Source organism: Danio aesculapii, chromosome 7 (assembly GCF_903798145.1).
Source record: "Danio aesculapii chromosome 7, fDanAes4.1, whole genome shotgun sequence".
Lineage (NCBI taxonomy): Eukaryota > Metazoa > Chordata > Actinopteri > Cypriniformes > Danionidae > Danio > Danio aesculapii.
The window spans coordinates 70,475,467-70,598,317 of NC_079441.1; the positions used below are offsets into that span (position 1 = coordinate 70,475,467).

At 37.0% G+C, this 122,851-nt stretch overlaps 1 protein-coding gene across 1 annotated transcript; it reads right to left on the reverse strand.

Annotated features, from left to right (window-relative positions):
* Window positions 1-64,601: 64,601 nt before the first annotated feature.
* dhx15 (DEAH (Asp-Glu-Ala-His) box helicase 15) lies at window positions 64,602-117,322 on the reverse strand. Its single transcript, XM_056462432.1, has 14 exons — window positions 117,162-117,322; window positions 114,860-115,220; window positions 112,536-112,729; window positions 110,258-110,417; window positions 103,254-103,472; window positions 91,482-91,649; window positions 79,864-79,950; window positions 79,438-79,587; window positions 78,603-78,711; window positions 73,291-73,482; window positions 70,837-70,959; window positions 68,269-68,459; window positions 66,907-67,076; window positions 64,602-65,119 (listed from the first exon to the last, which is right to left on the reverse strand). The coding sequence occupies exons 1-14, from the start codon at window positions 117,227-117,229 to the stop codon at window positions 65,002-65,004; spliced, it is 2,310 nt and encodes a 769-aa protein (XP_056318407.1). The 5' UTR covers window positions 117,230-117,322; the 3' UTR covers window positions 64,602-65,001.
* Window positions 117,323-122,851: the final 5,529 nt, after the last annotated feature.

A 122,851-nucleotide genomic window follows, 5' to 3' on the forward strand; every position in this document is an offset into this window, starting at 1 on the left:
AAACTACTACAATACATCATCTGGAGGCATTACATTCAGCTGAATAATACCACAAGATCTGATTTTTCTCCTGTAATGAACATGTAGCGCCTAAAACTGTTGCATGATCGAAGCATTTCAATTAAGATCCTCACATAAAAGGACTATTAAAGTGACAGGCACGTGAGTGATTGAATATGGAAGTCCGATCACACTTCTGTGAATGAATGTGGAAGCACACAGATCGGTGCCCGTGAATTGTGGTGGAGAGAAAGAGGAACAAATCACGCACTTCTTCAAAGCATGACAAAAGACAGCTCATTTGAATATTTATGACCAGAGGCGCTGCTCGTAAATGATCATTGGTGATTAGATCACGGGCCATCAGAGCAGCGATGAGCGATGGCGAGGTGTAAATAAGCTCCGGGAGGAGGAAAAAAAAAATGGCCATTTGCTTTCACCTGCACATGATGCTCAGATGGTTATGAACAGGCGGGTGATCGGCTGCTCATCCACAAGAATGACTTAAAGTACACACGAAATCAAAACTAACCCTGTTGATGTGCTAGTTTTGTGGTGAACAATTCATGTCATTAAGAAAAAAACAATCGTTTGCGCTCGTAATCTTTAATTGAAATCTGAAAATGCACTTTCTGTATGTTTTAGGTCTGTCTGAGGGAGTAGGCGGGGCTACTATACTTAACCACGCCTCTCCAGCTGCCAGTTTTGACAACAAACAGAAATGGTGAGGAGGAGGAGGAGTCTGTTAGGATGTGATAACTCTCCCCAAACCCTTTTCCAGATCTTTCTGAATGAAACGTCTACTGCCAGTGTTGGGGAGTAACTAGTTACATGTAATAACGTTACGTAATTTAATTATAAAATAAATGTAACTGTAATTCGTAACAGTTACTGTAAAAAAATGTGTAATTACATTACAGTTACTAATGAAAATGTTAACCCTACTGAAAAAAAAAACAGCTTAAACCAGCCTAGGCTGGTTGGCTGGTTTTAGCTGGTTGACCAGCCTAGTTTTAGAGGGGTTTTGGCCACTTTTAGGCTGGTTTCCAGCCATTTCCAGCCTGGTCTTAGCAGGTCAGGCTGGAAAATGACCAGCTAAAACCAGCTTGACCACCTTGCCAGGCTGGAAGCCCAGCCAAAACCAGCTATGTCCAGCTTAAACCAGGCTGCTCAAGCTGGTTTTAGCTGGATTTAGCTGGTCATTTTCCAGCCTGACCAGCTAAGACCAGGCTGGAAATGGCTGGAAACCAGCCTGGAAATGGCCAAAACCCCTCTAAAACCAGGCTGGTCAACCAGCTAAAACCAGCCAACCAGCCTAGGCTGGTTTAAGCTGGATTTTTCAGCAGGGAAAGTTTACAAATGGGGTTACATCTAAAAATATTCTTTAAAAATCTGAGATATGTTGAATATTATTACAGTTTTTCCCAATTGTTTACACACATTTTCTGAAAGCATGTCTCATATTGTCAGAACTCTACGCACAAATCAAAAAACACACACACACACACACACACATTGAGCAAAACCCTTCAATTCTCCTGCAAAATGAAACTTTACCTTCAAAACAGTGTGATATCTTCTCAAAATGGTGTTTTATTTTTAAATGACACACACAAACCATCGCATGAATACCAAAGTAGGTTAGTACTTTTATTTTTATACTTTTATTTTTATACTTCAATTTGCCAGCCATGCTTGCATAGCTTCCATGTATTTTTTTATCCTTATTTCCCATGACAAAGCCAACCATTTCTATGAAAGTCGACACCTCTGAATAATCTTTAAAACGAGGGCTAGTCAGGCCATTCTGTAAGAGTTCTTACTGTTTTTCGCATGTTGATGAAGCACACATATGTTTTCAAGATTGGTTCGTGCTAGTCTAGGGTGGATGGTATGTTTATAATTTGACCTGTAGCATAGCAAAGTCTTGACTTAGTCATGGCTGTCATCCCCAATTTCATTATGAAGACAACCTCCAGAACGGTTTGCACTCAGAGAGGTTTTATTTTCAGGTGAGGTGGCCTGTTAGTCATGAGAACAGTTTTGCTGTCGCTCCTGTTGAAACTTTAAGGTTAACAACATTTGACACAAAGCCAGAGAGCTTTGCACATGGTGACACTTAAAGAGGTGACACTTAAACAGAAGAAAAAATATTATCAGACATACTGTGAAAATTTCCTTGCTCTGATGAGAGAAAAAAAACAATCAAATGGGGGGCTAATAATGCTGACTTCAACTGCATATATATATATATATATATATATATATATATATATATATATATATATATATATATATATATATATATATATATATATATATATATATATATATATATATATATATATATATATATATTACCACTACATTGATTACCAGTTCAGCATAGCAGTATACTATATCAGGGCCTTAACTGATATCTGTCCTTCTAGGCACTAAAAACACTCACAAGCTGAACCTCAAATGTGTTTGTACTTAGGAGGGTAAGTATGTGGAAAAGGATATACTTCTGGACCCCAGACAGGATTCATCAGTTCCCATGATGCAACAGGCCCACCAGGGAATCCTGCTTTGCTTTCCAGAGAGAAAAAAAAGGTGTAAGCAGCAGCCCAGAAAAAGAAAGCCAGTGTCACTTTTTCTCTGAGGAGACGAGACGCTCTCCTGCTCCCTCAAGAGTTCATCTGAATTTAAATATCTCTATGCTTGCAGACAAATAACATATGCTGGGAGCTATTGGGATGTGAAATCATCATCTTATAAGGCTTTAATAAATGCACAATTATTTTAGCGTATTACTTCAGTTATTTTCATCTATATAGTTTGCTGTAAACATATAAACACAAAGCTTTAAAGGGCCCATAGTTGACCTCTTTTTCATGATTTAATATTAATATTATGGTTGTTCTGAGTGTGCCAGTTTAGGTTCAGTTTAAAACACAATTCAGAGTTTTTTTATTATAATGTGTTAAAAAGTGTCATGTTGGGGGCGTGTCCACAGCTCGCTGATTTATGGGTGTGTTGCTTCACATGTAAATTAGTTTCGGCTTCCCGCCAACGTAACAAGGGGGCGGGGCCATGAGCTCACCCGCTCTGCGTTTGCAACAGACAGAGAAGGAGAGAAAGAGAATCACCATTCAGTCGTACATGTACGACGCGGACACAGACCAAGCAGAGAGTACAAAATCATTTGTGTCTTTGTACAGTTTTACAGCCAACTGTGTGCAAGTTTCAAGTGCCGAGCTTGTACACAGAAACTAATAACCACGCACACTGAATTTACTTTGACTGAGGCACCGGATGCACCGCTCGAAGCCGCGACACGGCACACCAGACCCTCTCTGTGGCGCGGCAGAAACATGAAGTGTCTCGAATCGTCGCGCCACGCATTTTTGAATTATAAACATAGGTTTCTGCAGCGGTCCGCGGCGCCCAGCCATCAACTTGAGTGTACCCTGATAGAAACCTATGTTTAGATTTCTAAAACGCATGCTAGTTAAGATCACAAGGAGCTTCTGGGATCACGAGAAATGCAAACGGCTGAAGTATAAGGTAGACTCAATGAGAAGTACACATGTTTGCGAACCTACCTAAAGATACAACCAATAATTCTGATTAGAGCGATAATGTGGAGAATATTGATCTTGTGTTGAGCCCAATGAGCCTTGCATCTAAAAATAGAGCTAGCGTGTTCCTTTAGTGATATCGCTTCGACTCACGCTGAAAATGGCGGACGTGAATCAACAAACTGAGGATATGATGACGCGCCTGTCAATCAATATTGGTGGGCGGGGGGACCGCTCTCCATCGTAAAGTTGCGGTCGATTTGAAAACAGCTCCAATTTGTCCACCGTTTTTTATGTTGTTAAATTGAAAAAAAAGCACTGGGTGTGCTTATATCACCCCAATATGAAGCTCTATACACCATACATGCACATATGTCTGTCCAAACAGCATGAAAAGTAGATTTTTTACCATAGGTGCCCTTTAATATTCCTGGCTTATTGCATTAGGTGTTTTCTGTGCACAATATATCACTTCACCACTGATGTTTAAATCCGCAATGGTCACGCTGCAGGATCTGCAATGTCAGTGCAGTTTAAGTTTGGTTTTAGTTTATTCATCTCTTAAGAAATCTGATTGGGATTATAGTTGACCAATCATCAGGTTTAACCTTAATCGAGTGAGGTTTTTCCGCTTGCTTGTTTGCTTTTGTTTTTAAGGCCTGTGACTGCAACATTTCAAGTGCCTTTGAACCAACATAGGCTCATTCTGAAAATGTAGCCCTTCCCAAAAAGACAGTCAGACAGTTGCAGCTCATCCAGAACGCTGCGGCCAGAATTCTGACCAGAACCAGGAAATCAGAGCACATCACGCCTGTCCTCAGGTCTTTACACTGGCTTCCAGTTACATTCAGAATAGATTTTAAAGTATTATTACTGCTCTATAAATCACTAAATGGCCTAGGAGCTCAATACATTACAGATATCCTCACTGAATACAAACCTAACAGATCACTCAGATCTTTAGGATCAAATAAACTAGAAATTCCAAGAGTTCAGTTAAAGCAGGGTGAATCGGCTTTCAGCAACTAACAGCGCCCCCTGCTGCTGGAATCAGCTTCCAGAAATGATCAGATGTGCTCCAACATTAGGCACATTCATATCAAGACTGAAAACACATCTGTTTAGCTGTGCCTTTACTGAATGAGCACTGCGCTACGTCCGACAGATCGCTCTATATTATGTCTTTCTTTTCTTTTTTTATTATTTTATAACCTGCTTTAACACATTTTAATCTGTTTTTAATCATTTTATTGCTTGTTTATTTTCTTATACTTGTCTTTTTATTCCTGTTTATGTAAAGCACTTTGAATTGCCACTGTGTATGAAATGTGCTATATAAATAAACTTGCCTTGCCTTGCCTATATACATTTCTGGGGATTGCTAATTATGTAGTCAGAGGTGTGAATGGCTGCATTTCGTCTTTAAAACGAATGCTACGGGTGCTTACCTCCATATGGATGGCTTTTCTTCTGTTGACAGTTTGTCCAGTGGCTGCCGCATTCGTTGGTGGACTTGAGATGCAAATAGGAGTCGACCACAGTGAGGGGGTTCAAGTCCGGTGAAGAATGGTTCTGAAATCGGGTAAGACTAAAACAAAAGGCTAAAAATAGAATAAACAAGTAAACAACAGGGTGAGAATGTGGTAAAATCTGAAAATGTGGTGAAAAACAGGCTTTTCCTTTTCTGGATTGCTTTTCAAAACTGGCGGTTGGGTTTAGGGAAGGGGGTGATCGCTGGTCAATCAGTGCTTTTGAAAACACTATTGATTGGGTTTAGGGAAGGAGGAGGGTGGGTCAGTCAGTCAGTCAGTCAGTCGACAGCGGCCTCTAGTGGATTTACATGAGAACAGCAGGTATGAATGGCACTTGGGGTACAGAGACACACACACAGACTTGCAAACACAACACCCCCACTGATAAAAGTCTATTTGTATAGCGCTTTTACAATGTAGATTGTGTCAAAGCAGCTTCACATAGAAGATCATAGTAAATAGGAACAGAGTAGTTCAGTTTTCAGTGTTTAAGTTCAGTTCAGTTTAGCTCAGTTCAGTGTGGTTATCACTACTGAGAGTCCAAACACTGAAGAGCAAATCCAACGATGTGCAGCTCTACAGATCCCAAACCATGCAAGCCAGTGGCGACAGCGGAGAGGGAAAAAAACTTGACTAATTAGTGAAAGTGAAGAAAAAACCTTGAGAGAAACCAGACTCCATTTTAATTTCTCCGCTGGCCAAACGTCTTGTGTTTAGCAACAGTATCAAGCTCTAGAAAGAGTATCAGCAATTATATTTTCTGTACCCTTCTTGTGGCGTATTTCAAGGTTAAATCCCTGTACTATTAGCTTTTCCTTTATGCAGCTCTAATTCTGTTTAACGTAGGGAAGATTTTTTCAACACATTTCTAAACATAATAGTTTTAATAACTCATTTCTAATAGCTGATTTATTTTATCTTTGCCATGATGACAGTGAATAATAATTGACTAGATATATTCAAGATACTAGAATTCAGCTTAAAGTGACATTTAAAGGCTTAACTAGGTTAATTAGGCAAGTTAGGGTGATTAGGAAAGTGATTGTATAACAGCGGTTTGTTCTGTAGACAATCGTACGCAAAAATTACATACAGACGTTAAAGTGAACACGGACCGAGCGAGCGTGTGCAGCGTCAGCAGGAAGTCGCTCTCTGGTTTCTGTGTAATGCCCATATCAGTTCATAAAGCCACTTAATAACTGATCTGCTGTTCGCTATATGTAATGTGATAGAGATCATACAGTGACTGTAAAATACTATTGGATTAGTCAACTTAAAAAACTTTTTTTTTAATGTTTTGTTGTCTGTAAATATCTGCACACCATCCACACCATAATAAATGGTTTATCTAAAGCACGGGTGCCCAAACTCTGTCCTGGAGGGCCGGCGTCCTGCAAAGTTTAGTTAAAACCCCAAATAGAGACACCTTAAGCACTATTTAATCTCTTTCTACACTGTAAAAAATGATTTGTTGTTTTGACTTAAGTCAGTTACCCGCTTGCCTTACAATTTTGAGTTTGAGCTGCTCGATTCTGGCTAAAATTAGATTTTTTTGCTTAAAATAAAGATCAGGAAATTATCATGATTCTGTAGATGTATAATAAAGCTTAATATGAGTCAGCAATTATTATTGTTTTTTCTCAAACTTATGGTAAAACAACAATAATAATATGTGTAGGTCTACTGGTTTCTATAAATAATTCTATTCTACTTATAATAATTCTGATGTTGAATTATGTTTGAGATTATATTGGGTGCTAATAATATTGACCTTAAATGTTTTTTTTTATTATTAAGAACTACTTTTATTCTAGCTGAAATAAAACAACTAAGACTTTCTCCAGAAGAAAAAATACTATCAGAATTACTGTGGAAAATTCCTTGCTCTGTTAAACATAATTTGGGAAATATTTGAAGTAGATAGGAAAAAAACACAGGAGGGTGAATAATGGAGGTAATAAGGGACATTTTAATCTGTCCCCACTGTAAATGATGTCAGTATGTAAATGTTACAGAAATGAACTAAGTAAAAGGTTAACGAAGTCCAACACAAATATCAAAATGAGCAAATATGATCTAGATTCAATTCTGATGACTATGGATATCAAACAGCAGCTCTAAAAACCTCAAATCCACACAGAGAGTCATTGCATTGCTTTCCACGTCCCCATTTACGCTCATATGTGTCAGTGAAATAAGACTAAACGCTCCCCGGGCTTCGATTCTCCCCCCTGGAGATGAAGTGATAATGTTAATTTAAAGTTTTAAGACCCACTCTAAAACGAGGCATTAAGAAGTAAGCGAGATTGATTGAAGGAATAATTGGCAGCTTATTTCGTTTAGCGGCAAAGGAAATTCTTTTCTGATGATTCCATCTCTGCAGGAAAAAAAAAACATCCCAATTTGGCGAGCTGGAATTAGCACAACACCCGAACGTATATAGGATAACGGAAGGAAGCTTTCAGTTCTTGGCAGAGCTATTGAGGGTTGGTAAATCATCGGCATCAATTATTCACAAGTACAGCCTGTTTCTTTGATTCTGGAGGTCTATTGTCCTCGTCTCAAATCACGCTGAAGTGAACACGGACCGAGCGAGCGTGTGCAGCGTCAGCAGGAAGTCGCTCTCTGGTTTCTGTGTAATGCCTATATCAGTTCATAAAAGCCACTTAATAACTGATCTGCTGTTCACTATATGTAATGTGATAGAGATCATACAGTGACTGTAAAATACTATTTGATGAGTCAACTTAAAAAACTTTGTTAACGTTTTGTTGTCTGTAAATATCTGTACACCTTACACACCATAACAAATGGTTTATCTAAAGCAGGGGTGCCCAAACTCTGTCCTGGAGGGCCGGCGTCCTGCAAAGTTTAGTTAAAACCCCAAATAGAGACACCTCAAGTGCTATTTAATCGCTTTCTACACTGTAAAAAATGATTTGTTGTTTTGACTTAAGTCAGTTACCCGGTTACCTTAAAATTTTGAGTTGATTGTAATTATAAATGTGAGTTAGAGCTGCGCGATTCTGGCTAAAATTTGATTTTTTTGCTTAAAATAAAGATCAGGATATTATCACGCTTCTGTAGATGTATAATAAAGCTTAATATGAGTCGGCAATTATAGTTTTTTCCTAAACATATGGTAAAACAACAATAATAATATTATGTGTAGGTCTACTGGTTTCTATAAATAATTCTATTCTACTTATAATAATTCTGATGTTGAATTATGTTTGAGATATATGCTAGCAATCTGTCATTGACAACATTATTAGACCATTTTATTCACTGGTAAAATCAACATTATATAGGCTAGAGTAGTTATACTGACACTCACGGGCGCCGCTGACCGCCATGGGCCCTCTGACAAGTTATCGCAGATGAAAGTGAAGAGCATGGTCGGGGGTGGGGGAGTGAGATCGTGTTTGAAATTGATGACCGTGTTGGGGGGGGGGGGGGGGGGGGGGGTAATCGCGTCTGAAAGTGAAGACCGGGTGGCGGAGGGTTGGGGGGTGATCGCGTTTGAAAGTGTAGAGGGAAGAGGAGGGGAATTGGTTGAGAACGCAGATGCAAGTGAAAAGCGGGGGCGTGGGGGTTTGGGGGGGATTGAGGATGGGATTGTTGGTTTTGGCGTTGAAGGAGCAGGCCCTTGACAATGTCTCTGGGGGCCCCCTAAATGTATGGGCTCTTATAATCGTCCTAACTCCTAACCCACCCCACCCCCTCTAGCAGCGCCCCTGCTGACACTGTAAACATTTATTTTCATGCACAACTGTGTGTTCGCTATGAAAGTAAAAACAGATCAAATGCTAGTCGCAATCATAACTCTAAAATGCGATATGATCATTTAAATGATGTGCACGCTTTCGGTTTCATTTTCACTGCTAAGTGCTGTTCATACTTCGCGCGCCGCTCTCAAACGATCACTCTGTGCAACAAACTGAAGATTATTTACACCTTTATTACCTGTTACTCACAGCCTATGCAGGTTCTGTTCACTAAAGTAGATGTGTACGCATCTATCATTAAGTAGGGCTGTGATAACAGGTCACGGTCAGCAGCTCACGGTATGTGTGATTTCCCGGCCACGAATACAGCATTATATGAAGAAAAAAATGACATTTTTAGGTGAATTATACCTTTTAAATACAGTATGTGACTCTTTCAACATCATTTGGAGGTGTCCATGTCGCTGAGCAACGTTTGTGAAACAATGAAAAGACTCGTGCAGCCGCCTTTGCTTCTCTACTGAACTTGAAAATATGATTGGCAGAATAGTAGAAACGCTGGATTAAGATCGTCTAGGGCAGGGGTCACCAAACCTATTTCTGGAGGGCCGGTGTCCTGCAGATTTTAGCTCCAACTCTAATCAAACACACCTGAACAAGCTAATCAAGGTCTTACTAGGTATACTTGAAACATCCAGGCAGGTGTGTTGATGCAAGCTGGAGCTAAACCCTGCAGGGACATCGGCCCTCCAGGACCGAGATTGGTGACCCCTGGTCTAGGGGTCGAATCGAGATCGAGATCTTTTTTCGATTAATTGTGCAGCTCCAATATGAGTTATAATAACTTGAGTGATTTTGTTGCTTCAACTAATTTTTCGAATATTTTGTGTTGTATCAACTTCTTCAAGCAGTTTAAGTTGACTTGCAAATGTAAGTACACTCAACTTAATAGTCAACTATTAGTCCATTTGATTGCTTGAAGAAGTCGATACAATATAATTCGAAGTTATATGAACAAAAGATTTGTCAACTCAACTAAAAATTGTTTGTTGTAACAAAAACCTGAAAAAGTTACCTGGTTGCCTTAAAATTGTGAGTTAAATCAACTAAATATAGTTTGTTGTAACAAATAACTAAGAAGTTTACACAGGTGACCTAAAATTATGAGTTAAATGAACTTAATAAAGTTTGTTGTATTAATTAACAAAGTTTACACAGTTGACTTACAATTAAGAGGTACATGAATTCAACACGTTAACATGACAAATGCATTTAAAAAGAAACCTAGAACGTCAGCACAAATAATCTGTAATGACATTTATTATAATTTCATTCAGAAGTAAAGTTATCAATTCAATAAATTCATATTAAAACTCCTCGAAGCAACAGGATACAATCTGTAAGTTCAAACACCTCTGAAAAAATCATGCCAAAAGTAAGAAATCAATCGTTATAAATAATTTCTCAAACAGCATTAAAATGAACCCTTTGAAATGTTTCTTCATCTATTCAACATTTAAAGGCTTACACCAATTCATAACATTTCATATTGAAGACTGTTTACAACTGATTTTGTTCTTGTATACTAGAAACTTCCAGGCAGGTGTGTTGAAGGAAGTTGGAGCTAAACTATGCAGGACACCCCTGATCTAAAGCAGTGGACTCAAAGTGCTGGTCAGGAGCCCCTTTCACACATACAGACCTTTCCGGAAAATTACCGGCAATTTTCCGGAAAGATCTGTATGTGTGAACAGGCCCTTTTTGAAAATACCGGTAAATTCGTTCTGTCTCTTTTCCAGAAAGAGAAGTTGTAACATTACCGGTAATTTGCCAGAATGCTGCGCTGTGTGTACGCAGACAGAAGATTGCCGGAAAGAGCGCGTTCACGATTAGAACGTGCTGACGTAAGACGTCTACTTTAGCCAATCAGAACACTCAAGTTCGCGCGGTTTGTGAGAATAAAAGCCTGTGAATGTTTTCCCAGACACATTTAGCTGCTAGATGTTAGTCAGATAACATTTCTACGTTCCTTCTTAATGCCAACCGTGTAAATAATTATTGATAAAATGCTTATGATAAGCCGTTGTTTGTTTAGCTTCAAGCTCCGACGCATTCGTACGTAAAGCAGCTGGTGAGCGCCAGCACACACACGTATTATAAACGTCTCGACATGCGAAAGTTTTTCTTCATGCTTTCATCAAAGTTGTTCACAGCACTGATCCATCCACAAAGGTAATGTAGTCAAATGTTTACAAATACAAGCGCAGCCGTTTAGAGGTCATTTCTGTTTAATGATGTCGGAATTTACTGGTATTTTGGAATGGATGTGAGAATGGTCTTTTCCGGAAAAATTCCGTAAGTCCTCACCTGTGTGAACAGCCAGCCTGATCTCACGAGAAAACGTAAGTATTTTACGTTTTGTCAGTTTAGTGGCTAATTCGTACGAATTCGTATGAAATTGTACGATTTTAAAAAGGAGGCGTGGCACCTAACCCCACCCCTAAACCCAATCGTCATGAGCGCCACCCCCCCTTCCAGAGACACACCGCATCTCTATAGGAAACCCGCTGCTTAAGTGACGTATAGACGAATGAACCACCAACTATTCCGGCATTTGTTTTACACAGCGGATGTCCTTGTATCCCAGAACTGGGAAGCACCCATACACTCTCGCATTTATACACACACTCATACATTATGGCCAATTTTGTTTACCAATTCACATGTTTTTGGCAGCCTGATCTCACGAGAAAACATAAGTATTTTACGTTTTGTCAGTTTAGTGGCTTGTACGAATTCGTACGATTTCAGTCGTAGGAAATTCTACGATTTTAAAAAGGAGGCGTGGCACCTAACCCCACCCCTAAACCCAACCGTCATTGGGGGATGAGCAAATCGTACTAAATCGTACGAATTATATCATGCGAATTCATACGAATTAGCCACTAAATCAAAAAGTTACGAATTGCCATGAGATTGTGTTGAAACAGCGCTTTTTTGAATTTACCGGTAAAGTCGTTCCGGATATTTTCTGAATATTTACCTGTATCACTGTGTGAAAGGGGCTACTGGGGTGCATGTCGCTTGGTGATTACCAAAAATCTCATATATGTTATAAAACTATTAAAATTACCAGATTTTATCCTTAACCTATAAGATAAAAATAGTTTTTAATAGTACATAAAAAACAAAATGCAAAAAAAAAAAATCATCAGCCTTTTAATTATCTTTTTTTTTTAACCCCTTTGGGTTATTATTAACAACACAGCAATGGGATTAGTTGCAGCAGATTGATTTTACAGCCCAATGTTCAACCTTTGCGGCACTCATATATTAAAAATAAAGGCCGTGAAAACACATAAACCACATAACTATAAATCATAAAACCAAACAATGATTTTTTTCCATAGCTGTATTTTGTTAGGGGAAACAAAGGGAAATTTCCATCATCAAAGTAACCTGATCTTTTTTCCCCATGCAGATCTTTTTTTTTCCAGTCTCCCCAGTGTATTTACTTTTAAAAACTACTATAGTAGGAAGATTTCTAGTGAGGCGCAGAGAATGTTGACAAGGCTAAATTAAATATGCTTTCCATAGGCAGATTCAATACAGCTGCTGAACGCGGCAGCAGATTTGTGTACGGTTGAAGACAAAATTATTAACCCAAAATAATTATTACCATCTTGTTTTGAGTTTAACAGAAGAAAGACATTCATAACGTTTACAACCACTGGAGTCTGGGTAAATATCTGAGTAAATTTCCCTTCAACTCCTGAAAACGTGCACATGTACGGTACAGAAAAACAACTCAACTATGAAAAACAAACATGTGTTTACTTTTTATAAATGAAAGCCGCTCTCAAAAAAACAGCAAAAACAATCATAGCTGGTTAACATCAGAGGACTGTCGCTGGTTTGGGGTTTTTGCTGGAAGCGACCGTTTGCAGAAGTGTCATCTTTAATTTCCCCTCAACATTAGTGTAAACAAGCCGAGCGCTCATGGATGTGTTAAAAGGCAAGCATTGCTTTAGGAAAGGAGGAGAGGCGTCTTGTTAAGGATCAATTTGTGTGGACAGCCTTACAAATGGCAGCGAGACGCAGAGTTGTCTTTGGCATACGCTGGCGTGATTGATGGATACACACCTGCGCCGTAAATCCTCCTGACAATGCAGAGACGGATCTGCCGGCCCAATCCCTAGAGCTCGTAGATGCCTTTTCTTTCCCTTTTTTTATAGATATCCAAAACACAATGCCCCCCTATGGAGCCAATTCAGTCTCAAAAATAATACATTTACAAAATAAAATACATACACAATTCACATTTCAAAATTCATAAATACACAAAACAGAACTCGTTAAATTAAAAACACAATTCATAAATACAAAAAATCCAATATGTTAATTTAAAAATCAATTCATAAATACAAAAAACACAATTCGTATTTTCAAATCGCAATTCATAAATATGCTAATCTAATTCGTTAATTTAAAACACAATTCCTAAATTCGAAACAGTTCATAAATACATAAAACACAATTAGTTTTTTTTTCAAATCGCAATTCGTAAATTCACAACTCCAATTCATAAACTCAAAACACAATTCGTAAATATGCTAATCTAATTCATTAATTTAAAACACAATTCCTAAATTCGAAACAGTTCATAAATACACAAAACACAATTCGTAATTTTAAATCGCAATTCGTAAATTCACAAAACACAATTTGGAAAATCAAAACACAAAATACAATTCGTGATTTCAAAACACAATTCATAAATACACAAAACCCAATTTGTTAAATTCAAAAGACAATTCGTAAATATGAAATTGCAATTCGTAATTTAAAACAATTCGAAAATTCAAAACACAATTCGTAAGTGCACAAATCCAATTTGTTTAATTCAAAACACAATTCGTAAATTCGCAAATCCAGTTCGTAAATTCAAAACACAATTCATAAATACATAAAATCCAATTAGTTGAATTCAAAACACAATTCGAAACTGCTCAAATACAATTCGTAAATTCAAAACACTATTTGTAAATGCACAAATCCAATTTGTTAATTTTAAAACACAGTTCATAAATACACAAAACACAATTCGTAACTGGTAAAATACAATTCGTAAATTCAAAACAAAATTTGTAAATGCACAAATCCAATTTATAAAATCAAACCACAATTCATAAATACAAAACACAATTCGTAAATGCACAAAATCCAATTAGTTGAATTCAAAACAATTCGAAACTGCTCAAATGCAATTCGTATGAATTCAAAACACAATTTGTAAATGCACAAATCCAATTCTTAAATTCAAACCACAATTCATAAATACAAAACACAATTCGTAAATTCAAAACAATTCGTAAATACGCAAATACAATTTGGAAATTCAAAACACAGTTCGTAAACACTCAAATCCTTGTCGTAGATTCAAAACACAATTCATAAATACACAAAACGCAATTCGTAAACTCAAAACACAATTCACAAAGACACAAATCAAATTCGTAAAATCAAAACACAATTCGTAAACACATAAATCCAATTTTTTAATTCAAAACACAATTCCTAAATACAAATAACACATTTTGTAAATTTAAAACGCAATTCATAATTAGGCACAAATCTAATTCGTAAATTCAAAACACAATTTGTAAATTTACAAATACAATTCATAAATTCAAGACAATTCATAAATACATAAAATCCAATTAGTTGAATTCAAAACACAATTCGAAACTGCTAAAATACAATTCGTAAATTCAAAACACAATTTGTAAATGCACAAATCCAATTTGTTAATTTTAAAACACAGTTCATAAATGCACAAAACAATTCGTAACTGGTAAAATACAATTCGTAAGTTCAATACACAATTTGTAAATGCACAAATCCAATTCGTAAATTCAAAACACAATTCGTAAATACACAAAATCCAATTAGTTGAATTCAAACCACAATTCATAAATACAAAACACAATTCGTAAATTCAAAACAATTCGTAAATACGCAAATACAATTTGGAAATTCAAAACACTATTGGTAAATACGCAAATACAACTCGTTAATTCAAAACACAGTTCGTAAACACGCAAATTCTTGTCGTAGATTCAAAACAATTCATAAATACACAAAGCGCAATTCGTAAACTCAAAAACACAATTCACAAAGACACAAATCTAATTCGTAAAATCAAAACACAATTCGTAAACACAAAACACAATTCAAAGACACAAATCAAATTCGTAAAATCAAAACACAATTCACAAAGACACAAATCAAATTCGTAAAATCAAAACACAATTCACAAAGACACAAATCTAATTCGTAAAATCAAAACACAATTCGTAAACACAAAACACAATTCAAAGACACAAATCAAATTCGTAAAATCAAAACACAATTCACAAAAGACACAAATCAAATTCGTAAAATCAAAACACAATTCGTAAACACAAAAAACAATTCACAAAGACACAAATCAAATTCGTAAAATCAAAACACAATTCACAAAGACACAAATCAAATTCGTAAAATCAAAACACAATTCGTAAACACACAAATCCAATTTTTTAATTCAAAACACAATTCCTAAATACGAAAAACACATTTCGTAAAATTCAAAACGCAATTCATAAACAGACACAAATCCAATTAGTAAATTCAAAACAATTCATAAATACACAAATGCATTTTGCAAATTACACTATTGGTAAATTTACACTATTGGTAAATATGCAAATACAATTCGTTAATTCAAAAAACAGGTCATAAACACGCAAATCCAATTCGAAACACAATTCGTAAATACACATCTAATTCATTTTGAGGCTGATCTGGCTTCATATGACCCCCATCTCTTATATTTAGCATTGTAATGTGCAAACACACAATTACACACACACACACACACACACACACACACAAATATGCTTATCAGACACTTTATATGTAAATTCCCGGAGAGCAATGAGTGGCAGGGAGTTTATATTGTGTCATAAAAATTAAAAAGTGCTCCTTGGTGAATACCAAATGTCAGAAAATGTTGCGTTGTTTTTTTGATTGATCAAATTTTAACGGCGAACACAAAAAGAGTGTTTGTTTTTTAAGTTTGCTGATGAAATCACGCTGTTTTGTGGCTGTAGCTTTAATCAAGGCTGATTTGTTCGCATGTGGCATTTTTTATATTTAATATAAGGAGGAACTCGCTCTCCTTTCACAGCGAGGGGGACATTTACGCAGCAGAAGTTGGATTTAAGAGAATCAAGAAAAGCAGGAATGAAATAAGGAATTAAAGTTAGCATATCTTTCCTGAAGAATGAGAAACAGTGAATCTGTATCATGCTGATATGAGTGCAAGTATTTTTATTTATAATTATATATTAAGTTAGCATGACAGTAATCAAACACCTGACAAATTCTGACCTAAAGTTACTTTTATTTAAGCAGCAAGTTGTTTTGGGACTGGAAAATGACACATTCTTGCCCCAAAAGAAAATAAGATACAAGAAAAATATTTCTCAGCTTTGAATTGAAAGTGGCATGTCCACAATTATTAATACCATTCTCAATAATCAATAGAAAAGCTTTTATTGACTAATACAGATGTGAATTTTTGGATTAAACTTGTTTTTATGGATGTGACATTTACAGTAAAAACTATATGTTAACGTTATATTGAATCATCTGCTTATATTTTCCACAGAGTTAAGGGATCAGAAAAATATCAATCTGTAAATATGTTTTGTATTTTAAATGAGGAAAATAAATGTGCGTTATGGACGTGACCAAAAAAGTCTGAGTTTACAGTTTCTGTTTATTAAACTGCACAACCCCCCAAAAAATAATGCTAATCAAAAGGAGAAGAGTTGGCTGACTACAGAACAAACATGGTTGATTTGATTTGATTTAATACTTTTGCATTTATGAGGGAAAAGCTTTGTTATGGATGTGACATCTCTACGTTATGATTGTGACCGATGTAAAATTGCCACAAAATTGCCACAGAGACATTTTAGAGTATTTCCAGCCTGATCTCACGAGAAAACGTAAGTATTTTACGTTTTGACAGTTTAGTGGCTAATTTGTACGAATTCGTACGAGTTCAGTCGTACGAAATTGTACGATTTTAAAAAGGAGGCGTGGCACCTAACCCCACCCCTAAACCCAACCGTCATTGGCGGATGAGCAAATCGTACTAAATTGTACGAATTAGATCGTACGAATTCGTACGAATTAGCCACTAAATCAAAAAGTTACGAATTGCCGTGAGATTGTGTTGGTATTTCTAAAGTACTGTAATATACACTGAAAAAAATTATTCAAAGATGATTTCTTGGATTTACTCAATTTTTGTACGTTAAGTGGTTGTAAACAATTTATTTGGGCTGACTTTAAACAAACAAATTAAGTTGAACATTATTAAATTTTATTTGTTTGTTTAAATTTAACGCATAAATTGTTTGCAACAGTTTTGCATGCAACACTTTTTTCAGTGTACTTGCTTACACTAAAAACGGTTTCAATATTTTGGTGAAAACTTTTTTTTTTCTATAGCAAGGTTGACATTTGCATGAAATTGCTCATATATATATAAATAAATATATATATATAAATAAATAAATAAATATAAATAAATATAAATAAATAAATAAATATAAATAAATATATATAAAAAAATAAATATAAATATATATATATATATATATATATATATATATATATATATATATATATATATATATATATATATATATACAGTTGAAGTCAGAATTATTAGCCCCCTTTTGAATTTTTTTCTCTTTCAAATATTTCCTAAATGATGTTTAACAGAGCAAGGAAATTTTCACAGTATGTCTGATAATATTTTTTCTTCTAGAGAAAGTCTTATTTGTTTTATTTCGGCTAGAATAAAAGCAGTTTTCAATAAAAAAAAAATTAAGGTCAAAATTATTAGCCCCTTATTATTAGCCTCTATATTTTTCGACTCTCTACAGAACAAACCATCATTATACAATAACTTACCCTAACCTGCCTAGTTAACCTAATTAACCTAGTTAAGCCTTTAAATGTCACTTTAAGCTGTATAGAAGTGTCTTGAAAAATATCTAGTCATGACAAAGATAAAATAATTCAGTTATTAGAAATGAGTTATTAAAACTATTATGTTTAGAAATGTGTTGAAAAAAAGTCTTCTCTCCGTTAAACAGAAATTGATGAAAAAATTAAACAGGCAAGCTAATAAATCAGACTTCAACTGTATATAATCAATCATCTATCAAAAATCAATCAATAATTCAGTAAATTCCTCTTTAAATTCCAGTATAAATCAACTGGTAAAATGAAAAAGATGTTGATCCCCGACTTTTTGTTCAGTGAAGCTTTCAAGTGTGTGTGTGTGTGTGTGTGTGTGTAAACGAGAGAGAGAGAGAGACATAAAGAAAGCAGCAACAGAAGAGTCAGTGACAGAAATATTGAGACAGAAAGGCTGAGAGAGAAACTAAAGATGATCCGTTCAGCATTCAGCTCAGCCGTGCGCACGCGTCCCCAGACTATAACACCAGCTGACAGAGGAGGAATTTCCACAAGAATAACATCCAAACTTGACACACGACGGGGTGAATATTAGATTTAGGCTGTTGTCGGATGTGAGTGTCCTTATGATTTTCCTGCTGAAACAGATAGGTATAAATAATTAAGCACCTTTTTCGCTCAAATCGACTCGGTGGGAAAAAGACAGACAGAAAGAGAAAACAATGAGAGGAAGTCCTTGAAGCTCCCAGGGTCCATCAATAACGTGCAGCACACCTGAAATTAGCATCACTTTGTGAGGATTTCAATGATTTGTTTTGAATAAGAAATAATAATACAAAATAATAATATAAAGCAATATAATAATAATAATAAGAAGAAGAAGAAGAATAAAGAATAAAGAAAGAATAATAAATAATAAATAAATAAATAAATAATAACAAAACAATATAATAATACTAATGATAATAATAATATCAAATAACAATAATAATAATAAATAATGATAATAATAATAATAATAATAATAATATAGAATAATAATTATGAATAATAATAATAAATAAATAAACAATATAACAATATTATAAAAATAATTGAAATAATAAAGAATAATATTAAATAATAAATAAAAATAAATAACATAACAAAATAATAATAACTATAATAATAAATAATATATTAACAACAACAACAATAATAATAATAATACTAAATAAACAAAAATAATGATGATGATAATAATAATATTAATATAAATAATAATATTAATAATAAAGAATAATAATTATGAAAAATAATAATAGTAAATAAATAATATAACAATATTATAATAGTAATTAAAATAATAAACAATGATAATAAAAAATTATAATAAATAAATAATAAATAACAAAACAATATAATAATACATAATAAATAAATAACAATAATGATAATAATAATAATAATAATAATAATAATAATAATAACTAAATAAATAAATATTATAACAATATTATGATAATAATTATTATAATAAAAGAAAATAATAAATAATAATAAATAAGATAAATAACATAATATAACATAATAATAATAATATATTAACAACAGCAACAACAATAATAATAACAAAGAATAATAAGGAATAATAATAAATAAATAACAATAATGATAATAATAATAAAGAATAATAATTATTATTATGAATAATAAATAAAAATAAATAAATAAATAATATAACATTATTATAATAATAATTAAAATAATAAATAATAATACAAAATAATAATAAATAGATTATAAATAACATAATAATAATAATAATAATAATAAATAAAAATAATAAGTAAATAATTAATAATATAACGATTTAATAATAATAATTATTATTATTATAAAGAAAATAATAATAATACATAATAATAATAACAAAAATGATACAAATAATAAAGACTTATAATAAATAAATAAATAAATAAATAAATAAATAGCAATAAGAAGAAGAAGAATGTTAGCAACTTTTATTTGTTTGTCCGAGTTAGTAACTAAGTTATTAAGGGGGGGGGTAGGCATACCTATAGGTAAATTGAAAAGCAAACGCATTATTCTGATGTCCATTTGTTTTATGGAGGAAACATCTGATGCTTCACATTTCTAAACTATAAAACATGTAATTAACGATGTGCTTGCTGGAGCCATTGCATTATTTTACAGCGTACATTTGCAGCGTAAACAGGCAGAAATCACCCTGATGACAAATTAAATTTCTTTTGATTACACATGAATGTATATAATTTTAGATTTTGTGCGTAGGTTGATTAGTAAAGCACTTTGCTCCACATTTGTTGTTTTTTACATGTCCTACCTAAATAAAACAAACAATGAAGGGCAGCTGTGGTGGCGGCCGACGTCACTTTGTTCTAATGATGTAAATGACCATGCTCTTGATGAGGCTCCAGGGACCCAATCAGCACTCTGGATCTCAACGGCTCCCTTGGTGATTGGCTAATAAGAAATGCATGAAAAGGTACAGACGCAGCATGTGGTGAGAGAGAGAGAGAGAGAGAGAGAGAGAGAGAGAGGGAGGTTGCACATTCAGGACGGTGACACCTGGAGACTGCTGATGAAGGTAACAAACGCACGGAAAAACAGCACGAGCAAACAAAACATTCACTTTCATATTCCTGAGTTGCATGCTATAGCCTTTTGCATAGGAGAAACAGCAGCAGGGCGTGAACGAGAATATAAGACACATTCAGATCAATTCGATTTTGAAGATCTATACTGCTATTGATTCATTCATTCATTTTCTTTTCGGCTTAGTGCCTTTATTCATCAGGGGTCACCATATCGGAATGAACCGCCAACTTATCTGCATATGTTTTACAAAGCGGATGCTCTTCCAGCTGCAACCCAATACTGGGAAGCATCCATACACACTCATTCACACACATACACCAAAGCCAATTTAGTTTATTCAATTCACCTACAGCGCATGTGTTTAGACTGTTAGGGAAACCGGAGCACTCGGAAGAAACCCACGCCAACATGGGGAGAACATGCAAACTCCACACAGAAATGCCAACTGACCCAGCCAGTACTCAAACCAGCAACCTTGCTGTGAGGCGACCTCAAATCAAATTAAATGTCAGAATTAATTATCTTTAACACTTTAATTTAAGTAATAATTCTCATTATTTACTACTGGCTGATTAGATGCTTATTATAAAGATATTATCTGTTTATTAGTACTTACATTGTGCATGATCTTTTTCTACATCCCTAATCCAACACAATACCTATATTGAACTATTTGATAAATGTTAATACTAATAATATTCACTCATTCATTCATTTTCTTTTCAGCTTAGTCCCTTTATTAATCCAGGGTCGCCACAGCGGAATGAACCGCCAACTTATCCAGCACATGTTTTACGCAGCGGATGCCCTTTCACCCACAACCCATCTCTGGGAAACATCCAAACGCACTCACTCACACTCATACACTATGGGCAATTTAGCCAACCCAATTCACCTGTACCACATGTGTTTGGACTGTGGGGGAAACCGAAGCACCTGGAGGAAACCAACGCGAACACAGGGAGAACATGCAAACTCCACACAGAAACTGACCAAGCCAAGGCTCAAACCAGCGACCTTCTTTACTATATAAAACATCTTAATAATTACATGTGACCATCCCACATATAATTTAGGTCACAAAGTAAATTATTTGAATGTTTCACTTTAGTTTATTTATTTCTACGTGTATATACACTGTATTTGCATTACTCAAATACAATTATAGTGAGTTTGCACTGTACAGATTAGCTGCATCTTCTGAATTCTGAGTGGCAGTTGAGAGAGTCGAGTTACCATGACGACTGCAGCGCATCCTCAGACAACAACGAGGACCTTGAAGCAGCAACTAACTCTTGTTAAATATTTAAATTAATCACGTGCGTTAACGCGCTAATTTTGACAGCCCTAATATATATATATATATTTATATATAAATAAATAAGTCTGAGATTTTTATTTATTTGATAGTTTATTTTACATTTCTTGTTTGTAAAGGCTAAACACAAATAAAAAGTGAACTTTTTTTTAAAGTAAAAACAGTACCAAAAATAGAGCCTGGAGGTATTGTCGTGTGTTCTCTCTTTTTTTGTTTGTTTGTTTTGCTTTGGCTTATGTGGATGCGTGGGAGGAATGAGCCACGACAAGAATATCGTCTTTTCCGAGTAATATTTACTGAACGTCTCGAACACGTAGATAACCAGTCTACTCACACAGTACAGGTGACAAGTGACAAACACAGCATCCACGTGACGGTTCCCTGCTGTTTGGTGCTCTTGCTCCGGCACAGAACGGCAGCCTTTCCGACCGTGTGACCTCTCTAATAATTCAACTTCCTCTACACACGTAACTCAGCGCATACTCTATGATTGACATGACTAACAGCCAATGGAAACAGAATAAACACGTGAATAGGCTTAAAGGGACCATGCTCTCTTTATTACACTATTATAGACTCTAAACACAAATTCAGTTTGCAGACATTTGTGGGTCCAGACATCCACCCTGCTGAAAAATCCAGCTTAAACCAGCCTAGACTGGTTGGCTGGTTTTAGCTGCTTGACCAGCCTGGTTTTAAAGGGGTTTTGGCCATTTCCAGGCTGGTTTTCAGCCATTTCCAGCCTGGTCTTAGCTGGTCAGGCTGGAAAATGACCAGCTAAATCCAGCTAAAACCAGCATGACCAGTCTGGTTTAAGCTGGACATAGCTGGTTTTGGCTGGATTTAGCTGGCTTGGTTGGTCAAGCTGGTTTTAGCTGACCAGGCTGGAAATGGCTGGAAACCAGCCTGGATATAGCCAAAACCCCTCTAAAACCAGGCTGGTCGACCAGCTAAAACCAGCCAACCAGCCTAGGCTGGTTTAAGCTGGATTTTTCAGCAGGGCATTGTGTGCGTTCTTGTTTTTTTGCGGCTTTTTAATATTGTCCATATCGATATCGGAATTATAACGTATCGACCGAAATTAGGAAATATATCGTGATATAGATTTTCGCCATTTCGTCCAGCCCTAACTTATTATGAATGTTTCTGGCAACTGCACTACAACTGCGCATTCAGAACAATAAAGCACACTTAATTTTCACAAGCGTACCAACTTCAGTAATAGTGAAGCCTGCCCTATCAAACCGAACTAATAAAAGCACCTAACCCCAACCCTAACCTTAACCTTAATAAGCTGTAAACGCCATTGTCACTTTACTCTTATCCAAACACCTACAATGACCCACTGCGCCTCTATGCATTTTAAATAAAGTCTGAAAATACCGACGGAAAGCTTCGTTTTCATAATCTGTCCAATGATCAGCAATCAGGAGTGGTGGAACCAAAGTCAGGTTGTTCTAGCAGATGATGCGCTGCCGTAAACAGTGAATGGCTTCTCTTACACAATTAAAGAGTGCGTTTATTGATTTCCGATGGGCCGCTCGGGTGACTCTGCCAGCCATCACATTGAGCCCAGGGAAAGGTGAGCAGATCCTGTCTCTTTCCCTTTGTCTGTTACGCTTTACAGAGCGCCGGTGTCCTCGGGCAGGTACGTACAGGACGTTCCCTTTAAAAAGTGCCAGTGCAGCGTTTTAACAGCAGCTCTTCTTCATTAGCTAATGTGGCGCTACGGGATCAGCGTTTGAGATTGAGATTATACCCGTTTCCATCTTATCAGTATATGCACACAAACACACACACACACACATGAAGGTGACTTTTTTGATCATGATGTACAGAAGACGTGCACTAAAATTTCATTTTTACACTCTGTAAAAAACATTGGTAACAGTTCAACATTAAAGGGCACATAGGTTACCCCTTTTTTCATATTTAATATAAGTCTTTTGTGTCCCCAGAATGTGTCTGTAAAGTTTCAGCTCAAAACACCCATCAGATTATTTATTAGAGCTGTTTGAAGTGTCTATATTATAGCTGGAAAAAAGCTGTTGCTGTTTTTTTTGTACTGGCCCTTTAAGGCTAGTCCTCCCCGCCCACCGTTCCCACGTGCCTGTCAGCAATCGCCGCCCTCGGCTGCCTCAGGAAGCAGATCTCACGTAACGTGTGTGAGAAACACTACAGTAAGAACTTTACAATCAGTATTTGATGCATTTTTTTGTGGATTTGCAACGAGTCACACACAATGTCATTACGAAGTTCACGCACACACACAGCGAGGACACAAACACATAGCGCACACACATACATACACACACACAAACGTAGCGCAGACATACGCACACATACATAGCTCAGGCACGCAGACACACACACACACACACACTTAGCGCAGACACATACACACACACACACACAAATGTAGCGCAGACATACGCACACACACATAGCTCAGCATCTCTTATACTAATGTACAAAATAAACCTGATTTAACGTCCACAAACCGGGATTGAAGCGTCTTCTTTTCTAATTGTTCTGACACGCGGCTGTGCTGATGAAGTAAAGCTAAAGTAAATCGCTGTAATTCATTACACACATGCTTCGTTTTAAAACATGTTAAACTTGTAAAACTCCCTCTTGATCACATTTGATGATGATTGATGATCCTAGCGAACTGAACAGATCTTTTATTCCCGGTTGCTTTGCGCTCGTCCTCTCTTGCTGATATGATTATACACATGACTACCGGACATGTTAATGCGCGCAGCTGTCAATCAATATTGGTGGGCGGGGGGACCGCTCTCCTACGTAAAGTTGCGGTCGATCTGAAAACCGCTCCAATTGGTCCACCGTTTTTTATGTTGCTAAATTTGAAAAAAAAGGACTGAGTGTGTTTATATTACACCAATATGACAGTTTATACACCATACTTACACACATTTCTGTCCAAACAGCTTGAAAAGTAGGTTTTTCACCATAGGTGCCCTTTAACTAATGCATTATTAAAATCCAAAGTTGTGGCTGTTAATGAACTGTGAGTTAACATGAACTAACGTTATTTAAGTTAAATAACTTTAATTAACTTTGATGAAGATGAATAAATACCATAATTAATGTACAACCCTAAATCAGGAAATATTAGGACAGTATGGAAAATGTAAATAAAAGAAGAAAGTAGTGATTTCTGATTGATTTCTGAAATTACTTTGACTTGTAATTCACTGCAGACAATATAATAAACATTATTTAATGTGTTCCTCGTTATTTTTATTGTTTTTCAAGATAAACACGTATTCCAACACATTTAAAAAGTTTTTTTCATGCTTTATATTCATATTTAACATATTTTATTTCACAATAAATGCTGTTTCTGCCTACAATAGGTGCAATCCAAATGGATGCTCATTATATATCCAGCTCAAATGTGTAAATCGTACACTTAAGCCTAAATATTCATTGATATTGTTCTGACGGACTCGTGAGGAAAATTGTTCCGCCACAGCAAAGCAATAAAGAGTCAGGAAATAAACACAGGGATGTCAGGACTCACAGAGTATTCCCGGAGAAATAAAACACCGGAGACAGACACGCCATAAATAAACGTGCCGGATTTGGGGATATTATTCATACCCATATGTGCGAAATAGCAGCGCGCCACCCATTTCAATAACAAATGCCCTCGCTAGCAAATACGATTCCTGCAAGGCGAAGCATTTGTTCAGGCTTCGCGGCATTAACGGCTTCCATAAAGACAGAATGGCAGCAACATTCGGGAGATTTTCACTTAAAACTGCCTCTCTGAATGTGCTGCTGTTCAGAGTAATTCGCAATTTACATACTCGTGATGAGCTTCGGTTAGAGGATGGGAAACACCATGGCGAAAACACGCAGATGTTTCAATATTAAACAAAACACCACTTAAAGAGCGACTCTTTCATTACTGTGTTTCTAAGCACACCTCGAAAAGTGTGCACTTTATAATAATGTTACGATAATAGTTTTACTCTATGGTACACTTTTAATCATGTGTGTGTGTGTGTGTACGTGTATTTGTGACATATCAGGACACAAATCTGTAGAATGACAAGGAGGTAAAATATGAGGACGTCCTCATTTCTCAAAAAGCTTATAAATCCCACAAGATGAGTTTAAAGAGAGAGTAAAGCTGCACACAGTCTCCTGTGATGGTTGGGTTTAGGGGTAGGGTGGGGTGAGGGCAATACAATATACGGTTTGGACCGTATAAAATGAATGGAAACCTATGTAATGTACTAACTTTTCACAAAAACAAACTTGTGTGTGTGTGTGTGTGTGTGTGTGTGTGTGTGTGTGTGTGTGTGTGTGTGTGTGTGTTTAGAATAAATCCACTTATTTTTGATAGATGCATTTTGATGGATCAGTCAGGCTTTATTCCCTGCTGAAAAAAAAACAGCTTAAACCAGCCTAGGCTGGTTGGCTGGTTTTAGCTGGTTGACCAGCCTGGTTTTAGAGGGGTTTTGGCCATTTCCAGGCTGGTTTCAGACATTTCCAGCCTGGTTTCAGCTGGTCAGGCTGGAAAATGACCAGCTAAAACCATCTAAAACCAGCTTGACCAGCCTGGTTTTAGATGGACATAGTTGGTTTTGGCTGGTCATCTCTCAGCATGGAAATGGCCAAAGTCCCTCTAAAGCAGTCAAAAACCAGAAATGTGCGCACATCTGAGATTCTCAAAGGCAGGTGCTCGCTCAAAACAAACACAAGAAAAAGACAATCGCCACACTGCCAGTTTAGCTTTCAAAAAAATATAACAACGTTTTGACCTACATGGTCTTCATCAGGTTGAAAAAACCCTTTAAAACCAGGCTGGTCGACCAGCTAAAACCAGATTAGGTTGGTTGGTTCTTACTATTTTATCAAGAGTTTTTGTTTTGTTTTGTTTAAAAACTGCAATTTGTGCAAGAAACATCTCATGGATGCATTTGGAACACATCATCAGTGATGTATCCTGGGATCATTGGGTGTTTCGGGTCTCTCAACATCATACACTCTCACCCAGGTGACCCAGCCGGGGTTGATCATGTCCCAGTAGCAGTCCACGGATCTGCCCTCTTAATCTACACCTTGTGGCCTTCTCTGCGGCTTCACTTGCAGATCGAATGACCCTTTTCTTTTCCACCCCTGTAATGCCCAATTGACTGAGGACTTTGCAAAGTGAACGCCCTGCAAAGCCTCTACATCCTATTTGTATGGGCTCATAGAAAGTTCTCCAGCCTCTCTCCCTGCACTCCTCCACTAATTCCTGGTACTTAGCACGCTTCCTCTCATTTGCTTCTTCAATGCGCTCTATTTGTAATAATGTTACAATAAAAATTTTACTCTACGGTACACTTTTAAATCACATGTGTGTGTGTGGGGGGGGGGGGGGGGATGCGTTATTTTGATGGATGCCTTATTTTGATGGATGCGTTAACTATATCACTCAGGTTTCCTTTTGAGGAATTTTATAATATGGATTTGAAATTTCCTTTGGTTTCTGTGTTTCTTGGCTCTATTTACTTCCTGTTTGCTTAGTTTCCAAATGGTTTCCATAACTAGCTAACTTGTTGCCATGGCGATTCTTTGTTTGATCACCTGTTCCATGTTTAGACTTAATAGTTTCCCTGTGATGTCCACAGTGTATTGGTTCTTGTTATTTCAACAGGGTTAAGTTGTATTGTCTTGTCTTGTCTTGTGTTGTGTTGTGTTGTGTTGAATGGTGTTGTATGGTGTTGTATTGTTTTGTGTTGTATTGTTTGTGTTGTGTTGTGTTGTATGGTGTTTTATGGTGTTGTATTGTTTTGTGTTGTGTTGTGTTGTGTTGTGTTGTATTGTGTTGTGTTGTGTTGTGTTGTGTGGTGTTGTATTGTTTTGTGTTGTATTGTTTGTGTTGTGTTGTGTTGTGTTGTGTTGTTTTGAATGGTGTTGTATTGTCTTGTCTTGTCTTGTGTTGTGTTGTGTTGTGTTGAATGGTGTTGTATGGTGTTGTATTGTTTTGTGTTGTGTTGTGTTGTGTTGTGTTGTATTGTGTTGTGTTGTGTTGTGTTGTGTTGTATTGTGTTGTGTTGTGTTGTGTTGTTTTGAATGGTGTTGTATGGTGTTGTATTGTTTTGTGTTGTGTTGTGTTGTATTGTGTTGTGTTGTGTTGTTTTGAATGGTGTTGTATGGTGTTGTATTGTTTTGTGTTGTGTTGTGTTGTGTTGTATTGTATTGTGTTGTGTTGTGTTGTGTGGTGTTGTATTGTTTTGTGTTGTGTTGTATTGTTTGTGTTGTGTTGTTTTGAATGGTGTTGTATTGTTTTGTGTTGTATTGTTTGTGTTGTGTTGTGTTGTGTTGTATGGTGTTGTATGGTGTTGTATTGTTTTGTGTTGTGTTGTGTTGTGTTGTATTGTTTTGTATTGTGTTGTGTTGTGTTGTATGGTGTTGTATTGTTTTGTGTTGTGTTGTATTGTTTTGTGTTGTGTTGTTTTGTGTTGTGTTGTATTGTTGTGTGTTGTGTTGTGTTGTGTTGTATTGTTTTATGTTGTTTTGTGTTGTGTTGTATTGTTGTGTGTTGTGTTGTGTTGTGTTGTATTGTATTGTTTTGTGTTGTGTTGTGTTGTATTGTTTTGTGTTGTTTTGTGTTGTGTTGTATTGTATTGTTGTGTGTTGTGTTGTGTTGTGTTGTGTTGTTTTGTGTTGTGTTGTTTTGTGTTGTGTTGTGTTGTATTGTTGTGTGTTGTGTTGTGTTGTATTGTTTTGTGTTGTGTTGTATTGTTTTGTGTTGTGTTGTATTGTTGTGTGTTGTATTGTTTTATGTTGTTTTGTGTTGTGTTGTATTGTTGTGTGTTGTGTTGTGTTGTGTTTTCCACACCAGTCCAACTGCTCGATGATGCAAATTTTAAATTTAGCCAATCACACGGCAGCAACTCAATGCATTTAGTCACGTAGACATGGTCAAGACGATCTGCTGCCGATCAACCGAGCATCAGAATGAGGAAGAAATGTGATTTAAGTGACTTTGAACGTGGCATGGTTGTTGGTGCCAGACGGGCTGGTCTGAGTATTTCAGAAACTGCTGATCTACTGGGATTTTCACGCACAACCATCTCTAGGGGTTACAGAGAATGGTCTGACAAAGAGAAAATATCCAGTGAGCGGCAGTTCTGTGGGCTCAAATGCCTTGTTGATATCAGAGGTCAATACAATACGCTTGTCACAAATGCATTCAGCAGTACACATTAACTTTCAAAGACAATAAGATCATGAAACTACAACTAAGTCATACTTAAGGCGAATATGAGATTCAATTTCAACTACATTACCATTTTAATTAATTGTAGATAACATGCAATTAAGTATGCTATTATTTAATCAAAATGGAATATTTTTAAATATATATTCTTGAGTAGATCCTTTATTTCCATATATTTTTAAATAGGCTACAGTGCATTTCTTTTTCACAATTTATTTATAACTAATGTATGATAAAACAGCAATAAAAGACATCACTGTATCAATGTGATACAGAAATAAGTAGATCTGAATGTCTGTGTTTTAAATCTAAACGCATTGAACATTGAGCTGGTTCATCTACTGTATCTGGGTCAGTGGTGAAAAATAACCACTGTTCAGACCTCGATTGCCTCTAAATATACTGGAAATCAACATAGTGATGTAATAGTGCCTTATAATCCCGTCTGCAATCGGCCTGATGTGAAGAATCCAGCAGAAGTGTCTGATCTGCCTGACTGCTCATCTGAAATCAGTCACATTCAAGCTCACTCTGTTAAACAGGCCTCTAGTCTTGCCTTCGACAGCTTGCCATGACTTTTACTATTGGCCTCTAGGGCTGCTGAGTGCCATAAACCGTCTTATTACACTCAGATCATATTAATCTGCCTTTTCCACTGCGTTTAATTGCAATATAACAACATGCAAAGCACCGGCTGCCTTGTCTGAAGGACTCGCTCCATTCGACATTATTTTCAGTGCTGGGTGGTAACTGGTGATGTGTAATCTGGATTGGGGAATAGTAAGCTTTGTAAAATATTGTCTTTTATTTAAAGAGTAATATAGTTGTTTGAGAATGTAAAGATTAAAATATATAGTAGACAACAAAGAAAGAACTGCATATATCTGACCAATCAGAGAAGAGTATAGACATCTGACCAATCAAAGCAGAGTCTTACCAACTGACTAATCAGAGCAGTGTAGAGACATCTGACTAATCGGAGAAGAGCAGAGACATCTGACCAATCAGAGAAGAGTAGCGACATCTGAGAAATCAGGGTCAAGTAGAGACATCTAACCGATCAGAATAGCTATATCTGACAAATCAAAGCAGAGTCTAGCCAACTGACCAATCAGAGCAGTGTAGAGACATCTGACTAATCAGAGAAGACTAGAGACATCTGACCAATCAAAGTAGATATATCCGACCAATCAGAGCAGAGTCGAGCCACTTGACCAATCAGACCAGAGTAGAGACATCTAACCAATCAGAGTAGAGCAGATATATCTACATACAAAGATAAAAATGTATAGCAGAAAACAAAGAAAGAACTGCGTGTAACTGACCAATCAGAACAAAGTAGAGACATGTAACCAATCTAAGTTGATATATCTGACCAATAAGAGAGGAAAAGCGACATATGATAAATCAGAGCAAAGTAGAGACATCTAACCAATCAGAGCAGAGTAGATATATCTGACCAATCAGAGCAGAGACATCTGACTAATCAAAGCAGTCTAGCCAACTGACCAATCAAAGCAGAATCTAGCCAACTGACCAATCAGAGCAGTGTAGAGACATCTGACCAATCAAAGAAGAGTAACATCAACTGAGAAATCAGAGCAAAGTAGAGACATCTAACCAATCAGAGCAGAGTAGATATATCTGACCAATCAGAGTAGAGTAGATTTGACTAATCAGAGCAAAGTAAAGACATCTAACCAATCAGAGCAAAGTAGATATATCTGACCAATCGAGTAGAGTAGATATGACCAATCAGAGCAAAGTAGAGACATCTGACCAATCCGAGCAGAGTTGAGCCACTTAATCAATCAGAGCAGAGTAGATACATCTGACCAATCAGAGAGGAGTAGCGACATATGAGAAATCAGAGCAAAACAGAGATATCTAACCAATCAGAATAGAGTGGACATATCTGACTAATCAGAGCAGAGTAACGACATCTGACCAATCAGAGTAGATATATCTGACCAATCAGAGTAGTGTAGATATGACCAATCAGAGCAGAGTCGATGCATCTGACCAATCAGAGAAGAGTAGCGACATCTGAGAAATCAGAGCAAAGTAGAGACATCTAACCAACCAGAGTAGGGTAGATATATCTGACCAATCAGAGTAGAGTATATATATCTGACTAATCAGAGCAGAGACGTCTAACCAATCAGAGAAGAGTGAATATTTAAAAAAAATAAAAATAAACGGAGTAGATATATCTGACCAATTAGAGCAGTGTAGAGACATCTGACCAATCAGAGCAGAGACCTCTGGCCAATCAGAGCAGAGACCTCTGGCCAATCAGAGAAGAGTAGTGACATCAGAGAAATCAGAGCAAAGTAGAGACATGTAATCAAACAGAGTAGAGTGGATATATCTGACCAATAAAAGTAGCAACATCTGAGTGAGAGAAAAGTAGAGACAAGTAACCAATCAGACTATATATATATAAAAAAAGAGTAGATATATCTGACCAATCACATCAGAGCAGAGACATCTGACCAATAAGAGAAGAGTGGTGACATCAGAGAAATTAGAGCAAAATAGAGACATCTGATATATATCCACTTGACCAATCAGACCAGTGTAGAGACATCTGACTAATCAGAGAAGACTAGAGACATCTGACCAATCAGAGCAGATATATCCCACAAATCAGAGCAGAGTCAAGCCACTTGACCAATCAGAGCAGTGTAGAGATATGTAACCAATCAGAGTAGAGTTGATATAAAAAAAGCAGAAAGTAGATATATCTGACCAATCAGAGCAGAGACATCTAAGAAATCAGAGCAGAGCAGAGACATTCGACCAATCAGAGTAGAGCAGATATAAAAAAAAGCAGAAAGTAGATATATCTGACCAATCAGAGAAGAGACATCTGAGAAATCAGAGCAGAGCAGAGACATTCGACCAATCAGAGTAGAGCAGATATAAAAAAAGCAGAAAGTAGATATATCTGACCAATCAGAGCAGAGACATCTGAGAAATCAGAGCAGAGCAGAGACATCTGACCAATCAGAGTTGAGTAGATATAAAAAAAAAGCAGAAAGTAGATATATCTGACCAATCAGAGCAGAGACATCTGACCAATCAGAGTTGAGCAGATATAAAAAAGCAGAAAGTAGATATATCTGACCAATCAGAGCAGAGACATCTGACCAATCAGAGTTGAGCAGATATAAAAAAGCAGAAAGTAGATATATCTGACCAATCAGAGCAGAGACATCTGACCAATCAGAGTTGAGCAGATATAAAAAAAGCAGAAAGTAGATAAATCTGACCAATCAGAGCAGAGACATCTGAGAAATCAGAGCAGAGCAGAGACATCTGACCAATCAGAGTAGAGTAGATATAAAAAAAGCAGAAAGTAGATATATCTGACCAATCAGAGCAGAGACATCTAAGAAATCAGAGCAGAGCAGAGACATTCGACCAATCAGAGTAGAGCAGATATAAAAAAAGCAGAAAGTAGATATATCTGACCAATCAGAGCAGAGACATCTGACCAATCAAGAGTTGAGTAGATATAAAAAACATCTGACTTGATGAAGTAAGAGTTGTCTCTCTATAGATGTGAAATTGGCACTAGTGTGACTTTGAGAAATCAAATATAACAGTTTGAAAACACTGACAGAGACATTTCTGAGTATTTTATAGTAGAAACACCTAGAAAGGCTTTCGCTAATTTGGTGAACACTTGACTTCTTCATGGTGAGCTTGACGTGCGCGTGGACTTGCTCACTATCACTAATGGCAGAACCAAGATGAAGTGACGTGGAATAACAGCAGAGGAGCGTTTCCCCCCGCAGCTTCTCCCAGCTCAATTAACAAACTCCGGTTTCTGCTGAAGGGGGGATTCAGCATGTGACAGAAGAGGAGGAGGACAGAAAGAGGAGCATCCTGTATGTGTGTGTGTGTGTCCTGATGGCTCGCAGCATTTCCCAAGTCTTATGGATCGGTTCCCCACTGAGTCGGACTTAACAAGCCTGGACTGCAGCGATACTTGCTGATCCGCTGAATTCCTCTGATGTTAATTGATGGGCTGAGTTAGGGAGAGAATAAATAAAGGCGGCCGGACAGTAGCTGCAGGTCTGTTTGTACTGTCGTGCTGCTCGTGAGCTGCGTGTGTCCAGTAGTGAATGAGTAAATGAGCTCCAGTATGAAAAACAAGGAGCTCTGGATGTTCAGTAAAGATGGTGTGATATACGGTGAGGAGGGAAAACTTCTGAACACACTGTCATCTTTTTCCCTGAGATTAATATTTTTTAAGAAGCTGTTGAGATGGAAATGAACCAGATTTTGGTAAAAACCCAAACAAAACAAACAAACAAATAAAACAAGGCAAAAAAAATAATCTGAAGAATGATTTCTGTGTAATAACATAGGAATTACAGAAGGAGAAAGTACTGAACTACTCAAATGTGTTTAATACTTTATATAAAAGGCTTTTTTAAATGATGGCAGCTTAAAGACGCCTCTCATATGGAGAATAAAGTCACATGCATTGCTCAGGTGTGAGTTTCTAACAGACTTCAAGAGAGTCTCAAAATCTTGATGGTTCTGTGGGTCTCGTCTATCAAATCTGATCTATAATTTGCTTTTTCCTTTGGATTCGGATCAGGTGATTGGCTGGGCCATTCTACAGCTTGATTTTCTTTCTCTGAAAGCATTTGAGAGAATTCTTGGCTGTGTTTCGGATCATTGAGCCCAATCATACACCTGACGCAATAAGGCGCAAGACATGTTTGCTGCGACGTGTTGCTATTATCAGACCAGCACAACCCTAATTTTCCCCTTTTGCAGCACATTGTTGTAATAGCAAATCCATTTGCGCCACTTTGTGGACTCATGGGTGTTCCGGTCTAGAAAAGAAGTGTGTTAAGGTGCATTGTTGGCGTGTTGCTGCTTTGAGGAACTGCAATAGACTGCGCAATAGACCAGCTGAAAGCAGGTCTAAAGCCCAGAGCAAAGTGCGCTAGTTGTGCACCTAGCGTACACATTGCTTAAAATATGCAGAATGTACAGAAATACAATTAGAAATTACAAATTACAAATGAAGAGAATTAAAGGATTAAAATATTACAAAAATTATTATTTTCTACATAAATATAAAAACCACTGCCTTCATGCCTTCTTCATCTCGGGGGGGGGGGGGCTTTTTCAGTTTATTCATGACAACTTGCTTTTGTATAATGTTATTATTATTAGCAGTATTATTTATTTTCTGCATATTTATATTTGTTTTATTAAAAACAAGCTTAGATTTGTCCATCTGTCGGGTTTTGGATCATATGGGGCATAAGAACAGGACGTGTGTTTGGATATAACTCTATAATAACGAAGTTGTTTGACCACACTTCGTTATTGTTCATTTATTAATTTGCTGGAAATTAGAACTGAATTTAGAAATAGTTTTGAAACAAATCTTTGCGCTTAACAAACTAAATTAATTATGTAGGCTAATGGATGTCTTCAGTCGAGTGTACAACACCGTTTCTTTACTCCACAACACAGAGAAAGTGAAAGTAAAGAGGCTGAATGGAGGAGGGTCATTCTTTATCCTCGAGCTGCAGATGCTCTGTTTAACTGTTTTTAGCAAGTGAAGTGTTCAGTTTTTCCACTAACAAAGTCCACCATGTGAATAGCAAATGCAAAATGGCGCAACTGACTCTTAAAAGGAATAGGAGATTGAGGTTTATTCTCAAAACACACCCATAACTTATTAAGAGAATAAGCTCAACCCTGTTAGACCATGCGCCCTGGCACAGAGCATATTTTTCCGTCCTTTAAAATAGCGAAAGTGTATTCGGACACACCCTTAATGCCATGTGCTTTAGACTTTATGCCTAGATTGTATTGCTGAAATGTCCAACCTGGTGTTATCTTCATCATCCTGATAATGTAGATGTTGGACTGAAGCAGCTAGTATTAATTTACACTGAGGAAGGGCAGAGGGTTGCTGAAGAACTACTGAGAGATTTCAGCTGCTGTCTGGGCTTTCACTGCCTTTCTACATCTCCCTTTCTTCATGTGTTCAATAGTTTTTTAACTAATTAATATTGTTTCGTTAGCATATATGGATTTCTTTGGTTGTTACCAACATCTGGTGAAAATTTGAAGTTAACGGCTCCTTTAGAAATTAGTTTTCTGGGAAAAATGGTGGCGTGTTATTTTTTTATTCAGTGGCGGTACAAGGCTTCACTGCACAGGTCAACTACAGGTTATTATCATTATTACATGTAGTTTGCTTATTTAGTTTTTGGAATTATATATTATTATTTTGGGCAGCAAAGTGGCTCAGTGGTTAACACTGTCGCCTCACAGCAAGAAGGTCCCTGATTCGAGTCCTGGCTGAACCAGTTGGCATTTATGTGGTTTGCATGCTCTCTCTGTGTTGGCGTGGGTTTCCTCCGGGTGCTCCCGCTTCCACCACAGACTAAAATTGGCCGTTGTGTATGAGAGTGTATGTGAATGAGTATGTATGGGTGTTTCCTAGTACTGGGTTGCAGCTGGAAGGGCATCAGCTGTGTAAAACATATGCTGGAATAGTTAGTGGTTCATTCTGCTGTGGCGACCCCTGATGAATAAGGGACTAAGCTGAAGGAAAATGAATGAATGAATAATAATGAACAATAATAACAATAACTACTCCTACAACAACTACAGTGAATGTGTTTTTGTTCACTGAAGCATTAAAGAGTGTGTTGGTGTGTGTCTGTCTGTGTGTGTGATGATGAGCATCTCAAATGCAACAGGAAGTGAATTCTTATAAGTGTAAAGAAGCGAGGAATAAAAGGCAAGCGGCTGTGAGTGCTGTAGCAGCACAACTCCAGGCCTAAATCTGTTTAATCAGGGCATAAGGGCGGCTGAAGCAGTGGCAGTGTAATATTCCCTGCAGAAAAACATCCAGCAAACCTCCAGCAACGACCTGCAGCCGGCCGCTTCATAACCCGATGTGTTTATGTGGTGAAGAAGCTTGAAAGCGGCAGAGTCATTTCATCTCTCGGCTGCAAATTGGCCTTGGAAATGAATCCGGGCCTGAGCTGAGCAGGCCTGCCGCTGAAACAAGAGCCGGCCGAGTCATTACAGCTGATACACAAATACATGCAAATCAGAGCAGGACGGCCGCAACTGCAGAGGGAGATGGAGATAGGAGTGTGTAAGCAATTTACTCGCAGGTGTGTGTGTGCCTTATTTGTGAAAGTGAAGAGGGTTGGGGGGCAAAAGTGAATGAGGGGAGGTCGCGGACTTAAGTTAGCAGCAGGTGGGGGGTGTTGCAGACGAAAGTGAATAGCAGAGGGTGGGTGAAAGTGAAGAGCGGGGGGAGCGGATGTCACGCAAGTGAAGAGGGTTTGGGATAATATTCTGGTTGTTCTGAGTGTGCCAGTTTAGGTTCAGTTCAAAACACAATTCAGATGTTTATTATAATGGGTTAAAAAGTGTCATGTTGGGGGCGTGTCCACAGCTCGCTGATTTATGGGTGTGTTGCTTCACATGTAAATTAGTTTCAGCTTCCCGCCACCGTAACAAGGGGGCGGGGCCATGAGCTCACCCGCTCTGCGTTTGCAACAGAGTCTGACAGGAAGAGCTGGAGTGAGAGGTACAGCATTTAGTCGTACATGTACGACTCGGACACAGACCAAGCAGAGAGAACAAAATCATTTGTGTCTTTGTACAGTTTTACAGCCAACTGTGTGCTAGTTTCAAGTGCCGAGCTTGTACACAGAAACTAATAACCACACACACTGAATTAACTTTGACTGAGGCACCGGATGCGCCGCTCGAAGCCGCGACACGGCACACCAGACACTCTATGTGGCGCGGCAGAGACATGACGTGTCCCGAATCGTCGCGCCACGCATTTTTGAATTCTAAACATAGGTTTCTGCAGCGGTCCGCGGCGCCCAGCCGTCGACTTGAGTGTACCCTGATAGAAACCGATGTTTAGAATTCTAAAACACATGCTAGTTAAGATCACAGGGAGCTTCTGGGATCGCGAGAAATGCAAACGGCTGAAGTATAAGGTAGACTCAATGAGAAGTACACGTTTGCAAACCTACCTAAAGATACAACCAATAATTCCGATTAGAGCGATTCTGTGGAGAATATTGATCTTGTGTTGAGCCCAATGAGCCTTGCATCTAAAAATAGAGCTAGCGTGTTCCTTTAGTGATATCGCTTCGACTCACGCTGAAAATGGCGGACGTGAATCAACAAACTGAGGATATGATGACGCGCCTGTCAATCAATATTGGTGGGCGGGGGGACCGCTCTCCTACGTAAAGTTGCGGTCGGTTTGAAAACCGCTCCAATTGGTCCACCGTTTTTTATGTTGTTAAATTGAAAAAAAGCACTGGGTGTGTTTATATCACCCCAATATGACGGTCTATACACCATACTTGCACATATGTCTGTCCAAACAGCTTGAAAAGTAGATTTTTTACCATAGGTGCCCTTTAAAGGCTTAACTAGGGTAATTAAGCAAGTCATAGCATATTAGTGGTTTATTCTGTAGACAATCGGAAATGAATATTGCTTAAAGGGGGCTAATAATATTGACCTTAAAATGGTCAAAAGACTGCTTTTTTTCTAACCGAAATTAAACAAATAAGACTTTCACCAGAAGAAAAAATAAAATAGGAAATACTGTGAAAAAAATCTTTGCTCTTTTAAACATTATTTGGGATTTTTTTGTGAATCAACTGTATTTTACATGATCAGACCAATATGATCAGATCAATAATTGTACATTTCTGAATTTAATTGTAAATCCAGATTTAATCTTCCAATTATTCCTACAATGTCTAACTTTGTACATGCAAGCCACTATTTAGCATCATTTCTCCATGCGCTTGCTGTTAGTGTGAAAGAGAATAATTCATCAGTCTGCTGTTGTTCTGCAGATGATTTGCAGTGTGTTGTTCACATTGTCATGCAGCACACAGCAAACAAACAAACAGACAGACAGAGAGAGAGAAAGAGAGATGTTTAACAGGTCAGCAGTGAACATGCAGCCGCTCTGATTAGATGAGCTTTCATGCATGACACGACGCAACATGGCACAAAGAAAAGAGACACAGACACCTGCGGACCCCTTATTCAACATCAGCGAAGGCCTGATGATGAACAACACAATACAGCAAATACTGGAGTACTAAAGGGGACCTATTATGCAACTATTATACACCTATTATAACTTTCATTACAGCTGTGTGGCAGCAGTGTGTGGATATAACCAGCTCTAATGGTAAAAATGAATTAATTCTACTGTTTATAATCAGACTTGATGAAAACAGTCTGCAGAAACACTTTGATTGACATTCTCCCTTTGTACGTGTCATCAGAGGGGGAAAGCCCCGCCCACTAGTGACCATCTCTCTGGCATTACCATAGGACGGTAGTCTTGTTTTTGAGTTTTCCACTATGCTGACACACAGGCATTTGTAGCTCCACCCTCTTTTGAAAAAGAGCACAATCTCATTTGAATTTAAAGCGACAGTCACCAAAACGCCACAATTAGGATCAAAGCCTGAAAGGGGTGAGTTTCAGACAGGGGCGCATTGGCCATCTGGGAAATCTGGCAGAAGGGCCGGACCATTTTTAAAATGTGGGCCGGTCATTTTTTTATTATTATTGTTTTTATATGTATTGTTTTTACATGCAGGCAGCTTTTATCTCTTTCAATATATGAATGTTATGATGATGATGATGATGATGATGATGATGATGATAATAGTAATAAAAATAATAAATGTTAAGCATTTGGCCCAATCGGCAACAGACGGCTGGTTTGGAGATGGGCCGATCCAATCCGACTTAATCAGAGGTTATGCGGACGTAATCAAAATCTGACAAGAATGTCAAACAAGCAGTAAGTGCAACATAAGCTAATTATCAGAGATGGACCGCTAAAAAAGGAAAGGCGGTCCGAAAAGCTCAGAGAAAGCAAAAAGAAATAGCTCTAAAATCAGATGCTGCCAAATGCATAAAATGTACCGCATGTCTTTGGACTGTGAGGGAAACCGGAACACCCGGAGGAAACCCACGCGAATGCAGGGAAAACATGCAAACTCCACATAGAAACGCCAACTGACCCAGCCGAGGCTCGAACCAGAGATCTTCTTGCTTTGAGGCGACAGCACTACCTACTGCGCCACTGTGTCGCCTGGTCATTTTTCAAAGTAAAATAATTTTCACAATAAAAGAGCGTTCAGACTCAGATAATAAATAAAACGGAAATAATTAATGACTTCTAGTGCGGACTGGTACCAATTGATCTGCGGACCGGTACCACAGCTTGGTGGTTGAGAAGCACCGTTTAACTATATTTTCAAGATATTAGTATTCAGCTTAAATTGACATTTAAAGGCTTAACTAGGTTAATTAGGGTAAAGTTAGGGTAAATAGGCAAGTCATTGTATAACAGTAGTTTGTTCTGTAGACAATCAAAAGCAAATATTGCTTAAGAGGGCTAATAATATTGACCTTTAAAAAAAAAAATCTACACCTGCTTTTATTGTAGCTGAAATACAACAAATAAGACTTTCTCTAGAAGAAAAAATATTATAGGAAATACTGTGAAAAAATCCTGAATCTGTTAAACATCATTTGGGAAATATTAAAAAATTAATAATAATAATAGCATAGGCTCGAATCATAGGGCGAATAATTTTGACTGCACTTGTACGACAGAGGAGCTGTTCAGTTCAACTACAACTGTTGAAAATTTCAGCACCCTGGACAGCGGCCTGGAAAAACACTGCACAACTTTACTCTCTAACAACACCCGAGCTTCTCCACAAAAAGCAGCACTTCAGAAACGAATCCATCTCCTGCACAACTATAAAAGAAGAAAACTGTCTGAGGAAATGCACATCAGAGCACAATGTTTCCCGCTGCTGTACCGTGGGACCCGACCAGATTTCTAGTTCCTTTGAACAGGAGAGGGCGGTCCAACAATATCGCTCGAGCGAGCGAGCATGCGTGCATCCATGTGGATGCTGTTTATGTGTGTGTGTATGTGTGAGAATGAGAGAGAGAGAGTGATGCTGTGTGTCGCTGGCTTGGTGCTGTCTATGTTTGTGTGTGTGTGTGTGTGAATGAGAGAGAGCATCCCGTGCAGATCTCTAATACGAACTAGACAAACAGGTGACCGCGAACCTAAGGTCGCATATATGGTATTCAGTTTCTGAATGGTTTAGGCACAAGCCAAGAGTCTGATGACCCTACCTGAGCCTTACATCATATTTTTTTTATTATGCACGGTAATACCGGATACCGAGGTAAAATAGGGAGGAGGTTTGACGCTATCAAAATGTGAATACCGCCCAAGCCTACAGGTTAAATAATTAAAATAAATACTTCACTTCTGCTGTCTTCATTAGTTTCAAAAACACCGATTTCTTTACCTCCTGAAAAGGTCTCCTTCTATATCTTTCTTTTATTTGAATATAAAGTAAGCCACTGCCCTGTTCATCTATACAGGGTTCATACACATACTTACTACTAAAATTCCATGATTTTTCCATGACTTTTCCAGGACATTGAAGTAAATTTTCATTAATGTTTAATGTAATGTCTATGTATACATGGTAAATAATAATATAAAACAATGCATGTTTAAACGTATTATAGCATATCATAAAACACACCACAATCTATTTAGTTTGAATTTAATTTTCATATCAATTATATGTAAGATTTATTTAGATAATGCTTACAAATGGCGGTTCTTTCCCGCTGTGCCACCTCTGAAACTAAAACTAAGCTGAAGGAAAATGAATGAACGAATGAATGAATGAACGAAGGAACGAATGAATGAATGAATGAATGAATGAATGAATGAATGAACGAACGAACGAACGAACGAACAAACGAACGAACAAACGAACGAACAAACGAATGAACAAATGAATGAATGAATGAACAAAGGAACGAATGAATGAATGAACAAACGAACAAACGAATGAATGAACAAATGAATGAATGAATGAACGAAGGAACGAATGAATGAATGAATGAATGAATGAATGAATGAATGAATGAACAATGAACAAACGAACGAATGAACGAACTAACAAATGAATGAATGAATGAATGAATGAATGAACGAACGAACGAATGAATGCTTACACAGCATTCATGAAGTGAGACCATGTTTTTGGCCAAAAACAGAAAAGAGGTAAAGACAACTAATCTATATTCAAGTTTACAGATATTTGTTATACTAATTTCCATGGCTTATTCAAAACTTTGTGGGTTTTTCTGTTTTTCCAAAACTTTTTCAGACCTGGAAAATGCCATGTCAAAATTCCATGACTTTTCCAGGTTTTCCATGACCGTATGAACCCTGTCTATAGCATGATGGGATGCGTGTGTATAAGAGATTTGTTTTTCAGGTGCAACCCAGGCTCATTCTGATTATGTACCCCTATACACATTTCTGAACAGCACCAAATAGCTCCCAGGAGGTACGTTTTTTTGCAGTTTTTGTTTTCACGAATCCTCCGGAGGCCGCTGTGTATACATTTTCATATCTCAAATTTCTCTCTGGAGTGCCATTCGCACCTGCTCTTCTGGCGTAAATCCACCAGAGGTCGCTGTCGACTGACTGAATCTGCACGCGCAGAATTCCGCAGATTTTTAGCCCATCATTAATTCAGTTTATTTACTTGAATAAATGTGTGTACGTTTATATTTATTCTGTTTTTAAATTAATTTCATTTTATATATTGACTAACATGAAAATGATCATATAATTCATTCACAATACAGTTTGTACAGTCATATTTTCTGTCTTTTAGTAGATATATTATTAGAGACTTGCTTTGTTTAACAAATAAAGTGGATCTAATTGGATTTGCATTGTTAACATTAAATTAAAGGTTAAAATGGTATTATTTTTACTTTATATATAATTTTTTTGTTATGATATTCCCAAAGTCATTCCTGATAAATCTGTAGATTTTTAACAAAATTCTCAGCAGAAATAGCTAAAAATTTTCGCCGATTCTGTTTGGCCCTACCGATCGCCTGACCCACCCACCACTTCCCTAAACCCAACCGACAGTTTTCAAACGCAATCCAGAAAAAGAAAAGCCCTTGCCTGATTTTTACCACGTTTTCAGATTTTACCACATTCTCACCCTGTTATTTACTTGTTTATTTAACTTTTTGGCTTCCATTTTTGTCTTTCTGGAACCGATATTTGCCAGACTCGAACCCTATTGTTGTGGTCAACTCTACTCTGCGTCTCAAGTCCTCCAACGTACACGGCAAGCCACTGGACAAACTGGTAACAGTAAGAAAGCCGTCCACATGGAGGTAAACAGTCAGCTGGTAGCGCGAAAAGGAATGGCGTCATACCGCCCCATAGTGTTCGCTTTAAAGATGAAATGCAGGCATACGTAATTCTGGCTACATAATTTGCGATCTTCAGAAATGTATACAGGGCTACGTTTTCAGAATGAGCCTTTGCTGGTTTTCTGAATCGTGGGCTGACCAGTAGCTCTTGATATGGATGCTTCTTTACTGTTGCCCTATAAAATAGTCGCCTTACATCTACCATAGGAACAGTATAACAGAACATTTTAGCGGTTTTAAAACCTTGACTTTTCCAAACCGCGGTAAACCTCGAACCTGGTTATCATCTCATGCCTAACTGACACAAAGTTTAGCTAGAAGTCTTGGAGCGGCCTTTCTCCCAGTGACTGAATAATGTAGAGGCTTCAGCCGGCGCTCAGGCATGAGTGGATAATCTGGCCACAAGGACACAGTGTGTCAACATTGCACTTATTTTTATTTATTTATTTCTCCAGGCCATCCGAGACAAGCCAGAAGTACACTCTCGCACACTCTCCCCTTCTTTAGCTTGTCCACTTCTTTTCAGGACAAAAAAAGCCTTTTTTGGGGAGGGCTTTCAGTGAACATGAGGACTGGAGGAGCTCAGTGCATTAGCGGAGTAATCGGCTCGGGAAGTTCGGGAAATGAGGAGCATCTCTGGCTTTTAATTACCTTGCTAAATTTAGGGCTGAACACCAATTAAACGATGAATCCTTTGGGGGTTATTGATGGCGCAATCATACGACATGATTATTTTTTTGCACATTAGCAGTTTGATTCAAAGCACTGCCTATTAGTGCTTCCAGATTCATTTGCATAAATACAATCACTAGAAAGCTGTTGAGAGCAAACTACGCAGTTATTACCCATGTTTTTACTTGTTTTTCACAATTTAGCGACAGTCATTTTTGCAGAGAAGACTTTTGACAATGTTCAATAATAAAATATATCGGCATGTATGATATCATTATCATAAGCACTTCAAAAAAAACTATAATTATTGATTATATGAAGTTTTAGTGTGACTTTCAAAAACGTTCAGATTGTCGTATTGGCAGTGGTTGTTTATCACAGCCCTACTGTATATGCATGAAGTAGTGCTGCTTAACGAAGTATAGTGTATCTCAGTTACCTGCAGGACCAAATTTATGTCACTGTATCGATGAAATATGATGAATATTCGATAATTCGGGGCCTGTTGGATTATGAATTGTGTTTTAAATTTACAAATTGGGTTTTGTGTATTTCCGAATTGTGTTTTGAATTTTAGAATTGTATTTGTGTATTTTTGAACTGTGTTTTAAATTTACGAATTGTATTTGTGTATTTTTGAACTGTGTTTTAAATTTCCGAATTGTATTTGTGTATTTCGAACTGTGTTTTGAATTTACGAATTGTATTTGTGTATTTACGAACTGTGTTTTAAATTTACAAACTGTATTTGTGTATTTCGAACTGTGTTTTGAATTTACGAATTGTATTTGTGTATTTACGAAATGTTTTAAATTTCCGAATTATATTCGTGTACTTTCGAACTGTTTTGAATTTACAAATTGTATTTTTGTTAGTGGTGATCCGTTATCGACGTTAACACGAGACTCTTTCTGGCAAAAAAAAATATCACTGTTAATCTATTCTCAAAGTTGTGTTGGGAGCTGGGTCTATTCTACGCAAGCTATGATGACTTTCACATTTTAGCGCAGATGTATACCTGGCCAAATTGCACTTTAGGGGGGCGAGTATGATTCGAACCTGTGTGTATCCCGACAGTGAAATTACCACATCAAACGTGACGTTCTGACATGGATGCAGTTCACTAGAGTGAATCTGATTAATGTTAGCTCCACATCTAACAATCAGGCACCTGTAGAGTTTATGCGTTCCAGTAAAACATATACAAATAAAATGGACCGGGTGCTTTTTAAAATGAATGACAGTGAATGAAATTCAAACCGGTGAGCCGTCTGACAAAAAAGTGCCCTTCTGAATCAAATAAGCAGGACGCCCTTCTGGATCTTTCACTTATTTCGAAGACACTACTGACTACGCTTACATGGACATCTGTAATCTAGTTATTTGCCTTAACAGACAATAATATAATTAAAGTGTTTACGTGAAGTGCTTTCATGTACAAGTTTCTTGTTGTTTTAAGTGACTTTAACTGCAGCTCGGCAGTTTCACTTTAACTCATGAACTTTTCATTCGTGCCCCCATAACAAACTGGGGTATTAGACACAAATAAGGAGTAAGGACTGGTGAGAGTGTTATGGAATTTAATAACGCACGCCGAATAGAAAGAAAAAACTTACGCATTTCGCGATGTGTGTGTGATCCTTTACTGAGAGCGACCTTGTGTGTATCTTGTCGGAAAATATGGCGAAAAGTCCGTCATGATGGTAATAGTTTGATTGCAGTGTTTACTTCAATTATGCCACTAATATCTGCAAACTTCACATGTCTTAACTCCATTTCTTGACTTTCTATGACTTTAGTTGGATTAAGGTAATCAAAAATCACTGTTTGGAGCTGATGTAGGCCTACAGTTCACAATTCATGTTTAACTGAATAAACAGTAAACACAAGTACATCTTACTCAACATCATTTTTTTTTCATCACCAATTATAGGGGTAGAACAGTTTCTCAGGGAGTTTGTGATGCATTTTAGAAACAGGAGATGAGCCCCTTATCTAATGCGCCACCTGGCTAGAGAAACCCGTTCTGACTTACTTTTAGGCATTATTTGGGCAGCACACATATTCTGAATGCCTTCGGCAGAATTCAAATGAGCCATTTTAATCTAGATTAATTCCAAGATTACAGTGAGATTAATCTAGATTAAAAAATTTATCTTTGGCCACCTATAATTTATGTATTTACGAACGGTGTTTTAAATTTACAAATTGTATTTGTGTATTTACAATATTTGACTAGAATAAAAAAAACACAAGGTGTTGAATGTGAACAAATAGTGAATAGTGAGTAAACTAACCCCTTTGGGTGAACTAACCCCTTCACAGCATTCAGCCGAGTATCTTATTTCCCTGAGTGCATAAAATGCACAAACACCAGATGAATGCCTTCACACGTCGTCTGCTACACTCCAGGATAAGTTATCTTAAGTAAGACGCGTGCACTATAAAAATTGCACAATCCAATACTCCTGTATGTCAGGTGCCTTTTCCAGCCAACACACTCATACATCATTTAAACATGTCTCAACTGAGATGTGTCAAAGGCAATTTCATTTCAAATATCTCCAGAGCAGCGATGTCAAAGCGAGTCTGACACGCGGATCCATACCTTACATCTCTGTAGATCTGCAGTGAAATCACATTTTGCCTTGAATGGCTTCAAAAACGGGACGGTGAAGCTCTACGCTTTTATTTTTTTGTATGTGAATGCTGCTGTTGTGGATTTTCCTATTCTGTCAATTGTGTTCATTATTGATATCAAGGATATGGGGTTTGATCTGCAGGTAACCTCATCTGAGGCGTCAGTGTTGTGAATTGACGTGAGACTAAAAGTGAACTGGATCAGTCAGAATGATAAAAGCAGGTCCAACACACACACACACACACACACGCACACGCACACACACACACACTGTGGTCACCCTGGGATCATTTCTGCTGCTTCTGATGATGGGAGATATATTATCCCTCAGGATGTATTCAATAGCTGTATACAGATTTCACATTCTGGGTCAAATAGGATGTGAAGAATCCAACCCAGGCTCATTCTGAAAACGTAGTCCCGAGGACGTTTCTGGAGACCGAGAAATACGTCCCGGGAGGTACGTATTTTTGCAGTTTTTGGTTTTCGCGAATCCGCGAGAGGCCACTGTGTGCGCCTTTTTAGCTTCTTGGACGTCTCCCGCGAGTGCCGTTCGTGCCCGCGCTGTTCTCCCACGAACCCACCAGAGGCCGCTGTCCGACTGACTGAATGATTGACTGGGCGACTGGGCGACCGGCCAATCGGTCGGCCGACCCACCCTCCTCCTTCCCCGAACCCAACCAATTTTACCGATTGACCGGCCCGCCCTAAACCCAACCAACGATTTACAAAAGCCGTCCGGAAAAAGAAAAGCCCACGTCCGATTTTATTCAGACTTTTTTTTTTCGGATTTTACCACATTCTCACCCTGTTATGAACCTCTTCGCTTTATTTCTTGGATTCTATTTTAGTCTTACCTGATTTCTGAAACCGCTCTTCCCTGGACTCGAACCCGCTCGTCGTCGTCGTGGTCAGCTCCTCTCTGCGTCTCGAGTCCGCCGACGTACAGGACAAGCTAACCGGACAAACTGGTTGCGGCGGGAAAGCCCTCCAGGTAAGCGGTCAGCCAGCGAGCGCTAAAAGGAACGGCATCATACCGCCCCGCAGCGTTCGCTTAAAAAATGAAATGCAGCCATACGTACCTCCGGCTACATATTTCGCGGTCTCCAGAAACGTCCTCGGGACTACGTTTTCGGAATGAGCCTGGGTTGGAAGAATCTTAATTTTATTTGAAAAAGTCATGTTTTTGTAACTAAAGCAGTATTGTATCTGATCAACCCCTTCATGTAAATGGCTGCATATTGTTAAATGTTAACATTTTATTACAGAACTTATTGTTTTAAAATATATATTCATATTTGTGATCTTAAATTTTCAAGTCGAGTGAAAATAACTTAAATTTATCCTATTCCGTCAAGTCGAATCTTGTGTAACTTAAATTGAAGTTCAACAGAATCATATGTTGGCCATAATGACTTATTGGTTGACTGTTTGTTTCGTTAATCTTTAACCAAAATCTGACCATTTGCTTCTGCTCTAAAATGTCAAGTCTTTCTCTGATGATGTCATTTTGACGGCTTGGCCGAAATTTGCTCAGCCACGCCCCTACAACCGTTAGTTTGCTGCAAGTGAAAGATAAAAAGAGGAGTGCAAAAAAATCAAGCCCCGCCCCCAACTCAATATCCAGCTACAGTTGAAAATACTTCAATATACCGCAAATGAAAGTCTGCAGCAACTTCCGGTTCAGCCTCTTAACAACTTCATAACATTTAATTACTGATCTTAATTTATAAGTACTTAGCATAACTACTGAAGTAAACAAAGTAAAGCTGAAAGTGCTGTTATTATTTTCAACTCGACAGGACAAAAAGTATTAGCAACTTTATAAAGACATGGGTACCCAAAACACACCGTGGATAGAATATCCTCAGCAAACACACAATGTCATAAGACGTTAATATTGGGTTATATTTAGGTCATGACGTCAGGTGACCAAAATACGATGTCTAGTCAGTCTAAGGACATTGTTATTGTGATGTCTAAAAGCAACATAAATGACGTTGATATTTGGTTGATTTTAGGTTGTGTTGGAAAGTGACCAAAATCCAACGTTGAGCAAACATCTTAAAACCACGTCGTATTGACGTCAAATACTGACATTTATTCGTCAGGTATGGCAACCAAAATTCTACACAACCTCAAGCTGTAACATCGTTAGACGTTGATATTATGATGTTTTAGGTTGCATTGGAAAGTAACCAAAATGCAACGTATTTCCGACATTGGACATTGACGTCAACTTGATTTTCATTTTCGTACAAAGCACAACGTCCCACGATGTTGGGGTACAACGTCCTAAAATCATACTTAAAAATAATACTTTAGCATACTTAAACATACTTGAAAATCTGCAGCAACTTCCGGTTCACACAGACTTTAACAGAAACAGCTACTTGACAACTTCGTAACATTTAAAGCCACAGATCTCAACTGAAGTGCCAAGCATCACTACTACACAACGATAAAATAAAAAGTGCTGCCATCATTTTCGACTTCATTATAAATTCAGATGACTGGACAAAAACTTTTAGAAAGTACTGAAAGATAGACAGGGGCGCCAAACACACACCGTGGACCACACAAGAACATCCCAACAGACAACAAGACACCCCAAAACTACCCTAAGAAACATAGAGAGAGGCTAAATCGCGCTGATAAACACAGTATTTACAATTTACAGCGACAAAAGCCTTATAAAAAGCGGAAATAAAGAGGACTCGAAAAATCATACTACAAATAAGTCTGCAGCAACTTCCGGTTCAACAGCAACAGCTGTTCACAACATTTAAGGTTAATTAAGACATCTAATTATGAGTGCCAAGCACCACTACTTTACAACGAGAAATTAAAAGTGCTGTCGTTATTTTCGGCTTCATTATATAGATTCAGATGACTGGACAAAAACTTTTAGCAGACAGGGGCGCCAAAACACACTCGAGAACATCCCTAAAGACAAGAAGAGATCCAAAAACTACCTTAAGAAACATACAGAGATGCTAAATCCCGCTGGCAGACACAATTCTCGCATTTCAGAGCATCAAAAGACATATAAAAGCAATCGCAGAGCAGAGATGAAGAGAAACCTCCAGCTTTACCTGCTCAGATGAATCCCAGGTGAAGTTGAGGAGACGTGAGAAGAACAGCTCGTCATCCGAAAGCCCATAACCGTTCATCGTCCTCGCGTAAATATTTCTTAGGCTAAAACGCCTATTTCTTCCCCACGACAAGTCTTTCAGTCGGTCCGGTTCACCGTCGTCGGGCTAAACGGACGGTAACTGTGATCCGTAGCAGCTTCAGCTCCGTCACGCGCGCCCCCGCAACGTCCCAAAAAAATATCAGGATCCCTTTCTCCACTGATAATCATTAATGTTCGCATCTGTTTGCTTATTGTGGCTTTTAATGTCCAACATATGACTATATATGAGTCAAATCAGGTTGTATACCATGAAATAGGTCAAACTGCAAGGAGTAATGAGTCTCATGTTTATAGTCAATTAACCTCAATCATATGAGGCCTGAGCTGTTGCCATACTCATTTTGGTCAATATATATATATATATTTACAGACCACTACGGAAATAAATATAATGTTTTTTAAAAAACTTAAAACTGCTTTTATTCTAGCTGAAATAAAACAATCAAGACTTTCTCCAGAAGAAAAAATATTATCAGACGTACTGTGAAAATTTCCTTGCTCTGTTAAACATCATTTGGGAAATATTTAAAAACGAAAAAAACAATCAAAGGGGGGCTAATAATTAGGTCTTCAACTATATATATATATATATATATATATATATATATATATATATATATATATATATATATATATATATAATTTTTTTGTAGTATGTTGTAATATAATTTTCACAACAGTAACCTGGTTTATTGCAGTTGTTGAAAACTTAAAAGTACAACATTTGATAATTTGTTTATATTAGGCTACTATTACAACTGATTAATTCACAAACCTTTTATAATATGGTTGAAAATTAATTGTATAATATAATTGTATGGCACTATTCACTATGAATAAATTTATTTATTTTTTAGGAATGCATAGTCAATTTTCTTGAATATGTTTGTGGATTTCACTACATAAATAATGAATGAATTAGCCTAATTTGATCCCTAACCATGCTGGGGAAAAAATAGAAACCATCACATGGTTTATTATTCAAAAATTTGATTGAACATGAAAAAGACACAATTTATCGCATCAGGAATAGTTAGGACACGGTGTAAGAAATATAAAAACCTTAAAATTAAACCTTTCATTGGTTTAGTTCATAGGTAAAATTTTCAAATTACTTATTCACCTTCATTCTTGTTGATGTTTTAAGAACTGTACTCTTATAACATTTTCATTTTATTTATTTATTTATTTATAATTTAGAAAAAGATGTCATATACCTTTAATAAGTAAAGAAACAAGAAATTATTTGTTCTCGTAACAAGACAACAGGCACTCCGATTTATTTAACACGCTTTACATTCAACTGCCTAAACTATGATGAAAACTGTTGTTTCTCTCCTCAAATCCTCCCTCACATCACTTTCCTGGTCTGTTTTATTACAAGCAATTTAAAACTTTATTTCCCCCTCTTATCTTCTAATCCCTAATAGCATCCTTTACTCTGAGAATGTTTTCAGGTAGGGAAAGGCAATAGACTGGATAGCCTAGTTTTTATCTGTCAAAAGGGATGTAAAGCATGGTGGATTATCTGCAAATGTTTTTTTAAAAGTTGGTTAACACAAGAAACGTTCCGTCAACACAACCTTGGAGGTAAGAAGTGTAAGAAAGTGCGGTTTCCATTGAAATCAAGGCTTAAACAGAATCCAGCTAAAGAATATCCCGTTATTAATGCATGCTAACAGCAGGTAACCATCCTGCTTTGTGTCAACGGTTCAGGCTGGTGGTGGTGGTGTAATGGTGTGGGGAATATTTTCTTGGTCACACTTTGGGCCCATTAGTACCCATTGAGCATCGTTCCAACACCACAGCCTACCTGAGTATTGTTGCTGACCATGTCCATCCCTTTATGACCACAGTGTACCCATCTTCTGATGGCTTTTGACGCCATGTCAAAGCGCGAATCATCTCATACTGGTTTCTTAAACATGACAATGAGCTCACTGTACTGAAATGGCCTACACAGTCACCAGATCTCAATCCTATAGAGCACCTTTGGGATGTGGTGGAACGGGAGATTGGCATCATGGATGTGCAGCAACTGCGTGATGCTATCATGTCAATATGGAGCAAAATCTCTGAGGAATATTTCCAGTACCTTGTTGAGTCTATGCCACGAAGGATTAAGGTAGTTCTAGAGGCAAAAGGGGCTCCTTTTAGGTACTAGTAAGGTGTACCTAATAAAGTGGCCGGTCAGTGTAAGTCAATAATAATTCGTTTTTATTGGGCAGTCTAAATAAAGTGTTACCAAAGTGCTTATTGTATGATCAATGCAGATGAATTGTTAATTGATTTGTTGAGTTAACAGGATAATAAGTTTAAGTTATTTACTGAATTCTTCACAGGCGTGTTTTTAAGTCCTCTGTGCTGACGTTTCTTTCTGAATCGCCTGATAACAGCTCTACATAGCCTGCTCTACATATCAAACAGAATAGATACATTGATCCGGTGTTTTAACAGATGTATTTTTTTATCTTACAGGCGCAGCGTTTGGGGAAGTGCTTCTGAATTTGTTCCAGATGGTTATCGGCTGACTTTGATTTGAGGGATTCTTAGGGAGCCCTTTCATGCAATATTTTATTTCACTTTGTGAATGAATGTAGATACACAGAGACTGAGTAAATCTGCAGCCGATAAAACAATTCATAATTATCGCAAAGGCCTTGCTGGTCCTGAAATGGTGGGGCATAATTGATCATAAATATTTGTTTGTTGATCATATGTGATCGTGAAACGCTGAACCAGTTATTAAAGGGCACCTATTAGTTATTTTTAAAAGCTGCAAAATAAATTCCAAGAGTGTGTATGTGAGTGTACAGCTCAAAACACCACACAGATAATGTTGTATAACTCTCTGAAACTGACCCTTTCAGGCTTTGATCCTAATTGTGGTGTTTTGGTGACTGTCGCTTTAAATTTAAATGAGATTGTGCTCTTTTTGAAAGAGGGCGGAGCTACATATGCCCTTGTGTCAGCATAGTGGCAGATTAAAAAACAAAAAAAATTAACGTCCTATGCTAATGAGGGAGAGATGGTCACTAGTGGGCGGGGCTTTCCGCCTCTGATGACACGTACAAAGGGAGAATGTCAATCAAAGTGTTTCTGCAGACTGTTTTTATCAAGTGTGGTTATAAAAATAAAATGAATAAATGTTAATCATCAGCAGCTGGTTATATTCAAACACAGCTGCCACACAATTGTGTTTAAACACCTTAAAAAAGTGATTTTGCATAATAGGTCCACTTTAAACAAATTTTTATTACGTGTGTATCAGGGGCGTAGCTAGACATAAAGCTCTACTGGAGGCATGCTTAGTAAGATCACCATCATATTGTTTAAACTTTAGTTTTGTCGAGTAGCTAAACAAAAAAAGGCTGTTACGCTGGTTACACAATATACACAATATAGAAGACTGCTCTTACGATCCACATATCGCATTATAGGCTGTGTTCTGATACAAATATCATAGGTCCAACACACCTTTTTTGGTGAATCGAAATCTGACATTAAAGGGGTAGTTCACCAAAAAAACTAATTTTACTCATTATTTACTCACCCTCAAGTGGTTCCAAACCTGTTTGAGTTTCTTTATTCTGTTGAACACAAAAAAAGATACTTTGAAAAATGTCAGAAACCTGTAACCACTGACTTCCATAGCAGGAAAAGCAAATACTATGAACTCAATGGTTACAGGTTTCTAACATTTTTAAAATATCTTCTTTTGTGTTAAACGGAAGAAACTCAAACAGGTTTGAAACAAGTGGAGGAATAAATGACCACAGAATATTCAGTTTTGGGTGAACTATCCAAAAAGAAAGCCCCGCCCCCTGCTCAATATTCAGTTTCAGTTCAGAAGAGCATCAACATACAGAGATAAAAGTCTCGGCAACTTTAACATTATAATGATTTATGGCATAAAGAAAAAACTAAATTGTCCAAGCAACAAAATACACAATATACTCAAAAATACACAATATAGAAGACTGCTCTTACGATCCACATATCGCATTATAGGCTGTGTTCTGATACAAATATCATAGGTCCAACACACCTTTTTTGGTGAATCAGATCTTACATCAAAGGGGTAGTTCACCAAAAAGAAGCTAATTTTACTTATTATTTACTCACCCTCAAGCAGTTCAAAACCTGTTTGAGTTTCTTCTGTTGAACACAAAAGAAGATACTTTGAAAAATGTTAGAAACCTGTAACCATTGACTTCCATAGCAGGAAAAGCAAATACTATGGAAGTCAATGGTAACATTTTTCAAAATAACTTGCATTGTGTTCAACAGAAGAAAGAGAGGTGTAAATGATGACAGAATATTCCTTTTTGGGCTTTCAACCTTTCATTTCTCACATATTCAGCAATGCATACGGCAGCAAATCTCCCAGAACGGTCTTTTAACTGAGGCGAGATTAATTCCTCAACCATTCACCATTTGCAGTTGATTTCCAGCACGCAGGAAACCTCCTCTGCTCCCCGTAGGACTAATATATCAGCGGCAACTTTGCAGGAACCCATCACAGGTATAGTCTAGCTGAGCTCCTGTCAGAGATGGCATGATTGAATTGTTCCATCGCTCCGTCACCAGAGGGGCCATTACTTCAAATTAGCATACAAATTCAAACCAGGACAGATGGATTTGTCACATTCCAGTCGACATCTTCCTCCGAGATTGGCTTCGCTAACACTGCGCGATGAAGATAAGACACCTGTCTCTGCTCCGTTCAGGACAACAGGTGGAGGACAACATGGAAAGGGAGGCCGGGGAATGCGGAGGTATCCACAAACAAGCAATTGCAACTTGAGGAAACATCTGCAGGTGGTCCTGTGCGTCAGCCTTTCTTAATATTTGGCCACTGTAACCAAATACCTCGTTTTAACCTGGTATTAAGGGGTTTGTTCACCCAAAAATTAAACATGTATTAAATACCCTTATTTCAATTCAATCCCAAGACCTTCGTTCATCTTCCTAATGCTGCGGGTGGTCGGGTGCATCAATGTTTCGTAACATTTGGCCATTGTAACCAAATAGCCTCGTTTTGCCTGGTATTAAAGGGTTAGTTCACACAAAAATGAAAAAAGTGTAATTAATTACTCATCCCTACGTCAATCCAACACAATCTCACGGCAATTCGTAACTTTTTGATTTAGTGGCTAATTCGTATGAATTCGTACGATCTAATTCGTACAATTTAGTATGATTCGCTCATCCCCCAATGACGGTTGGGTTTAGGGGTGGGGTTAGATGCCACGCCTCCTTTTTAAAAGCGTACAATTTCGTACGACTGAACTCGTAGAAATTTGTACGAATTAGCCGTTAAACTGACAAAACGTAAAATACGTTTTCTCGTGAGATCAGGCTGCCATGACCTTCATTCATCTTCCTAATGCTGTGGGTGGTCCTGTTCATCAACGTTTCGTAATATTTGGCCATTGTAACCAAATAGCCTCTTTTTGCCTGGTATTAAAGGGTTAGTTCACACAAAAATGAAAAAAAGTGTAATTAATTACTCATCCTTACGTCAATCCAACACATACTCACAGCAATTCGTGAATTTTTGATTTAGTGGCTAATTCGTATGAATTCGTACGATCTAATTCGTACAATTTAGTATGATTTATTCACCCCCCAATGACGGTTGGGTTTAGGGGTGGGGTTAGATGCCACGCCTCCTTTTTAAAAGTGTACAATTTCGTACGACTGAACTCGTACGAATTCGTACCAATTAGCCGCTAAACTGACAAAACGTAAAATACTTACGTTTTCTCGTGAGATCAGGCTGCCATGACCTTCGTTCATCTTCCTAATGCTGTGGGTGGTCCTGTTCATCAACTGTTACATTCCTGGGGGTGTTGCTCTGTTGTTCTCTCCTCCCCTTTCTGTTTTTATTTGCTGCCTGCTGTTCTTCTGAAATCTCGGTGTTTCGATTGGTTGGCTGAGTTCTCCCGAGTGGACCAATCAGAAGAGGATGGGGGTTATTTAAGCACTCCAGTGATGACTCAAGCCAGATTAGAGGGGGATGCTTGTTGCTGCTGTGCTTGTTTGTGTGACATTTTGTGCTTATCTTGTTCTCTGGTTCGTTTTACAGTTTTGTTGTGAGTTGTACATCTGTTCAGAACGTCTCATCCTAAACTTGCTTAAAATGTACTAAAAGGGAAGTGAAAGTGAAGTATGTCACGTGACTTACATTTTTACACACACGTAGTTGATTCTCTGTTAATCCACTAGGTTAGAAGCGGGTGCTATTCTGTGTATGTTTGTTCCAGTGAGTGCAGTTGAGTAAGGGCAGTGAGACGCCGAAGATGTTTTTTTTTTCCTATTTGCATATTTCTCTTTAGTTATTCAGAGGTGGGGGGGGGGGGGGGGGTTAGTTAGGGGGTGTTTATATTGTTATTTTCTTTGATTTGGCACCGCTTATTATTCTTCCCTCTATCAGGTTTGTTTGTTTGTTTACTTTATTTTGCATTTATACACATTTGTAAATACATTTTGGGTGATTTAAATATTTTCCTTTATCTTTATTGTAATAAAACGAACCACTTTTTTTTCCACACTGTTGTCTGTGTCGATTCATAGCAGCTAACGTCTCGGGAATTCTTAAAAGATTGGGTTGTGATAATTATGTTAAGCCCTTTTTATCCTCCGAGCCACACGGGGCGTAACATCAACGTTTCGTAATATATGTCCAATGTAACCAAATAGCCTTTGTTTTCACCTGGTATTGAAGGGTTCACACAAAAATTAAAAATCTGTTAATTACTCAAGCCTTATGTCAATCCAATCCCATGACCTTTGTTCATCTTCAGGGTCTCATTTATAAAACTGTCCCATTTAAAAACTTTTTCTATTACTGAAAGTGCACCAGAACACATTTTATTTATTGTATGATGATTTAAAGAGGTTGATTTAAGTCAATATTTAACTATTTTAAGTTATTAAATAATTAAAGTCTGACATTAAATATGTTTGCTTTGAGTTTACTTATACAGGGTTTCTGCAGATATCATAATGTCATATTTAAGACCTTTTTAAGACCTTTAAGTATTAAATTTAAGACCTATACCACAATATCAAAAACACGCATACACACGAAGGAAAAACGCTAAATCACAACATTAGTGGTAAAATAAATGTATTCAAATTAAACCGTACTGAAGACAGGTTAGAGCAGGGGTGGGCAAACTCGGTCCTGGAGGGCCGGTGTCCTGCACAGTTTTGCTCCAACACCAATCAAACACACCTGAACATACTAATCAGTGTCTTCAGATCACTAGAAATCTATAAGCAGGTGTGTTTGATTAGAGTTAGAGCTAAACTGTGCAGGACACCGGCCCTCCAGGACTGAGTTTGCCCAGCCCTGGGTTAGAGGCATCATTGAACAACAGAAAAAACAAACAAACAAACATCTTAAGGCTGATTTATATTTTCGCCTGGCGCCACATCACGCACCTCACGAAACGGACAAGTTGGCGCACTCGCTATTGAGATCTTCTTTTAAATGACAGGGGGCGGTCAAAAGACACAGACAGTAAAATCAGACGGATAAACAGAGAAGTAGAAAGTTTCCGGAACTTGATCATATCATTAATATCATTGAAGATTTTAAAACTAATTGTTTTTTATTATTTTTATAAATTACTATAAAGATTTTTATAACCATTAGAGATTTTTTTAAAAATCAAACTTTGATGCATCACTTGCTTTTGTTCATATCTCAGACAGTTCTATCTATTGAATTAAAATATTAATGGGAACAGAACATGGGTTGCTCAACAATTCTAATTTTTATCATGGCAAGAATAAAAGCAAAAATAAATACACTTACTAAAAACACGGACGCTTTTTTTTAGCCCACTCCACAATTCACACATTGCTGTCTGGTTAGTTTCTGTCCTTATAAGCTAAAAAGGCAATAATGATCCAACATTCCTGACCATTATCACCAATACAGCCTAGAAATTGGGCATCAGTATATTGTAAACTGACGGGTTCAAATTTTCCTTTCCAGTTATCAAAGTAATCATTTGTTCCTTCATTTTAGTTTGTAACAAACTTACAGTTCAAAATTGTAATATATACATCAGTGTAAAACCTATGAATGGGGGAAAAAGATATTCTGTAATATTAAAACCACCTGAGTCTCCACTTTTACTTGGCCTCTCTTTTTGGTTTACTTATCCCTCAGTTTTTCAAAACTTTTACAAAAACTTTCCTCCTTTCCCACTGCTGTTTCAATTTCTAGCCAAGAATTATTGGTCATGTGGTTCTCCATATCATCATGGATCATAAAGATGTGTGCAGTCATACCTGTTTCAGACAAAATCTCTTCTGTGTTTCCAACTCAAATCAAACGCGACAACGCACGAACTGTTCGCTCAAATCTCAAAAAAAAAATCATGCGAGCGCCGAAATCATGTCACATTCGCCGCGCGCATGTAGTTCAATAACAGAAAGTTGATCGGCTATTGTATGTTGGCTATTGGCTATTGTTTTGCCTCTGTGAAAATCAGCGCACGCCCAAACAGAAACTCCTATTATTATGCAAAACCTTCCCTCTTTCCCTCCCCCGACACTCCCACCTAAACAGAGCTGGACACACCCCCTTTAATGACTTTTTCTAAACTAGAAATGTGAAAACATCCTGTTATGACAGGGGGTTTCGTGGCCCTTGAAGAAGATTTTTATTTACTAAACCTATATGAAGACACATTTAATTGGGTGAGTGGAGGGCCCTACGAATCTGCCATTATATATCTTTGAAAACAGGTGATAAGTTAAGGCAAAGGGGTCATAAAAGAGCATGAGAGAGGACTTGGGGATGCATTGAGAACCATCTGTGTCAGAAAGGCATGAAATGTATACAACACATGCTGAAACGGTCATGTATATTTGAAAAGACACACTGTATGGGAGAGAAGAGTCCAGTTTAGATGTTTGAAACATGGATACTAGCCATGATTACCAAATGTGAACTGTATGTGGAAAAACGGTGATGATTATATTAGATCTGTACATTATAAGGGCCAACAAGAAGAGGGGTCTTTAAATAGTGGTCAGAAAGGAGTAGGAGCTAGGCCTGTTGAACAAGTAAACAGCTGTGAAAACAAACACAAAGGTAGGAGGAAGCAAGAATAAAGGCGATAGCAATTTTGAGGGACACTGGATTGTCCTGGAGTGAGACTAGAGATGGGTCTGCTTATGGACGTCTCTGCTTTTTGGGGATATATTCCAATGAAGTATATTCTTCTGATATTCATAACCCCAGTCTGAGCTTGATTCATTAAGAGAAAAGCCAGAAACCACAACAGCCTTTAAATGATTTAAGCAAATGGCTGCAATATAATAAAGAGTGGAAATTTAAAGGGGGTCCGAATACTTTCCATATCCACTGTATTATTCAATTCCACTGTATCACAATACGTTCAACGCAATCTTTTACAACAAATACAAGACAAAGAGTTTCATCATAATAAGATGAGACAGCCAAAAATTTCAGGTTTTGCTTCCAGTGTCCAGTCCAGTAAGAGACCGAGGAGGGGGGAAAAAAAAGTAATGATTTTTTCTAGGGTAATTATGCTGGGAAGGATCAATTGGAAACACTCAGTATGACAAAAACCCCTTCCCCTCTAGATCAATTGCACATAATTTCTAGATCAGCTCAAACTAATGTGTTTTCTATTGGCTTCAGCGAACCACGCTAATCTCTGGCACAATTTCACGGTTACATGTGCGCTCGCGAGTAGAAAGCCGTCTATTTAAAAACTTGGGGCTGAACCATTTTTTTCCCCCTCAGTTGGAAAAGATCAAAATAAACATGCTAATCTCCGCCATTTGCATATTTTTGCGCACGTGGTAGCCTTGATGTGAAACTCTCATCTTACCCCTCCTCTCCGCCCATGTTCTTTTGAAAAACTTCAATTGAGGGCAAATGCTAACTTAAGGTCGCTTTTGAAGTTTTTTCGCATCTCCCCTCACGTGTCACCTTCAGAAATGGCTCATCCCCTCCGTCTCCTCCGCAGAACCGTGCTATATAATGCCATAGGTGGAAAAAAAAAAATGGATTTGGTCTTCATCTACGACTAATGGATTAATATGGAAATAGAACAAAAAGACCCCCTGGGTGCCGTGTTCGCTCTTATCGAAAGTGCAGCAAAACACAACAATGAAACTTTCAAGTCTCAGGGCCAAGGGGAAAGGCATTGCCGTGGATTAATAAGACATTGCCTTGTGTACGAAGAAAAAAAGTGAAACAAACGCCCGTGCTCTTTCAGAAGACACTTGAAATGAGAATTTGCCCATTATTGAGATCATTCTTTCATCTGTCAGGAGTGTTTAAGCTGGTGGTGATGGTTTGGGTTAATGAAATCTCTACTAGAATGCAATGATAAACAGATGACAGGGAAAGTTTGACCACCGGCGAGTACTTTAGCTGACCTCCGCCTACAGAAAGAGGTTTTTTAAGGCTAAAATGCAAAGCTCAGCTCTACACAGCTGTTATTTTCACGCTTCAGCAAGCCAACAGTTGGGGAACCACTAGACTAGCGAACGAAAGCTGGAAAAGTTGCTCACAATGCCTATATAAAATTGAGCATTGCATAACTAGCGACAAAACATTGAGGTATTTGAGAAATAAAGCATCTATCGTGATGTGCATCCACTTGAAATGGTCCTGAAATGAGGGGGAAAAAAGTAGGACTGCATGATTTTGCTCTTTGGGAACTGATTGGATAGTTGAAAGATGGCCTTTGCTAATAAACTGAAGGAAGACTGACGAATGGACGAATTCGGAGCAAAAAAATGAGACACTCACTGATAGCATCGCCGCTAAAATAGTGTTAGTCCTGCCCTAAAGAACTGATTGCTCTGCCCTAAAAAACTGATAGCCTGACCCTAAATGATAGCCCAACCCTAACAAACTATTAGCCCCGCCCTAAAGGACTAATAGCTCCGGCTTAAATAATGATAGTCCTGCCCTAAAGATTGATAGCTCTGCCCTAAAGGAATGATAGCTCTTCCCTTAAAGCTGCGGTCACACTTGGCTTTTCCTCCCATAGACTTCCATTCATACGCAAACGAATACGTCAGACCGGAAACGCGGGGTCATGCGTCGAGTTTCGCATGTTGCTGCGGTGCAAAGTTCAAGCTTGGTGAACTCTGACCTGCGAAATCGCATCACTTGGCTGCATGAGACCAATCAAGGATCAAAACAGGACCTCTCTGGGCAGAAAAATAAAACATGAAGCAATCACTCGCTTTTTTAAATGTCTAATAAGCCTGTTTAACCCCGCCCCTTTTCGCAGCGCCGCACGACAGAATTTCGCACACACTAAGCCCAGTGTGACCGCAGCTTAATGGAACGATAGCCCAACCCTAATGGACTGATAGTTCCACCCTAAATGAATGATAGCTCCTGCCCTAAAGGACTGACAGCCCCACCCTAAAGGACTGATAGCTCCGCCCTAAATGAATGATAGCTCCGCCCTAAATGATAGTCCTGCCCTAAAGGTTGATAGCTCCGCCCTAAAGGACTTCTAGAAACGCCCTAAATTAATGATAGCCCCGCCCTAACTAATGATAGTTCTGCCCTAAAGACTGATAGCTCCGCCCTAAAGGAATGATAGCCCACCCCTAAAGGACTGCTAGCACCGCCCTAAATGACTGACAGTTCTTCCCTAAAAGATGATTGACCCGTCCTAAAGCACTGATAACTCTGCCATAAATGACTGATAGCCCTGGCCTAAAGGACTGATAGTTCTTCCCCAAAAAAATGATAACCCCACCCTAAAGGAATTGCATGTGACTATAAGTGAAGAGAAGTTATTTCGAGGGGGGTGGAAGGTTATAGTATTCGATTGAAGTTTATGAGGGCAAATTAATTTTTACAAAACTATGAATTAAACAGATACACTGAAAAAAAGTGCTGCATGCAAAACTGTTGCAAACAAATTAAATTTAACAATGTTCAACCTAATTTGTTTGTTTAAATTCAGCCCAAATTGTTTACAACCTCTTAACGTACAAAAATTGAGTAAATCCAAGGAATCATCTTTAAATAATTTTTTTTCAGTATACATCATTAATTATAATAATAATAATAATAACTACTAGTTTTAATAACTCATTTCTAATAACTGATTTATTTTATCTTTGTCATGATGATCAAGACACTTCTATACAGCTTAAAGTGACATTTAAAGGGTTAACTAGGGTAATTAGGTTAACTAGGCAGGTTAGGGTAATTAGGCAAGTTATTGTATAACGATGGTTTGTTCTGTAGACTATCGAAAACAAATATTGCTTAAAGGGGCTAATAATATTGAGCCTAAAATGGTTCCTAAAAAAATTAAAACTGCTTTTATTCTAGCTGAAATAAAACAAATAAAACTTTCTCCAGAAGAAAAAATATTATCGGACATACTGTTTAAAATTCCTTGCTCTGTTAAACATCATTTATGAAATAATTGAAAGAGAAAGAAATAATAATAATTCACAGGGGGGTGAATAAATTTGACTTCAACTGTATATCAAGTAATTCTTTAAACTGGCTGCATGGAGATTGGAAGTTGAATTTTTTTTTCCACCCTTAAATTCTCAATTGGATTGAGATCTCTTGGACCTCAACATCGTGCAGCTTCATCTCCACACTTGGGTCACTGTCCTGGAAAATAAATCATCTCCTGAGTCGCAGGTGTCACAAAGCGCACTGGATTTTCCTCCAGGATTCACCAATGTTTTGCTGCATTGACTTCGCCACACTTCACGCTCGAGATGGTGCGTTTCTGATGATGCACATCGACTGGCGAACACCGTTTATTTTGATGGCCCAAAGCTCAATTTTGGAGACTCCTCTTCTTCCATCTGGCTTCAGACTCTTCCTCTTGCCTTCTGGCAAACAGTAGCGAAATGTCACATGACATTTTCAGCAGTGCTTTCTGTCACTCTTCCATAAAGCTGTGACTGGTGAAGCTCCCAGACGCCAGTTGTTGTTGTTTCTACACTTTCTTCAATTGTAACCACTCGAGCTTAAGCATCCTTCATCGGTCTTCGGTGTACTTCTTGCATGGCCAAATCCATCTCCAGGTACATTGGCAGCCATGTTTTTCCATTCCCTAATGATTGATTGATCTGTATTCCAAATGCAAGAGAAAAGCCCTTCGATGTAGTCCTCTTCGATTTCATTTCAGATTCTGACTGAAGAGATGGAGCCTTCCATACACTAAAAAAAGTGTTCCATACTCCAAAAAAAATGATGGGTTCCACACAATTCCTTCATGTTGCCCAAAAACAAATCGATTAAGTTAACTTAATTGTTTTATGCCCACTTAATTTGTAAAAATGATCAAGTTTTTCCAAAAAAAGTGGTTTAGAATGGTGTTATTTTAACTCATTCAATTAGTAAAGTAGTAAAAGTCATTTTTAAATGTATTTAGAGGCTTTATTTAGTTAATTTTTATATTAGAAAACATGATCGAAAAGCATTTACTTTATCATAATTGATCATTTAGATCAGGGGTCACCAATCTGGGTCCTGGAGGGCCGGTGTCCCTGCTCCAACTTGCCTCAAGACACCTGCCTGGGTGTTTCAAGTATACTTAGTAAGACCTTGATTAGCTTGTTCAGGTGTGTTTGATTAGGGTCGGAGCTAAAATCTGCAGGACACCGGACCTCCAGGAACAAGTTTGGTGACCTCTGATTTAGATACTGATATCAACCATTGCAACTTTAATAGTAAATATTCTGAATGTTTACTTTCAGTTCCATTTTAATTTACATGTTTAAGCATTTATTTTATACTTCATTAAATGTAGTTTGATGACAGAAACGGTTAATTTTGGCCTTTTTATATTTCAGATTCTGTCTAAAAGAGAAGGAGCTTTCTATATTAAGATAATAGGGACAGTATAATAATCAAGGACTTTTGCTGTCATAGCATGGCTGCAGGAGGGGCAAAGCAGCAAAGTTCCTTAATTAATACACCAGAATGAGAGAATAGTTCCTAGCCATATCAACCTAGAATATAGCAACTTTTCATTATTTTTGGTCAGTCTAAGTGCACAATGTGACTACAGAACTGTCAAGCGTTAAATAGGAGAATTATCAAAACTCTTTGGTCATTTTTGATGCTAATGGTCTAATCCAGGGATCACCAAACTTGTTCCTGGAGGGCCGGTGTCCGGCAGATTTTAGCTCCAACCCTAATCAAACACACCTGAACAAGTTAATCAAGGTCTTACTAGGTATACTTGAAACATCCAAGCAGGTGTCTTGAGCCAAGTTGGAGCTAAATCCTGCAGGGACACCGGCTCTCCTGGACCGAGATTGGTGACCCCTGGTCTAATCTGATTCAATGATCCATGCTAAGCTAAGCTAAAAGGGCTCCCGCCAGACCCGGAGATCATCTGAATGGATAAAAACTGGTCAAGTCCAGTTATTATAACCCTAGAGAAGCATATTTTGCAAAAAAAAATAAATAAATAAAAAATGGGAGTGTATAGCTTTAACTGCATAGGCATGAGTAGACTTGCGCAGTTTACGTCCTAATGTATGTAATCTGAAGGAATGCATGTTTATACAGCACATTTACCACCGCATACCCAAATCACTTTACAATCACACTGCAAAAAATGTTTTCTGTATGAGTTTCTAGTCCAAATATCTAAAAATTCTTAAATCAAGAAGCATTTAAGGCCAGTTAAACTAATGTCTTATATGAAGAGATAATATGCCAAAATTGATAGCGTTTTCCCTTAAAACAAGCTAAATAACCTGCCAATGAGGGAAGCAAGATAATCTTAAATCAAAAGGAAAAACATGATTATTTTGCTTACCCCTTTGGGCATCGCTTTAGGGGAAAACTCACTTAATTCTGGCATATTAGTCCTTAATACAACACAATATGTATTGCTGATCTAGAACAGTGTTTACCAACCCTGTTCCTGGAGGCACACCCACAGTACATATTTTGGATGTCTCCCTTTTCTGACCCATTAACTTCAGGTGTTGGAGTCTCTTCTGATGTTATGATAAGTTGATTCAGGTGTGTTTGATTAGGGAGAGGTTGAAAATGTGTACTGTTGGTGTGCCTTCAGGAACAGGGTTGGGAAACATGGATCTAGAAAATGCTCCTTGATTTAAGAATCGACACATCTGGACTACAAATCTAGGTAAGATCTTTTGCACCATGTAAGACTGTCTTTAGGCATGGCCCGGTATAAGATTCTGACGGTATGATATAAATATCACGGTTTCACGGTATTGTGATTATTGCTCTAAAATATATTCTTTTTAAACGTCTGGGTAAAAAACAAATCCTTCTCCCCCTTTGTTTGGGGGAACATTGAAAACATTTTGGAGCAGTAAACATGTCAGGCTAAATAATTCTAATGAATCTCTGACTTCTGCTGTCTGCATTTGTCTCAAAAACACTGATTTTTTTACCAGTTAAAACAGCATCATTGGATATCTTTTCTGGAGTTACTGCTGTCCTAAAAAACAACAACAAAAAAAAATGTAAATACAAAGTCTTACACATACCTTAGGAACGGTATAGCTGAAAATTGATGGTTTTAAAACCTTGATTTTTCCAAACCGCGGTATACCTTGAACACTGTTATCGCCCCATGCCCAGTCTTCTCACCAGAACAAAACAGAACAGCACGCATGAACATAACTTAAGCTCAACTGATATCAAGGTTTGTTTTTATTATTGAAGTAAAAGCTCCGTTACAGAATAAACAGGGACTTTTCTACTCAATAACATAGCAGGAAGTTCTCAATGTCAATAAGGAATGTCAACATCCACATGAATGCTCATGCAAAAAAACAGTTGATGGTGGTATCCCTGTTAAGCATTTGCTCCCAAATGATTACTCTGTGCCTGTAGTGACCAATTCACAAATATGCCTTCATCATCAGGTGCCTGAAACGCACGGCGGAGCTCGAGAGCGAAGAGTTATAAAAAAATAATTATATCTTGACGACAAATCAAAAGAAAACGAAACAGACCTAATGACGATGTGTGACGACTTCAGAAGCATTGCACAGCGCATACTGAATTCAAAACATACAGTCCGTACACCGCTTCAATATTGAGAGTACTCCTTGGTTTGAAGTTTAGCCACGATACGCTCCAGTTGCCTCTTAGCCTCGCATTGAGGGAAGTTGCTCATCTCGTAGTATTGTGGAGCAATTTTCACCAGCCTGCAGGATGAGAAGACATGCAAAATGTTTACTCTACTATCTTCATTTGTGGGGCTGTTTACACCTGGTCAACTTCATGCATTTTCTGTGATATCTGATTTGTGAAAACGTTTGTTTTTACATTTAGCCACTTACATTTGTCTGTCAAATTATTAGCCTTATGGCTTGTTTCAACTGACTGGTATGGTACAGTTCGGTTTGGTACGGGTCACCTTTATCAGGCTTGCGTTTCCACTAACAAGGGTACCCTTTAGATGGGCGTGGTGTATGACAGAAAGTTTCAGTCGACGTCATTCTCACTCGAGGAAATGTCTACAATAAAGCTGTACGGGTCACTTACATATCATATGAGAAGCACTTCTCACACAACAGATGCTTCATACACATAAATACTTGTGTAGAAATGATTATTACTAACTTTACCATGAACATGAGTTGATTATAACTGCAGATCAATGACAGTGCGAAACAGACTACTGTAACGTCTGTAATTATATTAAATAACTAAATAAATGAACATATATAAACACATTCAGCCCCTTACAGTCTCTGATATGTTACCAACTACAGAAGAACTACACACAGCAGACATTTAGTCAGTATTTAGGTTCAAAAACAACACAAAATATAGCCTACAGTCAGTGCAAACCTCTCATCTGTGTCTGTAATCTTCAGCAGCACATGTAGCCTCTGTTAGAGAGTAATTCCCTCATTCCCGGTTCATATTAGTCCAAAATGTGGAGATAATAAGTTAGTTAAACATGGCATTTTGTTCATGTTTGCTGAAAAATAATGTGCTCTTTTTTCCGGCTTCTCCTTTGTTTTTTCGCGCTTCTCTCGCGTTTGTCAGTGTCTGACAGGATCGGGTTTCAAAAGCACGTCAATAATCAAGTGCAGGTTATTATCATCAGCTCAAGAAGTTTGTTATTTCAGATATAATGTTAGACGCGCGCGAGCGCTAGCAAGAAAGCGAAACCGCTCGCGCCTCAGACTGGCTCGTAAAAAACTACGGGGCACAGGGTAAATCTGCTCTTCTTCTTGGATTTGTGGCTGTTCATCAAGACGACGACAAGGTTTGTTTGAGCCCAGATCGACCATGGCTCGTTATTATATGTATTTATAATTCTGCTAAAATCTCACGCTGTGTAATTCAAACATGGCGGGTTTTTTGTTTTCATTCTGGCTTGTTGCGTAAGCGAATGACGTATCTCTGTAAACCAGCGTTCAGCTGCGCGTGTGGCTCCGCCTTTTGGTACCCTTTCTCGTGTTTGGTACCCTTTCGAAAGGGTGCCGAAAAAGTGGTACGGTACGGTTCGCCTTTTTGACAGTGGAAACGGCCATAAAAGCGTACCGAACAGTACCGTACCACTCAGTGGAAACAGGCCATTACTATGATTTTTTTTTTCTGAAAAAAAGTGCTGAAGAAAGTCCCATTCAAAAAAATACTCAACATGGGATCAAATTTTCACCTTTACCAACACCACCCCGCCCGCCCTCCATTGGCTCTTCACCTAATCCAACATCAAAGTGTCAACGAACTTTAGCTTCTAGGTAAAACATATTTAGCAATGTGTTGAAAATCTTTCTGTTAAACAAAAATTGGGGGAAAAAATATAAAGGAGGGTTAATAATTCAGACTTTTACTGTATATCTCAAATGCATTTCAGACGGCATTTATCCTTTTTTTTTTTTTTTAATTTTTTCAAAACACATGAAGCGACCAGGTGTAAACATCCCTGTGCAAAAACAATGCATAAATCAACGCATTTGCATGTGTTCGAGCTTACCATTCGGGCTTTATATCAGTGCAGGTGCGGATGTAGTTCTTGGTGGTCAGCACAAACTCGTTGTAAAGCACCCACTCGGGCTTGTGGTCCAGTACGGTGGACGGGTGCAACTGGACCACCTGGTTGTCCTTCACTGTAAGATAGTGGCCGGTGCGCTCCAGGTGAGCAACCTGATAACACCAGACACGCAAATGAACAAATAAATCAACCAAACTCGGGTGTTGCTTCAGGCGGCGTGAGGATGTCGAGATTAACCCATGCAATCAGTCTCAATAAACGGCCCACTCAAACAGAGACGTCGGCAACAGAACGCTGGGTAATTCCTACAAGCAAGGTGCAGATTTGTCTTAGCAGCAAAGGTTAATGTTGACAAATATTTCAAAATTAAAGGAGTAACTCAACTAGTCAGGTCGCTTGTTTCAGGCCTTTGATAAAACTCTAGTTTATTTTTCGACAGGCGTGGGACCAAAATTGCCTTGATTTCTTGTATGCGATTAAATGGTCACACTTTGACAGAAAGCAGTGCATTACATTATCAAGCTTGAGTGATTCTGGATTGCCAACAGACATGGTTTCCAGAAATCAAGTTTAAAACTAAATGTGCTGTAGGTTGGAATTAAACACTACACTGAATTTAAAGCTTTTAAGTAATTGGATCACTCAATGCATGACTATAAAGACATTTATTCTATTATCTTTTCTTTAGTTCAGTACAACACCTAACTGCAAGATTTGATTACACTGTTACTAGGGTTGCACAATGTAATGCATTGTTATCGCAGTAATAGTATATGCAATATGCATAATCGCAGACGTGTGAGAAATGACATTTATTTTATGCATTGGTTGTTTAATTCAGACAGAAGGCAGATGTATTGTAGGTTAGACTTAAACTAGACTGACTTTTAAGCTTTTAAGCAATAGGATCAACTCATTGCATGACTATAATGGCATTTATTCGATTATCTTTTCCTCCGTTCAGTACAATACCCAACTGTAGATTTGATTACATTGTTTCTAGGACTGGGCATAACATATTATTGTGATAATTGTTGTTTTAGCAATAGCATACGCAATATATGCATCACAGACATGTGATAAATTACAATTACTTTATGCATTGGTTGTTTAATTCAGACAGAAATCAAGAAACTAGATGTACTGTAGGTTGGAATTAAAAAGTAGACTGATTTAAAAAATATAAAAAATAAAACCAAATAAATCTCTTACGGGAGACTTTAACCTTGGTATCTGTGCTGATCTATATCCACAAACTGATGCATTACACCCTGAAGTAAAGCGAAAACAATACAAAGCAACCTGCAACTAAATATATTATAAATTTCTGGCATATTTACAGACCTGCATGAAGAAGCCGGTGACCAGAGCGCGGCGGATGTTGATGTAATAGTCTCGGCTGGTGAACTCTGTGCTGCGTCGGGGTAAGTTGAACCGGTCCATGATCCGAGAAAGCTGCTGCCGCACATTATCAGCCGACATCAGCGAGCGGTAGTTGATGAAGTTATCGTAGCACCACTGCACCGACTCGTGGTCTTAAAACAGAATGGTTTACACATTAAAAACAGGTTAGGAGAGCATCATTCAATGCAGATCAGCAATGCAAAATCATCTTCAAAGTGTGCAGCTTAACTAAATGACAGACTGGGAAATTTTCAAGCTGCTGCCTTCTAAGGTGAACTCTGTCATTTCTGCTGCACTCGAGTCAAATGGTTGAGTAAATGTTGTCAGGACGTTCAAACAAAGAGAAGTGTGACTCAGAAACACAACGTTTATGCTTTGTTTAGGGTATCAGATTACAAATGGCTTGTTGCTGTCCATTATGGAGCCAGATCGGTCTCAAAAATAACACATTGGTAAACTCATCCATGCACAACACGATTCACATTTACAAAATTCAATTCGTAAATTAAAAACTATTCATAAATACGGGAATTCAATTAAGGCTGATTTATACTTCTGCATCAAGCGCACGCTTATGCTCCGGTGCAGCCTTTGAGCAGCCACATAGCCCTCGCCGTGGCTGATGTCGACGTGCACCTCTCAAAAACTGTACCTACACATCGCAACGACGCGTAGCGCAAGCTCTGTGATTGGTCTGCATGGTAGCGCTGACAAGCCTGGGCGGTGCTGAGAGCCGCGAGCCCAACAGAGTGAGTGTTTACAAGTGATTTTTTCCCATGAAGGAGCTCTAGATGTATTGTGTTTACCTTATGATTAAAGTTGTTGCACATACGCCAGTTTCCGCCTCTGAATAAGCGAGTTTTAACTACTTTTAGCGTTCAGAAAAAAACGCCCACGAAGAAACTCGACACAGAGGAACATAAAAACCTACTGCCAGCTAGTGTTTCAGAAGTGTTATTGTAGAGCAACACAAACAGCACGCAGAAGTATATATGCACAACTATGCATATAGGGAGGCACCATGGGTCACGCCGATCGCTCAATGCAGAAGTATAAATGAGCCTTTAGTAAATTAAAAAGACTATTTGTGAATTTAAATAAAAAGCATAAACATTTCCCCAAATCATTTGGATGAGAGCATTTATGTGTTTTTTAATTTACGAATTGGATTTGCAAATTTTTGAACTGCGCTTTAAATTTACAAACTCAATTTTGTAAATAAGAATTGTACATGAATTTTATTTTGTAAATGGACTATTTTTTAAGATCCATGAGGCTCCATTATCAATCTACAGTAGTCAACATTTGAAGTGGACCAAAAAAAACAAGTCAAAATTGTCCCAAGACAAGTATGGATGTTGTTCAATAGTTTTAGGACAAGTTTGATAAAAGGTTATGATCCACTTCAAATCTACTTGACTACTGTATATTAAGCCGTGTCAACATCTAAAAAACCCCATCATGCATAAAGCAAAATAAAATGTCAGTACAATACATACATGTAAAGTGTTACCAAAAATGAGAGAAAAATATTGAGAGGAAACTGGCCACTGAATTATTTATTCACAAAATTAAATATGCAATTAAATATTTACTATATATTCACTTAATACGGGTTCAAAAAAACAACAATAGTAGAAAAATGTACTGAAAAAATATATGAATGTAGAGAGCATCTATTTCCTTATATTATCTACAGAGACAGAGATAGAGACAGAGAGAGAGATAGATCATATGTATTTAAAGATCACAAAAACATAAAAATACATTAAAATAATAAAAATAAATAATAAAATAAAATTTATAATAAAATAATAAATAAAAAACAAAATAATAATAAATAAAATAAATAATAAAAATAAAATATAAAAATAATAAAAGTAAAGATGGATGGATTAATGGATAAACTCTTTGTTCTACTGCATCATTCAAAGACTAAATATCTGTAACATTGCTAATTAAAATTGCTCTGATGCTTAAATGTATTTGGCTTTCTGTACGGACATATTAAAACAAAATTTGGAGCTTCACATCAACATTAAGAAACTTCCCATGCCTGTTATCTTGCTTCGCCTAAGCAAAGGCTACTGTAAAAGAGTGAGTGAAGTGAAAGAAACCTCATGGGATTTTGTAAGAAAATATGGATGCTGAAGTGAAGGATGAACCGCACTCCAGTCTGTGTCTTTCTGAACAGTTTTAATAGCGCACTGCCTCGCAGGCACTGAATTTGATGAAACAAATTATGGTTTTGGCCACCTACAAAAACAACCTGAAATTAGCTGTAATATATGTAGGCAATTAGGCTAATTAAAATTAGGGGAAGGAATCATGTCACATGGGCTCAAGCTGCAAGTGTGTGTGCGCATGTTTTTGTGACATATCAGGACACAAATGTGTATAATGACATCGGTATTACAATTAGATGGTGAATTATGAGGACATTGACTGTCCCCATAATTCACAAAAAACAAACGTGTGTGTGTGTGTGTGTGCATCATTTATACGTACTCTGTTTGAAGGCGTGGTAGACGTTGAGCAAGGTCAGGTGGTCCCCGTCGATGTGGGCGAACCTCATTTTGGACTCATCAGCAGCCTTCTTAGCTTCGGTGGGACGCACAAAGCACTGTGGGACTAAACAAGGTTGGTATGGGCCCCAACATAGCCGCCCATAGGGATGAGTCAAGCGTTCACCCAGACAGGACACAAGGCCTAGTTCTGAGGCTAGAGCACGGCACAGGGTACGGTACGCTACACCAAACGCACGGGGCGGGGGGGAGAGATGCTGCTCTGCCTTTCATTTGCCTTTCTGCAAGAAAGAGATTGCGGCTGTGGAAATGATGCTAAATCTGCGCTTTGGTAAGCCTCCAGTGGGGGTCGAGGTCACTCTCGCTTTAATGATGTTATTTGTGTCTGTTTAAAATACACGCAGGATAACTTTTACAATTAATTATTGCAAATGTACATAATCCCATTTAGTTGTATTACACATTTGTAGCCAAACAAATTAAAAGGTAACCAATATAATTAACTCAACATTGAACAACTAATGAATTAATTAGAATAACCATAGGGGTAATTTTGACTGTTCTCATACAGGACGTCATATTTATACTCAAAGCTTCTACTGAGACATTAAAATTGAGATTTGCATGTCTGTCGTCGTATTAAATGAAGTCATTACCCTAATAATACAATCTTTTTGGTGATACAGCTTACATATGTGTGGTTTGGTAACTAGACCATGCGTGAAGGTCCATGCCTCACTTTCATTTTCACTTTCTCAAGCAGAGGACAAGGTTTTTTTAAGCCACTGAATACTGATTTGAAAGATACGTCTGAAGTAAAGTTAGGTTTTGCTATCGGAACGTTTGTGTTTATTTTTACAGTAAGGCACTGAAATACATGCTCATTTTAATTATGGATATGTGGGTTTGTTTTTGACAAAGTTATTAAAATACAAAAATGTCAAAATGACCACCTCGGTAGTTCTAGTGTTAAAAATAAACACTATTTTATGACGAGCTGTTAAATTACTAGAAAATAATGTACACCTCAGGCCATAGTTTACACCTCAGGTGTACATTATTTTTAAATAATTCAATGGACTGAAGTAGATTACTCTGCTTATACTACAGCTAAAGACACTGTTCAGATGTCGTATTTCAAGACATTATCTTTCCCCAAACAACAGAGTAGGATTACTTCCTCACGCATCTCATCTAAAAGCTTTTATTTTGGTTTAAATATCGACAGCCATCGCTGTATAACATTTTAAATGCAAACATATTAGATATTTTATATTATATTTAGACATTCTTTCTTGAAGCTGTAACAGAAATGCCTCCATTGTAGGATGAATAAAAGTATTGAATTAAATGGCTGACACTATTCACACATTTCAAATAAAATTCAAATACATAAAAGTTAAGCTTTTCTGGGGCTTAAAGTTGATTTTTTCAATTGATTTTTAAATATGAAGAACTTTAAATGTTAAGTTTTAGGTTTTACTGAAATTGACTTTCAGGTTTAGTCAGGTCAGTTCTTATCTATAGCTGACACGACAATCCAACAACAATTTAAAGTGATGGATATTTTTCATGCAATTCAAATACATAAACCTAAACTTTAGGCTTTTTTGAGGGACTTATTGTTTATTTTATTTTGAAATAAAATGTTTAAATATGAAGAACTCGAGGTTTAAATGTTCAGGTTTTACTGGAATTGACTTTAGTCAGGTCAGTTCTGAAAGACAATGCCTGAATGTCTAAGTGCTAGTAAGCTAGCTTTTAAGCAACCATAACCTATATATATCTGCTCTCCCCCACCCCTCTGCATCACAGACATTAAACGGCTCAAGCACCATCCTGACCAGGCAGACTTACACTGTGACATTACGAGACATGGCTATTTGAAAGCACTTCCTCTGTGAATCGTTCTACATAATGGCTTCATCAAAGCAGATAAATATATAAGCAATCACTATAATTAACCTAAAAGTGTATATGCAGACACTTAAAGAGATAGTTCACCTAAAAATTAACATTAACTCATTATTTACTCACCCTTAAGTAGTTCCAAACCTTTATGAGTTTCTTTCTTCTGTCGAACACAAAAGAAGATATTTCAAAGAATGCTGGAAACCTGTAACCATTGACCTCCATAGTAAAAACTAAATAATTAAATAAATAAATACTATGGAAGTCAATGGTTACAGGTTTCCAGCTTTATTCAAAATATCTTCTTTAGTGTTTGAAACAAGTGGGTAAAGGAGAATATAATTACATTTTTGGGTGAACTGTCCCTTTAAACAGAAGACTAACACGTTTGGCCTGAGCATACGGAGCAAACTATTAACTGAAAACGAGTGAACTACAAATAATTAATGCATTATAAGATTAAATGAGGCTCTAATAATTCTTAGATGGTATGCAGGGTTCACGTGTGCACATGAGCATGTACTACCTGATAGCATAGCGGTGATGGAGAGGACTTCATTGGAGCAGTTGAAATCGCAGCTGGCGATGACCATCTTGGCCAGTTGGGGGTCGAGAGGGAATTCGGCCATCATGGAGCCCAGCTCTGTCAGGTCACCGTCGTCATTCAGCGCCGCAAGATAATTCAACAGCTCCAGGGCTCGCATCAGGGTCTCAGGAGCTAGATGAAGAGAGAGAAATATATATGTATAGAAATTTAAATTAAGTGATGAAGGCTTAAAGGGGACCTACTATTAAGCCCCTTTTCACAAGATGTAAACTAAGTCTCTGATGTCTCTAGAGCAGGGGTCACCAGTCTAAGTCCTGGAGGGCCGGTGTCCCTGCAGAGTTTAGCTCCAACTTGCCTTAACACACCTGCCTGGGTGTTTCAAGTATACCTAGTAAGACTTTGATTAGCTTGTTCAGGTGTGTTTGATTAGAGTTGGAGCTAAAATCTGTAGGTAAGCGGCCCTCCAGGAACAAGTTTGGTGACCCCTGCTCTAGAGTGTGTGTGGAGTTTCAGCTCAAAATACCACACATTTAATGTTTTATAACTCTTTGAAACTGACCCTTTTAGGCATTGATCCAAATTGTGCCATTTTGGAGCCTGTCGCTTTAAATTCAGATAAGATTGTGCTTTTTTCAGCATAAGGCAGAGCTAAAATGCCTGTGTGTCAGCACAGAGGCATATTCAAAATATAACTAACGTAATTATAAATAAATTGAATAAATTAATTTTTACTATTAGAGACCGGCTATATTCACACATTGTTGCCACACAACTGGGTTTAAACCCCTTATAAAAGTAAATTTTGCACAATAGGTCCTACATAAAGGTTAAATACATAAAGCAAAAACAATAAAAGCCTTTTTTGCTTGGATAGCTTCAATGATATGGCCTTTAAATTTTTTATTTTATATATATATATATATATTTTTTTTTTATTATATTATAATATTTTTTTATTGTAATATTATGCCAAAGGTACAAAAACTGGGATTGCATACAAATGGAAGAAAAAATAAATAAATAAATAAAATAAAAAGAGGAAAAAAAAAAACAAAAAAAAAACAAAGAACGGATGAAATACAGCGCGTGCGTGCGTGCGTGCGTGCGTGCGTGCATGTAAAAGTAACAGGGTGGACAGGTCAGAGTACATAAGAGAACAAATATATAAATATAAAATGCATCACAGTAGAAAATTATTAAAGGTCACACACATCAATAAATGAAGCAAATAACATAGTTAGATAAATAAAACAGATAGAAACCCGTCAGTGGTAAGGAATGACAAAGATAGCAATGTATTGAAACATAAAATTAGAGTAAAAAAGGCAACAGTTATAATAACGACAACAACAATTACAAGTACTACATCAACTACAGCAATTACTAATGCTACTACTACAGCAACTACTGCTGCTGCTACTACTACCACCACCACAACTACTGCTGCAACAACAACTACTGCTGCTGCTGCTACTACTACAACAACCACTACTGCTTCAACTACTACTACTACTGCTGCTACAACATCAACAACAACCACTACTTCTGCTGTTGCTTCTACTACAACTACTACTGCTACTACTACTACTACTACTACTACTACAACAACAACCACTACTGCTGCTGCTGCTACTACGACAACAACAACCACTACTGCTTCAACTACTACTACAACTGCTGCTTCAACAACTACCACTGCTGCTGCTTCAACTACTACTATTACTACTACTACTACTACTAAAACAACCACTATTACTAATGACTTGGTCATTCTAACTCCAGTCTTATAGGCTAATCACCCAGTGAATACTTCAGACTATCTTTGTTTGACATTCAATAATGTCAGCTCGCACACTAATAAAAATGATTATATATTATCAGATATAATAACACACAGGTTATAACTTGGTAATAGTTTGTTTTGTTTTTTACAAATCCCTATCCTAACCATGTGCATTTCGCTTTAGTTATCATGGTATAAAAAACACGCACAAAAGCAGCAAATGAAAGGCGTTTGCTCACAGAGAACTGAGAGTCCTTTGGACAACAAACTTTTAATTCAAGACAAAGGTGGCTAATTTTTCATCTGACATGCAAGCAGTTCCAAACAACAGCGCCACTAATTCAATTACAGGGAGGAACCTCTACTTAATGCATCAACACTGGTCACACACCAACAAATTCAATTACTGACCTTTGGCTCTAGAGAGTTTGGCTCTAATGACCAGTTGCATGTTAACTGAAAATTAGCATTGCCTAAGGTTTGGAGGAGTTTGCTGAATAAGATGAAAGACTGCGGCCGTCTTCATCAATGAGTCAGGAAAACTTGAAAAAAAAGTGCAGCGGTCAGTTTCTTATTATGAACGAGTATTGATCTCGTATATCAGACATACTTTTTCCATTTGTTTTGAAAGGACCCAGCATTACTCGTGCTCAAGCAAGTTAAAATTAAGCACCGCGGTGAACCGGTCTGGAAAAAAGTAATTTACACACAACGGACACCACATCAGGAATAAAGCACAGAAGAGAACGTGTTGATGTGTTAACTGAAGGCAAAATCAATGAGGGCAAAAGCTAAAGGTACATTAAAGCGAGGAAAGTAGAAGTGAGCATTTGGCAAATGTCAACAGGCAAATCGTTTCCATCGGCTTACAGATCCCTGCTGTTTTTCCATTTGGCTTCTAGTGTTTCTGGCTGAACGCATGCTTACTAAACACAGGTCAACACATGGACAGGCCATAAGCTAAGCTTCTCTGGCAATGGAAAACTAGATTTGTCAAACATTAATGGTAGCATGTTCATTTGCATCATCAAAATGTCTGCAATTCCCACAGGGCTAAAAATTAACCTGTTTTCTTTGTAGCACCGGTGCTCCTAACTTCAAAAATTTAGTCGCACCCACCAAAAATTGAGCACAGTTACTACACATTTTATATTAACAGATTTATTGCATTTGAAAGAAACACTAATCTAAACTAACAAACAAACAAATATCTGCATGGGCTCACCGGCCCTGCATGCATTGCTTGACATGAATAAGATGAACTAAGTTAACGATAATAACTGCGCTGTTCTCAAGGATATAACGTATTATTTGCATACGTCATCTTAATAGCATTGATGGTCTTTTCATGAGCTGCAATATTAGTTTCATCTCAGTGAACGCATGCTCTTTAGTGATGAACGCTGTGTTGGTCGCACGACTGACAGCATCATGACGATTAAATGAAGGAATAAGTAGAACATCTCGTGCTTAAAATGTGTAACTATACATAACTATAAATAAAACTTCCACCGGCTTTACGGTGAATGCTTCAGTTATTTTCATGGTGCACTTTAACCACTGGAAGTCTTTTATCCACTCTTCGAAACGTGTAAATGCTGGATTGACATTCATTACATGATCACTAATCAGATGTGCCATTATTTGTAACTTTAGGTGGTTTCTACAACTAAATCTGTCAGTGTTGCTTTCATTCTCTCGTATCCAGAGCTTTACATTTTCACAGCTGAAGCTCCCTGTCATCGGAACTGAGTGATTGACAGCTGTTATTCACCAATACTTTTGCATTCTTCAGGCACAAAGCAGACCAAAGCAACCAAGTCCTGCCCCATGTAGCAATTTCACTTTAAAATACTTTTACAAATGTACATTTCTCAAACAAATCTCATCCAAAATGCAATAATAACAATTGTGAAAAGTTGCACTTTACAGCAAGGTTTCATTAGTTAATGCTAATGTATTTACTAACATGAAATAAGAGTAAACTATCCTTACAGGATTTATGAATGACAGAATCTCCAGACATTTTTTGCTATTTCCTGCAGTAAGCAGATCTAATTTCTAATTTAAATATGCAATTCCAAATCGTATATTTCAAAATTGATCAAAAAAGGTTTATTTATGAATATGATGACATATAGCCTATATTCATGAGGTGCAAGCAACATTTCCAAGTTAATGGATAGGCTACTTTATGATAATACTTTACATTTAAGTACAGCAGTTTTCTCTTCACTTTAACATAAACCTACCATTTCCTTTTAAATGCACATTTTAATTTAAACGTTGATGTTTTATTTTGTTTGGGTTTTTATATATAAGCACATTACTGTGTTAATGTTCAAACTATTTATAATGTTTAAAGTGGCTGACAATAATAAATACTCTTAATAATAGGAATTAATCTGCCTCGTTTTTTTTTAATAATAATTTTTTTCGAGGTTTTCACCTTTAATATACAGGACAGTAGAGATTATTGACAGGAAAGCATGGGGAGCAGATAGAGAGGGAAGGGTCAGCATAGGACCGCGAGGTGGGAATCGAACTCGGGTCGCCGTGAGCACCAGAGTGCATGTGTCGACGCACTAACCACTACACCGCTGGCGCAGACAATCTGCCTCGTTTTTGAACTGTGCAGAGCTGTAGCTGCTTTATTGTGCCTACTACACCACTGTATTTCAATACTAGTCATTATGGTGGTACTTGGAGAGACTATTTTTTTTTCTCTGAGCTGGTAACGTAATGACAAGTTTGAGAACCACTGATTTAACGTTTACAATACAAAACAATTAGATCCACAAAGCAAGTCTCTCATATATCTACTAAAAGATAGAAAATATTATAAACTGTATTGTAAATAAATCACATGAACATTTACTGAAATTAACATAAAAACTGAATAAATATTTACACGAGTAAATAATCAAATTCAATGATGGATAAAAATCTGTGGGTTTCTACGCACACAGATTCCGTTTGGACTCAATCATAGTTCAATATTTACTAAATGCATTATAAAAATACAAAATTGTACTTGTTAGGATTAATGCACAGTGAGTTAAGAAATAATAGTGAACTATATTCATTAACTAACATTAACAGACAAATAAACAATGTAATAAATGCATTGTTCATGTTAGTACACACATTAACATTAACAGATCCTTATAGTAAAGTGTTACTGCATCTAGTTTGGCAGTCAAATGTTTCAGCATGTCAAAAAAAAAAAACAAGATTTAACAAGAGAGAGAATATTTAGGGCGAATTTTGTGATCTTTAAGGTTGCAAACCTTTCGGAAGGGCCGATGAGCCAATCACATGGAAACGTTCCAGTCGTTAACGCTTACAAGTATGGCCATCATGAAGTTTTAATGAACGTCCGCGTCAGACTTCATATCGCATTAAAGCAATTACACGATCAAAGAAAGTCTACTTGTCTGCTAAGGAGAGACGTTTGCCGCCTTAACACTGAACACAACTCTGAGGAATGATCCAGAAAATTCCATACCTGGTGGATCCATGAAGTCAAAGTGCACAAGGTCATCGATACCAAGCTTCTTGAGCTGTAGCACCACGGAGCCCAGATTCGACCGGAGAATCTCAGGGTAGGTGTTATCCTGACAGGAGAAAGGAAAAGGAATTAGCTGATGTTCTCTGGTAATACCTTTAAGCTGCGAATATTCAAACTTGAGTTGACAAAAGCACTTGCGATGTTGTCTACAAATGCAGTCTCCTTGTAACAGAACTACCAAAGACTTTACGTTCATCTGTGGATTGACTAATAAGTGTTCAACCAATTTGACCGGTGTCAAAAGGACAATTGAGTCCACAATAGATCCAAACAGCTTGCATTTTGTCAGATCAGTGTGTTAGCCCAATATCTGTGCCTGCTGACATATATTAAGGTCGGGGCACTAATTGGACTACAAGGGATAGTTCGAAAGAAATTCATAACTTTAAGAGTTTGAACAAATGGTGAGGAAATGTTTATTTTTGGGTGATGTACTCCTTTAATACAGGACACATTATATATATATATATATATATATATATATATATATATATATATATATATATATATATATATATATATATATATATATATATATATAAACACATACATGCATACACACACACACACGTATAGATGTGTGGACTATAGTGTGGCACCATATCAAACTAGCAGACATCTGTGACTGCATTGATGTTATGTTGCCTTTCTATTGATTTAAAGTAAAAAGTGTTTGCTAAATGAATAAATGTAACTCATAATGAACATCTATCTAATGACTTTCTGCTTTATACTTATGCACTACAGATTAGTTATGAAGTCTTTCACAAACCTGCATCTCAGTCTTGTAGGCCTTCTCAGTGTAGAGCCGGAAGCACTTTCCCGGGCGCGTACGTCCGGCACGACCTGCTCTCTGCTGGGCCGAAGCCTTGCTAATAGCAGTCACAAGCAGAGACTCGACTCGAATGCGAGGGTTATACACCTGCGCGACAAAAAGGAAAGAGCTGTGTGAATAATAAATGCACACCATTGCACCACAGCAATATGCCAAAGCGAAGCCATCCTTCATCTCTGACTGGACTACATGTATGACAGCAGCAGCTGGGCTAGGGAAATGTCAGCAGAATAAATAACTAGCTTTTCCATCTCGAGTCGCTGTCAGAGCCCCGCCACTGGGTTTATCTGGGGATTTCAGAGGCAAGAGAAACAGATGATGGGGCGAGATTAGACAAGTGAGCCAGAGAAAGGGAAGACTAACCTTTTGCTTGGCAAAGCCAGGATCAATTACAAACACCACGCCATCGATGGTCAGGGACGTTTCAGCGATGTTTGTTGAAACCACGACCTGTAAGAGCAAAAAACAATACGATCAAGATTGAAATCAAAGAGGCCAAACAGATCTTATGGCCAAAACAAAAAGTGAAAAATCGACACACACTATTGTCGTCATTTTAAGACTATTTTATGCCACTGAATACATATTTATTTTAATATTAGGTTTAATAATGCACGTATAACTTAAGTTATTAATCTTATATTAAGAAATTCTGTCTGTTATAATAATGAAATATTTTTTCTTTAAAATAAATTATCTGACCTTCCAGCATTGAAATCAAATGGACCAAACAGATCTTAAGAAACCAAGAAAAGTGAAAAATTAATAAGCAGCTGCTTTTTGAGCAAGCTGGACCATTCGGTGCAAAACAATTGAAGAGTCAAGCAGATTTTGAGTTGAGGAAATATGAATGTGTTCATCTGTGCTAAACTCAAGCAAACTTAAGTGGTTGCCATAGTGTAAGCACATTTTTGGGTGAACTAACCCTTTAATACATAACATTTATTAAATGAACAACATAATAATAAATACAGTTTGCTTCCCAGATGCCCACACATGCCCGTCAAGATAACTGTATATCTGCATGCATGTTATTGCACCTGAAATATTTGGGATATACATTATTGTCGTCATTTTAAGACAATTTTATGCCACTGAATGCATATTAATTTTAATATTAGGTTTATTATTGCAGATATAATGTTTCAAAGTTATATTAAGAAATGTGAAAAATGTATACGCAGCTGCTTTTTGAACAAGCTGGACCAAGAGTCAAGCAGCTTGAGTATTTTTGAAGGAAATATGAATGTGTTCATCTGTGCTAAACTCAAGCAAACTTAAGTGGTTGCCATGGTGTTGCTACAGATGTTCAAAGTGGTTTAAGCACATTTTTGGGGTAACTATCTATTTAATACAGAACAATTATTAAACGGACAACAACATAAAAATAATAATAAATACAGTTTGCTTCCCAGATGCCCACACAGGCCTGTCAAGATAACTGTATATCTGCATGCATGTTATTGCACTTGAAATATTTTGTGATATACAATATTGTTGTCATTTTAAGACCATTTTAAGATTTTATTAATTTTAATATTAAGTTTAATTTTGCAGGTATAACTTTTTAAAAGCAATATTAAGAAAATTTGTCCGTTATAATAATTAAATAAGTTTTTACAATAAATTATCAGACCTTACAACACTGAAATCAAATGGACCGAACAGATCTTGACCAAAATAACTGAAAAATCAATGAGCAAGCTGCACCAGTCGATGCAAAACAAGTGAAGAGAGTCAAGCAGCTTTTGAGTTTTCTGAAGGAGAGGAAAGGAACAGTGTTGACAATGCTCAGAAATGCAAAGCAATTGTAAAGAAATGTACTTAAATTGTTTTAACAGCACTGCTATTGAAAAACAAAGACTTTGTAAATGATTTTAGACTGTTGGTGTGCAATTGCTATCCTTTTATGTTGGCTATTGTTTACAGAGAAGTTTAAGCTACTACACTGCTATAAAAATGAAAAATATATTCATTTTATATATGTTAACTGCTTTAAGCATTGCTATGATTTCTGGATGTTTCTAGCATTTTGCTATGCTACTGTTGAAACCTGCGTTGTTGTTTTACATACACTGCTATAGATAACATACATTGCTATAAAAAAGTGAAGATGATCCAAGTGCTTTTTGAAAAGGCTTTCCAGTCTGAATGCTTTGCAGGTTCTGAGAGATTGAAGATGTTCCAAGTGGTTTTTAAAACGTTGCCAAAGCGTTCTAAGTGGTACGTGAAAGTTTCTAGCATAAAATGCTGCAATTTGCTAAATCTTTATGCTATTTCTGCTGTCTAGATATGGCTCAGCTCTTCTTTCAACATCCCATCCACACTCCAAAATGACTTAAAGAAATATTACCTTATTAAGGCTGCACAATTTGAGGAATCATCCATGTCGGTTGCACAAGCAGTACAGGATTGAGTTGAATACTTAGCATATCAGGCTTTTTAAATCCTTAACTCTCCACACCAGCACGGTGGCTTTTTTTTTGGTATATTTCATTGGTGATTTGACAGTTCTGGGCAAACCAAAAATCGAATTATAAGGAAAAAGTTCTGGAGAGGAAGTGGGTGAGAAAAAAAAAATCTGTGGGAATTAAATCCTTAAAGACACTTCAGTGAGCTGTCGCAAGCTGGAAGACTAATACAACCCAACAGGGGAGTAAGGCAACAGTTGCTGCAATCAAGTCAAATCGGCAGTCTGCTGGCTGAGCTGGACTGCTTTCCACCGAGCGGCCCGTCCAGACACATTACTACTGCTCTTTTTGGCGGCGAGATACATGTCTGCGCACAGCATGCAGCCATCTTCCCCTCCCTGGAGAAGCAAATCTCCAAGAAACTCTATTATTCATGCCACGTCTCGCTCCTTCGCTCTCTCTGTCCCTTTACAGTACAGGTGGCCTTCATCATGTGTGGTGTAGTGACATATTGAATCATCCTTGAGCTAGAGACGGTAGACCGGCTTTGATATGGTGAGATGACAGCGGATGAGAACATAGGTAATGCTTTGGGAAGCGCTTTAGGACTTTGTGAAAGAAAGAGCTGCTTGTTGGCCCAAATTAAAGGAATGGTTTACCCAAAAATGAAAATTACCCCCATAATTTATCCACCCCCTCAAGCCATCCTTGGTGTTTATGACTATGTCAGACGAACACAGTATAGTTGGAAATTCTATGCTGTATTGTGGTGTTGGATAGTGACTTTTATTTTGAAGCTTCTAAAAGTGAATAAATCTGTCTGTAAACTAACCCATAAGCAAACCAGGATGTTAATGTATATCTGTATGTGATTTTAAAACAAATACTTCTAGTGTTTAAATGATAAACTTTAATAATTCGCTTCCGGCGACGGCCGAATGAGTGAATGACGCATACGACATATAATGCAAGACGCAATCACAGTAGAATCTCCAGGAAAAGATGCATTTTGTTTTTGTTTTTTACCACAGAAGAAAACAATGAACAAGAAAACTAGTTGGTTTGGCATTAGGGTTGTCAAAACTTTTGAGTTCGGTACCAAGTGGTACTGAAAAAAAAAAAAAAAAATGCAGATTTCCTGTCAACATCTGAGCGCAGTTCTTAAACTCTGCTGATTGGTCAACAGCAGTGAAGAGAGTTGAATTGATGACCTTCAAACCAGGATGTTGATGCATATCTTCTGAAGAGGACTGATGTGATTTTAAAAAACAAACCTTCGAGTGTTTAAATGATAAACAATTCGCTTCCTGTGGTGACCGAATGCACGTTATGAGTGAATGACGCATACGACATATAATGCAAGACGCATTCGCAGCAGAATCTCCAGGAAAAGATGCATTTTGTTTTTATTTACCACAGAAGAAAACAACAAACAAGAAAACTAGTTGGTTTGGCTTTAGGGTTGTCAAAACTTTTTGAGTTTGGTACCAATTGTTACTGAAATTTTAAAAATGCAGATTTCCCGTTAACATTTGAACGCTGTTGAGCATGTTCTTAAACGCTGCTGATTGGTCAACAGCAGTGAAGTGTTGAACTGATGACCTTCATGACAAATCACAGTCATTTCTGTAGAGCATGTAAACAAAATTAATCAGCGACGTTTGAGAACGTGATCAACAGAGCTTAAACGTTAGCGATGTTGCTGATTTTCAAAATATCAGAACCAATTCACACCAAAGTCGATGCTTTGGACAACACTAATTGGCATTACTGTATGCAGTATATTACCCTTACAATGCTGCCTATAATGTGCATTTGCTCAACAACAGTAGTCAGTGTTTTGAGTTTACAAAAACACATCGATCAACTTTAAAAGGCAGGTGTTAACCCCCAGCGTTAGCTTGAGCTTTTGTGATGGATTTATGCGCTTTTGGAAGCTTCAAAATAAGCCACTATACAACACTATAATACAGAATGGAAGAGCTAGGATAAAATTTTAAACTTTGTGTTCGTCTGACAGGAAAAAAGAAGAAGAAAAAAACAGAAAAGTGGAAGTGCGCTCGTTTATGCAACCATTTTAGATACATTTCAGTTGCCTATAGGAGAAAAGACCAGGAATAACAGCAGAAAACTAAAAATACATACTCTACAAATTAATGCGTTTATGACTGTACATAAAATTAATAAGAAAATATCAGTTTGCAACATCAAGCAGCATAACGAGCGGTTTTTAACATCTAAAAATCAAATGGAAGTAAATGAGATCAGGAGTCTCGAGCCAATAAGGTTCCAAAAGCATCACCGCTTCATACATGAGGAATAAGGTCGATACAACAAGAATGACTTGAGGGAGAGTTAACTGTTTCTTTAAAAGTTTGGAATAACTTTTTTTGGAGTCAAATTTAACCCACAGGACCCGTTTCCACTTGAAATTAACATGCAATCAAATAAGCTTCCATCTGACTGCGTACAGATTGTATAGATACCCTTTCCAATTCTTTTATTACTCTATGGAACACTTCCACAGGAGCTCTCAGGGTGACGCATGAGTACTATTGAATGGACAAACCCATGTTACACATATTTGTACAAAGCAAGCCAGTTCACAGAATGTGAATGGCAAGTACACTTTTGATGAAATGCTTGTGTTTTGGTACAACACAGTTAAGAATGAATATCTTGTATTGGTGCGTTTCTTACAACACGTCCCATAACGATGATGTGATAGGTCAGTAGGATGAAAAACCTTTTTGTGGCTGTTCAAACGCATCTGGCAACATGAGGACTGTACACTATGAAAGCAATCCAATCGAATTGACCACTTCTGGAAATGGTAGAGAGTGGAAATCTTTAGCTTTTCCCACTTGTGATCAGACTTGTTTAAAAAGTGTAAATGGGACCAAAATAACCGTCTCATCTCACAGATGACAAATGGTGAAAGAGAAGAGTTAAATAAAAAAGTAATGTTTTTTTTTTGTTACACACTCTCCATCTACAAGAAAAGTTTGGAGAAGGCATACACTATCAGAAAGAAGTCTGTCGTTTCACCAAAAGATGCATTAATAATTTAAACAGATTAATCACTCAAAATCAAAACGCATTGTGTGAATTTCCATTTCATGCCAGCTTCAGCTCTCTATGGACATGTTCACACTGCAAGTCTTAATGCATTCCCAGAATGCATGTAAATATATTCTAATCTGTGTCAGATGTGAGTGAACAAAATAAATAAATAAATAAAAATGTGCCTGTGTGTTAAAGCAGCCTTTGATATTCCGGTCCCAAAACGCAGCTCAGGTCCCACCTTCAACATATTTAGGGTATTTTTTTTTTCTATTTGACTGAAAAATTATCTTCCAGTAATACAGGATATGAGGTATAACTCATGCCTACAGCTTCAAGCTTCATTCATTAGGTTAGGGGTTTGTTTAAATTCCTAACGCTAAGTGGGAGCAATATTATTAGGAATGTTTGCTTTGGCGTGCTCCGCTAAAAAGTTTTTGCAATTTAAATTTGCTCAAATGTAAATTCAGACTTGCATAAAACTTTCTGGCCTTTATTACTGGCGGAAAAACAAATAATGGAGACAAACCTCATATTTCATGTAATTCAGCCTCCTCAAATGCCTCCGAGGCACTTAAATCTTACTTTTATAAGTGGATTTTCTCAAGCCACAAAATGCTCGGCTTGGCAATGCAGCGGAGGGGTTTTTAACTCTATTCATGGAGCCTTTGACCTGATGTAATTCAGCTTCTGAAAAGAATCATCTGCCTATATATTCATGGAAAGGCTGAGAGAATTGACTGAAAAAAGGCCATCTGGAGCCTGGAGACTGAGGGCCACGACCCAATGCCCACAGAGCGTGATCCTGACAGACCACTGAATGACAGCGGGGTCTGGAGCGTTGCAGACACACGATAAAAAGAAATGAGGGTTCCTAACCAGTCGGCATCCTTTTCAGAAAACAGGACCACCTGGGAAAGACCTTTGAGATGAAATACATTCCAGAGTGGTAGCCATGGAAATTATCGAAAGGTGAGGGCCGTTAGAATGAATAGCACGGCAAAAACACTAAATGCATTACAAGTACTTAGTCATACTCATTGAACCATGAGCTGTTGAGAAATTGCATCTTTTAGGAGGCAATGATCCATGCGCAAGTGTTCTGGAAATAAAAAAATAAAAAAAAGTTGGCGGGGTGATCGAACAAGGCTAATGCCAGCAACATTTCACTTGAATAAGAGCAATTTCAATTCTCTCAAATAAAACCTGCAATGTTCCCCTTTTGAAGTAAAATACTGCAAGACACAGGAGCTACCAGCGTTGGGGAAAGTTACTTTTGAAAGGAATGCATTACAATATTGAGTTACTCCCCCAAAAGAGTAACTAGTTGCATTACTTTGTTACTTTTTATGGAAAGTAATGCATTCTGTTACTTTTGAGTTATTGGCTTTACTTTTTCCTACCTGCCTGAGGCTTGATCTCTTTCAGAGCTTGCTGGGTATTTTTCTTTTTTTAACAGAGGAGCTCTGCATTTAACGACCCACTGTATAACCTACACCTTCATTTACCTTTAAAAAAAAAATTACTAATAAAAATTGGAATAATGTTACCTTCTGAGAACTTCCTGACGCTATACATGCCGTATAAACAGATTAATGAAAGTTGAAAGCAATGTGTTCGCAACGTTTGTATATACATCTTATTAGTTCAGTAAAATCACTGTCCATTGAGACTATAATCCCCTTTTCTTCCATGTGTTCAAAATAACGAGAATACTTCCATCACAGAAATGAAAGACTCTGCCATCTTGGTTTGTCTGTTCCTGTGGGGAGCTCATTCTCTCGTTGAGTGTGTGATTTAACGTGAATACACTGTAATTTTAATCCAGAAAATTATTATTCTAATTTTTTTCTAATTATTTTTATGGGTTTTAACCTTTATTGCATAGGACAGTATAGAGTATTGACAGAAAAACAGGAAGCAGAGAGAGGGGAAGGATCAGCATAGGACCGCGAGGCCGGAATCGAACTCGGGTCGCTGTGATCACCGGAGTGCATGTGTCGACGCACTAACCACTACACCACTGGCGCCGACAGAAAATTATTTTTACAAGTTTCTCAACGACCACTTGATCACAAAATCCTGGAGGGACTGATTAATTCCATTGAACATCACCATTGAGACTGGGGCTGCGCAATATTGGAAAAATCTGATATCACGATGTGTTTTTTCCAACTAAAATTTTGTAGTATGAATACAGTTTCACAAGTCTGAATAGCTCTATTTGACAGTTTTCTGAGGAATTTTTCCTTAAAACAAGCTAAATTATCTTCCAGTGGATTAAATAAAAAAATAAATAAATAAAAATCTTGTTTTCGCTTTAAAATTTAGGCATTCGGCCCAAAAACAACACAAAAATTCTAAGTAAGAATTTTTTTTTTGCATAAACCCACAAAATTCCATTTAAATACAGTGATTAAACACAATTCTGCAGCTCCCGGTCAAATATAATTCAGACTTAACATTGCATATCTTTGCGATGTGACTATTGCGGATGCGCACATTGCAATATCAATACTGAAACGATATATTGTGCAGCACTAATTGAGACAAATGCAATGAAATTAGGGCTGCTTGATTCTGGGAAAAATCATAATCGTGATTATTTTGGTCATAATTGTAATCACGATCATTTAAAACGATTATCAGCGGGCCATATGTCCAAAAAGCTTTGGAGATATACATTTATCATTAATTAGAAATGTATTAAAAACATGAATGAATCGAATACACATCAATAAATGAAGCCCTTCCCATGCTGCAAAATTCACCTTACAGTACACGAAACGCAATAATCGTTTTATCCTGATTCATGTTTTTTCATAATTGTTGGAAGCCAAAATCAAAATCTGAATTAATGAATTTGCACAGCTCTACATGAAATGCCATGCCACTTTTTTTTTAACACCACTGCCTCTCAACAAGCAGCTCTGAGTTCCCATCATCACAGGGGTTGCAGCATATTCACGTCAGCCCCCGTGAATCCAGGCCCACTTTCATTTTCTTCAGAACAGCGCAGGCAAACAGCGGCAGATGTTTGAACTTCTGAAGCAGCTTATGGCCTGGCTTAAGAGTAATCAAACCTCAGAGAACCCCGAGCCTCTTTAAACATGGAAGTGGTCAGGGGAGAGATGAAATGACACAATGCCCTGGTGGAGGGGAATGGAGGAGGCAGATACTTGACATCTGAAGCAGTGGATACAGATGCAGTTCGCTACATCAAAACACAACGCAGGCACGCAGCCAAGACTTCCTTAAGACTGTAAATACAGCCATCAAGTTAAAGAAAGAAGAATGCAGAAATCTGCGGATGGGTAAATGTTTGCGTTCGTTTATTAGGACATTAGTGAATGTCCTCGGCAATAATGAAAGTGGAGCAGTTTGTCAGATGACTCAACTCCTCATCAGATGTTCGGCTAAATGTTTGCAAACTCCTAGCCGATGATCAGATGTGATATTCTGTCAGACTTTTAAACAGTCACACAGACAGCAATGCATGTATGAACTGCACATGCTCACCAGAAAAGCAAAGTTCGTGCAAATAACATGACTACTACGGCTAATGTTCTGTAATGACATTTATTTAAACTGAACCAGTTATATTGTAACTATAGTAGTCAACAAATGTTTGCAAACCCATAGTCGATGATCAGATGTGTCGATGATCAGATATTCTGTCAAATCTTTAAACATTCACACAGACAGCAGGTGTTTTGTTTACTGTAGTCATCATTATATTAGGAAAGTAGACAAAATAGCTAAATATTCCAGTCTTGTACATAGGGATGGGTATTGTTAAGGTTTTAACGGTATTACTACTTTTATCGATACCACTTATTGGTTCGGTAACGATTCTCTTATCAGTACTTTTTGCAGTGTTTTTTTATGAAGAAAAAAACTAATTGAACAGAATTAAAAACACTATTTATTACATTTTAATATAAAATAAAACAAAACCAATAATTGTAAAACAAATAAGTAAAATTTTCCCCTGTAAGAAATGCACAATGGTTTGAAGGAAAATGACTCCGTTTTTAACCGTTCTTCTGGACAAAAATCAACATGTGTGACTTTTCTGGCAGAAGTCAGGATCTTTCTTGGTTTACTGTGCTCCCTGCAGATGAAAACAGCCTTACAAAATGCTGTTAAAGGAGATAATGGTTATAATTTTTCATTAACGCATTCACATAAATGAGTTAACTGTGTTTAGGGAGTTAACTGTGTTTTGAATACAGTTTTGGAGCATCTTGCAATGTAAAAATAAGCAGTTTTTTATCATTTCTTAAAAAGCATAGTTTATTATTAGGCTATTCATAGGTTATATTTGTAAAAACAGCTGACGTAAAAGCATTTTTAATGTTTAAGATTTATTTAGACTACTGCAGAAAAAAAATACAGTTTTCATTGTAAGCAAATGAGTGTATATTTAAACTATAAATACTAATATTAATACTACACTAATTTAGGTGACTGACTGCTGACATAATGTGGATGATGTAAAGTTACCGTTAGTAGCTAGTCAGTCAGTTAATGCACTTTTTAAAGATGCTTTCACTTAGCCAGATTGCTTGCGTTTCCATTTATACAAAAAAACAACTAGTTGAGTTTGTTGTAACAGGCATTGTCGCTGTCCACTCGGGAAATACAACCCGTTTGGTTCTCTCGGCCACTCCGCAAGCTTCTGAGCTGTGTGAGTGTGAGTCTGCGTCACGAGCTATGTGTGTGCGCTTAGTGCGAGCCTCAGCTGTGTGCACGTGAACAGCCGAGAACTTTGTGAAGTTATTTATACTTAACGTGCTCGCCGGAAACGCAAGCATTTCGTGTCTCAAAAAAGTGTGTGCTCCGCCAGCCGAAATCATGTCGCGCGCACACAAAGTGAACCCCCGCAAACATAGTGATGACGTCACATTCGTCGCGTGCACTCAAGCGAACTCGTCGAGTATAAACCAGGCTTTATTCTACAACACAGAAGTGTGCTCATTTTTGCGATTGATTTAGAGCTTCCGATTTAGTCGCCCATGAGAAAAAAATATTAGGAATAATAAACACAAAACAGTCAAACTGCTTGCTCTACAAACAAGTGTTTTTACGAATATAGATAAAATTAAATAAAAAATATCAGTTTGCGACATCAAATGGCATAACATGACTAACTAAAACCAATGGAAGTCAATGAGAGTGGAAGTGTCGAGCCTAAAAGATTGTTATGGCTGTGCATGCTCATACATGAAGTATAAGGTCAACAAACCAGGAATAGAGAAACCAAAAGGACGACTGCATCTGCACAACCTTGTGCTAAGAATAAAGAATGACAGAGGGGGGAAAGACGCTTCACAGTGGATGAGCTCTTACAAAAACCAACACGACTCAAAATGCCAAATGACCATATTCATGTCAAGAAGCAGAACAGGAGGGAGTGAAAGCAAGCAGTCTAAAACAGACTCCAGAATAAAAGAAATAAACATTACAGCTCCAAGACTTTTCAATTGATAGAAGGATGTGAGTAATTTTTCTCCTTCAAGAATTAGAGAAAAGAATCATATGCTGACAAAAGCAGCATATGCTATGAGTCACTGCTATACCAAAGCTAAAGATGGAAGAGAAGAAAAAAGTAAAGCTAATTTCCATGATTTCTTACGCCTCATTTTCCCCCCACTACAGACAGATCTGAGTCATTCTCTCCTCCTCTTCTTTCATTAAATGGATTGAAGAAGCCTATACAATCATGTATAGTTATCTTGATTGTTTGACAATCTCCCGCTGACAAACGTGAAAGAACAGTTCGTCCAAGAAAGGAAAATCTGCCATCATTCAGCCTCATGTCGCTTTAACCTTTTCATTTTTAAAATAAGAGTCTTTGTATACTTTGCTTGGAAATTTTGATTGAGTAAACTTGTCATGCAATAATAATAAAGTACATACAGAGAGTAGTCCACACTTGAAACGGATCAAAAAGGTTATAAGACAATAATGGGTGCTGTTCAATAGTTTTAGGTTAGTTTTGATCCACTACAAATGTTGGCTGCTGTATATGCGAGTGTGTGTTGTGCGTGTTCATCATTTTTTCAATGTACTTAAAGGGACAGTTCACTCAAAACTGAAAATTCGGTCATTAATTAGACACGCTTTACTTGTTGCAAACCTGTTTGAGTTTCTTTCTTCTCTTGAACACAAAAGAAGATACTTTGAAGAACGCTGGCAACCAAAGACCACCATAAACTACAGAAATGCTTGTGTTTAACATTGCGGGTGAGTAAATAGTGTGCAAATTCTTATTTCACTGGTGAACTATTCCTTTAACCAAAGAAAAAACAAACATGCATGAGGATGAAAGAAATGAAGTGTAGTTCGTTTCTTCAATACTGTATCAGACACTTAAAATAAACAGTCCCGAGGGACTAAAAGTGATACCCTTTACAAATATGTTGGGTTCGCCACAGATCAGTTGACTATCTATATCTATTTTTGATCTTGTGATGATCACATTGTTCGGAGTCACATGCTTACCTTCCTGCCGATGGCTCCGTTGGGTTTGCGGGGTGGAGGAGGCTCAAAGATCCTCTGCTGCTGCTGTGGTGGCAGCGTGGAGTACAGCGGGATGATTTTAATGTCTCCAACATCAGGACCAAGATCGTCAATCTCCCGTTTGATCCTTTTGCAGGCTTCGTCGATTTCCTAAAATGCAAACAAACCAATGTTAGGAGGCCACAGACCGAAATGAAGCGTAAAATTTACCTATAACATTTGGCAAAAGGCCTTTTTGAAATGTAAATGCAACATATAATAATAATTTATAAATATATATAATAAGAGGAACTCGGATAAACCATATGTTGTCGTGGTCATGTGTTTATTAATCCAATTGAAAGAGTTTATATCTTATCCTTACCCTACACTATAAAGAATGGCTGCGTCCGAAATCGCCTACTATCCAGTAGGTACTGGATTTGAATTCAAATGTACAACTCAACCGTTAGCAAAGCATGTCTATACAGTTTATATGCGAGTAGTACGAATGAACTCGGATGTACTACATCCACCATTTTGTCATCATCACATGACCTACACACATCAGTGTTGCTTTACACCCATTTGTAAATTGTCTCTTGCATCATGGGATATCATAGCACCAATCGGATGTGTACTTCAAAATCTCGCCGGAAGTAGCAGGTCATCCAGGTACTTCTCGCATACTGTTTTTTGAATTCTATGGATTCAGACATACTACTCCGCTTGCATACTTTTTTAAGCGTACTATCTAGTATAAAAGTATGCGATTTCGGACACAGCCATAGACTGGTATTTCCTGGGTTTCAACGGGGCATATTTGGTTGTTCTGTGCTACTCAAAAGCTCCCTCTGGCCTTCTGGAGGAGATTTACTGCTGATCACATCATCATACTCCTCTCACATGATGTGCAAGACAAGCGCAGCTTTTGCTGAATCGTAAATGCGATTTTATGTCAATATATCGTTCAGCCTTAGCAACAACTACTCAATAAGAAAAAGATTGGAAAATGCTCCTTTACATAAAATTGACAACAGATTGCAGCTGAAATGAACAATACTGGAAACTAGTAATAAAGTAATACCTACTTATATTCAATATTAAATAGCAAGTTCACATCAAACACGAGGAGAACATGTGTATTGCTTCACGATTACTGACAGGATGTTTTTCGACTATTGCGAATTTTGTGCTCAAATTTTTTTTTAATTTGCGCAGAAAATGCAACTATGGCAAAAATCGCAGCACATGAATGACATATTTAGCATCATTTATGCTGCCCAGCAGAAATGTTACTCTATTTGCAGATTTGCATTGAATTTGTATGCAATTTAATTGGTAAATACCTAAATTCACATTTAGTGTAAAACCAGCTTTTTTTAGCATGGTTCCAGGTCCAATCCTATGTTACGACTTCATACCATTTACAATAGTAATCACTTTACTAAACCAGTCTAATTTGACTTACTAAAACTAGACATGGGTTTATTTGTGTACGTCTACCTAGAAGTCTCCTGAAATGTTGCCACAAGCATGCTCTTCCAAAAGCCTAGGTTGTATAATATGAGAGATTTGTATATGATGGCTATTTTCTTCTTCCAAATCTCCAACTGGATCCAAAAACCACCAACTAGAAACAAATCTCCTAGTCTCCTGGAGGTTTTTCCAACTCCAATGCAACTTATGCCCAGCGTTGCTTTTTAATGTAACTGAACAACAATGCTTACAATTCATAAGCTTTTACAACATGACACATCAGCGAGTTGTGACAATCTGCCCTCTGTTGGTCCAACGTCATCTCATATCAACTGGTTTTGGATGAGCAACCCATTAATCTCCAACCTTTTACAAACATCATTAACTGCTGGATCAATTCCCCAATGCTGGAAACTCACCAGCACCACTGAGGCTTGGGTGGTTTAGTTGCGATACACTTGACGAGCCAGTTATGTCAACCAAGTGAGAAAACGAGAACTGGAGTGCAAGGCGTGCATGGTGCTTGGGTAAGATCCCTATGGCTGTGCTATCAACAGCGGCAGTCACAAGGGCACGTGTACACTCACACACATGCTTTATTATTCCAGATGGCAATGTAGTAGAGCTAATGTGAGATGAGAAATCTGCAGCGATGCAGAACCAGGAGCAGATCTGTAAAGTGATGCTGAACGTACACAAACATAGTGGCTTGAAATCTAGAAATACATGACAGCCGTCACAGATAATTAGAGACGATACTAGCTTGATATTTAAAAAGCACTTACTGAACTATTAACTACACATTAAAAAGGACCGTCAAAATAAAGCCCAAATCTAGACCACAATTACTAAATTCCTTCCCTCATTCGTCAGGCAATTCATTCACTTTGACAAATGCCTGGTATTAACTGCGAGGCTTTGTCTTTTTTCATACACAAGCACATTTTGCTCATCAAAACTAGCACTCATCTGGAGTTTATAGCTTATCCAGTAGCGCCATCCTCAGGTCAATGTGGGTAGTGCGACTTGAGCTGGAAAGAGAGATGATAAAACACCCCAGCTATGATCTCTACAAAAACTTTTAATAAAGCCGTTATCGATATGAAGACATGCACTGCGACACTGAAAGGCCCTGAATATCTCATAGACATTTTACTTGGGACTCTTTCATTGCGTATTTAAGAAGGCATAGCCGATCATTTATCCATAAAAGCATTAAAGCTCGTAAGCATGCTGCTGATATCCCAGGAATGGTAGTCTGTGCACGCGTCGGAAAAGCTCCCTGGGGTACAATATGCGCAGAAAATGGCGCCGGTGGCCATGTGCATCTTAATCAAAGCTCTGCCACAACGGAGCAGGACAAGGCAAATCTGAATGGATTGATCAAATTAGCCAAAGTATTAATAGTCCATCAGCCCTTGGGAAGCGGCAGCTGTCAGGAGGACTGCTATCCGTGCTGCCAAGGCACTGGGGAGAGCGGGACACGCGGCTGTGCCAATGCAGAAGAGCCTGCACCTGGAGCAGGACGCCAAATCCAGATCCCACGCTTCTCACAGCGGGCACGGTACAATAGTGGAGGAAAATATTTTAAATGGCCCCTTTAATCTACATGCTGCAGATGCAAATTTGCTGGCACCGATGTAAAGGAGCAAACTAATCTTAATCAGTGGTAATTTAGGCCTGATTTGAACGAGCAAAGTTGAACAAATAACACCCCCCACCCCATCATTGAGGCTTTTTTTTCTTTCTTTCAGGCAGATCGTGGGGTTTAAAACTAATTGCTGTTTGAAAGTTTGCGAAAAGCCAACAGAGTTAAGTCATTCTGTAGAGTTCGGTTAAATTAGCAGGACACAAGAGAAGATAAAGAAGCTTCTTATCCTCTAAAACGGAGTGGACAAACCGCGTAAATTGCTCGACTAAAATGAGGTGACCTAAAGCAGCAAACCGAGCTGTTATGTGACCAGCCTAAGAACCATGTTCTTGGCCTACATTTTAACATGTTCAATCATACTTTAAATGGGTGAAATATAATGGCCAACTCCGCTGTGATCATTAGTCTCATCGCTTGCTTAAGATGGGAAATGCTTAAGCACAGCAGCCTTTGAACTGCCTAAGTCCATACGAACTCCATTAACCCAATTAAAAGCACATTAACAAGCCAACAAAGCGAATACCTGCAACACTAGCACTGCTACAAGCCTGTCAAAGCAATGGACAAATAGCCAAATGCTAGTGGGAATTCAAGAATAAAAGATGTAAAAGATGAATATTCTGGCATCATATCTTTGCCACTATTTATGTCTTTATCCATCAGATAGAAGAATGATGGCAATCATTTTATGTAGAAAAAAAGACACTGCAAAAATTTAGACAACCAAATAGTGTTCACAATGACTTCTGTTGTTTTTGACCACTTAATAGACATCAAGTTAAACCAAAAGTAAGATTATTTAGAATAAATATGATTATTTAGAGTAAATTATGTACTACATACAAGTATTCAATATCACGAGAATATTTGGCTGTACTTGCATTGCTTTAAATCCATTCACAAATCCTAATTAAATCGTATAATGTCTATCATGGTATTTTATGAATAACATGAATTCGACATACTACTCTGCCCACTAGAGCTGCATAATTTATCTTTTCAGCATTGATATCACAATGCGTTCATACGCAATAGTCACACTGAAGGATCTGCGATGTGGATTTGGGATTATATTTGACCAGGAGCCAAAGTCTTGGAGTAATTGCAGAGTTAACCATAAAGTTACCAAACATTTAATGGCAAGGCATGTAACCATATGAGCAAAGCATTACAAGTCAATTTAAAGCATTCAGACACAATTATCATGTAACTTTAAGAATGATTAACTGCATTTATGTATATATACACACACGGTGAAAACTACATGGTGTTATTTTACATCAGATTATTACAGTTTTACTTTTTACTTGTAATTGGTTTATTTTAATGTAGATGCACTCCAAATACAAAAACATGCCAATCAATTTAAAAGTAGAAATTCTTTTCAAATAGAGATGTTAATTTCCTCGGGTGAGTGAGTGAGTTTTCATTTTATTGCCATTTCAGCTTCTATGGCTATGTCATGGCAAAAATTAAATAGATCAAATTTACCACGTTTATAAATACCAATTTTCTATAATTATAAAAAATATTCTAACAATTAAAAGTAATCAGCAATAAATAATATACAAGGTAAAATACATTATTAATAATAATAATAATAATAATAATAATAATAATAATAATAATATACAACATAAAATCTAAAACAGTTTAAGGTTTCCTTTTGATAAAAACTGTACAATTTTAGATGGATTTACATTTAAAAATATTTCATTTAAAGTCTGTCCAGATAAAAATTGTTGTCTGATAACATTATAAATAGGGCACTCCACAAGACTATGTTTAACAGTTTGGTTTCTGTTGCAATATACATTTTGGGGGTTCTTCTCCTTTGAGTAAATGTTCATGTGTGAGTCTCGTGTGTCCAATGCGGCACCTTGTATAAACAATCTCATCATGTCTTGACTTAAAAAAATAAATTAGATTTCCTTCCTATTTCTGGCTAAATAATTTCCTCGGGTAAAATTACACTCATTATTACAATATGGAAGAAAAATCAATCCTTCAATGCCACAGCCATATCACCCTGCAACCCAAGGTTACTCACTGAAGGCAAGCAGGGCTGAGCCTGGTCAGTACCTGGATGGGAGACCACATGGGTAAACTAGGTTGCTGTTGGAAGTGGTGTTAGTGAAGCCAGCAGGGGGCGCTCAACCTGTGGTCTGTGAGAGTCCTTATGCCCCAGTATAGTGCTATATAAACACAATACATTACAATGTATTTTTTTACCTACTTTATATAATGGAAGTACACTTAAAAAATATGTTTTGCTGTTTGTTCAAACTTTTGTATTTACTATGTGCTGAAATAATTCTTGAGGGATAACTTAAACGTTTTATGCTCAATCAAAAACTAATAAGTTAACTTAATTCCTTCATGTTACCCCAACACAAATCCCAGCATTTTTTTACAGTGTTAGGCACATTAGAAAGCAGGGTTATTGTTAGCCAAAAAAACAGTAGATGGTTAATATTAACATAAAAATCCACTAGTAGTGCAGAAGACACACTTAAAAACAAAGTGCAAACATAAAATCGGTCTGTACAGGACGAGGATGAACTGGCTTGTATCCGCTGACATTATGGACTTGATAATGATTAGTTCACAGCAAAGAGAACAATCCTGCGCATCAATAAACCTCCACTCAATTATCATCCGATGGCGGTGGAGACACTCCAACTGCAACTTACTTGACTTCATTTCGCAATGAGCCGGCGATCAATCTCACACCTGCAAATGAAAACGGATGTACACCGCCAGACCCACTGCTGAAACTAATGACGGGAGTCTGCCGCTAATAAATAGGGTGTCAAATTAGCTGATTAGGTGGATGGTGTGAAGATATGACTTCTCTTTGAGAATGGAAGTGAGAGACATTAATGGAGGAAGTACTGTTTTAAATAGACTCGTACAGTCTGCCATGTAGTGAATTGTTGGATTGCTACAGGAACTCTTTGGGTGCGACTCAATCAGCACCCTTGTTTAGTATTCAGTGCACCGATTAGGGTGTCAGCCATTTTAAGAGCTGTCTCAAATTGCAAAATTCTTCCAGTGCACTGAAATGTTCGCGCCCTACAAAAAAAAGTCCCACAATGTACCGTGAAAACTCAGGGCGCATTGATACGCAATATGTGCCCCTAACGAAAGTTCGGAAGTGTAAAATATGAATCACGTGACCAAACACACCAAATATAATTACAACCGAGAGTTATTTGGAGTTATTTTATGAACGAACATAGCTCGACAGGTACCTAGCAAACATTTATAATTATTTAAATGGTTGAAATGTTGCTGGTATACGAAACAATCCTATTAATTTGCTAGTGTACTTTTTACTTTAGTGTACTTTTTAGTGTAAATTTACTAATATAATTACATTTGAACTCTGTGATTGCTTTAATTGGCAAATATACTTCATTTGCCATTTATTCACTTTCATTTTTTAATCGTTTTCTGATTAATTGTTAGGGCGGTTGTGTTTATACCAGTTGATTTCCTTTGAACAATTTAAGTATTAAAATAAAAAAAAAAGAATAAAACACCTTTAAATATTTTTAAAACGATTATATATTATAATATAAACGTGTGCAATTTTATATACAATAATATTATATCAATGATATGAAAATGATTATTTCTGCTGTTGTTTAAAAACTCCAGTTTTTATAATGTACAATGAAGACGTTATTATGTCAGTGTGTCCCAATGTGCAGTGAACCAAGCTCATCAGTGCCCTTACTAGTGGCCGAATTTGTGCACACGACCTGCTGATGAATAACCTCGGGAGCTAGGGTGCTGATTGAGACACAGTATTTGTCTTCACATTGTAATTAATTGTATTACGGTGACTCTGATTGGCTGATGAACATTTGAAGGTGTGCATTTATGTTCAGGAAACTGCACAGTAGGGGTGTGCCATATCATACTGCTCACGATAATACCGGTTTTCATTTTCACAACAAAAATAAGCTATATTACGATATCAATAACATAGCAATGTGATTCTCTATAGTGCACTAACAATCTCCAGCATGCACAACAATACATGTCACATCCAATGACGATTTAGTAACTAAAATGTGAGCTACTTTAATAGTATGGAAGCAGCTGGGTTACAGAAAAACAGAAATGTAATGCAAGACATCAGATCTGCAGTCCAGATTCATATGTGAGAGGAGATACAGGTGTGATGTAAACAAATTGAAACCAAAATAAAACCACATTTAGCTCACAAATTATCTAAAAATCTGGCCCGTCCACAGATATACGTGCATTGTTCTGAGGTATTCCTAAACAACACTAACTTTTTTAATGTTACACCACATAGTGGCACACACAATAATGCTCTTATATCATTGTTACACCTTTTTTTCCCCCATTTCATCATAAATATTGTTAATGTACATTGCACTAGGCCTACTATTTTGCATGTAGGAGTACAACATACAATGTAGTATGTTGGTGAAAACTGAACTGAAGCGGTTTTGATTTACAAAACTTCATCTACGTTATGCTGCTTTGGCACAATCTACATTGTAAAAAGCTCTATAGAAAAATAAAGATCAATTATATTGCGTTTGTGATATAATTTTAAGGCTATATCACACGCGACTACTGGACAGTAAAGTAGTTCCAGACAGATTTACAGCTCCATATCACTACGCTGAATAACTCAAGTTATTTCACCGCTACAAACAATCAAAAATCTGCTCAACACACAACAGAATGCTGCGATGAGATGTGTGAGAAATTAGTGGTACACACAGGCGCAGTTTGAGGACGAAAACCTGACAAACAACATCTGAACACTGGCTTTAGGTGTGAAAACTGTAGTAGAAAACACTCCTGCATGTTGAATGATTAGAAAATAAAGGAGACCCATGCTGTATTAATTTTCTAATAATTCAACAGCCCACTGTCAATTATTCCTTTCATAAAGTATACAAAGAAATTAAGCTGAATTACAATTAGAGGGATACAATTAGAGGGATACAAAGTTAGTGTTAGCTCTACTGCAAAAGATCTGGGTGTCATATTAGACAGCAATTTAACTTTTAAAAATCATATATCCCATGTCACAAAAACAGCTTTCTTTCAGCTGAGAAATATTGCTAAGTTACGAAGTATGCTATCCATCTCAGATGCAGAAAAGCTAGTCCATGCTTTTATGACTTCTAGGCTGGACTACTGTAATGCTCTGTTTGCTGGCTGCCCAGCATCCTCTATTAACAAACTTCAATTAGTACAAAATGCAGCTGCCAGAGTTCTTACCAGGTCTAGAAAATTTGATCACATCACCCCAATTTTATCCTCCTTACACTGGCTGCCTGTTAAGTTTCGTATTGAATTTAAAATATTGCTTCTTACATATAAAGCTTTAAATAATCTAGCTCCTGTTTATCTAACCAATCTTCTGTCTCGCTACAATCCAACTCGCTCTTTAAGATCTCAAAACTCAGGACTTCTGGTAGTACCTAGAATAGCAAAGTCGAGTAAAGGACGTCGAGCCTTCTCATTTATAGCTCCTAAACTCTGGAATAGCCTTCCTGATAACGTCCGAGGCTCAGACACACTCTCCCAATTCAAAACTAGATTAAAGACTTATCTGTTCAGTAAAGCATACACTCAGTGCACCACTTAGGGGGCTTCCACACAGGATCTGCATCTAGTTTATATACACTATGAACAGCAGCTACGCTAATTATTTTTCTTTATTCTCCATTTCCACCTGGGGATACTCTTCCTGAGGCCCTCAGACTATGCAGAGTCACTGATTCGATCCAAGACCAACGACGAGATGATCCCAAGGTTTCCATATCCTGGACCAGGCCGTATCCTGAGCAGCTACTGTGATGGTCATGGAAGAGTGGAGAACATGAGACTGATTCCTGTGACGCTCCAGAGACAGACGAGTCTTCGCTGAGGCCAGCTTCCAGCCTCCGCCACTGAGACTGCAGCTCTGCACAAGACGTTTGGCCAGCGGAGAAATTAAAATGGTCATGCCCAACTGAGCCTGGTTTCTATCAAGGTTTTTTTTCTTCACTTCCGCCATTAGTGAAGTTTTTTTCCCCTCTCCGCTGTCGCCACTGGCTTGCATGGTTCAGGATCTGTAGAGCTGCGCATCGTTGGATTTGCTCTTCAGTGTTTGGACTCTCAGTAGTGATTATTAAACCACACTGAACTGAGCTTAACTGAACTGAACTTAAACACTACAAACTGAACTACACTGTTCCTATTTACTATGACCTTTTATGTGAAGCTGCTTTGACACAATCTACATTGTAAAAGCGCTATACAAATAAAGGGGAATTGAAGTTGTTCAATCTTTGCAAAAGGCGAAACAGCACAGAAGCGACATACTGGGGGAGCGCTGGTGTTTCTCCGTGTGTGACCGTATTTATCATTTGGGTGGGTCCCTGACCCTCCACTGCGCTCAGGTGAGCACTGGTTGCAGGAGACGTAAAATAATAAATGGCTTAATTTCAGGGCTGAATCTGGGTCATTCTCTGCCATCTCTCTCAGGCTTCCGCCGTTGCGCCAAGGCCAGCTGTGTTCATGGCCATTATCAATCTAAGCATTGATCTCTTCTGCACTATTTAACTGTTGTGTGCGAGGCGGCTTGAAAAATGTCACAAATGACAAATGTGCCTCATAATGAGCATCTCAAACGTGAAGTCAAAGCGCCCCACACACACTCACGCAAAACAAAGTAATGCACCCACAGTTGGGGTTTATTATTGCTTTCTTATATAAAATGTGGATTTTATTTGAATGCTTGATAAATGGCATGTGACTGATCACTCTGGAGATGCAGATAGAGGTACTGTGGAAATGCCAAATATCACTGTACAAACACTGCACTAGTGACTGTCCTAAACAGTGTTGTCAGAAAAAGGGAAATACACATGCAATGCTTTAAGACAAATATATATATTTTCTCTAATACAAGTATTGTCAAGAATACTGACAGGCACAATACAGAATAACAATAATAAAAATAAATAAATAAATAAATAAATAAAAACGTGTGTGCGCGCGTGTGCATGTTTTTACCCTCCTAGAATCAAAGTATTGTCAAGGAACATATATATAGAGATTCTGGCATACTAGGTAGGTAGAAAGGTGCTGTTCCTTTATTTTAAAGTGGTTACAGAAACCAGCGAAATATGGCCACACATTAGGACTGGTGCCAGATGAGAGGAACAGAAGAATTATTTATAATGTTTAATAACGTTGATTTTTAGGACTAAGTGTAGCCCATTTTACATTATTTCTGACTGAAATTATAAAAAGTTACTAAAATGCCAATACAACTTAAGTAATTTATGCAATTTTAAGCTTGTGCATTTTTTTTTTTTCATGAAATATTTTTTTTGTTCCTCTCATCTGACACCAGTCCAAATGTGTGGCCATATTTTGCTGGTTTGTGTAATCACTTTAAAATTAAGTCACAGAACCTTTCTACCTACCTAGTATGCCAGATTATCTATCTATCTATCTATCTATCTATCTATCTATCTATCTATCTATCTATCTATCTATCTATCTATCTTCCTTGACAATACTTTGATTCTAGGAGGGTAAAAACATGCTCGCGCGTGCGCACACACGTTTTTATTTATTTATTTGTTTGTTTTTATTGTTGTCATTCTGTATTGTGCCTGTCAGTATTCTTGACAATACTTGTATTCCAGAAAATATATAGATTTGTCTTAAAGCATTGCATGCGTATTAAAATGAAAAAAAAAATGTATACAGGACTAGAAATTTCAACTTTTAAAATTTAGGAGCACCAGAAAAAAAAAAAAAAAAAAAAACTGTAGGAACACCCACCAAAAATTTATGAGCACCACTGCAAATTTTATATTAACGGATTTAATGTATTTGAAAACAGCATCAGGACTAACCAAACCGAAAAACTACTAACTAATCTGTAACCACTTCTTGATATTTGCGCAATAATTCCAAAATGAATGTCTAATAATTATAAAATATTAATGATGACGATAATACTAACAATGAATTCCATTTCTTATTATCATGCTGCCCTAAATGTGCTTGAAGGGGAGTTATCTGCTAAAAATAATGGAAGAATGGACAAAATAAAGGAGCAAAAGCCTCACTTCAATCACTCTTTAGAAGTTTTGGTTTGTGTCATTTTAAATGCTCAGTCTTAATTAAGGTGTAAATAACTTTGTAGCACGCAGTTTCTCATATGGCATTATTGATACAGACAGATCTCTAAAAACTTCAGTTATTTCCTGATGATGAAATTTTTGATGCAGAGTTGAACGACTCTTGTCAGGATGCTTAAACAAGCATGTTTTAATAGTGTTCTGGCATTTTTATTCTAACAAGCCTCAACTTGCTTGCCACTATACATAATGCTGGAATAAAAGTAAAACACTTGCATCTTTCACAGGGTTGAAAAGTGAAATTCAAGCACTTTTCCAGCACTTTCAATTACACCCTATGCTTTTCAAGGATAAGCAAAGCGTTTATATTAAACTAAGCAAAACGTTTCAAGGACACTACTTAAAAATCAAGTACATTTCAAACCTCGAGGAAAAAAAAAATAATAGTTAAGTATTTTTCAAATGAACCCCATTTAATCAAATCCTCTAGGAAATCAGTGACATTACCTCCTGTCCGGTGAGGAAGAGTAGCACGTCTCCCTCATCTTCCTCGCACATGTGGATCTGGATGACCGTGCGAATGGCCGCTTCCAGGTAGTCCCGCTCAGGCTCGGGTGTGTAGAAGATCTCCACTGGATGCGTCCGGCCAGGAATGGTGAGCAAGGGGCAGTTATCAAAATAAACCTGGAACTTTCCGGCATCCAGAGTGGCGCTCATAACGATGACCTGAGGAGAAACAAATAGACCCTTTTCACATTTCTGGCTTTCTCAGCAGCGGAAGACGTCATAGTTGGGCAAATATATGGAGCAGTGAATGGAAAAGCATTACAAAACATTTATTACAATACAAATGGTCCAAACAAAAACAGAAAAACTCAATGTTTTCATGACTTTCAAATAATTGGGGAACAAATTATGGCAGCCAGAAGAGAGAACGCCATATTTACAGTCCTGTTCATAGTCAATGCATTACAAACACTCCACATAAGCATCATCTATTTCATGCAATGATAATTAAGTTTGATGTAATTTGATGCACAGTGAATCAAGTTTGCACCCGTGTAATTACTTTCTATTTTTCCCCATTTTTTATGATAGTGACATTATCTTTAATACTTTAACTGTTTGCAACTGATGTCTCTGTAAGTCAATGTGTGATAAATGATAATTTGCTGTATTTTAGATTTAGATAACTCTGGCTACGATGACCTGTGGAGAAACAAATTAACTTTTTGCATTTCTGAGTCGCTCAGCAGTGGAAGTCGTCATAGTTGGGCAAATGAATGGGAGAGTACAACAAATACATTTTTTGCAAAACAACTTGCTTGAACAAAAAGAGAAAAACTTCATGATAATGTTTTCACAACTTTTTAATAAAAAGGAAAAAATAAAAGTGTGAGGCTAATAATGGCCGCCAGAAGAAAGAACAACTTCAAATTCACTGTCCCCGTCCATACACCTCACTTCACTTAAGAGTTAACTAGTGTTTTTGTAATTTGATGCAAAGATATCAAGATGGATGTAAAGTCAATCAAGTTTGTACTCGTGTAATTTTATGATACTGGTATTATCTTTATCAGTTTAACTGTTTACAAGTACTTACTGCCATTATAAGTGTATGTGTGATCATTTAGAATTTCCTGTACTTTATATTTAGATAACTCTGTCTTATTTACAGTTTTCACTGTAGATTGATAGGGCTGGGTATCATTCAAAACATTTCAATACTGATACACTGAATTTGATACCATTTAATGATCGATACTTTTTCCAATACAAATTTTATCAAATTTATTTTGACAAGATTACATCTTTTTTCAAATGGTTGCTTTTTTTTCTTTAACAGTCAAACTCTTAGAAGCACAATGAAACTAAATGTAATCAAAAAATAAATCAGTCCAAATTAGTTTAAATCTTGTTTAAACACGAACAATTGTTAGTGTCATGTCAGTATATGAAGTTCACTGCTGCATTCTTAAAGCTGGTTTATACTGGCTATTCTGCATCGAGTGATCAGCGTGACCCACGGCACCTGCCTTGCGCGTAGTCGTGCATTTATTCTTCTGCATGCTGCTTGTGCTTCTCTGCAATAACACTTCTGAAACGGTAGCTGGCAGCATGTTTTTATGTTCCTCTGTGTCGAGTTTCTTGTCGGGGTGTTTTGTTTTTTCTGAACGCTACCTTAAATGTACAAGTAGCTCAAACTCACTCATTCAGACGTGGGAACAGGCGGACGTATGATTAATTAGTTTAATCATAAGGTACATAAACAAAAAGTTTCCATCTCAAGCTCCTTTATGGGACTCCACATTTGCAAACAGTTGCTCCATCGAGCTCGCAGCCCTCAGCACCACCTACGCTTGTCAACGCTACCAAACCAACCAATGAAGCTTGTGCTACAATCGTTGCGACGTGTAGTTACATTTTTTGAGAAGTGCCTGTCAGCGTTGGCCCCGGCGAGGGCTATGCGACCGTGCAAAGGCTTCACCGGATCATACATATGTGCTTGATGCAGAAGTATAAATCCGCCTTTAACCATATCTGGTTGTGGGTTTAACTCATACGGACTCTTGTTTCTATGAAGACATCATATCCTCACACAGAAGTAATTCACAGTGTGCCAACATCAGTTTATTTACTTCAGTTCAGTAATTTTTGGGAAAGATTTGCTGTCATACTACCGTGGTTCACCAACACTGAACAAAATATGATTTAACCATAGGTATCGAAACTTGGTACCGAATGAGAGATATTTTTCGATACTCGATAGTATCAAGACAATTCAGTCAGTGCCTAAAAAGTAGCGAACTTGATACCCAGCCAAATTGATTAATGACCACTGTCTACGTTTAACTAATTGTTTAGTAAATAAATAAATATATAAATGAATAAAGTACAAGAATAGCTTTATAAACGTACACTTAAAATATAAATATAAAAAACAACATTAATAAATTGTAAAAAATAAATAAATAAAAATATATATATATATATATGGTGTTAAAATTGTTAAATTATTGTTAAGTGTTAAAATATGGGTAAAAATAATCCAATCCATCAACGTACAAATTTAGGATAAAAAAATGAAACAACATAACTATCAATACTAAGTAATATACCAAAGAATAAGTGGCCGTGCAATAGTGTTGTCACGATACCAAAATTTTGACTTTGATATGATACCTAAATCAAATATCACGATATGATACTAAATCGTTACTAAACCTTTTTTTTAATAATAAATAAAAAATACAAAGAGCAGCTTTATAAATGTATACTTAAAAAAATAAATAAATAAATAAATCGAAATATTGAAAACCTTTTAACGGATTTAAAAAGCTGATGACCGATACTTAAATCGATAAAACAGCTTTTTAAAATTAATAAACAAAATACAAAGAATAGCTTTGTGTAAACATTTGTGAATTTAAAAAGCTGATGACTATTAAATGCATCAAAGTCTGATGTAAAGGGTCTATAGAGGGAATTGGCTTTTGAAAGGACACCAATTTACACGACTCTGGGTAAAAGCTGCTAGGTCTTACTCTCTCTGAGGACATAATGTTTCTAACAGAGAGAAAAAAAAACTCTGAGCCATATTTAGGTGCATATTTCCACATCATGACACCTTATAATTGCACTTAAAGCATATTAAACTTTAGCGCGGAATGGGGACGCGGGGCCGAGGGATCACTTTGAGTCACCTAGACCTTATTTAACAGTCTCTGAACACATGTATAACCTTTGATTTGTTCCTGACAACAAGCAGTCATTACCCATCTGCTTTATGAGAATGGGTCCAGCACATCTGAGCCATAAAACCGGCTGCGCTTCTGCTCTCCTTGGGCTGATGGCTTTCAAATGGGCTGACCCAGCAGCAGTCGCTTTACCTCCACTAAAGCGACTGGCTGTGCATTTCTGAGCAGAATGGCCCACGTTTGTCTTCAAGCAAACGGCCACACAGCTGTCAGGTGTGAAAGCCGCTTTATCCAGAATTGTCTGATGAAGGATATACTGAGAGACGGACACACTCGCAGAATTATCTGCTGCATTTATTACCAGAACCATTTGTCCTGGCTCAGCTTGATGCAGCTTCAAAACTACACGAGTTGGTTTGGTTTTACACACTGTGCATTTTAATGCACATTTATGCAGCAACAAAGAAATAACTTTGCCATGCATGCAAAAAACATTTTCAGAAGCAGCAAACAGGCGCACTTTCATATTAGATAAACGTGCATGTGCGCATTCAGTGTTTGCATCAAATTAAATGATTGATTTTCAGTGCATGGTGTCTATTTTAATATTTCAAGCTATTAAAAAAATAACAATAATAATTTTAATATTAAAACAAACACCATGTACAGAAAATAATTTAATTTGATGCAAATACTAAATGTGTTTGACGCACATGCATGTTTATATAATATGAATGTGCATATGTTATAGACGCATGCTGTTGCTGCTTTCCTTCAAACAACAAGATCTACCCACAACAAGTTTTAATTATAGAAATTTGTATAAAATATTGCATGGACATGATTGACAAATATTTTTACCCATATATATTTTTTTAAATATAAAAATATATTTTTAAATAATCTATTTTTGTATGTTTCAAAATATAGGTAAAATATGGGTTTAGCATGTGTCAAAATATAGGTAAAATATGGGTTTAGCATGTCAAAATATAGGTAAAATATGGGTTTAGCATGTGTCAAAATATAGGTAAAATATGGGTTTAGCATGTGTCAAAATATAGGTAAAATATGGGTTTAGCATGTGTCAAAATATAGGTAAAATATGGGTTTAGCATGTGTCAAAATATAGGTAAAATATGGGTTTAGCATGTGTCAAAATATAGGTAAAATATGGGTTTAGCATGTGTCAAAATATAGGTAAAATATGGGTTTAGCATGTGTCAAAATATAGGTAAAATATGGGTTTAGCATGTGTCAAAATATAGGTAAAATATGGGTTTAGCATGTGTCAAAATATAGGTAAAATATGGGTTTAGCATGTGTCAAAATATAGGTAAAATATGGGTTTAGCATGTGTCAAAATATAGGTAAAATATGGGTTTAGCATGTGTCAAAATATAGGTAAAATATGGGTTTAGCATGTGTCAAAATATAGGTAAAATATGGGTTTAGCATGGGTCAAAATATGGGTAAAAATATTCCAATCCATCAACGTGCAGATTTAGGTTTTAATAAAAATGTAACAATTATCTATGCTAACAAATACTATTTTATATAATTAAAACTTCTTGTGGGAAAAACTTGTATGATGGAAATTAGCAACAATATACACATCTATAACATTTGCTGATTCATATACAACATATGCGCTTTTAGTTTTCACATCAAATTAAAGTGATTTTAGTACCTAGTGTCTAAATTTGTATTTCAAACTACTTTTGGTTAAAATAAGTGTCAAAAGATGTGTAAAAGATTAATATTGTATAGATTTGTTAAAAATGAAACTATTTAATTACCTATACTAACTAATATACATAAGAATAAGTGGCCATGCAATATTTTATACCATTTTATATAATTCAAAACTTGTGGGTCAATCTTGTGGTTTGGTAGCAGCAACAATATATGTCTATAACATATTCATATTCATAATATATAAACATGCATGTGTGCATTTAATGTTCGCATCAAATTAAAGTGATTTTCAGTACAGTGTCTACTTTAAAATATTCCAAATCAATCATCGTATAGATTTAGGTTTTAAAACAATGAAACATAATTATCTATACTAATATACATATAAGAATAAGTGAACATGCAATATTTTATACCATGTTATACAATTAAAACCTGGGGGTAAAATCTTGTGGTTTGAAGCAACAATAAATACGTCTATGCATAACATATGCATATTTCTATAATATAAACATGTACGCGTGTCAAAGACATTTAGTGTTCACATCTAATTCAATTAACAGAAGTGATTTTCAGTACATGGTTCCTATTTATACAAACTATTATACATAAAAGAATAAGTGACCATACAATATTCTGCACCATTTTACATAATTCAAAATTTGTTGTGGGTAAATCTAGTGGTTTGAAAGACAGTGCCAATAATATTCACGTCTACGGAAGTCTACTTATTATTATTAGGTTTTGAAATCTTATTTAGTCAAACATTATTCAGCAGATATCATGCATCTTTATTTTCTTTACAAATTGGACAAGATCTAGTGGTGGCCATACAGCAATTAAACTACGACATCTATGAAATTCAGGTAAAATAGGACCGTTATTACTGGATTTTACCAGTAAGTGGTGCAATTCTGCATACTTATGAATGTGAATGCTTATAAAAGTTTTCAACTGCTTGCATTTTGAGGGGGCTGTTTTGTAATATGTTTGTAAACACTGACAATGCAACCCTTTTCCCCAATTCTTGGAGCCCAGTTGAATTTCTTCACTGCTTTTATTTTACAGTATGTGTGCTTGGAGAGTAATAGAAGGAAACTACATGAAATAAGGTTATGTTTAGGGCTGAGCACAAAGTTATTAGTTATAATAGTAGTAATTGCAATTAAATCAATTAGAATATTTTATTAATAAGTGGATGTATAAAATACTTAGTGCTACTAAATCTTGCCATTAAAATCAATAGTAGCAGGAGACAAACAAGAGAAATAGATAAAAAAAAATGAAAGAATCTATATATGACAGAAGAATCTGAATACACTCATTTAGTCAATTGCACGTAAGAGGGAAATGCTTTAATCAAACTAAAAAGAGAGAAAAAAATAGGTTTCAGTGAGAAATTACGTTAAAAAACAAGGAATACATGTATATCTGATCATTTTAGAAATACAGTAAATTTCATAAGTATGTTGAAACCTGTATTTATTACATATTAATTGCTTTATATTTTTAAGTAGAATAATTTACCATTGGTTAAGGGACTGAAGATGCAAACTAGCATTTTGGCTAAATTTAGCACATCGTACATTTCTGTATTATTAATGTGCAAATAAAACTTAAAATTGTTCACAATAAGATCACTAAGAGAGATGACTTTTGATTTCCTGCCCAACTCACAATCCTATTCTATATGTAATATGTATTTATTTATGTTTTAATGTCATATGAGCAGCACTGGCTAGACCAGGCATGGGTAAACTCGATCCTCGAGGGCCGGTGTCCCTGCAGAGTTTTGCTTCAACACTAATCAAATACACCTGAACACCCTAATTAGTGTCTTCAAGATCACTAGAAAGCTACAAGCAGGTGTGTTTGATTAGGGTTGGTGCAAAACTATGCAGGGACACCGGCCCTCGAGGATCGAGTTTGCCCATCCCTGGGCTAGACTCATGGCAACACTTGTACTAAATATTCAAAATATAATTTACAAGCATAACTGTTTCTTCATCTGTTTCTTCTCTAATATCAATAAAAACATACAGTCTATTAAAATGTTTCATCATCAAAATATCCTTATCCACTTATCTACTTCTACATGCGACAAGTGTGACATACCTTAAGGTCAGATCTCTGTCGGACCACTTCTTTGAGGACGCCCATCAGAATATCTGTGGCTAACGTGCGCTCGTGGGCCTCGTCAAGAATAATGACACCGTATCGCTCCAGTAAGGGGTCGTTCATAGCCTCACGGAGTAACATACCGTCTGTCATGTATCTGCAAACAAGACACACTTTTTATTCATCTTCATATCAAGTAGCACTAAAACAACACCAAAGGAAAAGGCACGGCTTGACGTTTGAGCTAGAGAGAGATAAAGGAGTAGATGAAATGTCCAGTAAATTCTGATTTTTTTTTCCTACTACTATTTACTGTGTCTACTATGCTTTTATATATACTGTATATGTTTGTTTTATTATAAACTTTATAGATGCTTTGGCATTTTTTTTGTATCATTTCTCATGCCAATAACATTTTTTTGTTTAAGTTGGATCAGACAGACAGACAGATATTGAGTTTATAGCCATATCAGCTTCTGACTGTCATGGCAAATAGACAAACTTTATAAACATTTCATTTTATAAATATTATTTTTTATAATTTAAAAAAAAAAGGTTTATCATAATAAGACATCAACAGCAATAAATAATACATAAAATAAGTAGCGGTGCAGAAAACTGAATCGTGATTTACCGTATCCAAAATTAAACTTGCTCTGGCCTGGTTGGTAGAGGTATGTCAGAGAGCAGTTCGGTTGGGCTTTGGCGCGGTACGTTTTTAGTGTGAATGCAAAGTGCGCTCGAGCTTGAAACTGAAGACACAACATCACTTTTAAGGGACTGTTTCATATGGATTTATTAATCCTTCATTTCAATGAACGCAAACTGATATAGTTTATTAAAGATGCAAACCCCTCGCTGCACGTCAGCTGCACCTTCAGCAAACCTCCTAACACCTGCAGCATGAGGACTTTCATGATCATTTATGAGCATCAAAAGTGGCTGATGTGTTCGGCGAAATATTTGACCGTGTCACTGCATCCCAAAAGACTAAAACAATATAACTAAAGCAATCTCCACTGTGCTGAGCGAGAGCGCTTCTCATCTGTTAAACTGAACTGTTGCATCAATGACGCAAGCATGTTCAGGTTCGGGAGGCAAAAAGCAGTGTGAGTGCGGGCTGTCGGGGGAGAGGGGACAATCGCGCTTCGGGACGGTTCAAGGCAACTATACCTACTGTGAGTACGCCCCTAAATTTCTATGTTAAAAAAATAAAAAATAAAAAAAAAAAATACAATTTTGTATATTTTGTGTCACATATAGAATATTATATATATATATATATGTGTGTGTGTGTATATATATATATATATGTGTGTATATGTGTATATGTGTGTGTATATATATATATATATATATATATATATAAAAACATTATTTTTTTGTCAAAATTTACTTTTATATTAGATGTGATTAATCTTTCCCAGCATTAAAAATTTATCTAAAACAGTTTAAGATTTACTTTTAATGATAATTGTACAGTTTTTCAAGGACTCACATTTAATCTCTCCACAGACTTTGAATTTTTATCAAAAGTAAATCTTAAACAGTTTTAAATCATCTTATATTATGTATTATTTATTGCTGTTGATGTCTTATTGTTATAAACCTTTTTTATTACATTTTTCTTTTTTGGGTGAACTATCCCGTTAATAGCAGACGGTTTCTACAAGCTCCGCCCATGAACAAAAGTAACTTTACATTTCCAAAGGTCGTCATGTTTGGTAAACAGAGCGCAGTGAATGGGAGAGTACAACAAATCATTTATTTACAATCCTAAAGAAAGTGTGAGACTGTCTTTTACTGTCCTGCCCCATAAACCAGGGATGTCAAACTTAATTCCTAGAGGGCCTCAGCCCTGCACAGTTTAGTTCCAGCGCTGCTTCAACACACCTGGATAGGTTTTAAACAAGACTGAAAGACTTAGTTTGATCAGCTGCATTTAATTAGGGTTGGAACTAAACCATGCAGGGCTGCGGCCCTCCAGGTATTGAGTTTGACATCCCTGCCATAGACGCTGCATTTCAAATGCCTCACACAAGCGGTAACTCGGTTTTCTGTACATTTATGCAAGGATGATATAATACAAACATGAATACATATAAATGTTTATACATTAAAAAAAATCTAAATGTTAAAAACTTTCACGGATTTAAGACACTGATTACTGTTAAACACGTCATAACGGTCTTGTGAAAGGAGTCCATTGACCTCCACTTTATCGAAAGCTCATGACACACATTATCTGACGTCAGCCACGAGAGGAATGACTTACTTTAGTATGGTCTTTGCAGAGCTACAGTCCTCGAATCTGATGGAGTATCCAACCTCCTGTCCCAGCATGACGTCCATCTCATCCGCCACTCTCTGAGCCACACTCATAGCGGCCACTCTTCTAGGCTGAGTACAGGCCACGCCACGCTTTGGGCCTGGCAGAGACCTGACCATGTCAACACACCACTGAGGGATCTGAAAAACAAGAGTCCAACAATTCATTAACGCTCCTTAGTGTGGTTTATTTAACACTTGTGTGCTGTTGGGGATGTTTCCATACACTCTGCAAACCCCTCGCTGTACGTCAGCTGCACCTTCAGCAAACCTAACACCTGCAGCATGAGGACTTTCATGATCGTTTAGGAGCATCAAATGTGGCTGATCTGTTCGGCGAAATATTTAACTGCATGTCACTGCATCAGAATCAGAATCAGAATCAGAAAGAGCTTTATTGCCAGGTATGTTCACACATACGAGGAATTTGTTTTCGTGACAGAGCTTCTACAGTGCAACAGGATTACAGAGACAGGACAAAAAACAGATAATAAATATATTTTTTTAAAAATGCATCCCAAAAGACTAAAACAATATAACTAAAGCAATCTCCACTGTGCTGAGCGAGAGCGCTTCTCATCTGTTAAACTGAACTGTTGCATCAATGACGCAAGCGTGTTCAGGTTCGGGAGGCAACATGCAGTGTGAGTGCGGGCTGTCCGGGGAGAGGGGACTATCGTGCTTCGGGACGGTTCAAGGCAACTATACCCAGTGTGAGTACGCCCTTAAATTTCTATGTAAAAAAAAAAAATGTTTTGTATATTTTGTGTCACATATAGATAATAATTATTTATATATATATATATATATATATATATATATATATATATATATATATATATATATATATATATATATATATATATATATATATATATATATAAAAAAAAAACACTATTTTTTGTCAAAATTTACTTTTATATTAGATGTGATTAATCTTTCCCAGCATTAAAATTGATCTAAAACAGTTTAAGATTTACGTTTGAGGGTAATTCTACAGTTTTTCAAGGACTCTCGCTGTTGGGGATGTTTTCATACACTCTGGGGTTGTTGGTGACGAGTCTTATTTTGGCACATATTTGTGGAAAATGCTTTGAAATTTTTCAAAGCTTTCAATAGATTGTGGCCAAAGTTACTATCCTGTCGTTATGTTCATGGTTATTTTTGCCCCATTGACTTTCATTATAATTATTTTTCTAATAACTGATTTCTTTTATCTTTGCCATGATGACAGTACATATTTTACTAGATAGTTTTTAAGATACTAGTATTCAGCTTAAAGTGACATTTAAAGGCTTAATTAGGCAAGTCACTGTATAACCGTGGTTTGTTCTGTAGACCAGTGTTTCCCAACCCTGTTCCTGGAGGCACACCAACAATATATATTTTGGATGTCTCCCTTTTCTGACCCATTAACTTCAGGTGTTGGAGTCTATTCTGATGTTCTGATAAGATGATTCAGGTGTGTTTGATTACGGAGAGGTTGAAAATGTGTACTGTTGGTGTGCCTTCACAAACAGGGTTGGGAAACTCTGCTGTAGACAACCTAAAAAAATTATTGCTCAATATTGACCTTAAAATAAAAAAACTGCATTTATTCTAGCCGAAATAAAACAAAAGACGACTTTCTCCAGTAGAAAAAACATTATAGGAAATACTGTGAAAAATTCCTTGCTAAAATATCACTTGAGAAATATTCTAAAAGTAATAAATATTTTACAAGAGGGCTAATAATTTTCCCCTAACTGTATTTGGATATATCTATTATTTAAAATTATTCTGTACATGTTATGCAGATGCACTCCCTTAAAAAATCATCCCAATCAATGTGAAATTATGAATTCTTTGCACATAGTCATCTTCTGAAACAATATTCATATAAAAATTGCAGAAAAACTAAATATTGCAATCTCATTTTTTCATGCAGCCGTAACAAAATTTAACAGGAGGGCTAATAATTCTGACTTCAACCATATATACAAAATAAAAGAAATTAAAATCACAGATAAAAACAAAAGAATGAAAATAAAACACTAAAAACACAGCGCTTTATGGTTTTCAGTGGAGTATAACTGTATTAAGGTACATAAATTCAATAATCAAATGTAAAAACACTATAGTCTTCACTGCATAAATAAACAATCTTTGTTAAAGTGGCAAACTTTATGGTTTCTTGGGTCTAAATGGTTCAAATTCACTTAATTGTTTTGTTTCCATCCACCTTCTGTTGTGTATATTTTGAAATACAAGTAAAATCCTGAGGAGTCTAACCTGTGTGGTCTTTCCAGAGCCGGTCTCTCCTACGAGCACAAAGCTCTGATGGCGGTTCAGGATGTCATTAAAGCGCTCTTTATACTCCCAGACGGGCAACTGCAGCCTCTTCTTGAGGATCTCGTAGTAGCGCGGCGTGTGAGGCAGGTTGGTAAAGGGGTTGATCTGCTGATGCATGCTGGCCTGCTTCAGAGGAAGGATCCCGCTTCCAGACACGCTGGAGCTGAGCGCCGCACTCGACGACTTGCTGTCTCTCTCTCGGTCCCGATCGCGGTCTCGGTCTCTGTCACGGTCGCGCTCACGATCCCGGTCACGATCTCGATCCTTTGATCGCTCATCCCGATCTCGGTCACGGTCCTTCCTGATGGGCAAAAATAATGCATCCCATTAGCTCAAATATCAAATGCATGTGGTTTGATAATTTAAGCTTCCTCATAAGCACACAAAATCTGAACCCACAGAAATCTGCACATGAATCTTTGAGTATTGATTTGCTTACTTAAAGTCTGTGTAAATACCTATTGTTTTTATAGTAATTTCAGTAATATTAACTAATATGCAAATGTTTGTAGGATTTATGTACAATACAGTTTCTAATACAATATTTTAGTGCATACATTATTTGACAGACTTGCTTAGTTTACCAAACACTTGGTTAAATTTGAATTTGCATTGTAAACCTTAGATTAAAGTGATTTTATGAGCTAAATTTTAGGTTCCTACACTCATTCCCCCATAAATCAGCAGATTTCATTTTGGTGTGGCACTGAAATACTGCATGCACTAATAAGAAGACATTCAGTTGCGTTTTAAAGCCTTTTTAAGCCTTAAATAGTGGAAAAGTAAATATTTTTAGGACCTGTAGGAACTCTACCACCTTCATTAATTAACATACAGTCAATTAATCAATTTGCACATTATACAGATATATATATATATATATATATATATATATATATATATATATATATATATATATATATATATATATATACAGATATATATATATACAGACATATACAGATATATATACAGACATATATATATATATATATATATATATATATATATATATATACATACACACACACACACATATATACATACCTATATATATATATACATATACACACACATACATACCTGTGTGTGTATGTGTATATATATATATATATATATATATATATATATATATATATATATATATATATATATATATATATATATATATATATATATACACACACATACACACATACAATATTGTATATAGTAACATACTGTACATTTGTCAAATTGTTGAAATGTATTCTTTGATAAAGATATTTATGTATGATATTTCTGTTCGAAAATAAATAAATAAAATAATAAATATGAACTGATTAACACAAATCTGATTAAAATGAAGCAGATTTCATTCAGAAAGACTATATAGTTCTTAAGGTAAGTTTGCCTGGTATGGCTTTGAAATTATAATTTACTTGTTTGATTTTGCATACAAAAGCAAATGTATTCCGACTTAAAGATGATTACATATTTGTAAGAGATCATTTTTGCATGTTGCAAAGCATGCAACGTTAAAATCTTATTCTGAATGCATTAGTTTCCCTCTGTTTTGACACTTTTTATAAACAATATAAAGACAAAAACACTGTAAGAGCTAAAGAAACCTGTGAACCAAAGAGAAACACAGCAGGCCGCGCTTTAGCCGTGAGCAGCCAAACAATCATAACACTACAGCAATCTCACATCCATAAAACTACTTCTACTTTACATTTCCTATAGAGTTTCTCTTTAAAACAAACTTAAGAGTCAAGTTGTAGCACATTCTGACAACATTCAAGTCACAATTATGCAGCACATATTTCCACAACACAACAACAGCTTACGTTTACATAACGTTAGTGATTATGCGAAGGCCTTGTTTATAACATGTACGCGTCATAAAGCAAATGTTTTTAAACAAGCAAACCACAAGTAGTAAGCGATCTAGTTGAATTGCAAGCGTAAATAGTGTGTACAGTAAAGTTACGTCAAAACGCCGTTGTGCACGCTAGCCGACGCAGACTGCACGTGTTAGCGGCGTCATTCACAAAGAGCCGGGTGGTTGTTCGCAAAATAACGCGTTAATTACTAATATAACCACCATATTGTATGGCAACTGCGTGTTATAACTTTAAATACACAACATATTAGAAACAATGTCACCGTGCATTAAAAGAACACCAGCACATACGTGTTAGCATGCTAGGTTAGCCTAGCCGCTCTTTCCCTCCTCAGCTAAAAACACTCTTCAACATACCCGTCAGACGACCTCTTCTTACTCGACGAATATTCGTCACCTAAATCCAACCGATGTCGTTTTGACATCTCGTATTATATAGATTAAAGCGGTAAAGGAAGAGTTTGCTCGGTTACTTCAACGCAGCCGCTGCTTTCTCTCTCTCTCATACACCGCTAAAAGACAAGATGGCGACCGGAAGCACTTACCTCATCATTATTATTATTTATTATTTCAAGTGCACTGTGAACGAACACTTCAACAGACAGCTCTGTGTGCGTTCATATTATGTATTTAAGTCCTCAGTCTATTTTCCACTGAAACGCAAGAGAGGTATACTGAATAATGAAGGTTGTGGATGCTCTGAATGGAGGAGAATATAATCTAGCGCCAATAAAAGCGCCCGCCCCCCTCGCAGACATTACAGCAGTTCCCGCGTTCGCCGCAAGGTGCAGAGCAGAGTTTGTGTACTTATTATCATTTCTTTTTTTTATTAAATACTATATTACATAATATATTATGGTGCATTTGAACACAACTGATTCATTAAACGGATATATTTATTAAAATAATATTTTAGTCACCGAAATCTTTAGAAATAGAACGATAATACTTTTAATTCATGCAAAGTATTGAAATAAAACATTACAAACTACAAAATTTCAACAAAATTTTATACATTTTTTGTTTGTCTTGAATTTTGCTCTTCATAAATTTTCTTATTTATTAGTTTTCCCTAACATATAAATCTGTGTGTACAAATTTTGGCCAGTTATCATAAATTATTTTGTTAGATTAGCTGTACATTCAGCTTCAGTACTGACTAATCTAATGTATAAGCCAGAGCTCAACAATAAGGACTGCCCGATGGCCCGGGGCTAGCGTGAGAGACGCTTGGGACAGTAGACAGGATCATTACTGGCCCGATCGGGACAGTGCTGCCTTGTCACTAAGGTTTCATTTGCATTTGTTAATTGCATGCATATTAAGTTTGTGCTTTTAAGTCTTTAAATGCTACCTTCTCTGTGATATTGTAAACACCATATTGCTTTTCGGTTCCTCTTAACTGATTTGATGTTTTGAGCATGCTATTTTTTTTTTGTAAACTGGTAACAACTAGTACAGTGAAGTGACGGCAACATGACGGCAACATCAAATTATAAGAGGAAAAGAAAACATTTGTTTCAAACATCTTGAAAGCAGACATTTATGTGGGTACAACACAACGAAAAAAATTAAGGGATGTTTTGCAAAATTTGCAGACAGTATGACAAGTCGGGGCGACGCAGTGGCGCAGTAGGTAGTCACTATATCTATCCATCCGTATCTATCCGTCCGTCCATCTGTCTGTCTGTATCTATCTGTATGTCCATTTGTCTGTCTGTCTGTCGGTCCTTCTGTCCATTCATTTGTTGGTCAATCTGTCTAGGTCAGTTGGCGTTTCTGTGTGGAGTTTGCATGTTCTCCCTGCGTTCGTGTGGGTTTCCTCCGTGTGCTTCGGTTTCCCCTACAGTCCAAAGACATGCGGTACAGGTGAATTGGGTAGGCTAAATTGTCTGCAGTGTATGAGTGTGTGTGTGTGTGTGTGGATGTTTCCCAGAGATGGGTTGCAGCTGGAAGGGCCACATAAGTTGGATAAGAAAAACATGCTGGATAAGTTGGCGGTTCATTCCGCTGTGGCAACCCCGGATTAATAAAAGAACTAAGCCGAAAACAAAATGAATGAATGACAAGTCGACCACCTTTTGTTAAATAATTTCGAACTGCAATAAAATACCTCCACATTTTCCATACTGCTCTTTTTGTTTGCAAAACACAGAATTTTACAATTATACATTTATAAATTTTTAAAATATTTAAATTCTAGATTCATGGATGTTAGTTTTGATACATTATTTAAAATATGTGGCTTAAATAGCTATTGCTTTTTTTGGTGGAGCCAGTGAAAATTTTGCCAGGGCAAGTAAAAATCTGAATGATTGGCCCGATTGGACCATTAGAAAAAAATCCTTAGTGTTGAACCCTGATAAGCACAAATATATTATTGTAAAGCTTCCTATAGAAAATATCAATTTCAGTAGCGTATTTAGGCATGGCCAATATGGGCGATCTTGTTAGGGGCGGCATGGAGAATGTGCAACTATGCTGACACACAGGCATTTGTAGCTCCGCCCTCTTTTAAAAAGAGCGCAGTTTCATTTGAATTTAAAGCGACAGTCACCAAAACGCCACAGTTAGGATCAAAGTATAAAAAGGTCAGTTTCAGAGAGTTATTTTTTACGGTTTACAGTTTATTTACGGTTGTGAATTGCATTATGGGATGTTGATCCCTGCTCTCTCAACTTTTGATGTTGAACTCTGCAATATAACAAAGCGACTGTTATTGACATTTTAGTTTGAAATAATATAATAAATAATATATATACTGAAATAAGTCTGTAAAATAACAGAAAATGTACGGGCAGTTTATTACAAGCTTTTTGTAGCGTAATGTACAACAGCAACCCAGACTATATATCACTTTAAACTATTAAAAATGTTAATAAAAGTCACGTTTTCCAACTTTTCAAGGTTAAAATATATAGGAAGAGATCAAGATCAAGGTCTCATAAAAGCATAAATAAATCAAATAGATAAAACATGAATCACAAAATACCAAAAAAAGCTAATTTGCAGATATTTCTTACAGTGTGCACCATTAGATGACCTGAGGGTGAGTAAAATTGTACATTTTTAATTTTGGGTGAACTATCCCTTTAAATCACATCACATGAATAAAAAAAAAGTCACAAAATATGTAAAACTGCTAATTTACGGATATGTTTTACAGTGTACATCATTCACAGATGACCCCCCAACTGAAAAAAACTGCTTAAACCAGCCCAGGCTGGTTGGCTGGTTTTAGCTGGTTGACCAGCCTGGTTTTAGAGCTGTTTTGGCCATTTCCAGGCTGGTCTTAGCTGGTCAGGCTGGAAAATGACCAGCTAAAACCAGCTTGACCAGCCTAGCCAGGCTGGAAGTCTAGCCAAAACCAGCTATGTCCAGCTTAAACCAGGCTGGTCAAGCTGGTTTTAGCTGGTCATTTTCCAGCCTGACCAGCAAAAACTAGGCTGGAAATGGCTGGAAACCAGCCTAGAAAAGGCCAAAACCCCTCTAAAACCAGGCTGGTCAACCAGCAAAAACCAGCCAACCAGCCTAGGCTGGTTTTAGCTGGATTTTTCAGCAGGGCCGGGATGAGTAAACTTGTACACTTTTATTTTTGGGTGAACTATTCCTTTAAATCGTGTCTCAGGACATACCGAGCTCTTGTAAATCTCCAGAAGCTCCTGTATATTCACACCGTGATCATTTACTGCAATGAATCAGCCAGTGCAGAAGACAATCATCGCCGTCGACACACGTAATTACACAGCCGAGGCATGGCTAACAAGCTACATAATAGCAACTGGATCATTGCTCGTGGCCGGGAATTGATGGTGATGGGAAAAACAAAGTTAGCGTTAACAAGACTTTACACAGCTCTGCGTATAAATCTCAAACACTGGCTATTTTACTTCCGCGTTCACAGACAATTAAATAACAGACCAATTGCGTGTGAAATATAGGCTTGTCGAGATGTAGAAATGGCTTCTTGAAACTGAAGAACTGTTGTGTTTATATTAGAATTGATGATAGCATGAATTTTAAAAGACTACTGTAAAAAATAAATAGTAATTAGTAGTTTTTTGTATTTATTTATACTTTTGAATTGCATTTTGGGTCCTTGATCTTATGTTCAACAATTTTTGGTGTTAAAAAAGTTTTAAAAAGTGACTTTTATTGACTTTTTAAATAGTTTGAAGTGATTATACTGTCTGGATTGGTGTTGTATATTACAAAACAAAACAAAAACCTGGATTTTAAACATCCAGTCCGTTTTCTGTTATTTTACAGATGTTATTCTATATATATTATTTCTTATACGATATATTGCATGTGAAATATAGGCTTGTCGGGCTGTAGAAATGGCTTCTCGAAACAGAAGAACTCTTAAATGTTTATATTAGAATTGATAAGCATGGATTTTAAATAACTACTGTAAAAAATACATATAATTTTAGCAGGTTTTTTTATTTATTTATACTTTTGAGTTGCATTTTGGGTCCTTAATCTTATCTTCACCAATTTTTGGTGTTAAAAAAGTTTTAAAAAGTGACTTTAATTGCCTTTTTTATAGTTTGAAGTGATTCTATTGTCTGGATTGGTGTTGTATATTACAACAGTTTCCCAACCCTGTTCCTGGAGACACACCAACAGTACATATGTTGTATGTCTCCCTTATCTGACCAATTCGTGTCAGGTTTTGGGTTCTTTTCTAATGTTCTGCTGAGTTGATTCAGGTGTGTTTGATTGAAAATGTGTACTGTTGGTGTGCCTTCAGGAACAGGGTTGGGAAACACTATTACAAAAACAAAACAAAAACCTGGATTTTAAACATCCAGTACTGTTTCTGTTATTTTACAGATGTTATTCTATATATATTATTTCCTATACGATATATTGCATGTGAAATATAGGCTTGTCGGGCTGTAGAAATGGCTTCTTGAAACAGAAGAACTCTTAAATGTTTATATTAGAATTGATAAGCATGGATTTTAAAAGACTACCATAAAATTACATATAAATTATCAGGTTTTTGTATTTATTTATGCTTTTGAATTGCTTTGATCTGATCTTCAACAATATGTGGTGCTGAAAAGTTTTAAAAAGTGACTTTTCTTGACCTTTTTAATAGTTTGAAGTGATATTGTCTGGGTCGGTGTTGTATATTATGCTACAAAAACCTGGTATTAAACCTCCATTATGTTTTACAGACTTTATTCTCTATATAATTATTTCTTATACAAACTAAAATGTCAATAAAAGTCACTTTGCAGCTATACAGAACTTTCAACATCCAAAGTTAACAGCGCAGAGATAAGTCCCATAATGCAATACATAAACATAAATAAACAGGGAGGGCTGGCAAGTTGGCATTTCTGTGTGGAGTTTGCATGTTCTCCCCGTGTTGACGTGGGTTTCCCCTGGGTGCTCCGGTTTCCCCCACAATCCAAACATATGTGCTAAAGGTGAATTCATTCATTCATTTTCTTTTCGGCTTAGTCCCTTTATTAATCCTGGGTCACCACAGCGGAATTAAGTGCCAACTTATCCAGCATATGTTTTATGCAGCGGATGCCATCCCAGCTGCAACCCATCACTGGGAAACCTATAGGTGAATTGAATAACTAAATTGGTCGTAGTGTATGAGTGTGTGTGTGTGAATGGGTGTTTCCCAGTACTGAGTTGCTGATTGAATATGCTGAAATAGTTGGCGGTTCATTCCTTTGTGGCTACCTCTGATAAGCCGAAGGAAAATGAATGAATGAAATAAACTGTAAATCATAATGAATCAACTTTTCAACTAACAGATATTTTTTTTACAGTAAACTAAACAGCAACTCGTAGCACATCATTTGTCTTAAATATACTATTAAAACACTGAGGCTTCTAGGTTTAATTATATAAAGGTAATTAGTCATAACTAGTAAGAGTAATAATGATTAACTTCACTCAAAAAGAGAGTTTTGCTGCTTGTTCAAGCTACTTATTTAATATGAGTTGAACCAACACAATTCTTAATTTTTTTTTTTGGGGGGGGGGGGGGGGGGGAGAACATAACACAACTTAAT

Coding starts and splice junctions, on each gene's coding strand:
- dhx15 (XM_056462432.1), bottom strand. CDS start 117,229: ATGTCAAAACGACATCGGTTGGATTTAGGTGACGAATATTCGTCGAGT. Junction 73,483..78,602: donor TGACTTCATGGATCCACCAG/GTATGGAATTTT, acceptor CTCTTCATCTAG/CTCCTGAGACCCTGATGCGA. Junction 67,077..68,268: donor TCACCGGCTTCTTCATGCAG/GTCTGTAAATAT, acceptor TGGTGTTATCAG/GTTGCTCACCTGGAGCGCAC.